This window comes from Panthera leo, chromosome B1 (assembly GCF_018350215.1).
Source record: "Panthera leo isolate Ple1 chromosome B1, P.leo_Ple1_pat1.1, whole genome shotgun sequence".
NCBI classification, from domain to species: domain Eukaryota; kingdom Metazoa; phylum Chordata; class Mammalia; order Carnivora; family Felidae; genus Panthera; species Panthera leo.
Genome location: NC_056682.1, coordinates 93,312,447 through 93,456,625, shown reverse-complemented (window position 1 = coordinate 93,456,625; position 144,179 = coordinate 93,312,447). Strand labels below are relative to the sequence as shown.

At 34.1% G+C, this 144,179-nt stretch overlaps 1 long non-coding RNA gene across 1 annotated transcript; it reads left to right on the top strand.

Moving 5' to 3' along the window:
• The first annotated feature begins 53,396 nt into the window (after positions 1 to 53,396).
• On the top strand, positions 53,397 to 93,942 carry LOC122217001. The gene is made up of 6 exons (XR_006201240.1): positions 53,397 to 53,482; positions 66,974 to 67,140; positions 71,116 to 71,285; positions 85,116 to 85,287; positions 91,079 to 91,231; positions 93,846 to 93,942. It is a non-coding gene; the product is annotated as an uncharacterized LOC122217001 (long non-coding RNA).
• The last annotated feature ends 50,237 nt before the right edge of the window (positions 93,943 to 144,179 follow it).

Genomic DNA, 144,179 nt, shown 5'->3' with positions numbered 1-144,179 from the left:
AGAGGTAAAAGATCTGTATGCTGAAAACTATAGAAAGCTTATGAAAGAAATTGAAGAAGACACAAACCAATGGAAAAACATTCCATGCTCATGGATCAAGAGAACAAATATTGTTAAAATGTCAATACTATCGAAAGCAATCTACACATATAATGAAATCCCTATCAAAATACCACCATCATTCTTTACGGAGTTAGAACAATCCTAAAATTTGTATGGAACAACAAAGACCCTGAATAACCAAAGTAATGTAGAAAAAGAAAACCAAAGTTGGAGGCATCGCGATCCCAGACTTTAACCTGTATTACAAAACTGTAATCATCAAGATGGTATGGTATTGGCACAGACACATAGATCAAAGTAATAGAATAAACAACCCAGAAATGGACTCACAAATATATGGCCAACTCATCTTTGACAAAGCAGGAAAGAGTATACAATGGAAAAAGTATCTTTAGCAAATGGTGTGGAAGAATGGGACAGCAACATGCAGAAGAATGAAACTGGACCACTTTCTTACACCATACACAAAAATAAATTCAAAATGGATGAAAGACCTAACTGTGAAACAGGAAACCATCAAAGTCCTACAGGAGAAAACAGGCAGTAACCACTTTTACCTTGACTGCTACAACTTCTTACTTGACGTGTCTTTGAAAGCAAGGGAAATAAAAGCAAAAATAAACTATTGGGGCCTCATCAAGGTAAAGAGCTGCACAGCAAAGGAAATAATCAACAAAACTAAAAGGGACTGACAGAATGGGAGAAGATATTTGCAAATGACATATCTGATAAAGTCTTAGTATCCAAAATCTATAAAGAACTTACCAAAATTAATACCCCCAAAACAAATAATCCAGTGACAAAATGGGCAGATAACATGATTAGACACTTTTCCCAAGAAGACATCCAGATGGCTAACAGACACATGAAAAGATGCTCAACATCACTCATTATCGGGGGAATACAAATCAAAACCATAATGAGATACCATCTCACACCAGAGTGGCTTAAATTAACAACTCAGAAGGCAACAGATGTTGGCAAGGGTGTGCATAATAGGGAACCCTTTTGCACTGTTGGTGGAAATGAAAACTGATGCAGTCACTCAGGAAAATAGTGTGGATGTTCCTCAAAAAATTAAAAAAATAAATAGCCTACAACTCAACAATTGCACTACTAGGAATTTATCCAACGGATAAATTCGAAGGGGCTGATTCGAAGGGACATGTGCACCCCATTGCAGTGATTTCAACAACAACCAAATGATGGAAAGATCCCAAATGTCCATCAACTGATGAATAGATTAAGAAAATGGATTAAGAAAAATTACCACACAATGGTACACTACTTGGCGATGAAACAGAGTGAAATCTTGACATTTGCAACAATGTAGATTATGCTAAGCAAAATAAGTCAGTCAGAGAAAGACAGATACCACACGATTTCACTCATATGTGGAATTTGATAAACTTAACAGATGATCATAGGGAAAGAGAAGGAAAAATAAGATTAAAAACAGAGAGGGAGCCAAACCATAAGAGACTCTTAAATACAGAAAACAACTGAAGGTTGATGGGGTGGGAAATGGGTGATGAGCATTAAGGAAGTCACTTGTGATGAGCACTGGATGTTATATGTAAGTGATGAATCACTGACTTCTCCTGAAGCCAAGACTACACTGTATGTTAACTAACTTGAGAATAAAAAGAAGTAGAAGGAGGAGGAGGAGGAGGAGGAGGAGGAGGAGGAGGAGGTACACAGATGGCATATATACTCATGAAATGATGTTTTAGATCATTAGACATTAGGGAAAAGCAAATTAAAATTACAATGAGATATCACTATATATCTATTCGACTGGTTAAAGTAAAAAAATTGTGACAACCCCAAATGCTGAGAGAAATGTAAGGAAATTAGATCACTTATACCTTCTGGTGGGAATGTAATATGGCCCAGCTATCCTGGAAAACAGTTACCAGTTTCATAAGCTAATTAAGTATGTAATTACCATACAATCTAGCAGTTGTTTTCTAGACATTTATCCCAGAACAATGAAAACTATGTCCACACAAAGCCTGTATACAAATATTTATAGCCTTTTTATTTGTTATATCCCAAAACCAGAAATACTCCAAATATCTTTCTCACAGGTCAATGGTTAAACAATCTGTGGAGGATCTATACTATTAATAACTACTTAGCAATTAATAGGAATGAACTACTAATAAACCCAATCTCCTGGATGAAATTCCAGAGAACTATGCTGACTAAATAAAGCCAATCCCAAAAGGTTTCACTCTATGTGATTCATTTATATAATATTCTTGAAACAAACAAACAAAAATGTAGAAATGAGCAGATTAATAGTTGCCAGGAATTAAGAATGAGATGTGAATGGAATAGAAGTGTTTGCGGTTTCAAACAGTCAACATGAGAATTGAGGGATATGTTCTATACCTTGACTATATTAGTGACAATATCCTGATGGTGATATTCTACAATAGTTTTGCAATATGTTAAATATTAGAGGAAACAGAGTCAAGTGTATACAAGTGTGGGTATTTTTGTAACCATATACGAATCTACAGTAATATCAAAATAAAAAGTTTAAGTTAAAATAAATAAATGCTAAGAAAAGACAAGTCTAAATTAAAGAAAACCAACATCAAAGAATACATTTCTAATATGCAATCATAATATTATTTTTTATTAATGGAAGTGACATTGTATTACCTCTTTTATTCTCTTAAACATGAATTGAAGATACATGTTATATAATGCTGTATATAGTTTTGGAATTTTCAATCCTCCTAGAGTTTGAGAAGGCAAAATTTATATTCTATTTTTAATTGATCCCAAATGAAATTTTTCTTGCTTGAGAACCTCAGGATCTAATATCTGTATATGTGTAACAATTTGAATGCTATTTTAAAGTTATGTCATTCAATAACAGATGTGCTATTATGTCTAGACAATTCTAATACAATTGACTCTTGAAAAACCCGAGTTTGAACTGCATAAGTCCACTTACATGTGGATTTTTTCAATAAATATAGATCCAGTACTGTATGTGTATTCTTTCTTAAGACATTTGTAATAACGTTTCCTTTCTGTAGCTTATTTTATTGTAAGAATACAGTATATAATGCATACAACGTGAAAGATCCGTGTTAAGTTGATTTTTATGTTATCCATAAGGCTTCTGGTCAACAGTAGGCTATTAGTAGTCAAATTTGGGGAGGGGGAGTAAAAAGTTATGTTTTAATTTGCAACTGCATAAGGGAGTCATTACCTCTAGCCTCCATGCTGTTCAAGAGTCAAATCTATAATATTTGCCTCATTACATAAGTTATTATCATCATTAATCAGATTATAATAAGAAAGTGCCCTCCCAAATTTGTCTGGGTACATTCTTTAATATCTGTATAAATTTTAAGCAATTGTTTTATTTTATTATTGCAGAAATAAACCTTTATTCTTCAATTGACCAATGAATTATGCACAGAAAATTCACATAGTTTCATAAGTTATATCAAGAATTGTCTTCTGTATATGATAGTGAATACAGATATTAACAATAATCTAAATAGCAGTTTTTGTTTATAACAAATGACATTGTTATCCTAATTAATATAATCTAGGTGATCCTTGACGGATGCAAGAATCAAGATTAAACTAAAGATGAATTTCAAATGAAGTAAAAAATGTGTTCAAATATCAAGACTGAAGCCAATACTTTATTTAGTTTATGTGGATATTAAATCATGTACCATTAGGCCACAGCAAACCTGCATTTACAAATTTGTTTCAATAGGGGGCACCTGGGCGGCTCAGTCTGTTGAGCATCTGAGTTCAGCTCAGGTCATGATCTCAGAGTTCCTGGGTTTGAGCCCTGCATTGGGCTCTGTGCTGACAGCTCGGAGCCTGGAGCTGCTTCGGATTCTGTGTCTCTCTCTCTCTCTACCCCTCCCTGGCTCACACTCCGCTCTGTCTCCCTCTCTTTTCAAAATAAATAAACATTAAAAAAAATTGTTTCAGTAGAAACCAAGAGAGGACACAATGAGAAAATATTAAGTAACAAAGTAAAACAAAAAGTTTATTTTATCGGACATTTATTTTTACTCTGCATTTTACCCATATATATGTATATATGAATTCACATATATTTAAAGATAATAATAGCATTAATGTTAGCAATAATAATAATGCCTAAATACTTCACTATCTTATACCAGTCTAATACTGACTCAGAATGGCATGCTAAGTGTTCTACTTCTGGCTATAATGGGGCAGATTGTATCAAACTGTGTGCTAAGAACAATGGTAAAAGCTGAAGAGAAGAAACAAAACAGCTATTTAAAGAAATGAGAAAGCAAACAACAGAGCTCAGATTTGAGGAATTAAGTTCTTGGAGCAAAGGAAAACTTTTAATACAAGTCCTACAATTCCGATTGCAGGTTTATAGCGACAGGCTGTGGAGTAAAATTTGCAACTGTCTCACTGAAGAGAAGAGACAAAAATTTGGCTTCGGAGCTACTAAATAAGCAGCAAATAAAGGATTAATATAGGAGAAAAATAAACTATAAAGAATTAATTCTGGTATTCTTTGTGCAATTTTCTATAAAGGAATTTGCTGATCCCCAAGTTCAAAATGCATGGAGTGAAAGGTGAAAAGTTTCCAGCATAAAGCATTTCCTAGAAGACCAAAAAGCTAAGCAGAGACTTTGGCAGTGTGAAAATATGATATAGGCAAAAATTAGACATCAGCATTTAACATGAAGAAGGGATCTGTAAATATCCCTACATTTGGTGGAGACACATAGAGGTCACTTTCTAAGAGAAAGGGGAATAAAATAGATAGGTATTCTCTCACAAGGACTGAAAATTGAGTCTTGAATCATTTGAATGTCTAGTGAGGTCAAGGAGATTTGAATACATTCTGTTTCAGAAGAAAATTAAGTTTCTCTTAGGAAAATTAATATCATTCAGAGACATTACAACTTCTTTAATTGTCTGGTAACCAATAAAAAAATTCTAGGCCTATCAGGACATTGGAGTAAATGAGAGATAACCAGAAAAAAAAAATAAGTAAATCAGACTAAAAAGTATTACTTAAAATGGAATTATGGGATACAACTTTAAAATAACTGTTGCAAACAGAATCACCAACTGATGCTGAAATTAATGGGTAAAATTATCATGAAAAAGGAGATCCATGCATTTATATTATCTTCCCATAAATTACTTACTAATTACAAAGAGAAAAATAGGACTTCTGCAGCGGAAAACTTTACAGACACTACCTTAACCAAGTACTTAAACATTATTTGTTAAGTTTTATTTATTTATTTTGAGAGGGGTGGGGAGGGGCCGAGAGAGGGAGAGAGAAAGAATCCAAACAGGCTTCATGCTGGTCAGGAGGCCAGCGAGGAGTCCCATATGGGGCTCGAACTCACAAACTGTGAGATCATAACCTGAGCCGAAACCCAGAGTCGGACACTTAACCAACTGAGACACCCAGGTGCCCCCTTAACCAAGTATTTCAAGTCATACCACTAGTAATAAGATATAATGACAGCATGGAACTCTTGACATTCATTGAGAACAATTTTTACAAGAATATGATGAAATTTTGCAGAGATACCATGGGATTCCATGACATTCTTGCTAAAAAATTATGGTAATATCAATCTCCTCATGAAAAAACATCAGACAAAACCAAACTGAGGGGCAAAATAGCTGACCAGTACTCTTTAAAAATGTCAAGGTCATGAAAGACCAGAAAAAGTCAATATATTAATTAATAGTAATCAAATTTATTTTCCTTCTTTCAATAATCTTTATATGGTTATGAAAAATGTTAACTTTAAGGAAAGCTGAGTGAATAGTACTGTCTGTACATGTTTTGCAACTTATTTTTTTTAATTTTTCTTTTTTTTTTTTAATGTATATTTTTGAGACCTAGAAAGAGACTATGAGCGGGGAAGGGGCAGAGAGAGAGGGACATAGAATCGGAAGCAGGCTCCAGGCTCTGAGCTGTCAGCACAGAGCCCCACGTGGGGCTCAAACCCACAAACTGTGAGATCATGACCTGAACCCAAGTTGGACACTCACCCACCTGAGCTTTCCAGGCATCCCTGCAACTTAATTTTTAAGCCTGAAGTTCTTTCAAAATAAAAGGTGAAAAAAATGTTGAGAACACAATAATAAAATACACCCATGGACACTATCATTTTATTATACCAGATTATTTTAATTTCATGTATGCAAAGTGACTTAAGGTGTACATATTAAATATAAATAAAATTAAGAATGTTATTCCTTTAATAATGTCAGCTTCCTGAGAGCAAAGGTTTTGTCAACTTCGTTCACCACGAAACAAGCATTTGATATGGCACCTGCCATATAGTAGGCCCTAATGAAAATTTGTTGGCGGATCAATTGAATGAATAAGTGATGGAAGAAAGAGAGGAGGGAAGGAAAATGTGTTTTTTTTTCAAGTTAAGAACATAGTTTCAGGGAAATCTTTAATGCGTTAACAACAGTCCTAAGAGATATATGGCCGTGGAGCCTTACCTTTTCCCACTGCTGTCCATTCCATTATAATCATGCTTGCGCAAGGGAGACTTCTCAGAGATACAGCTGTTTTTATTTTTTGGGAAAAAATGCATCAATGTGATAGTGTGATATTTTTTAAGATGGACAGTAGAATTATAGGAGGGTTACAGAAAACAGAGTTCACTGACAATCTTTTAATTAGTAGCTGCTAAATTAAAAAAAAAAAATTAAGGGGCACCTGGGTGGCTCAGTCGGTTGAGCGTCCGGCTTCGGCTCAGGTCATGATCTCACAGTCTGTGAGTTCGAGCCCCGCGTCGCGCTCTGGGCTGACAGCACAGAGCCTGGAGCCTGCTTCTGATTCTGTGTCTCCCTCTCTCTCTGCCCCTCCCCTGCTCATGCTCTGCCTCTCTCTGTCTCAAAAATAAATAAAAACATTAAAAAAAAATTTTTTTTTTAATTTAAAAAGGGGGAAAACATATTCTGAGAGTAGAATAAAATCTAGTCCTATCGTGACAAAAGGAATGAGGAAAAGCCAGAAAAAATAATAGGCTTCTACTCAAGAATGGGGCTGCATTTCTTATGTTCCAAAAATTAGGGATATTGCTAACACGAATATTGGGAGTTGATTACTTATTTTTCAAATTTAATTTTTTTAATGTTTATTTATCTTGAGAGAGAGGGAGAGAGACAGAATGTGAGTGGGGGAGGGGCAGAGAGAGAGAGGGAGACCCCGAAGCCAAAGCAGGCTCCAGGCTCTGAGCTGTCAGCACAGAGCGCTATGCGGGGCTCCCAACTCCCAGAGGGAGAGATCATGGCCTGAGCTGAAGTTGGATGCTTACCGACTTTGCCACTCAGGTGCCCCCTTTTTCTTTTAATTTTTATTTTTTTTAATGTTTACTTAGGGAGTGGATCACTTCTAGTGGCAGAGAAAGTAAGTTGCTGGTAATGGGAAATGAAAGTACACCTGCAAAGGATGAAATAAAATTGGAAAGAACTGGAGGGAAGAAGGAGAAAAAGAGCATAGGTCACAAAACTGGAGACACCCATATCTAGTGATTCTCGAAGTCTAACAGGTGGCTACCCTCCCACTACTTAGGCATTGGGATCTCTCACCCTATTATAGAAGGAATTGGACTAAGAAAGCAATTCCAGATCATCTACACTCACACACACACACACACACACACACACACACACCACTCCACTTTTTAGTTTTGCAACAATTACCTTCACTCCTTCAGTAATGAATTGCTTAAACTTCATCTTTATCTTGGTCAGTTATGTATTCACTTGAAAGATAGGCTGATGCTCCCCCTTCAGTTTAACTTGGACAACTTTCTGTATTTTCATATATAGCTATGCCATATTCTTTTCAATAAGCCACAACTTTTTCTATTGCATGACTCCAACATTGCTTATTTAATAAGGACACTGAAATCTTGATTATAGAACCAAGCCTGATCAATTGTTGGGACCTAGTTTCCAATAGAGTCTGTTCTGCTATAATAGGTGGTTCTATAATGAAAATTAGTTTATAAATGATTGATAAATTGGGTAATGATATCAGTGTATGCAAGTATAAACTTCAGTAGAAATAGATAGATTTATCAACTTTGCTGCTTCACTGGCCTCAGGAAACATTTCAGTTCAATTTTAGGAAAAAAAGATCAAGCACTGGCAGTAGGATTTCTTCCTCAAAAATTTAAACCCTGAGTCTGGAGCAGGTATTTACTCTTAGCACATTATCTTGAATCCCTTAGAGAGGACTTAAAAACTGGTACAGGGTGCATATGTCAGTGGAGATTTAACAAAGCCCTTGGTTATGCTCTGCTGATTACTTCAGTGCTCTGGTCAAAAAATTACAGAGATTTTGCATGGATGTCTCTGTTTTCCCAATAATTTCACTCATTATTTTAACTCACAAATTTCAGTACCTAATTTTGGAGAACAGGACATTTTTCAAGAATTCATAATATCACTTTCAAACAAACACTTCACATGCCATATTCTATTAAATATTGCAAGTGTATCAAAAAGTAAACAGAATAATTCCTTTTTTTTTTTAAGTTTACTCATTTATTTTGAGAAAGAGAGAAGGCACGAGTCAGGGAGGGTCAGAGACAGCGGGAGAGAGAGAGAGAATCCCAAGCAGACTTCGTGCTGTCAGCACACAACCCAAGGTGGGGCTCAAACCCACAAACTGTGAGATTATGACCTGAGCTGAAGTTAGACACTCAACTGACTGAGACACCCAGAAGCCCCAAGACAGAATTATTACTAATAAAAATATTAACTTTAGGGGCCTTGGTGGCTCAGTCAGTTAAGCATCCAACTCTTAATCTTGGTTCAGGTCTTGATCTCATGGTTCCTGAGTTCAAGCACCTTGTCTGGCTACGCACTGACAGTGTAATGACGTGCTTGGGACTCTCTCTCTCTGTCCCTCCCCCACTTGTGCTCGCTCACTTTCTCTCTCTTTCTCAAAATAAATACACTTAAAAAATGTATTCACTATATAAATTTAAAACTCTTAAGCTATTTGGTAATTCTAAATTATACTAAATTAAACAATGTTTGCTCATTTAGAATGTGCTTACCATCCCAATAAACAAAGGCTTTGTATCTATTAATAGAGACAGGTAACATTCCAGTTCACTGTGCTTACCTCCAGTTTCTTACCTCTCTTGTGATTGCTCTCTGAAGATTTCTACCTTATTATTTAAGACTTCAATACTAGTAAATCCTCTACATTGAGGGAGTGCATTTATGTCCACTGACTCAGAAAAAGTCCATGATCCATTGCTTTCCCTCACCCCTGCTATCAGCAAATATGATTTTTAGAATGGAAAATAAAATCTCCACTGAAATATTGTACAAACCTCTCAAATTCAGGATATACAAAACTGAACTTAGTCCTCATCCCCAAACAACATATTTTTCCATTTATTTATTTGATGAGTAGCAAATAATTCATTCAATAAACAATTATTGCCTTTCTATCATGTTGCCAACATTGAAGTAGCTGCTCTGGAGAGACAGTTTGTGAAGCATTATGTCCTGTGCCTTCATATATTTTCAGTGGTAGAAGATACTGGGCATTGATCAAATAAATATAGAAATAATACTTTACTACTTGTATAAGTCATAATGTCCTGAGGGTTACAAGAGAGGGAATTTCCCTAGCTTTGGAGTTAGAGAATATTTCTCTGAGGAATCTGACATTTGAGCTGAGATCTGCAGGGTGGGTAAATGTTAACCAGGTGAAGGGAGGGAGCAGAGAGAATTAATTCCTGGAATTATCCAAAACAGGCACTGGGGCAGGACAGATCATGGTATGCCAGAGAAAAAGACAGGTAAATGGCGCCCCTAGAGTGGCAGGTGCAAAGGAGAAAATGCCTCTTGGTGATATCAGAGAGATGAGCAGGGATTAGCAAAACCTAGTTGTCTATAGTGATAAAGTTGAATTTGATAGGTAACATTGTTTGCATACTTGTTAATGGTCATTATTGTATAAATATCTATGTTTTTTACATGGTGTTTTTAAACCATATACCAATACTCTGAAATACATACAATTATCATCACGTTCTATAGAGAAAGAAACTGGACGATTTAGGATTAAGATTTTATGTCTTCTGAGTAGTGGAAGGGGAGTTTGAAAATGCAACAGCCCTTATGTGAGTACCTGCTCTATGCTCACTATTCCAACATGCCTCCATTGTTGTGGCTATGGAAACCTGAGAAGGAAGAAGGAATTAAGGAGAGGAATCAGAGTAATCCCTATGAGCCTATTATCATCATCGATCTCACTGCAAGCACCTTCAGAGTTAACATCACCGCCTTCTCCTCCTTCAATCAGAATCTTACTAATTTTAAGTACAAAATAGATCTCCAATCCAGGAACTTTTTAGCACCATTGGCTTTTGGCTACATGCATCTAAATCACAGCTTTTTGCCTCAACTGCTGCCATGGCTTTCCAAAGTCCCCCCCACAGCCAACACATCCAATCTCGTTACTTCTCTCTGAACTCTCCTTCATCAGTAGTCAGAATCATCCCCTTCCTTAACGTGTCACTCCATGCTTAAACCCTGTATGCACCTTTCCATTGCACTTGAAGTAAAATCTACATACTTCACTCTCCCATGAACTCTGTAGAGTCTATCCACTTGATGCTGACTCCAGTCGATTTTCTGCCCATCTCCTTCTCATCCATTAAGCCCAGGTGTATCAGCCTTTTCCCCATTTTTTAAACAACAAACATTTTTCTGATCTATCGGCATTGACTATGCTCGTTTGTTACTTGAATTACTGACTAGCTTTCTCTGCTTACCTCATTTTCCTACTGACACTTACTCACCTATCAGATCTCAACACATAGTTACTTCCTAGGGACATACTGTGTTATATTCCGGGCTAGGGTTTGACTCTGTATTATTTTCTCTCACAAAAATCTGTCTTTTTAAAAATTGTATCCAAACAAATTTTCACTAAATTAAAACATAATAGTTATTAAATGATCATTGTAGAATTAATTATCTAATGTTGCCTGTCTTTCCACTCCTTTCTTTGATAATCACCGTAAGAACAGGAGTCACAGATCACTTTTGACCATCACTTGCTCATCATTGTATAACACTCTCCTTGACACCAAATACATACTCAGTAAGGAAGACACAGTTTTTACTCCCACAAACCATAATGGGAGAATCATCTTCAAAACAGAATTCTATGCAATACATGTTTCCTCGTGGGAAAAAACAAACAAACAAACAAACAAAAAAAAAAAAAAAAAAAAAAAAAAACAACTTCTATGTACGACACAAAAGTGAAAACAGTTTAAATGTCAGAATAAAAACTACCAAGTTTTCAAACATGAACTCTCCCTGCCCTTACCTGGATTTTCAGTTAAATGTTGAAAGCAGGTTACAAACTATGAAAATCATATTAGTAGTGATACAAGAGGTGAATAGGAGAAAGAGCTTTGGGCTAGCAAGGCTAAAATTGCTATTAAGGATTTTTTTTAATCTTCCAAATGTAATTAAAATCATATTGTACAACAGAAGGTCAATGACCAAAAGGAAAATAAAATGTTCACATGGACAATTTACAGATAGTCTTACAACATGATTATCAAGAAATATTATATAAATTAAGGACAATAAAATCCAGTTCTCCAAAAGTTAAAGGAAAAGGTCTAAAAAGTACTATTTTTCTAGACCTAAAAAATATGTGCGCATAAGCAGCAGGAAGGTTTGCTCTGCAAGATATTATTCCTCCCCTTTTTTTATTGCCTGTTGCTAAAATGGCACCAGGTCAAAACAATGAGATACTCTCGCTGATAGTAGTGCTATAAATACATAGATTTATTGATAGAATTATGACACTGCAGAAGCTTTTCAATTAGTATTAGAGTCATTAACTAGGCAGGGAATATATGGATAGTGGCACTTTATTCAATTATACTTATAAAGATGTATTACTGCAGATGATAAGAAGTAATAGAAACACTTGTATATAACAGTACTTAAATGAAATACCAATAAAATGCTGCTTTTCCCTCTCTCAAACAATATAGCTGATAGAATTTTGCTACTCCCACAACTCTAAATCTTTAGGGTTGGATCTGTTCCCTGAGTGTTCTTGGCTTCCTGTATAAGTTGCAAGGAATTGAGTTTTGCGGTAGTAACAAAGTCATGTAAAACTCTTTCTGCCAGTTCTGCATGGCTTGTTATTTCCTACAATTCAATTATCTACTCAAATATCAGCCCATCAAAGAGGCTTGCTCTGACTACTCTATCAAAAACATCTTCTCTCCTCACTAACACCATTGACTCATTATCCCACTGTTTCACAACCTGAAGGGTAAAAGTGCCAGGTTTTGGGGATCTGGTGATTCTTATACTGTCACACAGTGAGGCAACTGTGGCATAAAATCCAATGCTGGGAATAAAAGAAACCTCAGTAAAATCAGCAGACTATTTTTTTTTTCCTATACAGTGATTATGCTAACAAAGACATGTAAAGAGACACAGTGAAAACTAAGTGTCCCCAGAGCTTTGAGCATGAAACTTTAAATAACGGCAAATGGTAGAAATTCAGAACAACAGGTTAGTAAGTCAGGGGATGCAAGGCAACCATAATTGATAGACTCAAGTGTATAGTGGTTCACATGAGAGAAGAGTCTTTATTATTCATGGAACAGTTCGGGCTAATTGGTGGGGAACAAAAGCATTATTTCCACAGTCATTCAGGAGCCCAAGCTGAGATCCTCTGCCGTCTTCAATACAAGGCCATGCCAGACCACTAGATCATTGTCCTGTTGCCAGAAAGCCAGAAAAGGGAAAATGACCTCAACACACATTATTTTTGCTCACATTCCATTAACTAGAAATCAGTCATATTACCATAACCAAATGAGGTCATGAAATTTAGTTTATCTGTATTTCCAAGGAGAAGAAAAGAGATTTTTGTGGTCAGCAAGAAGACTCCATCCCAGTAGGATTGCTTGCCAATATGTTGATGGAAGCTTGTGCAAAAACCTCTCCTATAGCATACACTGTGTTCTTGAGAAACTCCATGTTGTATAAAATTATGCACTCTAATAGAATGACACATATCCCAGGTTGGTTGAGATAGTGCTAAGCATGTTGTCCCCCAAGACTATTTAGTTATTGTTCCTTTTCCTTTCAAAATTACCTAGGTTTAGATTATAAATTATAGGACAACACTACTTATAGGGAAATAATGATATTGGGAAAAACCACTCAAAGTCTATGCCCTAACATACAATAATAATTCATAATAAAAAATACCTACACAGTTACATCTCTACTGTCACTAGCAGCTAGGATTTCGATCAGTCTATCTATCGAAGCCTAAATCCTTGGGGTCCATGCTTTGTATTTTAGCTAATATTTGAATGTACATAATTTGATATACACCCTTTCTGAGTGTTTATTTAGCATATCAAAACAAAAACTAAAAGTTACTCTCAAGATAAAACTACTGAAAATATTTTAGTTATACTTACTGCTATCTATACTAAGGATTTATTGTGGTAATGAATATTTGTAAGGATCTCTCACTTGTGAGATGAATAATCATTCACATGTGTAGACCAGTAAAACTATGCTTATACAAAGCATAAAAAATTAGAGATCTTACAGAAATTAGTCCTTAGGACTTTAATTCTATAGATTTCTGTGCTGCCTGGCATTGATTACAGGGTTCACTTAATTCTTTTTGCTAGAATATTGTTGCATATGACTTACATGAACTTTTCAAAGTTTCATTGAAGAGCATGGAAGGACACCACACTGGGAATTCATTGAGCTTCTAGACTCATGTAATAATTGTTTTTGTGCCTAAATGGCCATAACATTTCCTGGTTTTGCAGAATTCATTCTGAGACTTACCTTTTTTTTTTTTTTTAATGTTTGTCTATTTGTTTTCAGACAGAGAGAGGGGGTGCAGGGGAAGGGGAGAGAGAGAGAGAGAGAGAGAGAGAGAGAGAATCCCAAGCAGGGTCCACACTGTGAGTGCAGAGGCGGGGCTTAGTCCCAAGAACTGTGAGATCATGACCAGAGCGAAAATCAAGAATCCATGCGGATGCTCAACTGACTGAGCCATCCAGGCATCCTTTGATACTTGCTTTTATTATACTATCCCATCCGGAAGTAGGTTGACAGATAAACTTCACATACTGCTTACAGCTGAATGGTAGCTATGAAAATACATCAAATAATTGTGAGTGATCAGGCTTATGTCAATTTCCAATACAAAGTTTATCAGTGTTTTGTTTTGACAAAAATCTAAGTACAAGCTTAGGCGTGAGTAACTGATGGAAGTGGAGGAAAAGTTCATTTGAGGTAAAACTCCACCATATTTTTTTTCCACATTATTGTTGAACTCCTCAAGGATGCTGGTGGGAAATGGAAAAAAAACATCCAATAAAGTATACCATACACAAAACCCTTTAAAGTATGAGTAGATACTAGAAAGGTTAAGGTAATTGTGTTAATAAAAATTTATCAGCGGGGTGGTTTTTTATGTGTCTTTGTTTGTCTTCTCCAATAGAGGTGTACTTAATACTGAGGGAAAACAAGTAGAAAATAATAAAGATAGCCATCTTATCAACTAACTCCATTGATGTAAAGCATGAGGGAATTAAGAGCTATAGGAAAATAATTTTCTTTAAGGCTAAGTGGTCAAATACGTATATTCCAGAGATCTCAATGTGAAAGGGACATATGCTGAATACAGTGCAGCATCATGAGAGACACAGTAGTATTGATATGAATGTGTGGAGAAGAGAGGAGGTCTGGGTCAAAGCTAAGGAAACATAAAGGAATAAGAGGGGAAGTGTATAGAAAATATTATGCACCATATTGGTGGCATGCAATGTAAGTATGGGTATTATCCAGACACTATGTTTAAAAGTATAATTAAAATATATTTGTTTTAAATTGATGTACAAAATGAATATATAATTAGATTGACATGTATGGTGTTAAGGTAATAATTGCATGTAGCAATGATTGTAGAATTAATTAACTTTATTCCACATGTAAATGTAATTAGATAATAGTGTAAGATGTAAGCTGAATTTGTTTATCTTGAAGGAGATATTCCAGTCACTCAACTTAGGGGATCATCCTAGTCAGGACAAATACCCAGGATATTATTTTGGTGATTGATGAGTATAGTTTGGGTGTACGTAAGTTGAAGAATCTTTTTAAGGAGGTTGAATAATTATTAACAAAAGAGAGTGAGTGACATTTGCCTTGTGGGGATTCTCCCAAATAAATTAAGGGCTAGAATGTGGACGTAGATTTCCCTTTAGCAAACTCAGAATGTTATTTCCAGATATTTACTATTTTCCCTTGTTGGGGGGTGGAGTGGGGTAGGGGACATCTGTGGAGCATGGCTCCTTTTGGAATCTGATTATGGTATATTACCTTTTTTTTCCCCTTCTTTTTATTTGTTTCTTTATTAATCTTTTGACCTCTTCGGCCTACCTTCATTTCTCCTACCTTCCACTCTCCTGCCTCTGGCAACAACCAATCTCTTATGTGTTATCTTTTTTTTTTAATGGATTTCCATAATCAGGTGGCTAGTATTTTAAGTAGCATAGAATTCTAGCATCTATATCTATGAATGAGATTATCATCTAACTGTCTTTCCTCATATCATCTTTGGTTGGCTTTGTTATCAAGGAAATTAACTTCAGATATGTTTGGAGTTGTTTGTATTGCTAAGGTGTTATCCTCTGCAGGAATTTACCTAAGATTGGTATTTGAATTTATTTAAAATAATCTTATTAGTATTTCAGCTTATTTTTTTCTTAGTGTGAAGATTTTAATTTACATTAAAAATATACCATTAATTCATGTAATCTATTTCTTTTAGAGTATGTGTAAGTTATATATTATATGTATGTATATATACAATGATAAGTCAAATATGATACCCGATTTCCTTTAAAATGTCAAGTGTATTGTAATAAATGTTTTTAAAAATATCACCTTACAGTTTAATCTCTGCAGCTTTCATGGCTACTTTATTCCACAATTCTTTAATATTGTCATTTAAGCCTTCTATCTTGTTTTTCTTGTTATTAATTTTGACAAAGACTTGCTGACTTAATTAATTTTTAGAAACCACTTTTTAATTTGCTTCTTCTCTCTTATGTAATTACTTTGGCGTGATTTCAATTCTTGTTATTATTTCCATTATTGTACTATTTTTGGTTTTATTATGCTATTCTTTTTTCTAACTTCTTAAATTTGGCTCATTTAGTTTGAACCATTTTAGTTTTCTTTATGTCATTTAAAATCTAAATGTTCCTTTTAATTACTGTTTCAGTGAATGATATGTATATCATGTGTGTATATATATATATATATATACACATATATATGTATACTTATCAGTTAAAAATATTTTTATTCTATACGAGATTTTCAAGTGATCAGTTGTTTAAAATGTGTGTTAAATCTATGTGTATGTTTATGTATTTTTCAAGCTATCTTTTTGTAATTATGTTTTTTATTCTTTATGAATATAATTTATTGTCAGATTGGCTTATGTACAACACCCAGTGCTCATCCCAACAAGTGCCCTCCTCCATATCCATCACCCATTTTTCCCTCTCCTCCACCTCCCCTCCCCCATCAACCCTCAGTTTGTTCTCTGTATTTAAGAGTCTCTTACGATTCATCTCCTTCCCTCTCTGTTTGTAACTATTTTTTTCCCCCTTCCCTTCATGGCCATAGTAATGTGGCATATAGGTATATTTTGATAACAAACACCCCTGGCCCTAAAGTCTTAAAATAAAAAGGCTTACTCATCATATTTTGGTATAATGGTCCCAGAGAGAGGCCAGTCAGATGACATGCAGCCTGGGAGAAGGGAGTGCAAGCATCTCACTGCTGAGGACCTGGGAAGAAAAGACTCCTGTGGTTTTGTGGACCAGGGATGTGGCCAGAGGACGGAGAGGGTTAGGAATTGGAAAGTATTGAGTCATAATGGAGAAAAGTGCCTTAGTCAAGCCCAACCCCTACCACCTATGAAGGAAGCCCTGGGCTAGGGAAGCAGATATACCCATAAGCACAGCTAGCTGGACCCGCAGGTGCCCGAGTCCTTGACTGCAACTCTCCAGAAAACTGTAATTCACCGGCTGTGCACCAAGTCTGGTGTGGGGAGAAGAGCTCTCCCTTATGAGGCCGACTATGAAAGTTTTTGTAATTGCTTATGATGCATCCTGAAGGATCACGGGATTTGGACCTGGAGTCAGACTCCTTAGCTCTGCCACTCGGGCTGAGCACAAAGCATAGGCTGCCGTGTAATGTGTGCCCTCAGGGATTGTACTTTTATATGTACTTTTTGCAACCCTGTCACAATAATCATGGTGCACATATAAAAGTACAGTCCCAGAGGGCACGCATGGTCTGGCTGCAAACAAAGAGTTCACAATGTTAGCATATACACTAATCAGTCAGATTAATCTGGCCCCTGATGTGTCCTTGCACCACGGGGTTTTCAGTACAGTCTGAATAATTTAGGTTAGTCCTTGGCTTCAAAAAGACTACCTGAGACAGTCAGTTGCAAACAGTTGTTTTCGTCCATGACATTAGTTCATCAACCTCTAGTGCGTGGATGACATCTGGAGGTGTTCTCTGTGGAAACCGCAAGAGCTGAGGCCACCCCCTGCTATCTCATAGTCGGTATTGTCAGGTGTGATTCCGGTCTCAGCAGTCACTTTGAAATCAAAGTGTTCACAGCAGCTTGGAAAGGCAGCAAGGGAGATTTTTTTTTTCTTCAGGAGGAAGAGAAAGATTTCAGAAGCAATTCTGAAAAATAAAGATGATTATGACTTCCTCCTCTCCACACCTCCCCAAATACAATTCCCCTGGTCCCCATGGTTTTAAAACTTACTCAATAATCACAACTTTATATTTTTTTAATCGTTCCCAATTTACCCCCAGACCCCCAGACTCTCCTCCAGAAGAGTTATACCAGAAGGCAGAAAAGCATTTTTATAGAAAAAATAGTCTTATACAATTTATCCAGACATACCATGCTTAAGAATTAGGGCAAAAATCTGGAAAATTTATAATGGGTTTACATAACCTCTCACTTTTCATCACTTGCTCTTAATAGATATCCTGGGTGTCCCAACAACTTAGGTTTTCATGAATTGGTAGAATGGATTGAAGGCCTTTGCAGGATTGCCATGGAAACTTAGCTGTCAATTATTATATAAGGAAAGAGACAGCTTGGTTAAACATGAGCAGCAAATTAGAAGTGTTTGAGGGGGTATTGCTACAATGAGGCCCAAGTGTTCACTTGAGATGTGTAGCCCAGGCTGAGGTTATCTTGTCCTTCCCACCCCATACCACTTAAGCCTGCAATTTAATTGTCCATTAAAATATTCAACCACCTTAAAGCTTGCAGATGTTATGGGATATGGAGGATCTATCATAGGCCTGTGATTGAGCCCATTGATATACAACTGCCTTCAAATCTGAGGCCATCACCAGATGCAATGTACTCAAGGAAACTAAACAAGAAACAAATGAGGGCTTGCAGGGCCTGTACAATGTGGCCTGAGTCAGAAGAACATAACCAGATGGCTAAGCCAAACTTGAACAAAGTGTCAACTGCGATCAGGATCTGGTGCAACCGTTCTGATAGAATGACAGGCCCAGAATGATCTGTCTGCCAAGAATTCCCTGGCCTGTTGGGCAGTATTTTTATCTTGAACAGGATATGGCAGGTGGAGTAGATTTGTCATGATGGTTTGCTTTCTTCTGAAAGAGTGGTGGTCCCTATCTGGAGACTCAATTTAGGATGGCGTCACTATTTCTACAACCCATTTTCACATGGAGCCAGATGGCAATTGATTACTTATCTGCTTATTCTGGGCTGAGAACAATTCAGTCTCACACTTAGCTCACATAACTGGGTTTTCCTTTGCTTCATAGGCAGGGGGCTCTTTTTAGTGAGCATTCTCCTGGGTAACAAAGAGCATATAAGTAACAGACCTAGTTTTCATATAAATATTTTTTGTCTCCACAAGGAAGCTTGTTTTATATGATGGTTTTAAGTTTACTGGTGACCTGACCAAAAGTCCAGGTCATTTGCCTAAGCCCAGGAGTCAAAGAAATTACAGCATAGTTCATTTACTGGAGGGGCCTGAATAGACATCCATATTCTATGATGCTTTGACATTGTTTTTGGGAGACACTAGATGCTGATAATCAGGTCTGGTTTTTACTTGGATAGTTTATATTGTATGTCTTCCAGTTCACTAATCATTTCTTCCATAATCCATAACATGTTTTCAATCCTATATAGTATTGTTTACCTCTGAAATTATGATGTTTACTCTCTAAGTTTTCATTTTGAGTTCGTATATTTTTCATGTTTCCATTTAATATATCCAATCTTATCTCTAGATAGGTAAGTTCTGTGTTAGTTTTGATTGCTCAAATATTTTTTTCTTCCGTATTACTTATACTTTCCTACTTGTTTAAATGTCTGATAATTTTTAACTGTATGTTATAAATTGTAAGTTTTACCTTTCAGGGTGCTGTATATTTTTGCAATCCTATTAATATATTTTATCTTTTTTCTAGCATGCGGATAAATTACTAAAAAGAAAAATGTTTATAAATTAGGCTTTGTAAAAATGAAAATATTTTCTCTTTAAATACAATATTAATAGAATGAAAAGATAAGCTACAAATTGGTAGAAGTATTTTTTTTAATATGAAATTTATTGTCAAATTGGTTTCCATACAACACCCAGTGCTCATCCCAAAAGGTGCCCTCCTCAATACCCATCACCCACCCTCCCCTCCCTCCCACCCCCAGAAGTCTCAAAACTCATTAAAAGAAACTCAAACAAACCACTTACAAATAAATTGACAAAATCAAAAATTTTGGACACATATTTTACCAAACAATATGTATAAAATCATCTGGTATCTATAATCTGTGTGTGTGTGTGTGTGTGTGTGTGTGTAAATGAGACCATGAAACAATATTAAATACCATTTTATTTATTTTTTAAATGTTATTTATTTATTTTGAGAGTGTGTGTATACACACGCACAACTAGGGGAGAGGTGGAGAGGGAGAGAAAGAATTCCACGCATGTTCCACATTGTCAGCACGGAGCCCAAGTGGGACTTAAACCCATGAACCATGAGATCTTGACCTGAGCGGAAATCAAGAGTCAGGAGCTCAACCAGCTGAGCCAACAAGGCATCCTTGATATTCAATACCATTTTAAGTAATGAAAATTAAAATCACCATAATATGCTACTCAAAAGCTGTTAGAAGAGTTCAACGTTAGAAATAAACAATCCGATTATATCACGTGTTGCCAAGGATGTTGGGAAACTTCCAACACTTTGGAAATAATTTTGACAGATTATTTAAAAATTTGTATGTATGTCTAACATATAGCCCAGCCATTTCTTTCTTAAATATTTGTACAAAAGAAATTAAAGCATATGTATCCATACAAAAACCCGCATATGAATCTGTGTAATGGATTTTTTTGTAATAGCTAAAATATGGACAAAGGCCAAATGTCCGCCAAAAAACAAAAGGATGAAAAAATGTGACATACCTATACATGGGCTACTCCTTGGCAATATAATGAAAGTGCTATTAGTATGTGAATAAATCTCAAAATCATTAAATTGAATGAAAGAAGTGCACACAAGAAAAAGTACATATTATAAGATTTCATGTATGTTAAATTCTAAAAACACAAACTAATCTATCATGACAGAAATTTCAACCTGGTTCTGATAATTAGGACATGGACCCTAGGAGCAAGAATATTATTCTGTCTACTACAAATTTTCATGAACCATGTGAAAGACATAATTGTTTAAATTTCAAGAATATATCATGAAATTTTACCTTTTTTATCAAAATGGATTTGTTTGAGGGGAGAATAATTTCAGAAACAGTAGTATTGACATAAAATATTAACAAGTAAAAGGAAAAAGACTACTGTTTAGTCTCAATCAGATTGTTGTTAAGTTTTTATTTTATGATTTTTGACAGCATTTGGCTTTTCTATGCCTTTCAAATTTTCACTTTATTTGGAGTGGTATGAATAGGAAGCTGAAATATTAAAAATAGTTCAAAACAGTAGTAAATAATGATAGTTACATAAATTACAAAGAACATGGAATTATTGGTTCTTAAATGACACTTATAATATATTTTTCAGTTTTTCGAGGCAAGTTAATATGAAGAATTTATTATTATCGTATTGTATGTTTTTAATGCTTGACTGCTACAATGTGTAAATGATATTTCTGTTTACTCCAATAATCTGTTATAAATCAAGTTTATCTCCTTCAGAGCTTCTTTAAAAGAACAAGGAAGGAGGAAATGTCATAACATAAAACCATAATAAATAAATTAGTTATAGCAGGTTTAAACTTTTCATGTTCTGTACATAATAAAATATAAAAATATGTAATACTCAAGACTTTTATACATTTTAGAGGAGCTTATAAAATTACAAAATTCAACTTAATTAGTTGTACTTTTAGACCATGTTAAATTTATTTATTTATTTTTTTGTTTTTGTTTTTTTTTTTTTTGTCTTTTAAAAATTTTTTTTTTTTTATTTTTTAATATATGAAATTTACTGTCAAATTGGTTTCCATACAACACCCAGTGCTCATCCCAAAAGGTGCCCTCCTCAATACCCATCACCCACCCTGCCCTCCCTCCCACCCCCCATCAACCCTCAGTTTGTTCTCAGTTTTTAACAGTCTCTAATGCTTTGGCTCTCTCCCACTCTAACCTCTTTTTTTTTTTTTTTTTTTTTTTTCCTTCCCCTCCCCCATGGGTTTCTGTTATGTTTCTCAGGATCCACATAAGAGTGAAACCATATGGTATCTGTCTTTCTCTGTATGGCTTATTTCACTTAGCATCACACTCTCCAGTTCCATCCATGTTGCTACAAAAGGCCATATTTCATTTTTTCTCATTGCCACGTAGTATTCCATTGTGTATATAAACCACAATTTCTTTATCCATTCATCAGTTGATGGACATTTAGGCTCTTTCCATAATTTGGCTATTGTGGAGAGTGCCGCTATAAACATTGGGGTACAGGTGCCCCTATGCATCAGTACTCCTGTATCCCTTGGATAAATTCCTAGCAGTGCTATTGCTGGGTCATAGGGTAGGTCTATTTTTAATTTTCTGAGGAACCTCCACACTGCTTTCCAGAGCGGCTGCACCAATTTGCATTCCCACCAACAGTGCAAGAGGGTTCCTGTTTCTCCACATCCTCTCCAGCATCTATAGTCTCCTGATTTCTTCATTTTGGCCACTCTGACTGGCGTGAGGTGGTATCTGAGTGTGGTTTTGACTTGTATTTCCCTGATAAGGAGCGACGTTGAACATCTTTTCATGTGCCTGTTGGCCATCCGGATGTCTTCTTTAGAGAAGTGTCTATTCATGTTTTCTGCCCATTTCTTCACTGGGTTATTTGTTTTTCAGGTGTGGAGTTTGATGAGCTCTTTATAGATTTTGGATACTAGCCCTTTGTCCGATGTGTCATTTGCAAATATCTTTTCCCATTCCGTTGGTTGCCTTTTAGTTTTGTTGGTTGTTTCCTTTGCTGTGCAGAAGCTTTTTATCTTCATAAGGTCCCAGTAATTCACTTTTGCTTTTAATTCCCTTGCCTTTGGGGATGTGCCGAGTAAGAGATTGCTACGGCTGATAGACCATGTTAAATTTATATTTTAACTTTTATTAGTTTACTTTTGAAGCAATTAAATTAAAATTTTCTAAATATGTTTGAATCCTTAAGACTGGATTGAAATGATTTAGAACTTCTTTTCCTATTTCCCATGAAGCTTTCCCTACCCCTCAATACACACTCTCAAATGTTATCTCACTAAAGGATTATAATCAAGTACCTGCAACACAATAGTCATGCCCACCTTAAAATATATTATTATTTTTGCATGTGTAATAAGCCAAATTTAATTTAAAAATAAATGGAGGCTTGAGAGTTATTAAAAAAATAAGACCAATTACATGAAACTGAGTAGGGTTTTCATGGTGGCCATTAGGAACTGGGAAGGGTAGAGAAGAGACCCTCTCCATCGGGGTAATCAAGGCGGTTAGGACTCTAAATTACAAAATGTTTGTCAAGCTTGGGAGCTGGGAATTTTTTCAGAAAGTGTCCCCTGAGGACTTACACACCAGAAAGTTTAGCCTGATAATTAGAAACGAATAGTCCAAGGTTTTCAAGGCCCATCCATTCCCACTGATCAAATGATACAAGGGTGGTTATCACCAACTCACTCTTAAGTACATCATTGTTTAAAAATTAAAATAAAAAATTATTCCAGGTGATGACTTTAGAAAGCTTCTATTATTTTATCTTAAATTCAAGGAGAGGAAATATACATTGTACAGAGTTAATAATTCTATGTTATAACAATGTTTAGTTAACTATATGTACCCTCAAGTATAGAAGTCTCTCCAGCTCTGGCTTCAGGGTGTAGCTTGAAGCTAAATCCCTAGGGCTTATTTACTACTTGTTGCAAGTTTGTACCCTTAAACAATATTGCCCTATCCCTCCACACTCCAGCGCTTGGTAACTGCCATCTTATTTGTTTTTAATGAGTTTAGTTTTTTTAGATTCCACTTGGAAATGATATCATAGAGTCATCTTTTTCTGACTTCTCATACTTAGCATAAATCCTCAAGGTCCTTGTTGTCACAAATGGCCACTCTTCTTTATCGATTGATCTGTCTATGAGCACTTATTGACTACTGTGAATATTGGTGCAATAAACACAGGAGTGCACATATTTTCTAGATATCCTTGTTTTCATTCTCCTTTGGTATATAAGTGGAAACTCCAGAGATCTAATGCACAGTATAGTGAAATAGAAAACAACACTGTATTATAATCATCAAACTTGCTAAGAGACTAGAACTTAATTATTTCAACCACTAAAAAGAAATGATAATTATGTAATGTGATAGAGGTGCTTATTATCATTACAATGACAATCACTTTACTGTATATAAATGTATCAAATTAACATGTTGTACACATTAAATTTACACAATGTTATATGCCAAATAAGGTTCAATTTTAAAAAAGAGGTTAAATCTCCTTTGTTTCTGAAGAACAAATCTCCTGGGCTGCTTGGTGGCTCAGTCCATTGAGTGCCTGATTTTGGCTCAGGTCATGATCTCACACTTCATTGGTTCAAGCCCCTTGTCAGGTTCTGTGCTGACAGCTCGGAGCCTGGAGCCTGTGTCTCCCTCTCTCTCTGCCCCTCCCTTGCTCATGCTCTGTCTCTCTCTCTCTCTCTCTCTCTCTCTCTCAAACAAAACAAAACAAAACAAAGCAAAACAACAAATCTCCTAACTTTCACTAACTTTGTTCTGTTGATTGAATCCCAATAAACCTTCAGTTTTAACTCTGCCCAGTATTTTGTTCCTCTATTACATAATCTACTTTTCAAATATCATTATCTTGTGATATAACTCATCCTGTTTTGTTGTTGTTGTTTGTTTGCTTTTTATATTCTGTCATTCAGCATATCTGTTTAAGGCAGAAAGATTCCAAGTTGACTTACATTATTTTGATCCAGAAGTTGCAAGTCATTGGCAACCTGCTGGAAAAAAAAAAAAAAAATCTCCAGTGCTCAAAGACACATACATGTGTGGTATGTATTTGGAAATTGGGGCAGGGTTAGAAGAAGAATAAAACAACACTGCTTAATTTTCAACTTTTCAAGTTAACATCTTAAAACATAATATATCGAAGTATACATCACAAAGTACCAATATATTATATTAAATGTTTTTATTTACTTATAAACTTCTATTATTTTTTAAAAGTGTATTTAATTATCTATCTATCTATTTATTTAGAGAAAGAGCAGGAGAGAGAGAATCCCAAGTTCCCTGCTGACACCCTGAGTTGGGGCTTGAACCCATGAACTATGATATCATGACGCGAGCGAAACCCAAGAGTCAGATACTTAACCAACTCAGCCACCCAGGTGCCCCTATAAATTTCTATTGAAATAAAATTTTCTTATACCATAAGTAGACAATATATAACCTGTCTCTTGGATACAAAAACCCATGTGTGATTTACCAGGCCCAATCATTGGCAATTGTAAAGACCTAACTTGGTAGGTTTCACAGGGGACAGCTGCCCGCCCCACACCAAACTGGAGGCACAGCCAGTGTCTTGCTGCCTATGAGAGAGTTGTAGTCAAGGACTAACCTGTGCTGCCATGTTCTAGGGCACCTAGTCCAGACACCCTCATTCTTCTGTCTCTTTACCTGAGGCCTTGTATGAGCTCTTCTTGGCACCTCTGCAAAGGTCCTCTTATGGGGGGCTTAGGGGACACCTTAAAGATAGTTTTTCCCAACATGACTTAGAACTCAGTACTTTCCACTCCCAGCTTTCCCCCTTTTTCTTGGTCTGCTCCTTCTCCTCATGCCCTGGTCCTTAAAGCTTTTTGTTCAGCTTTTCTTGGCAGTGAGATGGCTCTCACATTTATGCTGACCTGCCTACCTTTGACTGGCATGCTGTTCCACGGGAGAAAATGAAATAGGAAAACAGGAGGGAGTCAGAACTTTATTTGGTTTAATCTCTTGCTTAAACTATTGCAGTAACTGTGCTGTATTGTTACTTCCCTTTGGAGTTTGTTTTAATTGATTGCCCTGATACCTGAGAGGTCAGTTTTCTGTTTTCAGCTTGGCTGAACTCCTGACAAAGTCAACAATACAAAGTGTGGCATGATGATTAATTTAAATAGGAAAAAAAAAGAAAGAAATTGGAAGGATGAAATGAAAAATTACAAAAATGCATCTATGATTCTCAATAGTCAGGACTAAACTAACAAGCATCAACAGATACTGGTTCTCTGAAAAGGCAAACAATGTATCTCTGGAAAAATCAAACAAAATTTTAAAAAGCAAAAGAAATAAATGATGCTGGAAATGTAAAAGAGGACATCAGTAGATTATTTGTAGAATTTAACATAATTGAGAAAAACTAAGGATAATTAAAACAGAATAATTTTATGCCAATAATTTTAACAATATAGATGTCAGGGATAGAGAATGTCAAAGTTATTCATTGTATACCAACGAAGAGAATGAATGCTATAGGCAGAATTTTAAAATGGCCTCACATGCTTGAGTAGAAGCCCTATATAATACATAGTACTTATAATTTGACTCATCCTCTGAGTCCTTTAGTGGAGCATCTAAGGGATAGAGATCGAAAAAGGAACAGAGATTTGAAGCTATCTCCTGTTGACCTTGGAGAAGCAAATTACCCTGTTGTGGAGAGGTATTCATGACAGGAACTGTGGGCAGCTTCTAGTAGCCCATAATAGTCCCAAATTGACAGCCAGCCAAAAAATTGTGACCTCAGCTCTATAACCTCAAGATAATAAATTCTGCCAAGAGCTTTAATGAGCTTTGAAGAGGAACTCAAGCCTCTGGTGAAATTGCAGGCCTGGCCAACACCAGAATTTGAAGGCTGGTGAGCAACCCAACAGAAACTGTGACATAATAGATGGGTGCTGTTTCAAATGCTAACTTTGTGGTCATTTGTTATGAATCAAAATAAAGCCAATAAAATAAGCAAGTCACCAATTTATTTTACAAAGTCAAAACTATATATATATGTGTGTGTGTGTGTGTGTGTGTGTATACACACACACACACATATATATAGGTTCTAAAACTATATATATATATGTATACCTATGTATATAGGTATATATATATATGTATACATATGTATATAGGTATATATATATATATATACGTGTGTGTGTGTGTGTGTGTGTGTGTGTGTGTTGAGAATTGACTCTTGACTCTTGAACAATGTGGGGATTAGAAGAACTGACTCCCTTCATAGGCAAAAATCCCCATATAACTACTGACTCTCCAAAAATTCAACCAGTAGCCTACTATTGATTATAAACCTTACCCATGACATAAATAGTCTATTAACACATATTTTGTATGTTGTACGTATTATATACTGTATTCTTACAATAAAGTGACATAGAGAAATAATATTTTAAGAAAATCGTAAGGAAAAGAAAATACATTTGTGGTACTATACTGTATTGAAACAAAAAAAGATACATGTATAAGTGAACCCGTGAAGTTCAACCCATGTTGTTCTAGGCTCAACTGTATATAAAGTAAATTGTATATACATGGAATTTAAATTAATAAACCTTTACAAGTATTTGCCTTGTACCTAAAGTGTTATCATTTTTATTTATTGTAAATTATGTGAATCAGAATACAGTCATACCTAAGAGATGCTAGGGTTCGGTTGCAGGCCACAGCAATAAAGTAAATATCACCATAAAATGATTGGAATGATTTTTTTTGGTTTTCCAGTGCATAAAAAAGTTATGTTTACTTAGGGACTCCTGAGTGGCTCAGCGTCTGAGTCTGGATTTTAGTTAAGTTCATGATCTCATGGTTTGTGAGATAGAGCTCTGTGTTGGGCTCTGTACTGATAGCACGGAACCTGCTTTGGATTCTCTCTCTCCCTTTCTCTCTCCCTCTTTTTCTTTCTCTCTCTCTCTCTCTCTCTCAAAATAAATACATAAACTTAAAAACAGTTTTACTTACACAATACTGTATTCAATTAGCCATATAAAATAGCATTTTTGTCTAAAAAAATATGTATATACCTTAATTAAAAATATTTTATTCTAAAATGCTATTATATGAGCTTCCAGAGAGTCATAATCACTGATTACAGATCACCATGACAAACATAATGATAATGAAAAAATTTTAAATATTGTAGGAATTACTAAAATGACATAGAGACATGAAGTGGGCAAATGCTATTGGAAAAATGGCACCACTAGACTTGACCTGAGGTTGCCACAAGCCTTCAGTTTGTAAAAAATGCGATGTCTGCGAATTCAAGAAAACAAGGTAGGCCCATAAAGACAATTTTGCTAGATATTGTAAAGGTTCATACCACTTTTTCTCTTCAAGTCAAAACTTTAAATAGTACTGTGTAAAATTTCTTTAATGGACGTTTCTGTCGCATCAGTGATATTGACAGCAATCAGCTAATTTTTTAAATATGTAATATGGTTTTTTATATTGGCTTTTGGCAAAATAAAGATGAAATATTATAAATAAATAAGTTATTGATGATTTAAATAATGGCTAAGTTTTTACTGTATACAATTACCCTACATTCCTTTAAACAACATATTTAATCTTCCTAGCTTCATGACATGGGGAGTATTATTATCTTCATTTTATTATCTTCACAAAGAGATTAATATCTTGCCCAATGTTACACAGCTGCTAAGTGGTAGAATTGAAATTTGAACTGAGCTACCCAGATTCTAAATCCACATCGTTAACCATTATGTTACCATTAAATATTAAAAATAGAAGGATCAAGATAAAGGTAAAATCTAATCTACATCCATATCTATATTTTAGTGTTGGGGAGACCAGTCACAATGATAAAGTTAAGACATTCTGCAGCATAGAAGTGTGTAAAAAAAAAAAATCTGTATGGCCACAGTTTGCAAAGAGAATCAACAAAATCAAAAAATATATGACAAGCTTGGAGAAAATATTACCAAAATGTCATTTAAAATATGCACAGCGATGCTAATAATTCATAAGAGCAAGACAAGCAAAACAAGCACAATAAATCAATATGCAGAAATACAAATGTGCATTTCACAGAATAGGATTTTAGTGGAGTGGTAAATGTATAAAATTTTTTAGCCCTGCTGGAAGTCAAGGGAGTGATATTTAATACAATAAGATAAAATTTTATAACTATAATATTGTCAATAAACAACATTTTATATGCTTCAGGATTGTTGAGGGCACAGAGAAATGATGATATATTTTTTTTTTTTCTGGGACAGTAAATTAAATCATCCTGTTTTGAAAAGAATTTGGCATTCTTTAACAAACTTAGACATTTGAGTATCTTTTGACTTTTTTAAAAGTTTTGCCCATGAAAATAAATGTGTTGTTTTTATAGCTAGCATGTTACTATCCTAAGATTATAAAGTTAACAACTTATAGGAGATCACTAAATAAAATATATAGTGATAGACAGTTATCTGAAAATTAATATTGTAGCATAAGTTGTATGGTCAGTTCCTAGAGTTCTAAAACAGATTATATCAATGATTTCTATTTCTGTCTGCATATATTTAAGTTTAAAGCATCAGCAAATATTAATTTGTAATCATATTACACGTGAAATGTTGAAGGTAGTTATTTTATATCTTTGAAAAAATATGAAACAAAACACTCTAAACTACAATAAATTCTCTTTCAAAAAATCAGGAAGCTGATAGCTCGTAGATACAGAGAACAGGCTGGTGGTCGCCAAAGGCAGAGTTGTGGAGTAAGCAAAATGGGGGAAATTGTCAAAAGGTATATAACTTCCAGTTACAAGATATGTAAGTCCTAGGAATATAATGTACAGCACACTGACTGTAGTTAACAATACTGTATTTCAGGGGCACCTGGGTGGCTCAGTCGGTTAAGCGACCGACTTAGCGCAGGTCACGATCTGGTGGTTCATGGGTTCGATCCCCGTGTGGGGCTCTGTGCTGATTGCTTACAGCCTGGAGCCTGCTCCGGATTCTGTGTCTCCCTCTCTCTCTCTGCCCCTCCCCCACTTGTATTCTGTTTCTCTCAGAAAATAAACATTAAAATTTTTTTTTTAAATAAAACAATACCGTATTGCATATTTGAAATTTGCCAAGACGAAACATCTTGAAAGTTCCATCGCAAGGAAAAAAAAAAGTAACTATGTATGGTGATGCGGATTGAGTAGACTTATTGTGATGGTCATTTAACAATATAAACAGTAATTGAATCATTATGTTGCACACCTGAAACTAATATAGTATTATATGTCAATTATATTTTAAATTTTTTTAAGTTGGGGAATAAAAGGAATAAAAGATTAGGAAGGAAGGGAAGATTAAGGGGACCAGAGAAAGAAAGACAAGATTAAACAATGAAAGCAATGAAAGCACTAGAAGGAAGTTAAGGAAGAATTTCAGGGATGAATTAAGGAAGGAACAAAGAAAAATAACTCAGTAAATATTACAAGACCTTTAATTAATTGTCAGATTGTTATAAAGAAAATTAACTTGGAAAATTGAGTTTCTATTAAAGTCTCATTATAATTAATAATAAAATAATTATATAGGAAAATGAAAATGGTTATATACACTGATAATAAATCATTAAAAGCTTAGTGCACAGCATGATTGCTATTCTTTTCTTTTATTGAGCTGTAGTTCTTAGGGTGTAAATCAATCCAAAGTAAAATAAAATATTAAAAGATTGCACAGATGTTATCCATCTCCTTGGAGAGTATTTCAGAATATATATGTATATACATATTATATACATATATATGTATATACATACATGTGTGTATGTGTGTGTGTGTAGTTATTTGCTTAGGCATGAAGTGAATTGAAGTAGTTTGATTCTAGTGAAACAGATCCTTCCATATCAAAGTAGTAGGTATATGGGACAGTAGTAGAGTGTATGGTCTTCTTTTGTCTATATATACACAAATTTGCTTCATAGATTTTAAGGTTAGTACACGAAATGCAAAGAGATTAACAAACCTGACATTTTGTGGGCATAAAATTTATTACTCTGATTTTCATGACTGATAGAAAATCAGTTTGTATCATTGAAATGGACAAAATCACTTAAAATTAAGTTAGTCTATAGTGTCTAGAGGACCTCTCCACTCTCCATCTGAAAAAGAAAGAAAGAAAGAAAGAAAGAAAGAAAGAGAAAAGAAAAGGAAAGAAAAGAAAAAGGACAGAAGAGAAAAAAAAAATTGGTGAGAGGCTGAAATTAGCTCTTGACTGAGATGCCCAGAGCTCCCATTTCTTTGGGTAAGTCTCCCTTCTCATTTCATATCCATACCACCCACCCACCAAGTCATTGTTTTCCTCTCTACCAAAAGATGCTTAAGTAACTACTTATCCAAAAAAGATTATTTTTAGAATTGGAGTTTCTCTGAACCAATTAATCATTTGGGCACCACCAGTAGGTGAAGCCTGCCAGGCTAGACATCATCACTGGGACTCTTCTCCATTAGTCTGGTCTGAGTCAATAACCACTAAACAAGTGTTTCCGTTGTACCACCTACAATTTTTCAGTCTGACCTAATAGTTTTCAATTTGTTTTCAGATTGTTTTTGTTTCATTTACCTCTGGCCACTTTTATCTATAAATAGTAGATACCTGGTGAAGTGGCTTGACAATATGGTAGTAGTTTTTTTTTTTTTTTTTTCTTTTTTGGTCACATTTTTCCATGGACATAACCTAAGTCCAGATACAGACAGTTGCTAGCTTTGGTTCCGTTTCAGTACTTCTGTTTTTCCATTCTCAGCATACTGATTTTTTGTCCTCGTGTTTTTGCCTTGCCTCTTAAATGGAGAATGGCTGATGTAACTGAAAGCATCTGGTACTTTCTGAAGGTAGTAGGAAGGCTGGGTCTGCCTATGTGAGCAGGAAAACAAAAGCTCTCCAATGATCCATCCTTATCTTACTGGTCAAAGCTAGGACTCTGGTAGTATTTGTAAGGGATACTGTTTTAATTATGGGTAGAGGGAAAATGATAAGACAGAGCAGAATGACTGTAGGGTTAGCCACCAAACATTATCTGCCACAACTTCCTTATGAAATCAAATCTGTTATGATCCTGTAGACATCATTTATATTTCTCAAATAATTAGTCTATTTCTATCTTTCATACTCTACATAAATTCTAGAGGTGAGGATATTGTCCTTTTTGCTTTTCATTGCTGCTTCGAGTTTATTTCTCCCGGTCCTTTCTCAAAAAAAGCTCAGCCCTTTTGAAGCATATGGCACCAAACTGCACCATCTAAACCTCTAATTTTTTGCATCAATATATCAACCTTGTCATTCTTGCCCTTCTAAATGTTTCATTTAAATCTTTCTGTTTCTTTTTATAATGACTTCAATAATTATTTTAAGGGACATCCATTCATATAACACACTGAGAAAGACAAAGGCAGACTGTATCATCCAGGAGCTAGCCTGTTACTTACTATCAGCTGTGATTTGTTATTGACAGAAGCTGGTTAACTCTCACAGCGAGACCTGGGTGTTCTCCTACTGACTACAAGTATCAACAACAGACAAGGCCAATCTGTGATCAAGGTAAATCAGGGGAAAAAAATCAAGTCTACACCACAATTATGTCTGATTATAGTAAACAAAAATGAATATTTTCCAAACCACAAAAATGACGAAATATCTCCTATCTTGCCTAATATGAGGAATTGTTGCTTTTTTACCAATTACAATTTTATCCTTGGAATAGTAAGATATATTAAAATATTCAATCATGGAATTATTCCTGCTTCATGATAGCATCCAAACCAGAGCAAAGTCTTGTTACACAAACCCTCTCCAAAGTCACTCAACCAAACCCCTGACATTTTCTAACATCTTACTGAAATGACCTAAGTTTTCCCATGGTTTGTGTTCTACCTCACCACAATGTGTAAAATTCCAACTTGGTCAACTATAAGTGTGTTCCTATGGGTATTTGTTTGGAGGGCATGGACATCCATGACCAGTCTTTAAAGTCTTTAATAATAACAGCTTATTACTCCAAATCATTTAGTCAGAAACTCCTATTATTATATTCTAGGCTTGGGGTTATCAATAATTGTGACATCATAAAAGTCTCAATTTCAAACACCCGACCTGCATTTACACTTATCTTTCTAATAAATTTACACTTTGTCTTCTTTCTGGTTTTCACACTCCAATAATATTTTGACTTCTCCAGAATCTTTAATTAATGAACTTAACCACTTTTTTCTAACTCATTAGCCCTTTTGGTGCTTTCCTTTCCTAGGTGGAGTTTCTACTTGGCCACTTTTGTACTCTTCAGCATCCATGGTCAGGTTGGTGGAAATGTAAATTGGCCCAGCCATTATGAAAATTTATCTGAATATTTATCTAAAGAAGACAAAAACATCAATTTGAAGAAATATATGCACCCCTATGCTCACTGTAGCATTGTTTACTTAAAAATTTTTTTTAATGTTATTTTTTTTTGAGACAGAGAGAGACAAAGCATGAACGGGGGAGGGACAGAGAGAGATGGAGATACAGAATCTGAAGCAGGCTCCAGACTCTGAACTGTCAACACAGAGCCCGACGGGGGGCTCGAACTCACAGACCATGAGATCATGACCTGAGCCAGAGTCGGAGGCTCAACCGACTGAGCCACCCAGGCACCCCATGCAGTGTTGTTTATACTCGGCAAAACATGGAAGCAACCTAAGTGCCCACTGATAGATAAAGAAGATGTGGTATATCTATATCATTTATATCTGTATCTATCTATATCTGTATATCTATATCTATATCTGTATCATCTATTTCTATCTATATCATCTATATCTATGTCTATATCTATATATCTATATCTATGTCATCTATATCTACATTTACTATATCTATATCTATCTATCTATATCTATATCTATATCTATATCTATATCTATATCTATATCTATCAATATCCATACCTATCTATAATGGAGTGTCACTCAGCCATAAAAAATAATGAAATCTTGCCATTTGCAACAGCATGGATGGACCTAGTGGGTATTATGCCCATCAAATAAGTCAGGCAGAGAAAGGCAAATACCATAGGATTTCACTTGTATGTAGAATCTAAAACAACAACAAAAAACCCAAGTGAACAAACAAAACAAAACAGACAGTCATAATACAGGAAACAAACTGTTGGTTACTAAAGAGAGGAGGGGTTAAGAGGTGGGAGAAATAAGTGAAGAGAATTAAGAGGTACAGACTTCTGGTTATAAAATAAATCAGTCATGGGGATATAATATACAGCATAGGGAATATAGTCAATAATACTGTAATAACTGTTATGGTGACAGATGCTAACTAAAACTTATCATGGGGATCATCTCATAGTATGTACAAATACAGAATCACTATGAGGTACCTCTGAAACTAATAGGATACTGTATGTCAATTATACTTCAGTAAAAATTATCCGTCAAATTGGTGTTTTATAATCATTGTAATGTCTCTCAATGTGTATTTTATTCATGCTCTAAGAAATCTTTATATTTCACTTTGATACTGTGATACTCATTTACAGTTAATATTTAGCATTAACCTTGAGGGTGTTATTTTTTCTTGTTGTTGAGGGCAAACGCAGTTTATCTCTTAGTGGTCTATTATGACTGTGGGCTTATCTACTTCCAGTCAGAGTGTCCATGGGGATGGAGATAATTCCATCTGTACCATTACAAAGACTTTCAATCTTCACATTCAAAGTTCTAGAATTATGTTACAGATGTCTTTACCTCATTACATGGTTACTAGGGGATTGTTTCATCTGGTATACTTTGATACCGTGTGTACCTTAACAAGCAATCTGGCATAAACCTTCTGTTTATAGCACTAGAAAACATAGCATTGCTATATATCATGGGTACTGTTAATTACACTGCTGTGCTAGGCATCATTAAATCTCAAAATGCTCAAAGGCATGTCAGGAGGATTTGTTTTTACTTAAGTTAAACTGCTTTTAAGACTCAGATTTAAATAAACAATATGTGTGACAATTCAGTATAGTACAACATATCATTGCTTTCCCAGCTTTGGTTGAGACTAATCTGTTGACAGTTTCAAGATGTTCGCCAAATTAAATCTTTTTTTTCTAACTCTTTCTAATCTTTCAATTAACTCCCAAAAATTTCAGTTCTATTTAGTGAGCATGCATGCATTTGATAGTTATGTGCAAAATTTGACTTATACACAATGCATAATAGACACAAAAGACACAATCTTTGCCACAAATATTTTACAACCTGGGTAGCAAAACATTTTAAAAATTGACTATAATACAAAGAAGACAAAAATAATTACTAATGATATTACTGAATATTTACATTGTGTGCCTCAATTTAAGTACTGATAAAAGAAAAGATAAGGTTCCCATTGTTAAATTCTTATTTGGTAAGTATATATGAATTGGCATTGAATTAAAAAAAAAGGAACAGAATCATCAAACATAAAACATGTTTTTTCATGGAAAAAGGTTAAAAGGAAAACATCAATTTCATGTTTTTGGCTACGAATGAGGAAACTCATAGGTAACATTACATATAATTATTAAAAGAATGTTATGTCACTTTCAAGTTATACAGAATTGTATATATACACACAGGTACCATTTATATACATATATATACCATTTATATACATATAAATTTACCTAAGACTAAAGAGCTAATGTATAACACAACTGATATCAGTTCTGCTACCTGCTGGATCTTTAGTCTTAGGTAAGTTACACAATTTTTCAAAATCTTTGTTCCTTCCTTTTAACACCTATTTTCCTGGGTAACTATATGAATAAGTAATGATGTAGATTGTCCTCCAGAAGACATTGAAAGGGAAAACGTTCATAAATTAAAGCTTTTATTTTCGTTAGACACGGAAAGGAACTATATACTGTAATATTGGGCAGTGTGTGGTTGTACAGGAGGGGGAAACAGATTAACAGGTGTTTTAACCTTGGGTAATTCATATAACTTATTTTAACCCTAGTTACCTTATAAGTGAAATGTAACTTATTTTCTTTACCTCCTTGGTTTGTGCTGAAGGCTCAATGAAGCATGATATCATGCAAAATATTTTGCAAAGGCTTGGCATATAAGTAAGCCCTCAATTACTGGTCATCATTATTATATTTTGACTTACTAGTGGAATAACTATGACAGAATGAGTAATCTGATCAAAGCCCAAAAGATTTTAATATTAATACAAGAATTTCTTGATTACTGAATGTGGTAATTAAATTTCATCAAATTCTGATAAGTTAATTTAGATGTATTTTTCTATTGTTATATAAACAAAAGTACATTTTAACTTTTAGAAAATATCTATTTATAATTATAATACATTTATAATTAATAGTGTAACCATGTTACACCAAAATTACATTTATATTTGATGACTTGAAAGCAATAGTAACAATTTTTTGAAGATTCATTAACGATACTGAGTTTTTTTCAGTGATACTGATTGGAATCGTTATGATTTCCCAATAAGAGTTTGAAAAGAAAAGTAAAATGATTTTTTATATTAATAGAAAAAGAATTATAGGAGTTTAGAGAGAATGCTAGAGATATACTTACTGATTTTGAACCCTGGTTCTGCCACTTACTAATTTAAAGATCTTTGGCAAGTTATAACCTTATCATGCCTTCTTTTCTCATATTTAAAATGGGAATAAAAATATAATACTTCTTTTGGGGGTTATTATGAGGAATAAGTAAGTTAATATACGTAAGGCATTTCGGATATTTGTTAGCACTTCATAAGAAATAAAGTTTGATTACCTATTATAGTATAACAAAACATTGAAAACTTGATATCCTAAATAATATACGATTATTGTTGATGATTTATGATTTGGTTCTTTGTTTTCCCTTCTGGTTTCTCCTCATGAAGCTGATTGGACCCATTAAAAGGTCGAGTATGGCTTCATTAGTATGTCCGGCAGTTGGTGTTAGATTTTCCTCAAGTAGCCTTTTATCCTTCCATAGTGTCAGCATCATAACTAAGAACTCTGTCTTTACTAATTCAACCCAGTGTATTCCAATAATGTTAGTCAGAAAATACGGTTTTTCTTTTCTTTTAAAGGAAGTTTATTTATTTTTTAATATGAAATTTATTGTCAAATTGGTTTCCATGCAATACCCAGTGCTCACCCCAACAGGTGCCCTCCTCAATGCCCATCACCCATCCTCCCTCCCACCCACCCCCCCATCAACCCTCAGTTTATTCTCAGTTTTTAAGAGTCTCTTATGGTTTGGTTCCCTCCCTCTCTTTTTTTTTTTTTTTTGAAATTTTTGCACAATTTCTATTAATACCTCACATAAGTTAGAACACACATTTTTGGTAGCAATGATTTAGTCCAAAATATTTCTTTTTTTGTTTCACACAAATGGAAAAAATAAATTCCGAGACCAAAGAGGTAAATAGGCCAACCAAAATCTCATAGGCTTTGTTTGAATCTGGTTTATAAATTGTACTTCTAATAATGCAATCAGATATTCTTCATGCACTCTGTATGTTATTACAGGCAGACAAGTAATTAATTATATCTGTAAGTTTAATGGTTTATTTTTTAGAAATAATGATGAGGCACCAATGTTATTTGAGAGGAACTAAAAATAGAAGGAAAGATTTAGTCATTAAAAAACATATATTGAGCATGTGCTAATCACCTAGTACCTCATTAGGGGAAACAGATTCATATTGAAGGGATCAAAAGCCAAATAGACATGAGGATGGCTATGGAATTGTGATACTTTAGCTAGTCTTATGTGACAGATAAGGCATTCTGGGTACAGGAAGTATTTTGTGCAAATATGGAGGGCTGAAATATTCTGAAGAAATTTTATCCAAACATGTGGCATCTGAGATTTATTTAATGACAGTGCAAAACACATGGACCACAAATTTATAGTACATTTTAATACCCATACAACCTTCAAAAATGTAAAATAAAACACTGTTATGACACAATAAAATAATAGCTTTATATAAAAAGAAATGGGTAATGGGGTGCCTGGGTGGCTCAGTCAGTTGAGCGTCCGACTTCAGCTCAGGTCATGATCTCACAGTTCATGAGTTCAAGCCCTGCGTCAGGCTCTGTGTTGACAGCTCAGGGCTTGGAGGCTGCTTCAGATTCTGTGTCTCCCTCTCTCTCTGCTCCTCCCCTGCTCACACTTTGTCTCTCTCTCAAAAATAAATAAAGATTAAAAAAATAATAATAATAAAAAAGAAATGGGTAACATTATGGGCACTGTCCCATCAAAGTCTTTGCCACGACTTGAATCAAGTTTCACTTTAGTTGATTTTTTTTAACTTTCTCTTTGTTTACACAAATTTTAAAAATTCCAGCTCACAATTATAGGAATTACAAATAACCACAAGTATTTGTTCTCTGTGTCATACAGTTTTGTAAACTTCAGTGATGTAAGTTCCAGAGATAGGAAGCATTCTAGTTGGAAAAGCAAAACAAAACAACAGAAACAGCAAAATGCTTTTAGCTTTCCATGAGAAAATGTCAAATACCATTTTCAAAAAGGAGTGCATTCTTTCTGTACCTTGTAGAATTTCAATCTTCCAAAATTTAATTTCTCCAATGCCTCTAACCTGGCCTGTGGCCCCCAAATTCCTAATTCCCTGTACATTGCTCTATTCCAGCAGCTGCTACTTAGGGCTTCATTCTCAAGCGATAGCATGTTTTCCATTCTATAGCATGTGTGACCGTAAAGTTTATATTTAAATAATTTGTCTACAGAGAGGAAGTCATAAGATGAATTGGATAAATATTTTTGCTATTATAAATACCAAGGTGGAAATGATCTTTAGGTAAAATTGAGTTTTACCCCATCTAGAAGGTAAGAAGAAGTCTTGAAAAACATAAATATGAAGAATCAGTTTTTCGATTCCATCGTGATCAACTGTCTGCCAACCTATAATTTGATGTATCATTCATTCATCTAACAATGCAATATTTATTTGATTAACAAATACTGTGTGCAAGCACAGTGCTAAATACAGAGGTGACTACTCTTGCAATAAAATAGTTTATAGTCTACCAAAAATTCCCGTGAGTGTGAATACTGAATTGAATTATCATTTTCGTGAAGTTATAAAAAGGTTCAAAAAGCACTTTTAAAACCATTTCAGTATTGTTATTATATGTAAGACATATTAGATAATTGCCTCACACAGTATTAAAGTGGTCACTTCATTAAATTTGATGATTGAGTAAAACATTGGAATATTCATGGAGTAAAATATATTTTTTAATTTTCACTTTGAAAATAAAAAAGTTATATTGATGCTGTCAAATTGGTAATTTTCCTGTAAATCATGAGTATATCATTGAGGAAAAATTGAAATTCTTTACTATATGTGTGCCATAGTTCATTTTACACTTGAGGTGAGATGCCTATGAATTCTACACATGACCACCCTTGTGTTGATAGAAAAAAAGTAACAGAAATTTTACATCACTTTGTGAATTTAACATTGGGAAAGTAGTATCTTCTCTGTGAAAACAAAATCATTGACGTTCAAAGGACTAAACATCAAAGTAAATATAGAGAATGTTTTGACATAGTTTACCCCATTTTTTTCAAGGACACAATATTATTAGGAGATTGATGTGATTACGCAAAACTGAATTGAAATACATATGAATAGTTTGGATAGGAATGATAAAGCAGCTATTAAGACCTATATGAAAACATCCTGATTTTGAAATTTAAAGGTAGCAAAAATTATTGTGAAATCTATTTTCTTCACCGTAATAGAAATTAGTTTTACATTCAAAAAATTCATAAGCCTTTTACTCTTTGTATGTCAGTTATTTTTTGCTCTACCAATGAGATTAACAGGAAATAAGTGCCTATTATGTTAAGAAATAATGAAGCCTGTATACAAAAATAATTTTGCATATATATATGTATATATATATATACATATATATATACATATATATATATATGTATTTTTTTTTCAAAGCTGATACACTTTTGATTGTGAGTAACACAAAATCTTTTGGAGCTGATACCATATGTTAAATTCACACATTGAATGAGCTCTTCTTCCTTCAGTGTTCTTTTAGTTCTGCATATATTAGGCCTTGCATAAAATAGAGCTAATATAACATGGATATGTAAACACAAAGCCACTTTTACCATTTTAACAAAGTCTGCAAGTCATGTTTTAATAAACATGGGTACCTCAGTTCATCAGCAGGAAGTAAAAGAGGAATTTAGTATTAGAAAGTCTTCATTTGAGATTAGAAAACATTTTCATCTGAAAAATATTACAAATTTATGACTTTGATGAAATATTTAAGAATTCATAGAAGTAGAAGTCACTTTCAGTAAATTGGAATGAAACAGAAGAATTTACCCTGGAGACATAAGAACCCAGAACATTTTTTTCTGATAATCAATAGTAAAATTGAGGCTGTTTTCTGTGTGGTTTTTTTTCATTGTTTTAATTTCATTTAACCTTTGGTGAGTTGTACATGTAAAGTTTCAGAAGGAAATTAGTCTCTGTTGATTTTTTTATCATCTAGCAAAGTAACATAATATAATCCCTTCCTGTCCCATATTTCAAGAATCATCTTATTTAGTAGTGGTTAAATATTATTCTATTTATTCTTAAATAATAATTTAAGAAATCATGCAAAAGGGTGTAGAATATGGGAGATAAGCATAGAATATTGAGTGACTGTGCTGTGCCTATCCGTATATTAAATACTTATATTTAAAATTTTCAATAGACTTATTTAAGAACAGTTGTAGATATACAGAAGAATTGTGAAGATGGTATAGATAGTTCCCATATATTTTACATCTGGTTTTCCCTATAATTAGCATCTTACATTAGTAAGATGTTATAATTGATGAATCAATATTGACCCATTATTATTAACAAAAATTCATTTTTTCTTATGATTTTCTCAGAATCTATCTAGTATCTTTTTCTGTTCCAGGTTACCACATTTCATTATCTGTTAAGTGTTTTTTGGCTCCTCCTGACTGTGACAGATTAGTATTAGAAATCAAGACATGGGTTCTAGGTGTGCTGATTGCTATTATTGTCCACCTATATATTTTTATTCCTTTTATTCCGGTTGGGGGGGGGGGAGGAACAAACAAAACAAAACAAAACAAAACAAAACAAAACACCAACTGTGTTTATGGCTATGCTCTGAAAAAGAGCTGAAAGTGAAAATGGCACCTATATACATGGAACCCTCCCACATCCTCTCAGCACCCTCTTGTGCATTAATCTGATCTTTGAGAAAAGGTTTTATGTATTACATAACTGAGTTTTGGAAAAAGAGGATATTTAAAAACATATTGTACTGATATTGGAGTTTTGGAGAAAATTTTAGTAGTAAGAATGGTTTTCACTAAACCTATCGATAGGAATACTTTATGATTAGCAAACCAAAGGGAAAAATGTTCTGGAAGAGTTTAAGACACCTATTAAAATGGAAGTGGTGTGAGAGGAAGGTGGTCAGCAATGTCTAAAGAATTACTGTCTTTGGGCATGAGGGTAATCTGGCTGCTACACCTGTCTCGGCATTGATCGTCAGGGTTGATTCGGCTGACCTGGCTGGTGAGGTGCGTTTCCCTTTTTCCCTTCCTCCCTCCCTGCTCCACGTGCATCCCTCCCAAAGCTGTGAAGCTGCGCTTTAGGTGGAAGAGGACCTTCTTTGGTCAAGGGTATAGGAGTAGCTGTGCTCCCCTGCTAGAACCTTCAGACAAACTCTCAAGCACCATTTGTAGGAGAAAGCAGGGCAGTCAAGTCTCCAAGACTCGGAGACAATGCATGTTGCCGGCGGCCTTAATTAAAAAAAAATTATACACACACACACACACACACACACACACACACACACACTGTTTAAATATATGATAAGATTTAATTTTGTAAAGTACCTATCAACTGCCTCTTTAATGTAAGCATTTTACATTATTATTAATTTATACTTGTGTAGCACACATTATTGAGTACCATTATTATTATTTCCAATTGGCCAGTGTTGGTGGTTTGTACCAAATTTTTCGATTTTAAGTGGCAGAACCATGGATTCGGTGTTTTAGCTATTAAGGTTACAGGTATATAATAGTCCTTGTTTCAAAATATGTATCTTGTCTGGAAGGACAGAGCCTATTATGCTCTGTGTATTGTTGCTTTATCTGTACCTTAAAAAGACTGTTTCAACATTTTGTCAAACTTTGAGCTTCTGGGTGACTTCTGCATAGCGGGGCAAGTACTGTTTATCCCAGGCTGTTTTAAATAGTGTAGGTTCCTTGATCCAAGGAGAAGTTATATAGACTCCCAGGATGATAAATTAGAAATCTTGTGAGTCAAAGGACAAAGGTATTAGACTAGGCACTGAAGCCAGGGAAAGAAAACCTATACTCAGGATCTATATTGGTTACAACATGACAGTGAAAATACAAATCTTCTATCATCCAAACTATTGCTTTGTGTCACTTTGAACTCAATCCCCTTCCCATATGGCAACCATTAATCTACTTTCCATTACTGTTAGTTTCCCCCCACCGCCCCTAGAATTCCACTCAACAGAAACTATGTGTAACAGATAATGTATGTAGCCATATTTGTCTTGATGTTTTCACCTAGCATAATGCTTTGGAGATGCTTCCATAATGTTCCACCTATCAGTGGTTAATTTCTTTTCATTGCTATATAGTGTCCCATTGCCTAGATGAACCACAATTAATTTTTCCACTGGTGCCCATCAGGATATTTTTCAGATTTTGTCCATTATAAATAAAACTGTTATAAATATTTAGATGGAAATCTTTGTGTGGACATATGGTTTCATTCTCTTGTGTGAATATCTAAATGTAGAATGCCTGGATTGAATAGTAAATACATGTTTAACTATATGATGGATTGCCAACTCCTTTCCAACATGATTTTGCCGCAGCCCCTCAGAGAAAACTCTAAAACATGCAAACATGTTGGCTTTTCCAGTATAAGGCACCAAGTAGTAGGCTCATGTAGTAGTTTTCAAATAACAGATATCTGAGGACTAAAATTCCAGTAAGTGGAATATGCTTTCATATAATATGTATAAAATGATTAATTCATACAATATATTCAAAATCAGTATAATGTTTAAGTGTTCTACTTCTCTTAAAAAATATTTCCCTGTCCTTTTCCCATCTGTCCATTGATCTAAATTTCATTGAGGTAATAAATCATTAAGATATTTTGTCTCTCTTACTTGGAATGATTTTGATTTATTAATGAATCAAGGGCAATGCTGAGATTTGACCTTATAGCATCGGCACATTTTGAGATGTTATTAAGGAGAATCTTAGAGATTTGAAGGAAGTGCTCTCAGGGAAGGAAGAATGACAGGTATGACCCTGTGAATCACTTTTTTAGCAATTATAAGATTATTCATGAAGTTAGTGGTTTTATTCACATTATAACACATCAATTAGGCATTGTTTAGGGACAATAACATGTAAGTTAAATTTGTATTCAACAATGTATTATGCTAGATATCACTTATGTTAGTTCATTATATTCTAAATTTTGAAAAATATAAAATATAATAAATATATTAAAATATAAATTCTAAATTTTCCAAACATATTATCAAAACAGTGTAATAATGAATATCATGAATAAAGTTTTCTGAGAAGTTGTTGAGTTGAAAGCTACCTCTCTACTTATTATTTATAACTAATTATTACTAAGTAAGAGAATTACTAAATAAGAGAATTTACTAAAATTCATTGGGCGAATTCTGATTTTTGGGGGGGCACAACATATCAGTCTTTTAAAACTCACTTTGTCTCGGTGACATTTCTGTGTATAATTAGTCCTAATAAACCTGATAATTCCAGAAAATGCCAGAATTATGTGCTTTAATCACTGCTAAATAACCACTACCCTAGAATTTGCTATTTTTTTGCAATGACAAGGGGTCATTTAGTAACAAAAACAGGCATTAAAAGGCTTTTCATTATTATACTAGCAGAAGAATGGTCAGTGTGTGTCATCATATAGTTTGGCCATTCACATTTATCTTCATGTTCTAAGTTAAACATGATTCTATCAACAAACATATTATTAAGTTGCCATATAAACATGGAAAATTGAGGAAAAGAGTTAGAGGAAAGCAGCTGGTTAGCTTCTATTTCCAAGCCCATATAATAAACGCCATGGTTATTGATGAAGAGCATCTTAAAATTCCTCTCTGCTTTACTAAGATTTAGACATGCTTCTTCCTGACTTGAGGCCCATGACTGCCTTTTCTTAGAGCATTTATTGAGAAAACTTTGATTCTTTGGGACGTAAAGCTTTTTAAAAGCCTCTTGCAAGTTTTCACAACCCAGCAATGTCTTTCTGAACGACCTAGGAACCATCTCACAGAAATGTCATCTTCAAGGAAGATAATGCTCCTATCTCATGGTCTCTGTGACAGGGGACAGGAGCCTAATTTAGAAAGGTGCCATGCTCCAAATTGTAAAACTATCACCTGTCATTACATACAAGAAAGTTTGCTTTTCCCTGGGTAAAGTCAATTAGCAAACACAGATGGCCTAAGACACCCACTCACCCCAGTTCTAAAAACCTTCTATCTTTTGAGAATCACTTAGTAAATAATTAAAAACATAATAAATATATGAGATTCTGAGGAATAGAAGAGACTTGCTAAGTAGCCAAAATAACTTTTATAGATAGGTCATGAATTGCCTTTATGATTTTTTTTTCTTAAATCATTCATACTGACTATTATCAGAAAGCCTGAGGTAGAAGGGCATTTGTGATGAGCCCTGGGTGTTGTAAGTGATGAATCACTGGATTCTATACCTGAAACTGACATTGCACTGCATGTTTACTAGCCAGAATTTAAATTAAAACTTGAAAAACAAAAATGTACCAGATCCATGGATGCTCCTCCTTGTAATTCACTGACAACTTGGAATTGTATTTCTGATAGCATTAATTGAGGCATTTCTCCCCAGTAGTATAAAACAAGAAGATTTTGCAACTAATTGTTTTTTCCCCTTTTTTCTCATCTACTACAGTTCAAATTTTTATACACAATCTTATTTCAGCACAAATGAGTAAATATTGCAGGTATAAACTATTGTGATACACATACAAATAAATTGCTACTTACAGTATAGTTCTATTTTTATTTTTATATGCCTAATATAGTACTCTATACACTGTTGACAAACCTATTTAAAATTGAAAGCATCTTTTCCAAGATTATTTGCTTTATATATGCGGAATTAAATGGAAGTGAATCAAAAACGGAGGCCAGACGCTGCTAATGTCAGGGATTTCTTTATAGGACAAGAATAAGACAGAGTGATTATTATTATTCTCATTATTATTATTATTATTCTCTTTACAGCCTTTCTCTGTAAAGGCTTGGTACACAGATTAACAATCCTACATTATTTGTTTATTTTATTTAATTTCAAATAATATACCTCATCTTAGTGTCAGTGAGGGAACATTTTAGTAATTAAAGTTGACTCAGAAGAATATAATTAAAATTAAATTGGACATAGAAATGTATATATGTGTATAGGTATACACGTGTATATGTTTGTCTGCATTTGTTATATATATGCATGTATGCATAATATTTTAGAATTTAAAGATATACATTAACATATACAATTTTTAACACATTTATGAGTATATATTTTGTAGCATATATGCATATGTCTATATAATATATTATCCAATTAGGTTGTTAAGTGGTTCTATATCTCTATCTCTCTACCTATCATCTATCTTTACTTATCTCTTCATATCTATATCTATCTCTACTTACATGCCTGTCTACCTATCTACTTATCAGTCTGTGCATCTGTCCATCTGTACAATTCTGTCTCCTCTTTAAATTTACTATTTCACCATCTGTATTCATGTAACCATTAAACTTTGTAATGTCCAGAGAAGTCACTGTATGGTACAGTCGTATCATCAGATACTGCTTGAGAGTGGAGCTCAGACTTATGATCGGAAAAAAATTTTCAAGGAGGAATGATCCAATTTAACATAAAGATGTTGATTATTTTTGACTTCAGAGATGTCAGAGAGAAAGATACAGAAGCATGATGAAGGCTAAATACTTGTATGTCTTGTTTGAAAGTCATTTTTTTACTAAGATTACAGTAGTTAGATAAACGCTCAAAGAGCAAGTAGGAACACAATTTAGGAAACTAATGCGTATATTCAAATTAACTTCTCAATGAAAGCAAGATTATCTTTGTAGCCTAAAATATTACGGGAACAATGAGGACACCACTTAAACAGTTTGTTGTAGAAAAATGAAAACTCGTAGGTATTAATGAAATATTTAATTTTATCACATAGTACAGGTGACATTTTCTGTTTTTCAAAATAAGTCTTGAATTAATTTGATGGATTTCTTCTCATTTGATGACAATTTAGAGTCATACTTTTCCATATCTATGGTTTGATCAGGTTAATTGGGCATTAATCTCATAAGGGATATTATATACAACATACAACTAGTTGGATTGTATGTCTGATTTTAATATACAGTTCATACTGTTTAATATACAGTTCATATACAGAACAATTTGGAAAATGTGTAACTAGATATCCAAATACTATCATTGTGACTGTAATTGAAAATGCTGTACGTAATAGAGATAAAAATTCATGCAATTTTTCAATGCAATTTTGTGAAAGAGTGAACACCTATTACTGTATAAATGCTGACCATCTCCTACAGAAATGTTAAGATACTGACATATTGTGAACCTATAAACTGGGGGTCTTGCCTTTGAGGTAAATTCAGTGACTGTTTCATTTTCAGGGTGTCACCAATGGCACTGCTTAGTACAGATATCAGAAAACTTTTTCTGTAAGGAGACGGATGATAAATATTTTTCTGTTTTGTGGGTGTTACATATGGTCTCTGTTGCAACTACACAACTCTGTTGTAGTGTAAAAGCTACAATATACTCCCGAGTGACAAATGTGACAATAGCAGAAACAGCGAGTGGTCTCAAAAAATATGAAACTCAAGAGGATAATAATAGTGTGGGCTGCTCCCTGTGTCTTAAGACTATCCTCCCATTATCCTTAATTAGGATATTTTTGGCTTGATTAGGAAAGTCTTATATTTCTGTATCTCCTTCTCCTTAGTTGCTCTAACCTAGAATATACTCAACCCTTCTTCACCATCATAATAATTGGGCTATTTAATAGTGAGCACTTTTTGGTGGTGACCAAAAAATACTGATTTAAACTTTTCATTTCCCTATTTAATTCATCCTCAATTTGTGTTACAACTAAGATCAACTTAAGTGGCTATGTCCCTCTTCTTCTGTTAGATAGTCTCAACTTCTTTTTCTATGAAAGGAAATATCTTTACTAAAGAAAAAACAAGTTAGAACTCAGCTTCCTCATATGAATATTACATTTGATCCCATCCTTTTATACCCATAATATTCTTTTTCCAAATATGAAGGTAAGAAGATCCTCTTTATTCCTATAATTGGTCTCAGAAATGTGAGCCCAAATGAGCCACCTCTAAAGAGTTTAGAGACTGCCACCGTTTTAGGAAATTATTTAATGCCTCTTCACTTCTTTAGAAAAACATTCTGATAAGGGTTAATGGGACATTATATAATAGCTATTATATACAATATTTAATTATTTGGATTATAAACCTGATTCCAAATTCCCTGGTAGGTAGAAGATATGAAGAGATTGAGGCTCACATGCCCAGTGGAAGAATCATTCAGTTAGGTCTGGCAAAAAATGGCCTTTTATCTAGCACTCCAAGTGCAGTCCCTGTAATTACAACATGCTTTGCCAAACTGAAGTTAGAGGTTTCATATACCATTGTGCCTATTTTTGTCATTTCTATGATACCTTATGCAGTCACCTTTCAGCTGTTATATTACCTCACAAATATGCAGTGATTTCCAAAGTGTTTGTGAACTATGTATTATTTTATTGTTGTCTGATTTTCCCAATATTTAGCACAATGCTTGGAACAAGTAATGTATTCAAAATGTTGGGTAAATATGTGAAAACCTCTCCAGACAATCGAGTTACCTGCCCATCAGTCTACTCAGGAGGAATGGTGTGATAAAAAATGGTCTGCAAACATTTCCTGGATGTCTGTGTATATCAAGAAGTGAATACTGCATTAAATATAATACACATTAACATGCATCTAATTAATTAGGTTCTTGTGCATGATAAAAGAATAATGGGAAACTCTAAAAGATATTGCTTTGAGATATTTCCCTCTGGACTCATTTATAAGCTAACAGAAGGATGTAAATCTGGTAATCGGTAACATTTGCATATTTGTGAAAGAAAGATCTGTGGGATGATAGATCTTTAAGAATTTGTTCTATTGATAATTTATAAGTTCATGCCATGCGATTGTGAATCCATTTGGGAAAAAAAAAAAGCTTTCCTAGAAAATTTGAGGCTAAACACACTGAAATATAATAATGTCTAATGTAAAACACTAAAGATGCATATAAACTTCTTATTGAGAAAACTTCACTTGTCTTTGATTTTGCATTTTTCTTTGCGTATCACAAAGAAGTCTGTACATAAAAGTTCATGAGTAAAAGAATACAGTTGATAGTATTAATGAAATACAAGAATATTTGAAGATCTCTGAAAAATAAAATAATTGCTTTCCTTTAGATTATGTGAATAGCATTTTTATTATGTATACATTTTTAAATGAAATATTTTTAAACAACAAATCCAATCTTTCAACATTTTTTTTCCCTTCAGTTGTACAAGAGGAGTTTCTAACCTGGGGACCTTGGCTTACAGTTAGCATTCTGACTACATCTTCTAGATACTATAAGAAGACTAATACATACTTGAACACATGAGATTTTACAGAGGAGAGATCATACATATAAAAAGGATTTTTAAAGTTTTTTAATGTTTATTTATTTATTTCTGAGAGAGAAGGAGAGAGAGACAGAGAGACAGAGAGAGGGAGAATCCTAAGCAGGCTCCACTTCGTCAGCACGGAGCCCAATGCAGGGCTCCCTCTCATGAACCATGAGATAATGACCTGAGCTGAAATCAAGAGCGGGATCCTTAACCGACTGTTAAAAAAAGGATTTTTAAAAGAATCTATTCAATCAAAAATGGTTAAGAAGCAGAGGTGCATATAAAAGGATCAAGAAACTTAATTTTTGTTGAGGTTAAAAAATTTTATTGATGTGTACCACCTAATATTAATATTAGTAATGCATTCTTTTAAATAGTAACCATAATGTTGTTTTGCTAATAAGAATCAGGTCTTTGTACTTGTTAAGTCTTCTAACTGTAAGATCTATCTTCACCTAGTTTACCATTTTACCAGTTACATATTTCTCTATCAGTTTTAGATCTCTGCTCAAATGCCTTCTCTGACTACCATATCTAAAATAACCACTTTCACCATCCTTTATAATTTCTTTATTCTGCTTGTTAATTCCTTGAAGCACTTCACACATGCAAGCATCATGAAGTTAGTGATATCATGTCATGTTTACTACTGTGTCCTTAACTACCTAAACATTTCATAGGGGTTCAATAAATAATTAGTGACTATTGAATATTGAATGCATGACACTATAAGAATTCCCTATCCAACCTAGTATTGATATTACACCAATATAAATATTTGACTTAGCCCAATACCTTTCCTGTTGTAGGTTCATAATTTTTGATGAATAAACCTGAATGAACACATATTTCTAAAGCTATCATGTATTTGAGAGGTATTTCTATATAAATAATTGCATAGAATACTAAACAAACATTTATTAAGAGTATTATGAATAATGTATGCTCTTTTGTTTTTGTTTCTTTAATTATTGAGTTAGAAATATTTCAGTGCCATATCTTCCTTTTCCATTTGTCTATTAATGAGCACAAGGTTTCTACATCTTGGCTATTATAAATAATGTTGCAATAAATATAGGGATGCATATATCTTTTCAAATTAGTGTTTTCATTTTCTGTGGATAAATACCCAGTACTGGAATTATTGGATTATATGGCAATTCTATTTTTAATTGTTTTAGGAACCTCCATACTGTTTTCCACAGTGGCTGCACCAATTTACATTCCCACCAACAGTGTATGAGTCTTCTTTATGGTATCTAAAAAAAAAAAAAAAAAAAAAAAAAGAATAAACAGAGACAAAAATAAAGAATGGAATCAGACCTATAAATACAGAGAACAAACTAATGGCTGCCAGAGGGGATTGGGGTGGGGGGATGGGCAAGTGAATGAAGAGAAGTTAAAGATACAGACTTCCAGTTACGGACTGAATAAGTTATCGGAATAAAAGTCAATGCATAAGGAATATAGTCAATGATATTGTAATAGCATTGTATAGTGACAAATGGTAGCTACATTTGTGGTGAGCATCGCATAATGTATAAACTTGTTGAATAGTTATGTTGTATACCTGAAACTAATGTACTATTAGTTGCATATCAACTATTCTCAAATAAATATTCTTTAGAAAACATTTTAATGCCAATAGACTTACTAGTTGACAAATTTCCTTTAAACCAACAATAAGAAGGTTAGAATAGAAATAACTTACAATTGAATATAGTAAAACTTGGAATGAATAGAGAAGAAAAAATAATAAAATTACCAAGATTCAAGTTATATTTGAGAAAATTTTTCAAGGAAAAGCATAAACTACAACAGAAGTCGGTGCACTTATGGTCAATAGTAAAATAGTACACAGATTTTTAAATAAAAATACTAGGTTATTTTTCCTTCCAAACTTCATTGCATATTATAAGGTTGCTTTTGCTTCCCAAAACAAAGAATAAATTCCCAAAGAACACTGTTAGTAATGACAGAGATAAGCCAGTAGATAACTAACATACTAATGTTCTATTAGAAATTGTTATTTTGACCAATTTATTTCAATTCTGTTGTCAGTTTTGTGAAAATAACTTAAGAATATAGATGATACTCTATACGCAAGAAGAAAATTAGTGCCTATTTAATAAGAAAAGAAATACATTAAAATAGATTAAAGAACTAACTCTGAAAAACAACATAACATTGAAAAAAATAAAAACAATAATGTTACCTGTATATATGATATTAATGAATGCTTTAAAAATCATAATTATGTTCCGTACTATGATTTTTAAATTTGTTTAAAATCTTGTTATTAAAAGATAAACATTGATCTAGAAATTAGGTCCTAAGTTATTTACTTTTTAAATAATTAGATTCTTGAATAAGTTCACTGCTGGGATCATTCTTAAATGTTCCACTTTACTTTGTTGATGTATCGCAAATAAATGATTTTTCATAACAGCACTTTAATTTTAAAGTCTTTTAAAGTCTTTTAAAATAATTTGTATATTTTCCTATTAATTTAAAAGTTAATTATTTTAGAAGGAGCTGCATTTAACACTCAGTGGTGTGCCAGTCAAGAAATATGTATTGGGTCCGTACTCTGTATTAGGTATTCTGCTGGGTTTCAAAAATTAAAGCATGAACAAGACAAACATATTTATTATTTTTAAAAATGTTGTGGTCTATGAGGGTAGAGAGATAATTAAAACTCCAACTAATTATTAAGAAGTGATAAGTTTTTTAATAAAGGAAATAAAGAGACTATCAGTGATGAATTATGATGTTTCACTATATACACACGGTACAAATAATCTTACTATTGAAATTATAGTATTAAATTATTGCCATTATTATCTAAGATATGTTTCTGCGTTCAAAGTTTGTAGAACTGCCCCAAGAGGCAAAACTCTTATTTCTAAAGTGTCTTAAAAATAATTTCATTTTGGGGCGCCTGGGTGGCTCAGTCAGTTGGGCTTCCGACTTCGGCTCAAGCCATGATCTCATTGTTTGGAGTTCAAGCCGGGCATCGGGCTCTGTGCTGACAGTTCAGAGCCTGGAGCCTGCTTCTGATTCTGTGTCTCCCTCTCTCTCTCTGCCCCTCCCCCGCTCACACTCTGTGTCTCTCTTTCTCTCTCTCTCTAAAACAAATGAACATTAAATTAAAAGAAAAATCATTTTATTTTACCTCATGTAGACTCTACCCAGAGTAAAAAAATTCTCCAAAAGCCCAAATAATTTATTTCAATTAGTCAGTTATTTGTAAAAACAAAAAGGGATTGACCTGATATTTTATTTGTCTTCACTCCATAAAAATAATCCTTAAACTCAATTAATGTGACAAAATTAAGTTTTCACTAGGTATTTAATTTTTCAACCTTATAGCCATTTGGCCTTAAATTCTACAACTTGGCCTCATACAACTGTACAATGTAAGTTTAGGAGATGACATGAAACAGCCCCTGGAGATGTTAAGTCTGCGAAAAAGCTGCAATTTGAAAATCTCGTTCTTCTTCAAAACACAATCTTCTCTCTTTGCCTCTGGATATCAAAAATTTCAGTAGCAATAGTTTATGATCAAGCTATCGTGCTATGTATTTATTCCAGCTACACATATACCTAATAAACAACATTTCACAACTGCTCTTTAAGCCATACTGTGGTCAATGAAACACGTCACATCTGAGATTTGACATCAGTTGAAGCATTAGGACTTAGGGAGCTCAGATAAGCTTTCAGCAATGACAGAATGTGTTCCTTTTAGTATTAGCATCAAGTGGTTTCTATCTAGGTATTATGTTAAAAGAGAAAATAATCTCTAGCGCATGATATAAAAAGAGGAAGTCATGGGGATTGGCATCTTTATATACAAAACCTGAAGAGTTCACAGTTTGAAATGTTATAATCCTCTCTCAACATTATAATTATCGCCTTCAAAAATGCCTTTGAAAGTGTTCTTTTATTATCTCAGTACACAATGGTATGCCAGATTATAACTATTTTTTCAGTGAGATATTAAATTATCCATATTGGGAAGCACAAATATTTTAGCAAGCAAAAAAATAAGCAATGGTTTTACCACAAGAGACATGACATTTACAATGGATGTCTTTGTCACTTATTTTATTGCTAAAATGATATAGATTTATCAAATTCCTAAAATATGTTACTGTAAGTTCTCCCTCTGGCTATTTAATTTTATTGGATATACAATATAAGTCTGAGTATCAATTTAAAGAATGCCGAAACAAATTCCTAAAATTGAAATTTTGTTAAATGTAATGAAGTACACATTTAGTGTTTCTGCCAACGCATTTAAGCATAGAATCATCTGTGTTTCCAGCATTTACTCAGAATTATAGAATATTTTTGTAATAAAGTTTGAGTGACATTAAAAATTCTGCACGTGGAATTTTTTTTTTAATATAAAGTGACCATGATCATTTTATAGTATTGTTTACTCAAACACCTACTTTGGGGAGGGAGGGGGGATGGTCTAAAACTGACCACGCAAGTGTTGGCCAAAGACAGAGCAGAGAATCCAAAATCTGGCTCAGGTTGTATTGACTCCATTAGGCCTTAGTTCTCTCCTCTGTAAAATGAAGGCTGTGCCACACCCACTGAAGAAGTTCTGTGACCTCAAACACCATTTTAGGCTCTGGAGTGTTCCGTTCTGAAGGGTTCAGAGAGTTCCAGCAATTTGAAGGTGGCATAAATGAGGATCAGGCACTGATACCCTGCCACACAGACCCATCTGCATACTTGGAATGTCCTAAAGCCACAGGTGAGGTGGGGGGAGGGGCTCAAAGCATCTTTTGCCCTGGATGGAAGGGATTCCAGAAGATGACCACAGACTGGACCATCAGAGGTGCAAAGCCAACAATCTACAACCTGGAGGTCAATTTCCCAGATCCCAGGTTGCAGCAGTCCACACTTGAGAAAGATTTTTCTGACGCTCCAATTACAAAATAATTCCATGTTTCAGATTGGGGCTGAAAGGGCAGCATTATAAAACTGCGTGGAGAATTTTAAGATCATATTCATATTTTCCAACAGTAATTTTGGTATAGTCCTCATTATGGCATGTTTCCAAGAATATGTTTAGCAGGAAAAAGCCTTTTTTTTTCTCTCCCAGCTGTTAGAGTTTTGTTATTCAGGATTATGCCTATAGTGTAATTTTGAAGAGTAGTAGGCCTTCATTTTATATACCAATACAATTTTTTTTTAATCAGCACTAACACCAATTCATCTCAGATTTATTACATAAAAAAAGTGTGTAGGTCTTCTGTCCAGGTAATAACTAAATGCTGTAAAGTTATCACAGGTACAATCGTATCCAAGAAACTACACTCATGGAATATAATGCTTAAAATTTTAATTACACACAAATCAGCGTATTACAAACAAAGGTTGTAGAGCTACAATTTTTTCTAACACTTTCTATAATTCATTAGAGTATATTTTTCTTTCTGGATGTGAATTTCAACATAAAATTGAATAGTTCATTATTTAAGAAGACAGAATATAAAATCTCAGGTGAATATTAAGAAAATAGACCCAAATTTCCCCTTTGAAAAATCTCCCAAGATTTCTTTTAGTGATCCAAATTTATTATCAAGTGCTATTTATTTATTTATTTATTTATTTATTTATTTATTTTTAAATGGTTATTTATATTGAGAGAGAAAGAGAATGGGGGTTGGGTGGAGGTAGGCAGAGACAGAAAGAGAATCCCAAACAGGCTCTGTGCTATCAGCGCAGAGCCCGAGGCAGTGCTCACACTCATCAACCACGAGATCATGACCTGAGCTAAAATCAAAACTTGGATGCTTTACTGGATTGAGCCCAGGCGTTCCTGGAGCATGGAAAGTACCCTGTTGGCTTAGTCATGTGGTGAATTGAATTGTTTTGATACAAGTCATCTGAATCATTTTTGACAAAACTCTATCCAGAAAACTTTATTTGTATGAATACAGAACTTTATACATGTAGCTTTCAGCTCTTGATTCAGAAATATGCTCATCTGGAACAAACTGATGGTTGCCCGTGGAAGGGGAAGGGGAATGGGGAAGGTAAAATGAGTGAAAAGGAGTGGGAGACACTGGATTCCAGTTATGGAAAGAGTAAGTCATGGGAATAGAAGGTAGAACATAGAGAATACAGTTTGTGGTATTGTAATAGCATTGTATGGTCATAGATGCCATGTACACTTGTGGTCAGTTTAGCATAACGTATAAACATATGGAACCACTATGTTGTATGCCTGAAACTAATATAACACTGTGTGCCAACTAGACTTCAATTTTAAAACAAAGGAAATATGCTCATTTTGGGGGCGGGGGTGGTGGCTGGCCAACCCCAACACTGGTATAGCTTACTGGTATACCTTTAGGAATACTTCCGGTCTTTCTGGAAGTTTGTTGAGCCACTAAGTAAGATAATTACTTAATACATCTTTTTTTTGACTCTGAATTTCACAATTTGGAGAAATATGTTAAGGACAAAGGCGAAGTACTTTGGTACTACACACAAAAAAATTGGTGGCTCCATGGTTATTCTGTCTGACCCAATAACTAGATTTTAAGCTCCTTCAGGGGAAAAAAAAAAGTATTTAAATTTTCAGTAACTTTCTGTATAACACATTAACCAGTAAGTATATAAAGTGTCTACTGAATTTAATTAATAATTGAAAGGAGAAATTTGATGTTATTGGATACATAAACCTTATTGAAATATATTATTTGTAAGTATGATCAATATTTTGTTTCATTTATGAAAATTAATATAGAGTGGAATATCTTTAAATTGTTGATTAATAACAGCTTATTTTAAATGACTGTAGCTTCTATCATAAAGGCAGAATATGACATGAGTATCAGAATTCAAAAACACAGAATTATAAAATAAATTGTATCCAATTGTTTACTTTCAATTTCTCACATGCAGTTTAAGGACTTTTCAGTTCTTATATCGTCATTTATCAGTAATTTTTAAAAAATGCACAAGTAGATGGGGCTCCTCAGTGGTTCAGCAGGTCAAGCATCTGACTCTGGATTTCAACTCAGGTCATAATCTCATGGTTCATGGGTTCTAGCTCTGCCACCAGTGCAGAGTCTATCAGGATTCTCTTTCCTTCTCTCTCTGACTGCCCCTGCTCACACTCTATCTCTCTCTCTCAAAATAAGTAAACATTTAAAAGTGCATAAAAAGATAATTTCTCAAAAATACTTGAGTTGTTTATTATTTATTTATTCATTCTTAAGTTAATTAACATACAGTTTAGTCTTCGCTTCAGCAGGAGAACCCCATGATTCATCACTTACATATGACACCCAGTGCTCATCCCAACAAGTGCCTTCCTTAATGCCCATCACCCATTTAACCCATCCATTTAACAATCCTCAGTTTGTTCTTTGTATTTAAGAGTCTCTTATGATTTGCTTCTCTCTCTGTTTTTATCCTATTTTTCCTTCCTTTCCCCTATGTTCATATGTTAAGTTTATCAAGTTCCACATACGAATAAAATGTGATATCTGTCTTCAGCTGTCTGACATATTTTCCTTAGCATAATACCCTCCAGTTCCAGCAACATTGTTCCAAATGGCAAGATTTCATTGTTTTTCATCACTGAGTAGTATTCCAGTGTGTGTGTGTGTGTGTGTGTGTGTGTGTGTGTGTGTGCATGTGTGTGTCTATACCACATCTTTTTAATATGCTCATCAGTTGATGTACATTTGAGTTCTTTGCATAATCTGACTATTGTTGATATTGCTGCTATAAACAGTGAGGCGCATGTGCCCCTTCGAATCAGCAGTTTTGTATCCTCTGGATAAAAACCTAGTAGTGCAATTGCTGGGTTGTAGAGTAGTTCTATTTTTAACTTTTTGAGGAAATTACACACTGTTTTCGGAGTGGCTGCACCAGTTTGCATTCCAACCAACAGTGCAATACGGTGTCTCTTTCTCCAGATTTTCATCAACATCTGTGGTTTCCTGAGTTGTTAATTTTAGCCAATATTTATACCAATAAGATACACATGCCAATAAATTGAATGGGACTTTATCGAGTTTTCATTTCAAAGCAGGTGATTTTTTTACCTTCCATTATTCTTCCTGGAAACTGCATATAGAACTTTAATTATTTCCAGAAAGAAGATATCAGTTTATCTTTTTAAATTTTCCTATTTAAATTCTAATGATACCAGTTTCTTTAGTGGGAAAATTATCAGCTTCTCTTTTCCTACGCAGACACTTACATAGAAATAAAAATAATGCCTTTGCCAGATGGGAATGTTGACATTGAATGTAGAATGTGTTTCTACATAGGCTTAGGGTAAGGTAGTAAGCAGTGCAATATCTTGTCATTTTTAAAGAAGGAAATATTTGAAAGTGTTCATGCAATTGTTCCATCTCCACTGCTAGTTATTAATACAAGTAAGTTTTTACTTAAGTCAACCTTGAATGATAGCTTGAATTCCTTTTACTACTCCATGTTTTGTGGACTTCATTTTCTTTAAGGGTCTTCTTTTCTTGATTGGAAAAAGAAACACTACTCCATATTTCCTAGGAAACACTATAGGCATAGGTAAGAGCTAAACTAATGTGTTGTCATTCTTTGACAATTTCTATTAGCTGGAAGGAACAGAAGTGAGCTCTATGTCACTCCCAAACTGCTAACCAGCTGTGACATTTTGTGCTACTTATAACATGATTATGAAAATTAGGAAAAGAAACATTATTAAAATAATGATCATTACTATTAGAGAAATGATTAATTGATTATAATTTAATTTAGAAGTGATTCTATATTAAAAACGCAGGTTCTTAGAAAAGTTTTAATTACTAAGTAGTTTGAGATTTAAGATAAGTACTCACTCAAATGCCTCAGCATAAACTCTCTGGATGTGAGGAGCTGCTTATGTAATTTTAAGAAATAATTAATCTTTATTTTTGAGAGAGAGAGAGAGAGAAAGAGAAAGAGTGAGTGAGGGAGGGGTAGAGAGAGAGGGAGACACAGAATCTGAAACAGGCTCCAGGCTCTGAGCTGTCAGCACAGAGCCCAACACGGGGCTTGAACTCACGAACTGCAAGATCATGACCTGAACCGAAGTCAGACACTTAACTGACTAAGCCACCCAGGTGCCCTAAGAAATAATTAAATAGAAAAAAATATATAGTTGAAAAGCAACCATCCACTATTTTTAGGTCATATTTAAAGCAGAATATTTGTACATTTTTCAGAAAGTGCGTATCTTTTAACATAAACATATTTATTCGGGTTAGAACACAATCAGCACAGTACATGAAAATTATAGCTACATCAAGCAGGCCACTTGCCAAAATGTTTAGTATTAAAAATATGTTCCAGATAAAAAAGGAATTAGAGGAAAACAATAAGTGATGCTTTCATCCCATTTAAGCTTCATTTATCATTATTCTATTCTCACTCCTTTAATAGCCCATAATAAGGTCAAATTTTCACACTAAATTTAACCACAACAACTAACTATAAGTTTTAGGTATAAAAATATCTATAAATATAACTGGGTCTCTATGCTCTTGATATTCAGGAAAGATAGAATATAGCCAGCATATTCTCATTTGAATGGACTAAAATTTAGTCATTTATTCAATAAATATATATTAATTACCTATTTTATCTCAGTCAGTTTTCAAGGCTCTGGTGATGCATTTGTTTACAAAGTAGATAATTGCACTTGCTTTCAGGGATCTTGTATTCTTCTGGTAGAAACACACACAGAAATTCACATATGCAGAAAAACACATATCATCAAGAACCATGAATAGGTGCTGTGAAGGAAGATAAACCTGAGTTGCAGTTTGCTTTAAAAGCACTGGTCAAGGGATGCATCATGGAGAAGGTATAATTTGAACACACTGTGGAAGCCAGTAATACAAGCACTTGAGGTAATGTAGACCATTACATCATGTAGAAGGATACATGAAAAGGCCCTGAAGGAGTGTGCATGGGTGCATTCCAAGGACATTACAGAAGACATTATGGTTGGAACTGAGTGCAGCAATGGTAGGGCAAAGGTAGTGGAGAGAGATTTACCTAATACTGGGGTTTGTATTTTATCCACAGTGATAGAGTAAATTTAAGAATGGTGAAAATGTGAATGACAAGATTGTTCTCATCCTTGAAGAGTATCTACTGCTAATGTTTTAACAATGGAGAGTACATTGAGAAGGATGGTTGTAAGGAGGCCTATTACGAGGTTCTTGCAATGACTCATGTTATCATATTGATGTTTGGACAAAGGTAGTGGTGGTGAAACTGGTAACAAAAGTGACAAAGTCAACTGGGTTTCCTCATAGAATATATATGAGTTGTGATAGATAAGGATAAACAAAAATGTTACTAACACTTAGGGTCAGAGCATACATAAGGATGGAGTTGCCATTTCAGGATGTGGGAAAAGTGTAAGTAAAAAGCAAGTTGAATGGTGGTGGGCAAAGATCAGACTTAGTTTTTGTACAGTTGGTTTTGAGAAGTTAATTTAAGTGGACTTACTGAATAAATTATTGATATAGGACTTTCCAGTTTCAGCTCCAAAATATAAAGAGCTTGGAAGTCATCACTCTTGTCCTTATATTAAGTAAAAGCTAAACAAATTAAAAAAAGAAAATGAAAAAAAAAAAGCTGAACAAACTGAAAATCAATGACTTCTTTTGGACTCATCAGAGAACTGAGGTCAGAGGGCTAACCTCTCCCCCCACATCTGGAGAGACATGTAATCCAGCGGGTCACAGCCAAGGTCTCCTTTGCTGCAGTAAATGCTGCTGCAGCCATTAACTAACAGGAGCACTTCAATGGTAATTTGATGAATGGCTGAAAGCTGAGTGATCTGGAGTGAGAAGGAGAAATTCCTCTGGTCACAGTCTTACAGCAGCCTTCTCGAGAATTTGATGCTCTATTTTCAGGAATCCTAACAAATTCTCATAATACCCAAGAAAGAACCCTTTGTGGCACTGGCAGAGTGATAAAAATACCATTGTGCAATATGCCCACTTCTTTCTCCATAACGAATGCCTATGCTCTGGCAAGAAAAGACTTTAGAAGACCTCCATTCCAGGGACACCTGGGTGGCTCAGTGGGTTAAATGTCTGACTTCAGTTCAGGTCATGATCTCACAGTTCATGTGTTCAAGCCCCGTGACGGGCTCTGTGCTGACAGCTCAGATCCTGAATGGTTCTGTGTCTCCTTGTGTTTCTGCCCCTCTCCCACTTGTGCTCTCTCTCTCTCTTCCTAAAAAAAAAAAAAATATATATATATATATGTATATCATATATTATGTATGCTCAATACATACATGTATATATATATATATATATATATATAGAGAGAGAGAGAGAGAGAGAGAGAGAGAGAGAGAGAGAGAACTCCATTCTACCTGGGAGAAGGATATTTACCTCTTGTCATCTCATTCTATACTTCTTGTATCACTTAAAATGTGGATAAGGAAAAATAAATAAATAAATATGTGGATGAGGATAAGGAACCCTTATGAAGGTCACAGACCAGATACACAGGCTTATTAAAAGACTGACATGTAATCATAGGGCTAGAATGCTTTTTGCCCTTGACACCTTGTTACCACATCATTAAGACTCCAGTATCCAGTATACTCACAGTGGACTCCAGCTCAATGAGCTGCAATATATAGATAGATTCCACTTAAGGAAGAGTTTTAGGGAAGTCAAAATACAGCATGGAGGAAGAAAACAGAAGAAGAACACTAGAGGAAATTGAAGCCTTGGCACTTAAAGCTACAACAAATATTAATCACTGCCAACCACTAGCCAGGAATCATATAAGGCCTCATATTGAAGAGCTATTTGTCTCAGTTCTATTATCCAAATTATCATGTCCAGCTTTCAAAAAAATTATAAGAAATGCTAAAAGTAAAGAAAAAATATAGTCTAATGAAACAAAAAAAATCAGAACTGGATTCAGATATGATACAGACTTTACAATTATTAAACAGGGAATTTAAACTGAAAATATACTAACCTGGAGTTCAGAAGAAAATTTCATTGGAGGCATTAATTTGTTGTCAGTGTATTTTAGTATCAAAATCCATAAGATGGATTAGAAAATTTACAGAGTAAATGGTAGAGAAGAGGTGTGAAAATTGAGTTCTGAAGCCCTCCACTGCTTGGAAAGCCTGGAAGAAACAGAAGTAGAGATTGGGAGTGTGATGTAAAGCCAAACCCAGAAAAATGTATGCTGTGGAAGGTAGTAAGAGAAAGTGTCTCAGGGAGCAAAGAGTGATCTTCTCTGGTAATGCTTGCAGATAGGTGAAGTTAGAGGAGAACCAAGCAGCCATTGGATCAGAGTAAAGTATCAATGGGATCATTGATGGAAGGACAAGAGAAGACTCAGTAGGTGATGATAGTCAACAACAAATTGGCAGATGTAGAAGACAAAAAAGAGGAGAAGAATTAGAGATAGAGAATATAAATAGTTGGAACAGTTTTGTTGTAAAGAGGAAAGGGATAATGAGGTTGTAGCAATTGCAGAATGTGGGTTGAGAAGCTTAATTATAACTTAATAATGGACTTATAATAATTTTACTCTCTATGCATAATAAAAATAGATGTGATGATTAATAATGCAAAAATTAAAGGAAATGATAATTCCTAGAATATTATCCCTGAGGAGGCCAGGTGAAATGGGCTGAAGTGCATACAGGGAGTATTTGACCTAGGAGAAGTGCGTTCATCAACATTTTGTAGTAATTCAACATATACGCTTTCATTATCCTCTCTAATCCTTCCTCGAATTCCGCATCAGACTACACTTTGTCTTTGATTGTTTTGCTGAGTTCAGGGTATATGCTACCACTTTGAAATTGTATATTGCTGGAAAGAAAGGTGTGAGGACCTATCCTGCATGGGCATATTCCTACAACAAATGAAAACTACTTAAATTTGATTATTCATTCAACACTGTGAAAACCTAAGCAAAAAAGCAAGCATACTAAGAAATGAGTCACCACTGATACAATCTCAAATGTAATGTTTAAATTTTATATCAATGACATTATCTGCAAACATCACTTTTTTTTCTTTTATACTGCTAGTTCCTTCAATTTCTATTAGATATGCCAGGCCTGTTAAACTGACAGAACTTAAATATGCCTAACACTGCTGTGAGTAATGAAATGCAGAATTAACCAGGTTCTGTAATTGGCACAGCAGGTAATCACATACCAGTAACTCAAATATTAACTCTGGTTTGTAGAGGCTAACAAATTCATCTCTGCTTCCGTTCTGTTGGGATTTAAAGGATTATAAAAGGCCAGGATCCCAAGGTTCCGGGTTCTATAGACGAGTTTCTCATTCCAAATAGAATTGTTCAGAACACTGTATTAGGGTTTGCCTCTGTGAGAAATAAAAGAGCACCATGGGATAGCCACTCATGCAATGCTGTATTTGTGTAGTCAAACATGGTTTAACATTTAGGATTCTGTCTCTAGAGCAAAGCAAATAGAAGAGGAATAGTAATGTTTTCAAAGAAACATCTATAAATGGAAAGTAAGCATAAGGGCATTTTGTTTTCCTTTAGATGCTTTTGTTTTAGAATATATTTTGCCAAAGCCTCATCTAACTCTGTGCCATCACAGAACATATATTTAGAAAGATGCTTCATGAAAATAATTTTTGAAAGTTTACTCAAGTAAAATGAGAAATCTCTGCTTTCTATATTTTTGAGATTTGTGCTGCACCTAAGAAATACCTATAATAGCACCTATAATAATAATTATCCTCAAATATATTTTTCCAAAACAATTTCTTTGATAAAAGCATAAATATACAATTAAATAATTTTCCAGCTAAAACACTTAGGAAAATAGTGGCTGATTATTTTTATCTACAGAATGAGAAGATTACATTATTCTCCATGTGTCTAGAAACTTACGAGGAAAATCTTAGACTTGAGACTATGGAGGAACTGTTTGGGCCATTTAAGATCTTCCTAATTAGAAGAATATTTGTATTATGTATGACAGAAATGTATTTTTTCAGTTTAAATGATATCTTTTTTGTAACAAGAAAGTTAAGAGCCAAAGACAAGCAACATTTGTGACTAAAAAAATTATAAAAGGATCTTGACATTTTGTTATATTTTATCTGTCTTCAGCGTGATATATTATTTGGTTCAACACTTTGGATCAGTGAGCTATGCAACTGAATGAATACATTTTCTAAATTTTAAAATGATAAATGTTTAAGAAACATAACTGAGGGTATCATATACCTTATACAAACTAGTGATTCAACCTTTATGGCTTTCAATCATCATGCGTTTCATATTACCTACTTTGCCAGATCACTGTGATTTTATGATGACTCAAACATGAATAACAATAAAAGAAAATAGCTTTGATTGATGATAATGGTACTGTGAAATTCATTAGGAATTCAAAAGACTTCAGATTAAGAGTTCAGTTCAAAATTCAGCGATCAGAATCATTGGACTCTGGAACTCATGAAATCAGAATAAAATGCATACACACTTTTAGATAAAACTGTTTCTGAATTGCATATACAAATCAATTATTTATATGATTTTTATTCATCAAATGGAGAAGCCATTGCCTCCAAAGCTTTTACTCTGAACCTAGTAAAATTAGAACACATATTTTGTGATACAGAAAGACTTGTTTCCTACATTACAGAAGTAAAAGGTAGTATGTGATTTCATGAAATGATTCCTAAATGTTAGTCTTCCAGAGAAAAAGAACATTATCAAATGATACTTTAAATAATTTTATCCTGTAATCATGCTCTTTACTGAATAAGTTCCTGTGACTTTATTTAAAATCAACGTAATGGAAACAGAAATCTCTTTTTAAAATAGAATTTTAAAATGGCTTGCCTAAATATATATTAAAATTAACCAAAATGTTATTGCATTTTTTCTGAGAAAATTTTATAAAGTATATAAAGGTAAAAAGAAATATTTAATATTTGGCTTTTAAGTATACGATTATTAAACTATATTTTTAAAGTACATTGTGAAGAACTCACGTTAAGAATTCAGAAAAGATTTTTTACTAGAAATCCAAAGTCTCCAAAGAATGACCTCGTGCAAGCCATTTAAATCATAACAAAGTTCTTGAATAGCAAAAAATAAAATCACAAATTATAATAATAAATACAATAAAGCAATTTTATACAAATGCACAAACCTGATAATCTATGCTGATAGGTTAGAAAATAATTACTTGCTTCCCTAAAGAAAAGCAGCTGTAAATTATTCAGTGGTTACTCCAGCACTGATGGAAACATTCCTTTGTTTTGTATTTCTAGCTTAAAGAATTCTCTATCAAGACTTAGGCAGCCTTCTTATTTCTCTGTAATTATGGATAGTGTGGTTAGCCTTTAGTTTTCACATCCACATTTATTTTCTTTAAAGAATGTTCTTTATTCCAAATGTTTCTTTCGTTTTTTGTTTTTTTTTTTTTTTTTTTTAATTTGTATTACTTAGGAAGCCTGGTAACCCTTCCTTGAATAAAATGACTAATTCTTGAATAGTGGAAGAATTGATTGCTAAATTGTGAGAGAGACATAAACACATCAGCACACACATGCACGCACACACACAAACACACACACACACCTTCACCTATCTGTCATCTATTATCTTATCTATCTATCTATCTATCTATCATCTATCATCTATATGAATTGATGAAACATGACCTGTAGGGAAATAGGTTCTACTTACATAAATGGGTTAGAAAAAAATCTTAGGGCAGAGAGCCGCCACCACGGGGTGAAAACGCCCAAGACTAGGTAGTGAGATATTGTAATGGGGTCACGAGTAAATTTACTTTCCATCTGATGCCAATGCATCTTTATCACAAACTCCACTTGCCCCACAGACCCTTTGCTTTTTACACATACAATTTAATGATTACTGTCTATTTTCTTCATGTTTACCACATGTGTAAGATCTCTTTTTCTTCACTTTCACCACATGGGTAATATCTTGTGAGCTCAATAAATAAAGAGACAAAACCCCTGTTCATGGCTCTTATCTCCTCCAGGACATTAACCTCTCTTGTATTCAATTCTGCATACACTCTCTTGTTGGAAAAGAGAACTCCAGACTCATAGTCTGTGACAATGACCTAGATATAAGTACTAAAAAACAGAGAGTGCCAGCCGAAAGGCTCAGATCTAGCATTCTGACCTGGATTATAGTCCAGTAATACTTCAGTGTGAAAATATTATTCTCCTGGAAGATTCCACTGTATAATTCTCATCAAGCATTATTTTGTGTGTGTGTGTACTTGTCATTCCCAAACACTGGTAAACATTTTTTTCACATTTTTATTACCTCATTTGTCATTTTAAGTGTACAAGTCAGTGAATAATCATCTTTATGAAGTTTTTTCTTTTGTGTTGTTTGTGATTTTTCCTGTAATGCCACTTGATACTTTAGTTTTATGGTTGATTGTGATAATAATGAAAACCAACATTTATTTAGCATTTACTTTACCCCCACAATAAAAAAAATATTTTATACATAATTTCTTTTTCAATTATTTCAATGTTACTATAAATTAGATAATAGTTATTCTAATTTTATAGATAAGGATGGTAAAATGCAAAGAGATAATACACTTCTATATTATCCATATTTTCTTATGGTCTTCTTTCAGTCCTGCTACTCCTCAAATCCTTTTGTATTAAAGGTATTTATGTTGAAGAATGACAAGAAGAAATTATGTCATAGAGGCTGATTATGGCTCTGTGAATTAATAACTCGGTGAATCTGAGCAAGTAATGATTATGTCTGGATCTCAGTTTCATATTTGTACAATGAGGATAACACGTAATGAAATGCTTGATTTTAATACACATAAGTAAAAATGTATGCAAAACCTATAATGCTTTGGCAGATTCAAAACTATCAGTAATGTAGGTATAGAGATTATAATTAAAGTGGGAAAAGTTTGATTATTAAAAAACAAAGTTTACATTTTGGAGGTTAATTGACTCTGATCACACAAGTTAACTATCCCCTCATGGTTCCAAGTACAAGATTGCTCAACTGTAACATAACTATGGGAGTATTACCTACATGGTACAATTATTTTGAGGGTCAATTTAGATGATTCATATAAAGCAGAGTGCCAGACACATAAGTATTCAGTAACTGTTAGGTATTTTTTGTTATTGTTATTATTTTTCACTTTTAGTGTAGAAGTTTACATCTATTTTTCTGACTCCTTTAATCCTAGAACTTCTAATTGCTTATATACATACAGTTTTTATTTTCTACACTTCTAATTCGCATACCAAAAGAAAAAACTGACCCAGATTTACTTTCGGTTTGATGTGCCAGAATTTGGTCCCATTGGGTGGCATTCTTTTCCAAACTTAGCTCAGCCAACTTAAATTACGTGACTTGTTTTATTTTCTTATAATCAATATAGAATTCTCTTATTTGATCCTTAACATCTGGTTTGTTGACCCAAGCTAAGCCAGAGATAACACAATTTGAGGATTGAAAGAAACTTGATTAAGTGCCTCCTTTTATGTATGTGTTAACTATTATACATATTAAATGTCTTGCAAAAATTCATAATCAGTGTATTATTTATCTAGATAAAATCCTTGAGAGCTGCTTTAGAGAAGGAAGATAAACTACACTATTAAAAGTGTTTTAATATTTAATTAACATAATAGTATTACTGAAGATGAATAAAAAGATCAAAACATTTAAAATTTTTGGAATTTTTTGACAATTATTCTCTGGCAATTATTTCTTATATTATGAAATTTACTAGGAAATTACAAAAAGAAAGTCACCAAATAAGCAGAATACTTTTGGGGGGAAACAAAGTAAAAAATTGTATTTTTTTCAGTATATTTCAGAAAATGTCATGATTTTAATATCAGCACTATAATATGATTTTACTGTGTTCTGTCACACCAAAGGGTTTCAAAGGAAATAATGTGTGAAGAAATGGCATTTTTACTTCAGAGTGATAATTATCAGCTATATTCCGTAACAGACAGATCACTACAAAGCAATAATAGTGCCTATTATGATTCAAGAAAACTTTTATGTGAAGTTCTTCATATTTGAAGGATGATGGTATTGATGACAATGATAAAATAACAGCACTCAAGTTCCGTTTTTTACTTTCTCCTGAAAGATCCTAAGGTTATATATTTGAAAGTCTCTATTTCTGCAATCATGGAAGGCAAGTAAAATATCAAATTATTTTCAGGAAAAGGAAATCAAATCCTCTTAACAGTAACAGTGTGATTTGCAAAATGAGATGTTTTCTTTGAATATTTAATCATGACTGCAACATGCTCCAAGAGAAAAACGAAATCAATGACAACAGCAGCAACAGAAATTAACATTTTGTGGCATATCAAAGATTTCCAAATTGTGAGTATCTCATATTTTATGGCCCATTCTTCAGTGATTTATTTAACGCCATGAATTAAAGACTAATACACACTTTCATGATTATCATTTATTAATTGTTCTGAGGGGAAAAAAGTCACATGGTGAGCCAATATGTTAAAAATATATTTTACATCTAGATGAACATGCAATATATTTTAAATCAAAGATGACTCAAAACAAAAATACAGTTTATTAAAATTAACCCAAAGAAGTGGAAATTGTGATGGAAAAATTAACAGAGAACCAATTAGAAATGTAATTGAAGGTTTAATGTTGAAAGTGTCATTAAGGTCAAATGTAAAGATATCTACAATCTAAATGGCTGACAAACCTAAAACTATTTAAATTACCTTAGAATACATGGAATTCTTTCCAAATCAATGTATAAAGCTAACATAAATTTAATGTAAACATGTGATATGTTATACAATGAAAATTGTATATTTTAGAATATACAAATATAAATTTAGAATATTTAGAAAAATATTATAGAATAATCTTATTGCAATTATTGCATCATTATGGTAAAACTATTTTAAACATAAAGTTAGGAAACACAGCAATAAATTAAAAGAAAAATACATTACTAAAAAAATCCCTGATATATGAGAATAAGCCTAAATTAAGAAATATATTACTGTTAACATATGAAAGGGGATAAATACACTCATATCATTAGATGTTAAAATATTTAGATGTAGAAGTATTTAGATTTAGATGTAGAAATATTAGATGCAGAAATGAGCAACTATCTCTTATCCAAATTCTATATAAAGTGAGAATAAAATAAAACCATGCATTTAATACTGTCTGTTTTCAAATCTCAACAGCAAATAAGTTCTTAATTTGGGAAATATAAAAATGAATTTGAGTAATGCCAGAATTTGAGAGGACTAACTTTTCTTAGCCTGATTATTGGACCTTGATTTGAAGTCCTAGTGGCACCAGAAGAAAATAAGAATTTATGTTGTGGATGATAAATTTTAAACCTGAGAAAACCCAGCTCTAGAAAAAACAAAAAAAAAAAAAAAACAAAAAACAAAAAACAAAAAACAAAAAGCAAAAAACAAAACAAAAAACCCCCTAACATTAACGAAAGAATTTTTAGGTCATCAGATACATGAAAAATCTATTCTTGGCTTTATCAGTAACTACTTAGGAAGCTAAATAGCTAAATCATTGCATTTATATTAACAACAAAAATTATGGAAATGTTTAGGAATAAATTTAACAATGAAATGCAGGAACTACTTGGTGAAATTAAAAAATCCTACTTCAATTTATAAAGCAGAATTTAGATATAATGGCATAAAATATATTTTTTAAAGTGAATTACTGGTTTATTATTTTATTTTTATTTTATAAAAGTTTTAATTTTAATCCCAGTTAATGTACAGCGTAATATAAGTTTCAGGTGTACAATATAGTGATTCAACATTTCTAAACAACACCTGGTGCTCATTACAAGTGCACTCCTCATCCCCATCACCTATTTAACCCCCCCCCCCGAGCCTCCCCTCCCCAATCTCCCCTCTGGCAACCATAGTTTTCTTTTCTTTTTTTTTTTTTTATTAAATTTTTTTTAACGTTTATTTATTTTTGAGACAGAGAGAGACAGAGCATGAACGGGGGAGGGGCAGAGAGAGAGGGAGACACAGAACTGGAAGCAGGCTCCAGCCTCTGAGCCATCAGCCCAGAGCCCGATGCGGGGCTCGAACTCATGGTCCGTGAGATCGTGACCTGAGCTGAAGTGGCTCAACCGACTGAGCCACCCAGGCACCCCTAGGTTTCTTTTCTTTAGTTAGGAGCCTGTTTCTTGGTTTGCCTCTCTCATTTTTTTCCCTTTTTTCATTTGTTTTGCTTCTTAAATTCCATATATGACTGAAATCATATAGTATTTGTCTTTCCCTGATTTAATTTTTCAATTATTTATTTAAATTATAGTTAGTTAACATACAATGTAATATCACTCTTAAGAGTAGAATTTAGTGATTTATCACTTACATATAACACCCCCAATGCTCATCACAAGCATTCTCCTTAATACCATCACCTATCTGGCCTATCACCCACCCATCTTCTTCCATCAACCCTCAGTTTGTTCTCATTAGTTAGGTCTCTTATGGTTTGCTTCCCTCTATCTTTTTTTTTCTTTCTTTATGTTCATCTGCTTTGTTTCTTAAATTCCACATATGTGTGAAATCATATTGTATTTGTCTTTCTCTGACTAATTTATTTTGCTTAGCATAAAACACCCTAGCTCCAACCACATCAGTGCAAATGGCAAGATTTTATTCTTTTTTATGGCTTATTATTATTCCATTATGTATATATCTATATATCTATGTATCTATATATCTATATATCTGTATCTGTGTATCTACCTATATCTATATCCTATCCATATCTATATCTATATCATCTGTATCTAAATCAATAATCTATATACCATCTCTTCTTTATCCATTGATCAGATACTTGGGCTCTTTCCATACTTTGGCTATTGTATGTAATGTTGCTATAAAATCAGGGTACACGTATCCCTTTGAATTAGTATTTTTGTATTCTTTGGGTACATACCTAGTAATGCAATTGCTGGATCATAGGGTAGTTCTATTTTCAATTTTTTGAGAAATCTTCATACTGTTCACAGTGGCTGCACTAGTTGGCAATTTCACCAACAGTGCAAGAGGCTTCCTTTCTCTCCAAATATTCACCAACACTTGTTTCTTGCATTTTTTTTATTTTAACCATTAGTACAGGTGTGAGTACTAATGTGTGAGTACAGTGTGTGAGTACCATTAGTACAGGTGTGAGTACAGATATCTCATTGTAGTTTTGACTTCTATCTCCCTGATAATGATATTGAACATTTTTTCATGTGTCTGTTGGGCATCTGTAGGTCTTCTTTGGAAAAAAAAAAGTCTATTCATGTCTTCTGTCCATTCTTTAGTAGAATTATTCATTATTTTGGTGTTGAGTTTTATAAATTTTGGATACTAACTTTTTATCAGATATATTATTTGCAGATATCTTCTCCCATTCTTAAGATTGCCTTATAGTTTTGTCAATTGTTTCCTTCACTGTGTAAAAGCTTTTTATTTTTCTGAAGTCCCAATAGTTTATTTTTGAATTTGTTTCTTTTGATTGAGATATATCTAGAAGGAAGTTGCTATGGCTGATATCAAAGAGGTTACTGCCTGTGTTCTCATCTAGAATTTTTATGGTTTCCTATCTCACAGTTAAGTCTTTCCCCCATTTTGAATTTATTTTTGTGTATGTTGTAAGAAAGTGGTCTAGTTTCATTCTTTTGCATGTTGCTGTCCAGTTTTCCCAACAGCATTTCTTGAAGAGACTTTTTTACATTGGATATTCTTTCCTGCTTTGTTAAGGATTAGTTGACCATGTAGTTGTGGGCTCATTTCTGGGTTTTCTATTCTGTTCTATTGATCTATGTGTTTATTTTTGTGCCAATACCATACTGTCTTGATGACTATAGTTTTGTAATTTACCATGAAGTCTAGAAATGGGATATATCCAGATTTGTTTTCTTTTTCAAGGTTGCTTTGGCTAGTCAGGGTCTTTTGTGGTTATACAAATTTTTGGAGTGTTTCTTCTAGTTCTGTGAAAAATGCTGGTGACATTTTGATAGTATTGTATCAATTGTGTAGATTGCATTGGGAATATAAGAATATGTTCATAAAGAATTTAAAAAAAGAATGCATATGTAAATAAAATTGTCATGAGAATATCATGTAATTTTGTAGAAATTATTCTTGTATTAAAAATACTATTAAGGTTTTGATAAAAGAACAATGGCCCTAGAATTAAAAAAAAAGATAAACAATGATGGGAACTTGCCTTATTATATATGAATAAATCATAGAAGTCCTTTGGGTTAAATCAATAAAATACCAATGTTATATAACTTTTCCTATGTGTTTTTTTTTCTAGGTTTACAGGTTCAGATCCCACACTTAAATATTTTTAAATGTAAAGAGTTTATTCAAATTGATCAGAAATAGAGAAATAGTCAATTGACTAACAAGTATATGAGCAGACAAGACCCTGAAAACTCCAAATAATTAATATGAAAACGTACCTTGAATGATAAATAGGAAATGGTGAGTAAAAGAACAGTGACATTATTACTGATCATATAGGCAAAATCTAAAAAATATAGCATCATGTGAAGCTAATAGAGCCACTGACAGTAATGAATGTATATGAAACTTCATACGTTGTTGTTGTTGCTTCGCTAATGAATTTACAGAATCTTATGTAATGCCACAAAGGAGAATTTCTTTATAGAAATCATATCATACTGCATAAATTTTCATCTCAAACAACTTTAAATGTAAGTGAAAATAATGTAAACAACTTAGGTGCATATTCATAGGGAAATAACTGTACAGGATTGTTTTAGGGACTTCAGTCTTGGAGATAATTGCTACAATATCCTTTTCCTAGTTTGGAACATCAGAGAAATTTTCACCTATACTTAGGCATTCCAAGATCACGGTTCTGAATCCTATGATACTAACGCAAAATGTCTGTCACCCTCTCTGAGGTACTGAACTTGCTCATAACCCCTGTCTCTCACCAGGGTTCCCATAATGAGAGCTTGTCAGTGATTAGCCATTTTCCCAAATTCCTTATATAAGACTCCACTTACTCCCTTTTCTAAAGCTGAAATGTTGACTTTCCTCCTCAGTGCTTTCTAGTAGTGCTTTTATCTACTATTCTTGCAAGAAGAGGATGTTTGCAGAGTTAAACTTGTTTAACTCCTAACAAATCCAGAAAATCACATTCTTTGCAGATGAAATCTAAGTTTCGTATTTTTCAGCTCCAATTAGAACCAAAATACATGTGATCCACAGTGAATCCAGCAATTAAGCAATAGGTTTTTTGTCAGCCAATTGGATAGGAAAATAGCATTGGTGTCAAGAAACATCATTATTCATCAAGTTCTGAAGATTATGAGATGTTTGTGAAAATATGTATCCAAGATAAATCAATTTTATTAGTTTGGCTACCTTCCAAAAGACTTGAAACATTAATATGTAGATAGTAGAAAAAAATTAAGGATTAATTCCTGCTGGATATGTTGATAAATGATTCTTAAATATTTTTTTATTTTTTGTCTCAAATATATCTCCTTAATGTTTTTAATTCTTGAGATTTCTCTATCAAACAGTTGTTATATTATTTTTCTTCTTCCTCAGTTGTTGTTATGTATCTTAGATGAGAAAGTTACTAATGCAAGAGCTTTGTTTAAAATGAAATATATATGTGTGTGTATGTATATGTATATTTATATAATAAAGCAAAGTCTTTAAAAAAAAACTTGTCGGGGCGCCTGGGTGGCGCAGTCGGTTAAGCGTCCGACTTCAGCCAGGTCACGATCTCGCGGTCCGTGAGTTCGAGCCCCGCGTCAGGCTCTGGGCTGATGGCTCGGAGCCTGGAGCCTATTTCCGATCTGTGTCTCCCTCTCTCTCTGCCCCTCCCCCGTTCATGCTCTGTCTCTCTCTGTCCCAAAAATAAAAAATAAAAAAAAAAAAAACAAAAAAACAAAAAAAAAAAAACTTGTCTTTTTAGATTTCTTCATAATGACACCATAGCTGTTCATGCTGTTAAAATCTACTTATAATTAGGGGAGGAGCCAAGATGGCAGAACAGCATGTAAGTCTTTTGTGTGTCTCCTGTCCATGAAATACAACCAGACCAACACTAAACCATCCTACACGCATAGAAAACTGATTGGAGGATTAACACAACAATCTGCACAACCTGAACCACAGAATTCAGCAGGTACTCGGTGCGGAGAGGTGAACTTGGGGAGAGAGAAGGCGCAGGAAGGGAGGTGCTTCTGTGAGCAGAGAGAGGACAAGAGACAGGGGGAGAATACAGGAAAAGCACTCCTCCCCAAAAGCAGCTGGAGAGAAAGTGGAAAATTGGAAACAGCTGCAGGGACTAAAATAAAAGGGAGGAAGGAGAAAGGAGGGTGTTTAAATTCCATCAAGACTGCAAACAAGGGAAGCACAAAGTCTGCAACTCCACAGGTCGATACCTGATGGTGCTCTGGTGGGAAAGGCGAATCCCCAGGAACAGAGGGGGTCCAGGAGGTTCTCGGGCCACACGGGGAAAAGCTGTTCCACTGCTGGAAGGACATTTGGTAGAGACTGTTGAAGCCACCTGGTTCCAGCAGACCCCGGAAGGCAGCCACATTCGCTGGTGCTGGGGCAATGTCATTAAGGGTGAAGCCTGGTGCTGGATTTGTTGTGATTTTACATAATCCCTGAAACGCTGCTGCTACACTATCTCACAAACTTTTTCTGGGGCGGGCTGGCACCTGGCCAGTTTCGGGACACCAGCAGCAATAGGCCCAGTAAGCATTCCTGGGTACAGCTGACATTCAGCCATTGCTCATTCAGCCATTGCTTGGCAACACCCTCCCGCAGAGGGGCAGAACAGGTCAAAGCCTCAGTCCTTCAGAAATAAGGGACCAGGGAAAACAGCCGCATCTGAAACAAAACTTGGGAGAAAGGTACTGCCTGGGGCCTGGTCACACAGAGTGAAAAAACGGGGAGTGGACGAAACCTGAAGACAGAGGATGGATGTGCGATTGCTGATTGGGGAGAACAGACTGGCTCGCTGGGTGGCGCCATTTTCACTACTCCCGCACATGCGCATACACACACACACCTACAAGCACTGCGACAATCCACCCCAGTAGGCTAACAGCGCCATCTAGTGGAGAGCGGAGCCGTTTCACTGAGCCCTGCCCAACTGGGCCAACTTTGCTCTTCAAGAACACAAGCATCACCACTGGCTTAATTAATGGACAATAAAGCGCTACATAGACTGATGTCTAGGGGAAAATGAAGTAATTTCAGTCCTACTTCAATCTGTTACCAACTCCATCTATTCAATATTTTTATTTTTTTTCCTCTTTTACACTTCTTTTCTTTTTCTTGAATACAGAAAGAGAAAAATTTATTTTTATTTTCAACTTTTATTAAAAATATTTTTATTTAATTTTTATTACTATATTTTTTACTTTTGTGTAAATTTTTTCAAACTCTATTTTACTTTCATCATTTTATTTTAATCTACTTCAGGGTATTCACCTTTTCAAATTTTCAAACAATTTCCATATTTTTTTCTTTTTTCTCTTTTTCTCTTTTTTGTTTCTTTTCTGTTTCATGAATGCAGACAGAGAAAAACCTCATTTTTAACTTCAATTTCTATTAAACATATTTTTCTTTAAATTTTTTTACTATATTTTTTTGCTTTTATGTAAATTTTGTCAAATTCTATTTTACTTCCATCATTTTATTTTAGTCTACTACAGTGTATTCACTTTTTCAAGTTTTTAAACGATTTCCTTTTTTCTTTTTTATCTTTTTTCTCTTTTTCATTTCTTTTCATTTTCTTGAATACATAAAAATAAAAAAATCATATTTATTTTTAATTTTTATTAAAAACAGTTTCTTTAATATTTTTCTACTATATTCTTTATTTTGTGTATATTTTTTAAAATTCTATTTTACTCCCATCATCTCATTTTACTCTACTTCAGTGTATTCATTTTTTCAAATTCTCAAACGATTTCCTTTTTTCTTTCCTCCCCCTTCCTTTTTTTTTCTCTAATCTGTCAATTCACTTTCAACACCCAGACCAAAACACACCTAGGATATAGCATCATTTACTCGATTTGTGTTTGTGTGTGTTTAATTTTTTAATTTTAATATTTTTTAATTTTAATTTTTTTAATTTTAACTTTTCTACCTCATTAATTCCTTTTCTCCCTTCAAAATGACAAAACGAAGGAATTCACCCCAAAAGTAAGAGCATGAAAAAACGACAGCCAGGGATTTAACCAACACGGATACAAGCAAGATGTCTGAACAAGAATTTAGAATCACAATAATAAGAATACTAGCTGGAGTCGAAAATAGATTAGAACCCCTTTCTTCAGAAATAAAAGAAGTAAAAAATAGCAAGAATGAAATTAAAAATGCTATAACTGAGCTGCAGTCATGGATGGATGCAGCAGCTGCAAGGAGGGATGAGGCATAACAGAGAATCAACAATATAGAGGACAAACTTATAGAGACTAAAAAAGCAGATAAAAAGAGGGAGATGATGGCAAAAGAGCACGATTTAAGAATTAGAGAAATCAGTGACTCATTAAAAAGGAACAACATCAAAATCATAGGGGTTCCAGAAGAGGAAGAGAGAGAAATAGGGGTAGAAAGGTTATGTGAACAAACCATAGCAGAAAACTTTCCTAACCTGGGGAAAGACACAGACATCAAAATCCAGGAAGCACAGAGGACCCCCATTAGATTCAACAAAAACTGACCATCAACAAGGCATATCATAGTCAAATTCACAAAATACTCAGGCAAGGAGAGAATCCTGAAAGCAGCAAGGGGAAAAAAGTCCCTAACCTAAAAGGGAAGACAGATCAGGTTGCAGCAGACCTATCCACAGAAACTTGGCAGGCCAGAAATGAGTGGCATTCTGATTCAGTGTGCTGAATCAGAAAAATATGCAGCTAAGAATTCTTTATCCAGCAAGGCTGTCATTCAAAATAGAAGGAGAGATAAAAATCTTCCCAGAAAAACAAAACTTAAAGGAGTTTGTAACCACTAAACCAGCCCTGCAAGAAATTTTAAGGGGGACTCTCTGAGCGGGGAAAAGATGAAAAAAAATGTATATATATAAAAAAATATATATAAAATATATAAAATATATATAAATATATATATATAAATATATAAATATATATAAATATATATACAAATATATAAAAAATATATAAATATATATAAAAATATATAAAAATATATATACATATTTATATATATATAAATATAAATATATAAATATATATAATTTATTTTATATATTTATATATATTTATATATAAATATATAGAGAGATAAATAAATAAATACTAAAAGCAACAAAGATTAGAAAAGACCATAGAACACCACCAGAAACTCCAACTCTACAAGCATCATAATGGCAATAAATTCATATCTTTCAGTACTCACTCGAAATGTCAATGGACTCAACGGTCCAATCAAAAGACATAGGGTAACAGAATGGATAAGAAAACAAGATCCATCTATATGCTGTTTACAAGAGACCCACTTTAGACCTAAAGACACCTTCAGATTGAAAATAAGGGGATGGAGAACCATATATCATGTTAATGGTCAACAAAACAAAGCCAGAGTAGCCATACTTATAATCAGACAATCTAGGCTTTAAAATAAAGTCTGTATCAAGAGATGCAGAAGGTCATTATATCATAATCAAGGGGTCTATAAACCAAGAAGACCTAACTATTGTAAACATTTATGCACCAAATGTGGGGCACCCAAATATATAAATCAATTAATCACACACATAAAAAAACTAATTGATAGTAATACCATAATAGTAGGAGACTTCAACATCCCACCCACTGCAATGGACAGATCATCTAATCAAAAAATCAACAAGGACAATGGCTTTGAATGATACACTGGACCAGAAGGACTTAACAGATATATTCAGAACATTTCATCCTAAAGCAGCAGAATATACATTCTCCTCCAGTGCACATGGAACGTTCTCCAGAATAGACCATATACTGGGACACAAATCAGCCCTATGTAAGTCCAAAAAGATTGAGATCATACCGTGCATATTTTCAGACCACAACGCTATGAAACTCGAAATCAACCACAAGAAAAAATTTGGAAAGGTAACAAATACTTGGAGACTAAAGAACATCCTACTAAAGAATGAATGGGCTAGCCAAGAAGTTAAAGAGGAAATTAAAAAGTATATGAAAGTCAATGAAAATCATAAGACCACAACCCAAATCCTCTGGGATGCAGCAAAGGCGGTCATAAGAGGAAAGTGTACAGCAATCCAGGCCTTCCTAAAGAAGGAAGAAAGATCTCAGATACACAACCTAACCTTATGCCTTAAGGAACAGGGGAAAGAACAGCAAATAAAACTCCAAACCAGCAGAAGACAGAAAATAATAAAGATTAGAGCAGAAATTAATACTATCAAAACGAAAAAAAAAAACAGTAGAACAGACCAATAAAACCAGAAGCTGGTTCTTTGAAAGAATTAACAAAATTGATAAACCACTAGCCAGTTTGATCAAGAAGAAAAAGGAAAGGACCCAAATAAATAAAATAAAGAATTAAAGAGGAGAGATCACTACCAGCATAGTAGAAATGAAAACAATAATAAAAGAATATTATGAGCAATTATATGCCAATAAAATGGGCAATCTGGAAGAAATGGACAAATTCCTAGAAACATATACACTACCAAAACTGAAACAGGAAGAAATAGAAAATTTGAGCAGACCCACAACCAGTAAGGAAATCGAATTAGTAATCAAAAATCTGCCAAAAAAACGAGTCCAGGGCCAGATGGCTTCCTAGGCGAATTCTACCAAACATTTAAGGAAGAGTTAACACCTATTCCCTTGAAGCTGTTTCAAAAAATAGAAATGGAAGGAAAACTTTCAAACTCTTTCTATGAAGCTAGCATTACCTTGATTCCAAAACCAGAGACCCCACTAAAAAGGAGAACTATAGACCAATTTCCCTGATGAATATGGATCCAAAAATCCTCAAGACATTAGCCAACCGGATCCAACAATACATTAAAAAATTTATTCACCACGACCAAGTGGGATTTATACCAGGGATGCAGGGCTGGTTCAATATCTGCAAAACAATTAATGTGATTCATCACATCAATAAAAGAAAGGACAAGAACCATATGATCCTCTCAGTAGATGCAGAGAAAGCATTTGACAAAATACAGCATCATTTCTTGATAAAAGCCCTCAAGAAAGTAGGGAGAGAAGGATCATACCTCAAGATCATAAAAGCCATATATGAATGACACAACACTAATGTCATCCACAATGGGGAAAAACTGAAAACTTTCCCCCTAAGGTCAGGAACAAGACAGGGATATCCACTCTCGCCACTGTTATTCAGTATAGTATTAGAAGTCTTAGCCTCTGCAATCAGACAACACAAAGAAATAAAAGGCATCCAAACTGGCCAGGAGGAGGTCAAACTTGGCAGACGACATGATACTCTATATGGAAAACCCAAAAGATTCCACCAAAAAACTGCTAGAATTCATTCATGAATTCAGCAAAGTTGCAGGATATAAAATCAACGCACAGAAATCAGTTGCATTCCTATACACTAACAATGAAGCGACAGAAAGAGAAATCATGGAATCCATCCCATTTACAGTTGTACCAAAAACCACAAAATACCTAGGAATAAATCTAACCAAAGAGGTGAAAAATCTATACGCTGAAAACTATAGAAAGCTTATGAAAGACCTTGAAGAAGACACAAAAAATGGAAAAAAATTTCCGTGCTTCTACAAAGGAAAAACAAATATTGTTAAAATGTGGATACTACCCAAAGTAATCTACATATTCAATGCAATCCCTATCAAAATAACACCAGCATTCTTCACAGAGCTAGCACAAATAATCCTAAAATTTGTATGGAACAAGAAAAGACCCCGAATAGACAAAGCAATCTTGAAAAAGAAAACCAAAGTAGGAGGCATCACAATCCCAGACTTCAAACTATACTACAAAGCTGTAATCATCAAGACAGTATGGTACTGGCACAAGAACAAACACTCAGATCAATGGAACAGAATAAAGAATTCAGAAATGGACACACAAACGTATGGCCAACTAATCTTTGACAAAGCAGGATAGAGTATCCAATAGAATAAAGACAGTCTCTTCAGCAAGTGGTGCTGGGAAATCTGGACAGTGACATGCAGAAGAATGAACCTGGACCACTTTCTCACACCATACACAAAAACTCAAAATGTATGAAAGACCTCAATGTAAGACAGGAAGCCATCAAAATCCTCGAGGAGAAAGCAGGCAAAAACCTCTTTGATCTTGGCCACAGCAACTTCTTACTCAACATGTCTCTGGAGGCAAGGGGAACAAAAGCAAAAATGAACTACTGGGACCTCATCAAGATAAAAAGCTTCTGCACAGAGAAGGAAACAATCAGCAAAACTAAAAGGCAACCTACAGAATGGGAGAAGATATTTGCAAATGAAATATCAGATAAAGGATTAGTATCCAAAATCTACAAAGAACTTATCAAACTCAATACCCAAAAAACAAATAATCCAGTGAAGAAATGAGCCAAAGACATGAATAGACACTTCTCCAAAGAAGACATCTAGATGGCCAACTGACACATGAAACAATGCTCAACATCACTCATCATCAGGGAAATACAAATCAAAACCACAATGAGATACCACCTTATACCTGTCAGAATGGCTAACATTAACAACTCAGGCAAAAACAGAAGTTGGCGACGATGCAGAGAAAGAGGATCTCTTTTGCATGTTGGTGGCAATGCAAGCTGGTGCAGCCACTCTGGAAAAGATAAGGAGGTTCCTCAAAAAACTAAAAATAGAACTACCCTACGACCCAGAAATTGCACTACTAAGCATTTATCCATTGGATACACGTATGCTGTTTCGAAGGGACAAATGCACCCCAGTGTTTATAGCAGCACTATCGACAATACCCAAAGTATGGAAAGAGCCCAAATGTCCATCAATGGATGAATGGATAAAGAAGATGTGGTATATATACAGAATGGAGTATTACTCGGCAATCAAAAAGAATGAAATCTTGCCATTTGCAATGATGTGGATGGAGCTGGAGGGTATTATGCTAAGTGAAATTAGTCAGTCAGAGAAAGACAAAAATCATATAGCTTCACTCATATGAGGACTTTAAGAGATGAACAGATGAACATAAGGGAAGGGAAACAAAAATAATATAAAAAGAGGGAGGGGGACAAAACAGAAAAGACTCATAAATATGGAGAACAGACTGTTACTGGAGTAGTGGGAGGGGGGATAGGCTAAATGGGTAAAGGGACACTAAGGAATCTACTCCTGAAATCATTGTTGCACTATAGGCTAACTAATTTGGATGTAAATTTAAAAAATAAGTAAATAAAATTAAAATTTAAAAAAATTTAAAAAAAAGAATCTACTTGTATTTAAATGGAAAGAAGAAAAACAAAATTGCTATACATCTCTGCCTCTTACAACCTTGATGTACTTTTTAATACATAGACTCTCTTTCTCTTAGACTCCTGATTACTTACAACATTTTCCTTGAAATTATTTTGTAATCTATAGTCAGAGTTTTACAAATTGCTTGTCTGATTGAGACCTCTTTATTCAAAACACTTAAAATACTTCTCAGTAAAATAAAGGGAAAATTGATAGGCCCATTATTAAATAGCCTTAGACTGGCCTCAATTTATCTTTCCAGAGTAATTCCCTTAGTCAATTTATTCAGTATATATTTATTTTCCTGCATTCACAGGCATTGACCCAAACTCTAACTAACTAAAGGGTTGATATTCCCTTGAATGAGTTTTACAATTTTGTACAACTATAGTTGAATTTATCTGGAATACCATTCTTTTATTGTTTTTTGTTCTTGATTGGTTTACCTAAAAAGTCACCTTAAAGATACTTTCTTTTAATAGTTTTCTGATTACCTCAGCTGAAAATATGTCTCCCAACTCCAAATTCATATAGTACTTTTTTAGAGACATTTGTATGGCTTGTACTATTTTGACTTTTAATGATTAATGTTTAAACCTTAGCTTTCTAGTGTGTTAGCTACTGGTAATCAAGAAAGGGGTGCTCTGTCTCTATCACATATAGCAAAAAGTTGTTACACATTTTTTCAAAGAACTAGTGAATGAATCGTTTATTCTGGATTGTTTAAAATCCAGGCTCTCTTATGATTGAGAAAAGAACAAATACAGTCAGTTCATTTGTTTTGTATTCTATTTTCTTTCATTTCTACTTTATTCAGAATAGATTTAGAATCTTTTTTGTGTGTGTTCCATGTGTTTTTCGACTTACATCTTTGTATAAAGGGTGTTTCATTATGTTACAATAAAAAAAAACATAACCATGATGTCTAATGTTTTCGTGGATTTAGAAGTTTGTATAGGTACTAATAAACAATTTCTATCACTTTAGTATTCCTTTAGGTATTTGGTGAATATTATTGACCATTGTATTTTATGCATTGTGTAGTGTGTGCTGTTGCTTAGCTGTTTCTTTTCATTAACAACTTCTTTTTTCCTTCTTCTGTGAAACATTGGAGATTTTCATATAAAAATAAAATTTATAACATTTTCCAACTTCCTAACACAGGCAAATCTTTAGATTATTAATTATTAAAAAAGCAAGAACATATGCCTCCTTATTAATTAAAAAACATTAACATGAGATACACTACTGGGGTGCCTGAGTGGCTCAGTTGGTTAAGCGTCTGACTTCGTCTCAGGTCATGACCTCATAGTTCATGAATTGAAGCCCTGCATCTGGCCTTGTGCTGACAGCTCAGAGCCTGGAGCCTGCTTCAGTTTCTGTGTCTCCCTCTCTCTCTTCCCCTCCCCTGCTTGTACTCTCTCTCTCTCTCAAAAATGAATACATATTAAAAAAAATTATAAAATAAAATAAAATAAGATGCACCACTAACATGTAAAGGCTAAGACTGAACTAAGGCAAAATCAATTCTATTATATTGCCAAAAGCACCACCTCTTTGCCAATATGGAAAATATATAAATCCAACATAGCAAATGAAAGCGGAGTAATGAGAAACTCTCTATCTGAAAGAAATTTGAACTTATTTTAGGTGTAGTTCTTTGAAAATCATAAAGGAAATAAAGATGGATGATGTCCAGTGTTATCAACAAAAGAAAGTGAGAAGAAGTCCCTAGTTCAAAGAACACCTTATTTTAAAAAAAGAATACTTATTAATGTTAAAAATTTCTTGGGGTGCCTGGGTGGCTTGGTTGGTTGAGCGTCCGACTTCAGCTCAGGTCATGATCTCACGGGCCGTGAGTTTGAGCCCCGTGTCGGGCTCTGTGCTGACAGCTCAGAGCCTGGAGCCTGTTTCAGATTCTGTGTCTCCCTCTCTCTCTGCCCCTCCCCTGTTCATGCTCTGTCTCTCTCTGTCTCAAAAATAAATAAAAACGTTAAAAAAAATTTCTTATTTTACTGAAATATTCTGAAACACTATGTTCTTTCCCTCTAATGTTCTTAAATTGAAAGTATTGAAAGAATCGACATCGCCTCCCTTCTCTGTGTTAGAAGGTGCTCCACCTTTTCTTCAAATAGGCCATTTTTTCCCATGTTCTCCTATTCTGGCTAGAATAACATGAGTAAGCTGTCATAAAGTACTGACAGAGGCCAAATCCTTAAATTTCAGCTAATTTTACCAGACACTCCAGGGTAAGTCACAAATATTATTATTTTCTTAAATGTCTCAAATCATTATAATCTAGTTGTCAGGACTGTAGAGTAAAATTATAACTATTCTGAAATAGTGAGAGAGATGATACCCAATAACAAATATTATAATACTTCCAGATGGATCTTTACATCTTTGCTTTCTTGGTAACACACAGGTTCTCCATAATATCAGGCATGAGTAGATAAAAATAACCTTGTTAAATCAGATAATTTTTACATATTATATAAGGACAAGGTGAAGAAGAAAGGTTGTAAGGTAGATATTTACATTTTTCAACAGGTAGTTTCAATTAATGGGTGAAGAAATTCAGACTGCTGGATATTATATATCTAATTCCATCATCAATATGGAAGGACATATTAAGTAAAAGCATATTTTTATTCCGTGCTTAACACACACACACACTTTTCTATCTTGGGTAAAATTATGAATGTCATAAAAATTCCTTGGTGTCATGAACTTCAATTCTTATGAACAGAAAAACAAATCATTTAAAAAGCAAAATAAGAACAAATAATGACAAAGTATGAAAACTGCAGACTAGTAATGTGAAAGTGCTTATTCTGATACAGTGATTTTTTGAATAACTGGGATATAAATAATGAACAGTGATTATTCATTTTAAGCTTTGAAATAATTTTAAGCTTAGGAAATAATCCCCGATTTAAAAAAGTTTGGCAAGGTTCCTAGCAAGAAAATTTGATGCTTTCAATGAGTGGAAAGAAACTAGAGAATCGAAGAAGGATACATGGTAGCTTCAGAGGGTGAAGCAGGATCAGTAAATAAAAGGGGTTTCTCTCGCAAAAGGAAATATTTTACTATTGATTCTACTTGTAATGCAAAATCAGTAGAGGGTTTGAAGAAGGAGGTAACATAATGGTTTTTTATATTTTATAAATATCTTTCTGACTGTTGTGAGAAACATTTGGGAGGAATAAGAATGGAAGCAATAAAAAAAAAAAATTAGCCCTGAGAAGACATTATAACAGTCTGGACTAAGATGTCTGCATCCCAGAATGGGACAAAATAATGGACTTGCTCTGCAATGGAAAGTGATGTAATATTTCTATCTTGGATATTGGTGATGGTTTTCTTCGCCGAAATGAAGCCCCATCTGAAGAAAATTATTATGTTGCCCTTAATGCTTCCATATAATTCCATTAACGGATAATTTAAATCTTTATAGTAATGATAATTATAGTTAACTTATATTTATAAATATCTGATAATTATAAATCTATAGACTAATTATTACAAATTGTTCACTTGAAGATATATTTATTATCTTGTTTGATCTATACATTGCTGAGATAAATCTTATGTAGGTTTAGATTCATGACAACATTAAAAAGAAGATTTTATGTGTAAATATACAGATATCTGATTACCTCTGAAAACTTTGGGAATATTTAGTGACACCGAATCTATATTCTTTCATTCCTACAAGAAACAATTGTTGGAACCAAATAACAGAAATCTATTAAACTGGTGCTTAACTCTCCAAATTACCACACTGTTTTCCTTTCTTTCTTTTTCTTACCTGAATACTGTTGACATTATTTTCATATACTTTGCATATCAAATACTATAAGAAAAAGACCAAATAAAACTAATCCTGGAAGAAGAATACTTTGAACTGAAAGCATATATATATATATATATATATATATATATATATATATATATACCCATTCTCAAAAAGATAGCTAGATTATTTCTATGGTTTGATAAATCAGTATACTTCTCCTTTGTTTTCAAGGAGAAAGTTTTGTTATGAGAATTCTATTTTGCATTTTTGCATTTTTAATTTATTGCTATTTCACTTAGTGTTGATTCATGTCAGTGGAAGTTGTCACCATAACTGAATTCAATTAGCCTTTTTATCCCTTGTCCTCAGATTCTGTTGTGAAAAGCCAATAAATCATGTGATGTCACAATTATAACATTGTACAAATAATAACCAGGTTCTTGCAGTATATGACATTCCTTTTATGAACTATAAAGAGTAGGGCATATGAATAATAAGAAAAAGTCTTTCTACCATATTTTCTCTGAATTAGCACACAACTGACAGACTTCTCATGTATGAAGTTTCTACCAGCCAAAATAGTTAGGTAATTGCTTATTAAAATGAATAAAATTGGGCCTGAGAGTGACATCATTCTTTCCCCCAGACCCACTGACATGTTTGTTTCACTAGAAATTGCATTCATATACAAAATCTGAAGCTCACGAATAAAGTGATTTGCACAAGACCAAATGAGTTTCAAAAAGTGGAAGTAGGATTTGGGTACAAGTTTTTGTTGTTGTTGTTGTTGTTGTTGTTGTTGTTGTTTATTTTTTTCTGTTACAACACCTTGCCTGCAGTGAAGATCCTCCCTGATCCCAGCATCTTTTAACTCTTAAAATAGTAAGTCCTGTTTCAGGCAAGATAGGCTACATTATGCTGCAATAGAAAACAATGCTACATTTCAGTGGTTTACAATGAAGGTTTATTCTCACCCACTCTACATGTTCATAGTGTTTTGACTAAGGGTTTATTCTTCTTTGTGCTTTTTCAGGACCTTGGTTGATGTAGCAGTTCTCTTTAAAGCATTTTCCTATCACAAAAGCAGAATAGAAGGAAAATATATCAACCATGAACTGGCTCTTCAGGTTTCTGTTCAGAAGCGACAAATGTCACATTTCACTAGCCCCGGCAAATCATCTCATGATGTCTGAGAGGAACGATTGGTATGTATTATCATCTCAAAGAAAGTGATACTGAATATTTTGGGGCAATATAGTCTGCCAGGAAACCATTACAGAAATTACACACTCAGAAAATATGCACCGGAAGAAATCATAAAATAACAGATAATGATTGAATCAATGAATATCACATAGTGAAATCTGAGAAGACGTTTTAGGTCAGAAATGCAGGCTATAATCAGAATGTAAATGGACATGGCTGACAGAGTATGGGGACAATTCTGTAACTAGAAAACTCGAACAATGTTAAAATGCTAAGAATCTTCAAGATGAGCTTTGCAAAACATTTACCAATGTTGAGTAAATAACAAATTAAACTAATTGAAACATGTAAAATATATGAGTGATAGTAAGGGAGAAATTGTAAAGCAATATACTTGTCATATTGCAAAGCTCTTCAGATGCTAACAGTAAAGGGAGAAGGCAAATGTAGAGTTGCTATTAACTCTACAGCAAATAGAGTTGCTATTAACAAATACATCAAAACTATCAATATTTTCTCTCAAAATGTGTTCTTTTAAGTTTAAAAATGAATTTTTTTTTCTTCCTGCAGTCTAGACACAAAGGAAAATCACTGAACTCAGGTCCTTATGAATGTTTCTCTTTTCCAAATGAGGTTTTCTATTGCTAATCATTTTGAATGCCTGCCAGATCACTTGGACTCTTAATCGGCAGGACAACACAGATGTCTGTGTGCCACTGAACAGCTTTCAGGTGAAATAACATCCCAGGCAAAAAGTAGAATTGACATCCAGCATGCTGATGAAAACTATAGGACTTACAATTCATCAACTGAATAACATTTGAGCAAGCAGCCTTTTCAAAAAATAAATATTTTTCTCCAATAGGTCATCATATATCATGCTAGAAACTTGGAAACTTACTTTTAAGACAATTTAGCAGTTTGTCTCTTTCCATATACCAAAGATGTACCTTTCTAAATTTAGAATGCTTAGTGGATTTTATGAAGGATTTGCCATATTTTGTGCTTTAATCTTTTTTTATGATTCTTGAAACCCTTGTTATTTTTTTCTTTTGCATTTAATAAAACTTAGCAGCAAGCAAAAAATCACATTTCCACACCACTGTTTATTGCATTAAAAAAGACAGTGTATTCATTTCAACGCTCTTAGCACATGGGTAGAGTTCCTGTGTACCAGGTGGGCATAATTAGGTTGGAATGTGGTTTGGCTGACAAATTATTTCCTATTGGATGCATAATGCCTCTGTAGCATCCCCACAGAAAAGGAAATAAAAGGAAATATTATTGAGAAGCTTTGGAAAATATTTGATAGGCAACCATGGTTAGATTTATGCAAATATAGCTTTAAAAACTCCAACATTCTGAGGCCATGTAATTAAGGAGAACGGAGATTGTTTTAATGAGAAAATTTCTAAAATTGGTCACTAAAGTAAAAGGATTTGATAAATTTAATCTTGATAGTTGATGTACTGAATTGTTCTCTTTCATTGACAGGTTTGTAAATCATTTAGCCAGCAAAGCAGTTGCATGATAACAAAGTTGATATAAATAATAATTGATTTTATATTAGCCCAGCAAACTGGCTCATTTATTTTGTTATGGAAGCAAGAATCACTTGTTTCAACAATTACTCATACCAGTAATTAGATGAGAAGACATAAAACGGAATCCTTATTCAAAAAAATAAAGAAAAAAAAGCAAAACAAAACTTCTGAAAGCCAATGAAAATAAATTTTGGAACAACAAGGGAATATTACTATGCAGGCAAGCAAAGTTTAAGATGAGCTGCAAGGTCTATTTCGCAGTCAAGGCTAGCATATACTTGGGCATATGGAGAGACACTTAGGAAAACAGTTTTCTCTGCCATCCTGGTTCCTGGTGGCTCTTGATAACAATTGTTGAAACTTAAATTTTAAACCTTGAACTGATTATAAAAGTTTCCTTTTTGAAAACTTTTGATAACTTTCACAAATGTAAATATCATATTATAATTTTATCAATCACCATTAAAACTCAAATTGATATTTTCTTGGTTACACTATGACTGTATATTTTATGCCAATTTAAAGTACAATTATCAGCCTTCCTATAAAGCTTTATTGGAGATAAATAAATTTATGAACCATACTAAGAGTAGATTAAGCAAAATATAGATGCAATAAAATATTATGAAGATAATGTCTATATTACTAAAGTGCCTAGATAAGGAATATTCCAGATAGCTGTGTTTTATAATTTCTCAATCACCAAATTAATAAATGACTTCATTTGTTTCATAATATTTACCCTAGTATTTCAAAAAAGGGACATTGTGGAAAATGTGATTATAATTCATATTTGAAAGGCAAGCGCAAGGGGCAATTCCAGAAATGGTGAAAAATAATCTTAAATGTAAGTGTAATACATGATGGCACTCTACGGGATAAACTGATGTCCAAGTCTAAAGCACATAATTGTTCTCGAGTCCTGCGACTGTATTTTAATCATGGATTATGTACTAATAATTTCTATGTCTTACCTTATTTCCATACCTATCAAAGAATCTTATAATTATAGCAGGATCAATGGCAATTGATACTGGTCTTCATTTGGAATATCTTCCAAATGAGCCCTCATTAAAGGCCTTGGTGCAGGCAAGTATTTTGGTTGATGATGCCAGAAAGCAAAAGTGAGGACTTAGATAAGACAAGACTGGGAAAAGCTAATAAAGGGTGTGTTGAGGGAGTTATTGCTGTTGGTGAATAAATCTCAATTCTGCTGAGATGTTTCAGAGAAGAAGCGTTACAGTCATCTTGCTTGGACCTGAGTGACATTAACCTCTCACTCTCCCAACAGTCTACCTGTTGGAAACAGTCTACCTGTTTCTGCACTGAGGTGGATGAAGCTCCCTGGAGACACAGCCCTCAGGCAGAGAAGACTGATAAGGAGCATACAGCCACTATAAGTGCTGAAAAGATGGGGGTTGGGGGTGAGGGGAATCCACAGCATTTGCTACTGTATCATTGGAAGAATTCATAAGAATAATTTAAAATACTTTTGTTACAATATGAAATTCATGCTATTCTCAGAAAGAAAAAGTGGCTTTCCCTTCATGAGTGTATACATATAGCTAAATTATTACTTAATTTTTAATATATATTTATTTATTTTGAGAGAAAGAGAGAATAGGAGAGGGAAAGAGAGAGAGGGAGGGAGAGTGAGAATCCCAAGCAGACTCCGCACTGCTAGTGAGGAGCCCAATACGGGGCTGAAATTTACAAACCATGGGATCATGACCTGGCACAAGATCAAGAGTCAGATGCTTAACCAACTGAGCCACCCAGGAGCCTCTATTACATTTTTTTCCATCTTACACAAACACACCCAATTTTTTCAAAGAAACTATAAAATCAGCTTTCTTAATATATCTCAAGATTTCTTTTCTCTCACAATCATCTACAGCTGTTGAATTTCAGTTCCTCATCAATTTTCAATTAGAATACCATGCTTCCTGCTTTGTATTTTTCCCTGATTCCATCTTTCCTCTTCTTATATCATCTTACATTACACTCTCAGATATTTTAAATAATATAACAAGGATGTAACTCACTACCTTTAAAATTCTCTGTGGTTCCTCATTGCATTCTAAATGGTGTCACATATGCAGCCTTTTCTTAATTGTTCCATACAGATTTTTTTCCAATGTATCCCATCATACGACTTTCTTCGCATAGTTCTTATTCCAGCCATAAATAAGTTACACTTACTGAACCTTAATTTATTTTTCCTTCTCGTCTCTATAAAATGATTAGATCTCTGTCCTTTCATGTGAAGATGACTTCTCATATAAAAATGTGTTCTTTCTTGCTTTTTTCTTGCTTGCTTTCTTCCCTCATTCCTCTCTTCCCTTCCCTTCCCTTTCTATTTTATTTTAAAGCTTTTTTTCTTCTGTTTTTTGTATTAACCCACTTCCTTCTTTTGTATTTTTTTTTAGTTTTTATTTAAATTCCAGTTAACATATAGTATATTATTAGTTTCAGGTGTATAATTTAGTGATTCAACTCTTCCATACAACACCTCGTGCTCATCACAGCAAGTGCCCTCCTTAATCCCCACCACTTATTTCACCCATCTCCCCACACACCATCCTTCTCATAACCTTCAGTTTGTTCTCCATAGTTAACAGTCTGTTTCTTGATTTGCCTCTCTCTCTCACTTTTCCTTTTGCCCCTTTGTTTTATTTCTTAAATTCCACTTATGTGTGAAATCAAATGGTATTTGTCTTTGACTTATTTCACTTAGCATAACACTAGCTTCATCCATGTCATTGCAAATGGCAAGACTTCATTCATTTTTATTGCTGAGTAATATTCCATTGTATGTGTATAGCATCTCTTCTTCATGCATTCAACAGGCAATGGACACTTGGGCTGTTTCTATAATTTGGCTATTGCAGACAATGCTGCTAAAAATACTGGGGTACATGCATCCCTTTGAATTAGTATTTTTTTTGTATTCTTTAAATAAATACCTAGTAATGTGATTGCTGGATCATTGGGTAGTTCTATTTTTAACTTTTTGAGGAATCTGTATACTTTTTTCCAGAGTGGGTGCACCAGTTTGCATTCCCACCAATAGTGCAAAAGGGTTCCTCTTTCTACATATCCTCACCAAAATCTGTTGTTTCTTGTGTGGTTGAGTTTAGCCATCCTGTTAGATGTGAGGAGATATCTCACTGTAGTTTTGATTTCTATTTCCACAATGATCAGTGATGTTGAGCATCTTTTCAAGTGTTAGTTGGCTCTCTGCATGTCCTCTTTGGAAAAAAAATGTTTATTCATGTCTAATTTTTAACTGTATTATTCATTCTTGGGGTATTGAGTTTAATAAGTTCTTTATAGATTTCAGATACTGACCCTTTATCAGATATGCCATTTAGAAATACCTTCTCCCATTCCAAAGGTTGTATTTTAGTTTTATTGATTGACTCCTTTGTGATGCAGAATGTCTAATTAGGGTTCTTTCTATCTTGGGTTGACTGAGGTATGAATACATTCTACACTGACAAGGGCCTACATTGCAAATATTTTACTTTCAAGTAAAGTAAATAGACAAGGACTAGAAACATGACTTTTGAAAGTCAAAGGCACATGGGGGCCATAAATAGGATAAAGTTGTGACACTGGCAGAGGAGTTTTAAGTAAGATTTCATTGGAGATAGTGACCAGCATTCTAAATATCTCATACCTTCATCAAGTAGGAGGGTTTGGGGGTGTCTTCATTTCATTTCCAGCCAAATGAGAACAGCATTAATTGGGTGACTCAGAAAGGCAAGTTGGAGGACCACAGAGGACAGATATATGACTCCAACTGAAGACACTGAGAAAACAAGAGATCAACTGCTAGCAGCCATATAAGCAGACAAAGAATAAGTGTACCCCCCTCCCCCCATATTATATATATTTCATTTAGGCAATATCAAAGGGTATTTCCTTAGCATTTTATATTAGCCAAATGGAAAGACAGAAACTTGAAAGAATTGTAAACACTTGTAGGAAAAGTTTATATAAACTGGGCCAGGGAAAGAAAACAGAATTCGATGGGGAGTCACTGGCCAGAGCCGAATGCATCACTCATGTCAAAGGAAATGCAGGTAAGCGATCTCCACCAGTGGAGAGTTCCTCAAAAGCCATTAAAGCACCCTCAAAAGAGAGAGATTTAAACACTTCTGGGCTCATAGATTTCAAGGGGATGTGGAAATAATGCTTGCTAAAAGTAATTTTTGTGCGTCTCCTAACTCTGTTTCCGCAGACCAACCCCAATGTGGTCAGAAACCGCACTTGGCAAGCTGACAGAAGAGATTGGGTGGAAAGAGAAGGCTGACCACATCCCTGTCCTTGACCACAGATGACCCAAGAGGAACAGGTTAACATTTGCATGGGAGTGGGCATTCCAATGACCAAAGTAAGAACATTTAACGACTGAAGGAAAATATGAGTCTTCATTACATAAAAGTAACCTGAAAAGTCATGAGGCTCATCTGCATTTTCCTCTGGGAACAGAATAAAATCTTTTCTCCTGAATATATTTGAAACAAGTTAGGTAAACAAAGAAAAGTTACTCAACTACATGACATGAGCCTTGTCAGATAAAAATGCATAATTTTCACACAGAATAGAAGGAAAGAATTATAGGATTATTATAATTTGGAAAAATAATTACTTTTCTCAGGTTACCAACATTATTTGGTGTTATTTTGTTGTCTTCAATTATTTGCCATTATTTAAAAGTGCTAGTTGTCAATTCATATTTCCTGAGTTTGAATCCTACATTCTTGTTTTATTAGATATGTAGCTATTAGAAACTTTATAAGGCCTATTTTCATTATATCTAAAGTGTGGGTAAAATGGTACTTATTCCATTACGGAATTTTGGAGGTGTTTAAATGGCTCAGACTGCTCTATTGTTATAATAAGCTTTCAGTTAATGTTACTATTACTATTTATATTTTACATAAAACCTAGAAGTCCTATTCTTTGTTAATGCTTTTCTTTGAGCTCCTACTAAGAAAAACTTTAATCATCTCCCCCAAATAAATCAACGAGAAATTTGCAATATCATAGAGACATCAACAGTCTTTTATCAGAAAATTATAGCCCTGGTTAAATGTGTAGAGCGGCAATTTCTTAGACATTTTAAAGAGGTTCAAAGATATAAATAAACACGGTATTTCCGTACTTATCATCTGTGTCAGTTCTCTGTCCTTGTTGATAATCTTCCCAAGGATGTGGTCAATATTCAGTGCTTCAAACTTCAGTGTTGAAGAAAAAGTCGAGTGTATACTCCTTGTACCAAGCTAGAGAGCTAAGGATATTATAATGGGATTGGCAGATCAGCTCCTTCAATGCTGCTGAAGCTGGGCATTACCCTGAAATTTTATCCCCAGGGAGTATCTATGGGTTCTTGACCATAGGCCAGATGTCCAAAGGCAGATCTAAAAATATGTATTCCCCAGACCCCGCTATTTTCTCTACTGTGGAGGGGTAAATACATTTATAAAATTTTATTTCTGGGCCTGTGCTTTGTAAGTACGAACAAGTCATGGAGTGGTTTGTGCTTTTTCCTCTTAGAACTTCTGTTTTAAAGCCTGAATATAAATATAGTGATTAAGGTATTAACACTATGTAGGTTAAAGAGTTTAAAAAGCTGAGAAGTTGGATTTGTTGCTGCTTTTTCTCTGCAGCCAGACCTCACTTGAGATATTCAGAAATGTATATAAATGAATACACGATAGCATCTCCTATAAATGTATCATTTCAACACTTCAAATATTTTATTACAAATGTATTTTTCCATACTTTATATCTTGTCATATGCTATTTTCTAAAATTATTAAGAATGCTTTTATAACCATAAACAAAACTGGGAATAAAATCTTTGAAACAAGATAATTTGAGTAATTTTGTTATGAATGGTTAAAAGCAACTCCTTAAAAACAAAGTTTGACAATGATGATTTCTTATGGAGATACAAAACCTGATTTACATACACAGCACAAGATCTTAGAAATACTCTATTCTCTACACATCCATATGCTGCCAGGAAACATGCTCTTTATACTCTCTGTTCTGTGAGAGGGTCAGTAAAGCTCAAAGGTCACTGCCCTCAATTCCATAATTTATTTTTCATACTATCAAAAGTTGAAGATACATGGCAAATATTTTTCTTATTTAATTGACTAGTGTAAAATACATTTTCCTCAGAATAGTAATTTTAGTGGAACAATATTAAAGAACTGTATATTTCATGTAGTGATATTTCAACCTAGAAGAAGGGTAATAAATTATATTTTAAAAAAAATGTGCTATCTCCATATGTAGATCTTTGCAGAGTCTGACAATAAATTGTGTATTTCAAAAGAAATTTTAATTATATATATGATATTTTAAATATATATGTGTGAAAATAAGTTTACAAATTTAGATCATGACATTGAGTATAATAACTATAATTTTGAACCAAGAACAATAATAAGTTAAAATTAACACATAAAGAGTTTATTTTCTGAAAATCAGAAAACATATGTGTAAATAAATATTATAAAAAACTATTTTCTAAGTGTATAACCTAGCTTAGAAGTATAGTATTCACCTAGTTAAGCTATTTTAAAAGTGTACAGTTTCTCAGGAACAAATACATTATAAATATACTATTTTCATATATATGTTATTTCCCAATATTGTTAAGTAGCTAAAAATATTAATCATATAATAAGTATTGAATAAAGAGCCATTTTAACTTAAAGCATTATTTTCATATAAGAAATATTCATGCATACAATAATTTTCTTTTTTTAATACTATATAGTATATTGCCTTAAGGAAAATTTTACATTATCAGTTTAATACTACTTAAAATCTAATTTACTGAAGGAAAAGATAAGCTGCACCAATAAAGTAAACATAAATAACACTATAGATTTATTGAATATGTTGTACTTAGTACTTAAGAAAATCTTACTTTTTGATCCTTTTAAATGTCAATGCTTTTTCTTTTTTTTTTTCTTTTTTCTGTTCAGTGCTTCTTGGCAAGAACATAGGAAACTTTTTTTCTGTCTGCTATCTGAGTGCTCATAAAATTGTAAATCCTGATGAGAAATAAATGTGTGGGCAACACTTGCGCAGTGAGTCTTTTGAGAAATCTGCATTCTAGACAAAATTATTTAATGATATTAAGATAAATTATTTATTTCAATAACATCCTTTTTTCTTTTTTACATCACATGAACAAGTTTATCTGCAAGTATTTATGATATATATGCCCACATACATACAGGTTTTAAAGCAATTGACATGATACTTCTTGGTACCGTTTAAATAGAAGAGCATCTTCTTCATATGCTTTCCATCTAAGAACATTCTCAGGAAATTTAGTGCATTTATGATATACCAAATTTGATATCCTTCGAGCTGGCTGCCTATGTCCACTGCCAGAAAGGATGCCTTTTTGTGCACAGCTAAGAGGCACAAGTGATTTAGAGGATGCCACTAGGCTGTGAGGTAAGAGGGAGCACCACACAATTCAAAATTCACCTAGCATAAAACACATTAAAAGCACAACACTATTTTATCTGACTATTTAAAAAAATAATTCTAAATGCTATGGATTTTATTACAGAAGAAGCATTTGCTTACTTTTGTATGATTGCAAGAACATCACTAATAAAAATCATCTTTAATAATTTAATTTTTTGTGTCATATTTGTGTATATCTTGAATGTTCTGAGACTCAAATTTTACTTACATTAATGCTAAAAGATAAAAAAAGTGCAATGATAACTACATGGCTGGTCATCAGAAAAAAATGAATTATCATAACTTAAAAAATCAACTAATTTTTAAAAGACAGACATTTAAAAAAGAAAGCTTTAATATTCCTTTGTCTACTTTTAAGGGGAAGCATTCTTTCATCATAGGGATTATGAGTTACAATGTTAATAATAGTAAAGGTTATTTCACTGACTTTATTTTAACAACAAAAATGCCTTGGAGAAAATGTTTCCTTTCCTGGATCTTGACCTAATTGGACAATTTTATAAGAGCTAATATTTGTGGTCTGATAAGGCTTTCAAGGGAGCCAATTATGTGTTTTCCCACCATCAATACTGCAGTATTATAGCTTTATCTGGGGCCTTCTGTACCTTTTTTGTTGTACATATTGAGTTAAGTTTTGCTCTTTGGGACAAAACATTGTTTCTATGACTATTATTGCTTCCGATAGCCAGGGAAGATTACCAGTAGAATCACTGTTTTAGAGAAAAAGGAAAATCTTTTTCCCAGACATGATTGCATTTTTATTTCATAATCCATTAGACTAAGTTTAACTAACACTAGAGAATTGCAGGTAGCTTACTACAGAAGAAATGGAAAAATCCTTTCCATCACAAATGAAAACTTCTGCAAATCATTACTCTAAGTGTTAAATAGAGATGCTAGCTGATAAAGGAAGCCAATATTTTCTAAAGTTGCTCTGGGTTGCATATTAGTGTGTCTGATGAAAACAGAACAAATAACCACCTGAGAAAATCCCATCTTCAGTATAATCCTTTAGAATATTCAAAGTGCAAAAAAAGCTGCAAAGCTGCTGTGTAAGATAAGAATGAGTTTTCCCTGCTCACCTTTTATCCTCAGTAGGATCCGGGCTCTAGGACTGAAATGTAGACCTGGTCTCTGTCTAAGATGTCATGTGCAAAATTGTGCATTTGTTCAGATCTTTTGGGAATAATGAACTAAAGTGATGGAAACTTTTGATTTGGCAAAGATAAGGGAATTCCCCATGTGTAGATAATTGTGCATTTTGCTTCAATTAAAAAAAAATATTTTTCTCTTCAAACATTCTGGGATGAAACATTCAGATGCCTTTTCTAAATGCTATTTAACACACTATATTTTTGAAATATAACAAAGTAAAATGATTCCTAGATGGAAAGTGGTTTATCTAAAAACTTAAGAATATAACTAGTAATACTTTAAAAAGTATAGTAACAATTGTCAACCTATTCCTTTTTAAATAAAAATGGATGAAGTTATCAGTTTCTGGAAAAATATACCAAGACATTATAAATATTTTGAAAGGGATTCATGAAAGAATGCTGGCCTGACAAATAAAAGCATGCAAAATTTTCTCTACACTCGGAGTTTTTTGGAATTTCTACCTTATTTAGATTAGCCATCTACAACAAGGTTTATGGTACCTTTCCACGGAAGCACAAAATATTGACTGAAATGAACCAAAGTGGGAATGTTTAGTACGAAGGTAAAAGTGTTCTAAAATTTTTTAAAGCCCTATTTTTGGTAAAAGTGTATAGTTGAATTTTGAATATTCCTCAAACTATTTGTGTAATTTTTAATGAAATAAATTCTACTCCTTGCATGATGAATACCCTTCCTTGGCATGCATGTTCCACTATCTCTGAGAGGAGGGGGTCACTTCATTTATTTATCATTTTTCTCTTAACTTAGCTTCTGCTCAAGAGCATGCAAATAGAGCAATCCATATGATTTTGATAAAATAAAGCTGCTGAACTCAGACATTTTATTAAAGTGTTCTAGAAATGTAGGAAATTAGCAACACAAAGCAATGTCTATTTCCTCAAAGACTAATCCTGTATTTTTATTTGTACAGTTTAACGGTAAAAGGCAGCCTCAGTGCTATCTGAAATAGGCTATTTACAGATTCTATGCCTTATGGGTAGTAAATGAGCCATCCTAAATATCAGTTTAAACCCTTTCCTGAAACTGTGAATAATAATGGTTGTCTCTTAAAATGATGCTATAAAAATAAGTAAAGTAGTCTAAACATAGAAATATGCAGAGTGCCTGGAACATAATAGATGCCAATAAATTATCATTAATATCATCATCATTACTATCTTTATTATTATATGTTCTTCATACCAGCCATACAGTAGACTTATGATGTAGAATTTTCCTAATTAGAATTACTTCATTCAAAATTAAATTTGCAATATTCATGAAAAACCACTCAATGATCACATTTGAAAATATATTCCTGTGTCTGAAAAAACTTTGGGCCAAAAAACATGGATTACACTAGCCTGACCTCTTGCGTTCAGTTAAAACCTGGAGAGCGATGGTGAATATTTCTGAAATGAGTAAAAAATATTAAGATATAAACTACTCATCGCTGATTAGAGTCCATTATATAGTCTTTAAAAATGTCACATACATTTTGCTTCTGGGTGGGATGGGATATCTGGCAACAGATGAATGCTCCTACTTGGAAAACTAAAGATGTCAGGTAACATATAGAAATCCTTGATTCAAACACAGTAGAATTCTGCTTAAAAAGATCTAGGATAAAATACTGGAGAAGGAAGAAACTCAGAGAAAGACGCTGACCCTCTAGAGTTGCTTTTACTCCCATAAAAGTTTGTCAATTCTGAACAGGGGCAGGTGACTGAGGATCCTTTGTAAAGCTTAATACAACATAGAGAGAGGGCTGTTGTAGAAGTTCAGAAGTATATAGAGGACTTTTGATGGAGATTTGAGTGTCTTAAACACATGATTATCTTTCCCTCAGAATTTTTGACATATACTGGGGCTACATGGGGTAGGAGGAAAAATAATTACACAGAAAGCTTCTGAAAAGCAGAGCAAGATTTTCTGTGGTCTGTTGAAATAACAATGAAGGGGGGTCCATTAGATAAAAGGGCTCTAATGAATATACCAGACTCATTGGGGAAAACTCTGGGGTCCAGGGTGAATAGGAGGAAGAATGGGATTTAACAGGGCCTTTTATTGAGCGTTTTTATCCATCATAGCCTGTCTTATTGGATTATGCTGAACATTTATTATTGTACCCAAGAGCAGAGCATGATAAGCCCCCTGGAGCATTACATTTTTTATAACACCTAATGTCTGGCAATAGATAAAATATTTATGTGAACAACAAAAACAACAAAAGACAATACCACATATCCAATAATTGAGAAAAAATAACAGAGCAGACCCACAGGTGATCTAGGTATTAAAGTTACCTAAAAAAGAATTTTAAAGTGTTTGAATATTAAACCCAGGAAAAGAAAAAAGAAATTATAAAAAATTTTGATAGAAGATTCCAACTTAAAAAAACAATATCGTAAATAGTAATACTAGGGCTGAATAATAATAATAATAATAATAATAATAATAATAATAATATACTACACCATATATTATTATCAATTGTTATATATAATTATACTGTTAATAAGATTCTTTTCATTTTTCACATTTTTATTTAAATTCCAGTTAGTTAACATATAGTGTAACATTAGTTTCAGGTGTAGAATTTAGTGATTCACCACTTACATACCACAGCCAGTGCTCATCACAGCAAGTCCCCTCCTTAATACACATCACCCATTCAATATCCCCCCACCACGTGGTCTTCAGGAAACCTATTTGTTCCATATAATTAAGAGTCTGTATTATGGTTTTCCCCTCTCTTTTGATTTCCCCTCCTATTTCATCTGTTTTGTTTCTTAAATTCCACATAAGAGTGAAATCATATGGTATTTTCCTTTCTGTGACTGATTTATTTCGTTTAGGATAATACTCTCTAACTTCACCCATGTCATTGAAAACGGCAAGATTTCATTCTTTTTTTATGGTTGACTAATATTCCATTGTATATACAACTTATTTATGCATTCATCAGTCGATGGACATTTGGGCTCTCTGTAATTTGGTTATTGTTGATAATGCTGCTAAAATCACTGCGGTGTATGTACCCCTTCAAATAAGTATTTTTCTATCCTGTGGGTAAATACCTAACAGTGCAATTGTAGATTAATTCTATTTTCAACTGTTGAGGAAGCTCCATACTGTTTTCCAGAGTGGCTGCACCTGTTTGCATTCCCACCAACAGTGTTATTTCCTGTATTGTAGATTTTAGCCTTTCCAACAGATGGGAGGTGATATCTCATTGTGGTTTTGATTTGTATTGCCCTAATGATGAGTAATGTTGAGCATCTTTTCATGTGTCTGTTAGCCATCTGGGTGTCTCTTTTTGTTAAAATGTCTATTCTTGTCTTCTGCCCATTTCTTCACTGGATTATTTGTTTTTTGAGCGTTATTTTGATAAGTTTTTTATAGATTTTGGACATTAACCCTTTATGCAATATGTCATTTGGAAATGTCTTCTTCCATTCCAAAGGCTGCTTTTCAGCTTTGTTGATAGTTTCCTTGTCTGTGCAGAAGCTTTTTATCTTGATGAAATTCCAATAGTTCAGTTTTGTTTTTATTTCCCTTGTCTCAGGAGACATGTCTAGTAAGAAGAAGTTGCTGTGGCTGATGTCAGAGAAGTTACTGCCTATGTTTTCCTCTGGGATGTCTCACATTTAAGTCTGTCATCCATTTTTAATTTGTTTTTGTGTATGATGTAAGAAAGTGGTCCAGTTTCATTCTTTTGCATTTTGCTGTCCAGTTTCCCCAACACAATTTGTTAAAGATGCTGTCTTTTTTTCCATTGGATAGTCTTTTCTGCTCTGTTGGCCATATAGTTGTGGGTCCATTTCTGGGTTTTCTATTCTGTTCCATTAGTCTATGTGTCTGTCTTTATGCCAGTACCGTATTGTCTTGATGACTACAGCTTTGTGATATAAATTGAGGTCCAGAATGTGATGCCTCCAGCATTGCTTTTCTTTTTCAAGGTTGCTTTGGCTATTCAGGGTCTTTTTGTGGTTCCATACAAATTTTAAGATTGTTCGTTGTATCTCTGTGAAAAATGCTGATGGTATTTTGATAGGGATTGCATTAAATCTGCAGACTGCTTTGGGTAGTGTAGACATTTTAACAAGGTTTGTTCTTCCAATACATGAGCTTGGGATGTTTTTTCATTTCTTTGGCTCATCTTCAATTTCTTTCATAAGTGTTCTATAGTTTTCAGAATATAGATCTTTTACCTCTTCAGTTAGGTTTTTCTTAGGTATCTTATAGGCTTTGGTGCAATTTTAAATGGGATCAGTTCCTTGATTTCTTTCTTCTGCTTCATTCTTGGTGTATAGAAATGCAACCAATTTCTGTACATTGGTTATGTATCCTTTGAGTTTACTGAATTCGTATATCAGTTCTAGTCCTATCATGTCATCTGCAAATAGTGAAAGTTTGAATTCTTCCTTGCTGATTTGTGTGTGTTCTATTTCTTTTAGTTGTATGGTTGCTTTGCTGAGGCTAGGACTTCAAGGCCTACGTTAGATAACAGTGGTGAAAGTGGATATCCCTATCTTATTCTTGACCTTAGAAGAAAAGCTTTCAGTTTTTCCCCATTGAGGAAGATATTAACTGTTGGGCTTTGTATATGGTCTTTATGATGTTGAGGTATTTCCTCTCTGTCCCTACTTTGTCAAGGTTTTTTTTTTTTTTTATCAAGAATAGGTGCTGTACTTTGTCAAATGCTTTTTCTGTATCTATTGAGAGGATTATATGATTCTTCTTAGCAGGTTTTAATAACAGGTGACAAATAGCATACAGTAGGAGTAGTAAATAAAAAAAATATGTTGATAGAAAAGAACCCAATTGAAACACCCAGAGGGAAGACAATAAGAAAAATAATGAGAGAAAATGGAGGACACTAATGGGAAGACCTAAGAGATATATAATTTGTGCCTTAGAAATTAAAGAGGGAGAGAATATTGCAAAAGTAATACACAGATGATGACTATGATGACTATGTAATTTACCAAATTTATTAGACGTTCCTCCATAAATGCAGTAAGTTAAGTCAAATCCAAGGAAAAATCATAAGGGGAAAAAAGAAAACATGAGGTATATCTTAATATATCTTTGATTTATTGAAGAAAAGACAAAGAGAAAATCTTAAAACCAAATTGTAGGGCAATGGGTGGAATGCGTAGGAATAAAGATACACCAACTCAAAAGGTTTCACAAGCTGAGGTCTGATTTTTAAATGAAACCAAAGGGAATTAAATAAATGAAGTGTTGAAAAGAGCTGAATGGGAATACCGGATTATCTAGAACTTAGTGTTAGGTAAAACCTCCACTCAAAACAAGCCCTCAAAATTGAAGACAAAATAAACGATTTCTCAGATAGGACAGAAACTGCCACCAAAATTTCAATAAATTTTTACTAGAAAGATCTTCAAGTAGAATAAAAATAATTATTGCAGAAAACACAAAAAATTATAAAAAATGAGCAATGAAAAGGAAAATTATGTGGATAGACATAAATGAACACTTGGTAAAACCTACATTAACAATATTACTACTGTTTTTTTAAATCTTAAAATATATGTAAAAGTAAAATGTAAGATAAAAATAAAGCAGTAGGTAGAAGGGGTTAAACATACTAGATGTATTCTTCCATCTAATATTCTGACATTACAGAGGAAGAAGTTATACTAATCTGAATTAGAATTTTTTAAAGGTTTATTTATTTTTCAGAGAAAGAGAGACAGAACGTGAATGGGGGAGGGGCAGAGAGAGAGGGAGACAGAATCGGAAACAGGCTATAGGGTCTGAGCTGTCAGCACTGAGTCCAACACGGGGCTCAAACTCACAAATTATGAGAGCATGACCTGAGCCGAAGTCGGATGCTTAACTTACTGAGCCACCCAGGCACCCCTGCAACTGAAATATTTTATTACTAAGTGGACATCTTTCAGATTAAAATGAGAGAATAATAAAAGATATGCATGAGATCATGACCTGAGCTGAAGTCAGACGCTTAACAGACTGAGCCACCCAGGCACCCCTGAATTAGAATTGAATGAGTGAAGGATGCATGTTGTCATCTCTAGGATAACTTAAAGCATAGAGAGAAAATTCAGAAGAACATAGAGAAACAATAAGCTAAAAACTAAAAGCAAGAATAACAAATTTATAAATGAAAAGAATAGAGCAAATGGAACAAAAAAGAAGTAGACTTAAACAGAAAAAAAAAGTAAAATAGTAACATGGTGCACATAAAATTTAATATATAATAGCTAAATTAAATATGAATAAATTAAAAATTGTAACTAAATGACAAAGACTATCAAGCTGTAAAAAAAGGACAAATAACAAAAAATCAAGTAAATACTATTTACAACAGACACATCATTAAACATACAGACCCAGATAAAAGTCTATAAAAAACATACCATTGTAAAGTAAATAAAAGAAAGCTGATGTTCTAATATAAGACAAAGTAAAAAATAAGACAAAAAAACACTATATGGGGTAGTTCGCATTAGTATAGGGTTACTACGCTAGAAATAATTATTTGGTGCATACAGATTTAAAATTTCAATATCTTTCTAGCATTAAATGGATATATGAGGGAAAAAGAGAAAAGCTCAAAATAGATGATCTATTCTTCCATCAATAGAGCAGGGAAAAAAAGGACAAATAAAACCCAAAGATATGAAAATTAAGAAAATAACAAAGAGAAGACAAAATATACACAATAAAGAAAACCAGCAAATCCAATTGTTTAAAAATGTTAATAAAATCAATATAATCATAGCAGGGAGATCTGGAAAAACAATGAACAAGGAATTACCAAAATATGTAATGAAAATGGGCACCACTATAATTCTACGATATTAAACAGACATAAAATATTATTATTATACCAGTAATTTTACAATAATAAGAGTAAGGAAAAATTCTTTGGGAAAATTTTTTAAAAACGCAGATAAAGAGACAATTATATATAAAATAGAATCAACACATAATATAAAGTATTCTTCCAAAGTAAAATAAAAAACTGACATAGATTCACTGTTGAATGCTTTTACATTTAAAAAATGTAGAAGTTAATATAAACTTATACAAACTTTTTTAATAGGATTCAAAAAAGGGAATGGTTTGCAACTTATATTGTGAAGTCAATATAAACTTGCTTTCAACACTAGACAGGAATATTGGGAAAACCAATTACCACCCAAACATTCTTATGAAAATAAATGACAACTAAAAAATATAAAGGGCAGTCATACATACCAAGAATAATATATCATTAACAAATAGAACCCGTTCCAAAGAATAATATATCATTAACAAGCAGGATCTGTTCTAAGAACATACATGTGATTCATTACTGAAAATTTTTGAGAAAGAAAAGAGTGGAGCTTGATAGCTAGAAACTATTCTGGCACAATCAGGTTTCAGTGTGAGAAACTGGCCTGATAGACATAGGTATGCTTTTGTGTTCTGTTAAACACAAACACCTTCACAGGACACCAACATCAGACAAGTCCCCTCTGTGGCCCTGAGGATCAAGGAAAATTTCAGATTGTTTCATAATCAGTGCTGAACACAGACACAATCATGAATGCTGTCCAAATCACAAAATGACCATCTCTTTCTACATAATAGTTAATACAAATGGCATTTTCTACTTTTTCAATCAAGTTATAGCCTTGCTATGTTACACTTGAATGTTCTGTCATCTTAATCTTCCAGTTACTAAAAACTCAACTTCATTGTGGTAGAAGGGTTGTTGTTACATTTATAGGGATCTATAATTATCTGTTTTATAGGATAATGTGTCAAAAATAACTTGTAACATTTCATTAGTCAAAAATAAAGCTATTCTTTCAAGGACACTGTATGGTGCATTTTAATATCTCTAAAATTATTTTCTTGGTTTCTTTTCTTGTAAGTCAGAATGATTTAGTTTGTGGTATTCTCTTGGTGTTTAAAAAGTTGTTATATCTGTTTCTGCTAAAGATGCTGGTAAACTTGATCTTTTTGACATGAATTCTGCAGCTTAAATACAGCTCTAATAACCAAGTTGCCCAGGATAATATGAAGAATAATTAAATTAAAAAAAGTGTATTTTCTTGCCTGAAAGTCACTACTGTAGCATTTTTGGCATCCAGGGTATTTTAGTGTTAGCGAGAAGTGCTCTTAGGTGCAGTTACTTTAAATGATTTATTTCTATGTGCCCATTTGCAATTCTGGTATGACTTGGACAGCAGGACTGATAATATAAGGCATTAAAGCATCTGGAATTAGACCAAACTGTGAGGAAAGGAAATTGTCTATTCTTATGGATGGTATTTTATGCTATTTTTTTTTTATGTAAGTAAAGCACTCAGGAGGCACTGACACAGTCCTAAAATATTTTTAAAGTATAGATTAATCTATAAAATACCACTTCTGGATTAAAAATCCTAGGCCAAACAAACTACACTTTAGGTTTCCATTTTTAACCTGTAATAGAAGAGAGACTTTTAGAATAATGGACACAAATAAAACTGCACTTTTCAGTACTTATCCTCTTATGCTTGCAACACATATCATCATTCCCAGGAAGAAAAAAGGCCATTTTAAATCAAGGATGAGTCACTCACTCAATGCTCCCTCCACTCGTATGAGGCTAGAGGTATAAAACAATATCCATTTGTCCTAAAGATCTGTGTTAACCACAGGATATTGTACATTCTTTTCATAATCAAGAAGAGGGAAAATAGGTACTGTCATTAATAGACTAAATCAAAGAACACTTTTGAATTCTAATTATTTTCTTTTGAAGGCATTTTTTTATATTGCTTTGATCAGTAAGTAAGAGTTTATACTTTGTAAGAAATAACACCAAGAAAAATACAGCACAGTTGGTTCCATATTTCTGCTTTTGTGCCTCAATTTTATCTTACAAACTTTTATTTAAATTTCAGTTAGCTAACATACAGTAAATATTACTTTCCTGGGTAAGATTTAGTGATTCATCACTGACATATAACACTCAGTGCTTATCCCAACAAGTGCCCTCCTTAATGCCCATCACCCATTTGTCCAATCCCCCTGTCCACCTCCCCTCCAGCAGCCCTCAGTGTGTTCTCTATGGAGACTCAGCTTTATGGTTTGCCTTTATTTTTACCTCCATGTTCATTTGGTTTGTTCCTTAAATTCCACATGAGTGAAATCATATGATATTTGTCTTTCTCTGACGGACTTATTTCACTTAGCATAATATACTCTACCTCCATCCAGGTCATTGCAAGATTTCATTCTTTTTCACGGTTGAATAATATTCTATCATATATATATTATATATATATTATATATAATATGTATATTATATATATATTATATATATATTATATATAATATGTATATTATATATATATTAATATAATATATATATATATATCTCACCCTTCTTTTTTTTTAATTTTTTTAACGTTTATTTATTTTTGAGACAGAGAGAGACAGAGCATGAATGGGGGAGGGTCAGAGAGAGGGAGACACAGATTCTGAAACAGGCTCCAAGCTCCAAGCTGTCAGCACAGAGCCCGAGGCGGGGCTCGAACTCACAGACCGCGAGATCACGACCTGAGCCGAAGTCGGCTGCTTAACTGACTGAGCCACCCAGGTGCCCCAATCTCACACTTCTTTATGCTTTCATCAGTCAATAGGTATTTGAGATCTTTTCATACTTTTGTTATCATTAATATGCTGCTATGAAAATTATGTATTTGAAATACTTTAAATTGGTAATTGGTATTTGTATCATTTGAATAAATGACTAGTAGTGCAATTGCTAGATTGTAGGGTAATTCTTTTTCAACTTTTTGAGGAATGTGCACATTGTTTTCCAGAGTGACTGTACCAGTTTTCATTCCCACCAACAGTGAAGAGAGTTCTCGTTTATCCTCATCCTCACCAACATCTGTTGTTTTTTGTGTTGTTAATTTTAGCCACTCTAACAGGTGAGAGATGATATCTCACTGTAGTCTTGATTTGTATTTTCATGATGATGAGTGATGTTGAGCATATTTTCATGTGTCTGTTAACCATTTAGATGTCTACTTTGGAAAAATGTTTATTCGTGTCTTCTGCCCATTTTTACACTGGATTATTTGGTGTGTGTGTGCGTGTGTGTGTGTTGAGTTTGATGAGTTCTTTATAGATTTTAGATATTAACCCTTTATCCAATATGTCATTTTCAAATATCTTGTCCTATTCCAAAGTTTGCTTTTTAGTTTTATTGGTGGTTTCCTTCTCTGTGTGGAAGCTTTTTATCTTGATGAAGTCCCAATAGCAGATTTTTGTTTTTGTTTCCCTTGTCTCATGAGACGTGTTTAGTAAGAAGTTACTATGGCTGATGTCAAAGAGGTTACTGCCTATGTTCTCCTCTAGGATTTCAAAGGTTCCTTTCTCACATTTAGGTCTCTCATCCATTTTGAATTTGTTTTTCTGTATAGTGTAAGAAAGTGGTCTACTTTCATTCATTTACATGTTGCTGTCCAGCTTTCCCAACATCATTTGTTGGAGACACTATCTTTTTCCATTGGTTAGTCTTTCCTGTTTTGTTGAAGATTAATGTACCACATAATAGTGGGCTCATTCTGGGTTTATCAATGTGTCTGTGCCAGTACCATACTGTCTTGATGACTATAGCTTTGTAATACAACTTGAAGTTCAGAATGTGATGCCTCCAGCATTGCTTTTCTTTTTCAAGATCGCTTTGGCTTTCAAGGTCTTTTGTGATTCCACACAAATTTTAAGATTGTTCTATCTCTGTGAAAAATGCTGGTGGTGTTTTGATAGGGATTGCATTAAATGTGTAGATTGTTTTAGGTAGTATAGACATTTTAACAATATTTGTTCTTTCAATTCATGGGCATGGATTTTTTAATGTTTTTGTTTATTTTTGAGAGAGAGAGAGAGAGAGCGAGCAAGTGGGAGAGAGACAGAGAGAGAGGGGCATAGAGGATCTGAAGTGGGCTCGGTGGTGACAGCACAGAGTTCGATGCAGGGATTGATTTCACAAACCTTGAAATCATGATTTGAGCTGAAGTCAGATGCTTAACCGACTGAGCAACCCAGGTGCCCTTATTTTTCCATTTCTTTGTCTCATCTTCAGTTTCTTTCATAACCATTTTATAGTTTTTTGGAGTATAGATCTTTTACCTCACTGGTTAGGTTTATTCCTAGGTATCTTACAGTTTTTAATGCAGTTCTAAATGAGAATGATTCCATGACTTTAAATCTTTTTTTAACGTTTATTTTTGAGACAGAGAGAGACAGAGCATTAACGGGGGAGGGTCAGAGAGAAGGAGACACAGAACCTGAAACAGGCTCCAGGCTCTGAGCTGTCAGCACAGAGCCCGACGCGGAGCTCAAACTCACCGACCGCGAGATCATGACCTGAGCCAAAGTCGGATGCTTAACCGACTGAGCCACCCAGGCGCCCCTCCATGACTTTAAAAGATTTGAGAATAGTCATTGGGAGTGAGGGGTTTTTATTGATGTGTGTACACGCTTTTACATACACAAATCTGAATGTTTGCTCAAAAGTTTAATATCTTAATTAAAAAATCGTTAAAAATGCTCAAAAACATATTTACTTCAGTTGTGTTATTCTTTTGCTTTTACTGACAGCTTTCTTCTCATATTTTTTGCTAGCTTTAATTAAGCTTTCTCCTTAGACCTGAAAGAAAACAAAAAATCGCAGCCTCAGTAAATTTTTCTCAGAGTGTACACAATTTGATCAGTTACCGCATGGTGTCTGTGCTGATAATAAATGGTTTGATGCTTTTAAAGCTATTTTGCCTGATTAGTAATTAGTAGGTCAAAAATATGGATTAAATGCTCTGGCGAAATGATTCCTAAACTTCTGGAGACTAAGAATTTCCTGACACACTTAATAAAATTGCAGGCTCAGTGCTTTCATAAAGACAATGAAATCGACATTAAAGGGCAAAGCCGGGTAATCTGTATTTTAAACGTAAATCTCAGCATGATTTAGGAAGTTGATGGAAATGCTTACTCTCAGAGCCACACTCCATATCTAGTAATAGAAAACTTGCTTAGTAACAATATAACAAGATAAACTATATGTGTATTAAAATTTAAAATATGATTTTTGTCACAAATATCAGATGAATGAAAACTTTTAATTATTACTATGCTTTAAAGTACTTTTATTAGGTTTCTACTTTATATGAAATAACATCATACAGAACATCTACTTCTGTCTTCTCAGTTTACAAATCAAGAAAATGAGACCCAGATATATGATTTTGATAATTATTAAATGAATCTCAATATCTAGTCTTCTACCCTTGTTGTGCTTTATAACACTTTCTATCCATGTAGTGTTAATTGCCGTTTTAATGATATTTATATTATTTCCTTACAAGACACCTATATGTTCATTCACTCTTGCTTTAATTGCTTTAATTCACTCAAGTAACATTGAACTACTACCAATAATAGCTTATTTAGATCACTTATAATTCAAAACTAGTAGCACACATAGCAGTCTTTGATTATTAAGGTCAGGGCAACAGAAGAGCACAACTCCATCAATATCTATCAAATGAAATCCTATAAACCATTCAAAGAACTATTCACTTATAGTTTTCCTTCCAGTGAATTCTTCAGTCATTGAGCTAAAAAGGGATTTCTGTCTCTGAATCTCCTTTGGTAGTTGTATTCATTTTCTATTGCTGCTTTATCAAATAACCTTCAGTCCCTGGACCAATTTTTTTTCTCTCACCGTACTGGAGCTCAAAATCTAAACTCAAGATTCCAGAAGGACTGTGTGTCTTCTTGAGGCTTTGGAAGACGTGTTTCCTTGCCTTTACCCATTTCTAGAGGCCACCTGCATTCCTCATCTCATGGTCACTTTCTCACATTCCTCCAACCTTCCTCTTCTGTTGTCTCATCACTTACTATTGACTAACCTTTCTGTCTCTTTCTGATAAAGACTGATGTAAGGTAACATATTTATAGGTCTCAGAGATTAGGATGTGGACATCTTAGGGGTGACAATATTCAGCTTGCCACAGTGCTCTAAACTTGTAATTACATTTATCACTAATGATATATTAGAAATAAGTGTTCTCTGTCTACTAGGAAGAAGGGAACAAAAACTAGAAAGAGAGACAGAAAGTAAGACAGAGTTAGAAAATCAAATTCAGTATTAATGAAGAAAATACTACTTTAAGTGTGTAGGTTTTGATAGTCAAACATTATTTAAGGGTTTTGGCTTTCTGAAGCATGGATTTTCCTGTTATGTTAAGATACCTCCCATGGGGATGGATTATTTTTATACCCAGCCCCTCTTTATTCTTTTGGAAACCAAAAAGCAGAAGCACCAACCCCAAATTTTATGTTGTTGTTGCTCAAATTGCTCCAATATAATCCAATATTTCATTTCAAAATGAAGCTGTGCTATTGATTGCCTCTCGCTAATTTGTTGACATTAGGGTCTATGATCCAAACTTGAGTGGTCATAATTGTCTTGAGCGAAAGCAGAGAAAAAGAGACAGTTAATTTCAGACGGCTAATCTCAAAGTGTAATCCGATTTGTTGGCATCCTTTAATCTAGTTTTATAAGAAAAACCAGGACAGTTGGTCTAATTATTGCTTTCCTTTTTTGGCTCAGGCTAAAGAGACATACTGAGGTCTATCTATCTATCTATCTATCTATCATCTATCTATCTATATATCTATCAATCATGTATCTATCATTTAATCTCTTACTCATACACAGACACATACATAAGTAGCATTATATGTGCAAGAATTCTGCATCTAGACATCCTTCCTGAACTTCTCAATGAAAATATTTTCCTTGTTTATTCTCTGTTGATGCATATAGAAAGAATGGTCCCAGTATATTATCTCTTTTCTTATATACTAAATTAAGCAGATGGACTAAGCATAAAACATTCAAACTGGGATACTAATCTCAGTTATACCATTACTTAAAACTTCAAACTGTTTATAGCACTTAAACAGGAGTACACAATACTTGGAAATCTTAATGCCCATTCATCTATTTTATGTAAAATTATATATGCCTACTCATCCATTTTATATATATATATATATATATATATATATATATATATATATATAGAGAGAGAGAGAGAGAGAGAGAGAGAGAGATAACTTTTTCCAAACATATTTCTGCAGTGGAACATTATGTCTCTTGGTGAGAAGGTGGTGAAACACTATTCTATTTTTCTCCTAATTGAAATCAAATTATTTCATTCTTAGTTTATTGCTGAGGCAGTTTTTCTTGCCTCTCTCTTCCCCAACATTCTGCTTACAATAACTTTAAAGCAATCACCATAGTTACTGTCCCATGATAACATTTGTGTTTGGCAGCATGCATGAGCTGGGAAGAAGTTAGAAGTTAGCTGATTGGATTGATCTTTTGGAGGACGTTACCGGCTTGACTACATAATTTGAATCGGTGCAGCATCAGGGCAGGTCAACCTCAAGGAAGAGCTAGTAACTGTCTCAAATAGAGGTATGAAGCATAATATAGACTTTCCTTTCAACTATGTTCAATTTTCATCTTGTGCAAAATAGCACTTGAATATAAAAAAGGTGGAGCAGAGCACAAGAATCATAAATATTTAAACACTAACAGTGAAAAAATGCTAATTACTAACATTGCCTTCGTGAACTACTAAGCCAGGATGCAAATAAAGTTAATGTTGCTATTTAAATCTTAGGGAGAATAATCTGTTTTATTTACCATAGTAAATAACATGTCATAAGTAAGGTTTCCGGCATGTTGGGAAAAAATCGCTTTGGCTCACTTCAGAGAAATGGTAGTTTCAATATGTAGTGGAATGGGCCTGGGTGGAGAATGGAAGCATGGCCCAGGACACGGAAGCATGGCCCAGGACACGGTTAAGAGAAAAGGGAAACTTAGCTCTTCACTGAGCAATGAGATGCAATATTCCTGGTGCACAATTGTTTGGGAACTTCTTCCTTCTTAACAAGAAGTAGTTTCCTAAAAGTAGATTTTGCCATCTAGTATTTTCTTCTCATAAAAGTGGAAATAATTTATTTTTGATAGTTTACCTAAATTCTCAGATTAAATAAAGAGATTCAGGCTTTTAAAAATAACAAGAATGGGTTCAGAATTTTTCAAAGGTGAAATAGGAAGTTTTAGATTTCCACTTTTCATATGGTGCATTTATATATTACTTGAGGACAAAAAAGCTGTTCATTAATTTTTAAAAATGAACTCGGCTGCCCTGAATTGATGAAAGATTAGCTAACCACTTTAGGGTAACATTCAGATGCTCAGATGCTGTGCAACATTCATTTAAATGTCTAATTTTACACAGTATTTATAATACCGAGAGAGCCCACAAAACAAAAATAAAAATACGAGTATAAATACACATAATATATACATTGGATATATACCTACCCAATATTACGTACATTATTATGTTCACAATTATTTTGCCTGACTCATTAGTTGAGAGCACCAGAAATTATTTTAAAAACTTGAGCATCTAGAGGAAGGAGAAATTAGGCTGACATAGAGAAACTTTCTAGCAATTTCTAAAGATTAATTTCTACTTTCACTGACAATAAATACCACTATGTGCTTTTCAGCTAGTATTTTGGCATAAGCTCTCTTTATTTGGCTCTAATGGCACTCTCACTGGCTCTTACCAGATATAAGTAAAGAAACCAAGAAGTTTTTCAGATAGGAAGGTTCTATATGTCCTTCTAATAAACGTGTTTTTCCAAAGTTTAAAAGACATACTATTTACCATACTTTCCACTGACTCCCACAAATCTAAAGCCACATAATCTTTGTCACCACAACAGTATTAATAAATTATTTTGCATATCACTCTAAATCAATCATACATCTTTGAGAGGAGGAGTTAAGATGGCAGAGAAGTAGGGGGACCAGGATTTCCCTCATCCCTCAAGCACAGCTGTACTGAGGTCAGAATACTATCAGGAAATCTATCTGTGGAATGACAGAAAATTTTCCACAGGTGGAGGGAGACAGCTTTTCAGAACAGAGGTGTCTGACAAGGGTTGGGTTAGGACAAGAGAAAAACCTCTCCAGAGACCATGGGCTGGGGAATGAAAAGTACAGAAAGTACCAGTCTCTACTTTGCAAACAGACTTAGGAGCTGCAGATCTGAGTTATCAAAAGTGCACATTTTTTTCTGGACCAAAGTATGCAACATGTATGCGTGTGGGGGGAGGGGAGCCAGCCCTGAGAAGCAGTAGCGATCTAGGGCACACTAGGAGAGAACAGTCCCCTTCCTCGAATACTGTGGGAAAAGGATATATTGCCCCCCAAAAGGACAAAAGACCCTGCAGGTGCCAGGGCTGCGTGGTGCTACCCCAGAACATGGTTCATGTGATGTGGGATTCTTTAAGACATCAGAGTACCTGGGTGGCTCAGTTGGTTAAGCGCCCAGCTTTGATTCAGGTCATAATCTCAAGGTTCATGAGTTCAGACCCTGCAGCCTGCTTTTGATTCTGTGTCTCCCTCTCTCCCCTCCCCAGATAATGTGCTCTGTCTCTCTCTCTCTCTCTCTCTCTCTCTCTCTATCTCTCTCCAAAATAAAAACATTATTAAAAATAACCAAAAAACAAAAAACAAAAAACATTGGACTTTGAATCCCAGCAGAGTACCTAGGAGGTGCAGAAGACTGTGGAGCAGGACAAGCCAGATGCCTGCACTACTCTGTGAAGGCTGACTGAACAGAGTGGTTTGGGACACCCAGTCCAGGGAGGAGAGGTTGGGGTGCCGCCATTTTTCTCCCCAACACCGACACAATGGGACTTCGGGGAGAAACACAGTGGGCCCCTAGTGGAGGCAAGATTCACTGACACAAACCCCGCCACTCCATGCCTGACAACTGCTTATCTACTAGAGCTGGACTGACACTCACCAAACCAGAGGGCCTCTCCTCCAGACCAGCAGTCACCAGTCCCAGGCACAAACAGACAATAGTCCTAAGGTTTTATATATTAGTCCATGCTTTTTCCTTTTCTCTCTCTCTTTTCTTTACCTCTTTTATCTTTCCTCTTTTTTTTCTTTCTGCCTTCTTATTTTTATTCCTTTGGAATCAGGCTCATGTTTCTGATTGTATTTTTGGTCAATTAGAGATAGATGATATATAAATATAGATATAAGTTTTTTTTTTTCTTTCTCAGCTTTTTTTTCTGTTTAATTGGGCATTTTTACTCTATTCTTTTTGCACCCCTTTTGTATCTCCTCCTTCTTTATCTTCCTTTTTCTCTTTGTATCAAGCCTTATAGTTTCCTTGATTCTCTACTTTTTCTGTTGCCTCTTTCTTTGTTCTATTTGTATGGGATCAGGTCCCTGGCCCTTCCCTTTCTTCCAGGGTTACTTCAATGAACAAATCAAAGCATACCTGGTGGAAAGTCTAAACTATCCACCACTATAAGTAAGGAGGAGCTTTGTTTGAAGACTAACTAGTGGGAAGAGGAGCCAAATACTCAACAACAGAGTGCACACAACAGATTGGAACTTGAAAAACACTTCCTGAAGTGCCAGGCCCTTAGGTGTATGACCACTTTTTAATATAGCAGTATTCGAGAAACAAGGCACGTAAGAAGCTATTAAAGCACGTAAAAGACAGAAACCTAGCCAAAATGATGAAAAGGAAAAATTCTCCTCAAAAGAAATTCCAGGGAGTAATGAGAGACAGAGATTTGCTCAAAACACATATAATAATATATCTGAACAAAAATTCAGAATAATAAAAGAGTAATAACTGGGCTTGAGAAAAGCACAGAAGACTGCAGAGAATCTATTTCTGCACAGATCAAAGGCCTAAGAAATAGTCATGATGAATGAAGAAATGTTGTAAATGAGATGCAAAATAAACTAGATGCAGTGACAGCAAGGATGGAAGAAAGAGAGGAGAGAATAGGTGAAATAGGAGATAAAATTATGGAAAATAATGAAGCTGAAAAAAAGATGGAAAGGAAATTGTTAGACCACAAGGGGAGAATTAAAGACCTAAGTGATTCCATAAAACAAAATAATATTCATATCATAGGAGTTCCAGAAGAAGAAGAGCAAGGGAAAAGAGCACAAGGTTTATTTGAACAAATTATAGCTGAGATCTTACCTTATCTGGGGAAGGAAACAGGCATCTAAGTCCAAGAGGTACAGAGAACTCCCTTCAAAATCATCAAAAACTGGTCAACATCATGATATATCATAGTGAAACTGGTATAATAGAGAGATAAAGAGAGAATCCTGAAAGCAGCTAGGGACAAACAGGTCTTAACATACAGGGGAGTAGCAAACCTGTGTACTGAAACTTGGCAGGTCAGAAGGGAATGGCAGGAAATAGTCAATGAACTGAATAGGAAAAAATATGCAGTCAAGAATCTATCCATCAAGGCTGTCATTCAGAATAGAAGGAAAGATAATGACTTTCTCAGACAAACAAAAACTAAAGGAATTCATGACCATTAAACCAGCCCTGCAGAAAATCTTAAGGGGGACCCTGTGAGTGGAAAGCAACAAAGACTACAAAGGACCAGAGACATCACCACAACACGAAACCTACAGACAACACAATGACACTAAATCCATATTTTTCAATAATCACTCTGAATGTAAATGGACTAACTGCCCCAGTCAAAAGACACAGAGTATCAGAATGGATAAAAAATCAAGATCCATCTACATGCTGCCTACAAGAGATTCATTTTAGACCTGAGGACACTTGCAGATTGAAAGTGAGGGTATGGAGAACCATCTATCATGCTAGTGGTCATCAAAATAAAGCCAGAGTGTCCATACTTATATCAGACAAACTAGATTTTTAAAACAAAGACTGTAACAAGAGATGAAGAAGGGCATTATATCATTATTAAGGGGTCTATCCATCAAGAAGAGCTAACAATTGTAAATGTTCATGCCCCCACTGTGAAGAACCCACATATATAAATCAATTAATCACAAACATAAATAAATGTATAGATAATAATACCATGGTTGTAGGAGACTTTAATACTCCACTTACAACAATGGACAGATCATGTAGGCAGAAAACCAATAAGGAAACAATGGATCTGAATGACACATTGGACTAGATGGACCTAACAAATGTATTCAGCACTTTTCATCCCAAAGCAGCACAATACACATTCTTCTCTAATGCACATAGAATATTCTCCAAAATAGATCACATACTGTCCACAATGCAGCCCTCAACAAATATGAAAAGATTGAGATATTCCATGCATATTTTCAGATCACAACACTCTGAAACTTGAAATCAATAAATATTTGGAAAACCCCCAAATACATGGGGGTTAAAGAATATCTTACTAAAGAATAATGGGTCAACCAGGAAATTAAAGAAGAAATTAAAAAAATATATAAAAATATATAGAATGATATGAAAATGAAAACATGACAGTACAAACCCTTTGGGATGCAGCAAAGGCTGTCCTAAGAGGAAAATATATTGCAGTTCAAGATTATGTCAAGAAACAAGAAAGGTCCAAAATAACAGAACCTAACCTCACAGCTAAAGGAACTAGAAAGGCAGCAGAAAAGAGAGCCCAAAGGTGGCAGAGAGAAATGGTAAAGATTAGAGCAGAAATAAGCAATATAGAATAAAAGAACACACACAAAAAAACCCCTACAAAACAACAAAAAACAGTAGAACAGATCAATGAATCTAAGTGCTGGTTTTTTGAAAGAATAAACAAAACTGATAAATCCCTAGTAAGACTTCTCAAAATGAGAAGAGAGAGGACCCATATAGATAAAATCACAAATGAAAGAGGAGAGATCACAACCAACATCACAGAAATACAATTATTAGACAATACTATGGCAAATTATATGCCAAAAAAGTGGACAATCTGGAAGAAAGGGACACATTCTTACATACTCACACACTACCAAAATCCAAAAGGGAAGAAATAGAAACTTTGAACAGACCCATATCCAGTGAAGAAATTGAACTGGTTCTCAAAAATTTCTTAGCAAATAAGATCCTGTGCCAGATGGCTTTCCAGGAGGATTCTACCAGACATTTAAAGATGAGTTAATGCCTATTCTTCTCAAGCTGTTCCAAAAAATAGAAATAGAAGGAAAGCTACCAGACTCATTCTCTGAAGCCAGCTTTACCTTGATTCCAAAATCAGATAAAGACCCCACTAAAAAGAATTACAGGCCAATCTCCAATCTCCCTGATGAACCTAGGTGCAAAAATTTTCAGCAAGATAGTAGCAAATTGAATTCAACAGTACCTTAAAGAATTATTCACCATAATCAAGTGGAATTCATTCCTGGGCTGTAGGGCTGGTTCAATATTCACAAATAAATCAATGTGATACATCCCATTAATAGAAGAAAGGATAAGAATCAAATGATACTGTCAATAGATGCAGAAAAATGTGTTTGACAAAATATAGCAACCTTTTTTGAAAAAAAAAAACCCTCAAGAAGGTAGGGTGAGAAGGAATATACCTTAACGTCTTTAAAGCTATACATGAACGACCCACAGCTAACATCACCCTCAGTGCGGAAAATATGAGAGCTTTCCCATAAGATCAGAAACACAACAGGGATATCCATTCTTACCACTTTTGTTTAAGTAGTGTTGGAAGTCCTAGACTCAGCAATCAGAAAACAAAATGAAATAAAAGGCATCTAAATTGGCAAAGAAGTCAAACTTTCACTGTACATGGAAAACCCAAAAGACCCCACCAAAAACTTGCTAGAGCTGATACATGAATTGAGCCAAGTCTTAGGATATGAAATCAATGTAAAGAAATTGGTTGCATTTCTATACACCAATAATGAAACAACAGAAAGAGATATCAGGGAATCAATCCCATTTACAATTGCACCAAGAACAATCAAATACCTGGGAATCAACCTAGCCAAAGAGGCAAAAGATCTGTATGCTGAAAACCATAGAATGCTTATGAAAGAAATTGAAGAAGACACAAAGAAATGGAAAAACAATCCACACTCATGGTTTAGAAGAACAAATATAGTTAAAATGTCAATACTACCGAAAGCAATCTACACATTCAATGCAATCCCAATCAAAATAGCACCATCATTCTTTACAGAGCTAGAACAGACAATTTTAAGATTTGTATGGAACCATAAAAGATCCTGAATAGCAGAAGTAATGTGGAAAAAGAAAAACAAAGCTGGATGCATCACAATCTCAGGCTTTAGCCTTATTTCAAAGCTATTATGATCAAGACAGTATGGTATTGGCACAAAAATAGACCCATGGACCAATGGATTAGGAATGGGAACCCAGAAATGAACCTACAAATATGTGGTCAACTAATTTTCGACAAAGCAGGAAAGAATATCCAGGGGAAAAAAGACAGTCTTTCTAGCAAATTGTGCTTACTGGGAGAACTGGATAGCAAAATGCAGAAGAATAAAACTGGACCATTTTATTACACCATACACAAAAATAAATTTAAAATGGGTGAAAGACCTAAATGTGAGACAGGAAACCATCAAAATGTTACAAGACAAAAACAGGCAACAACCTCTTTGACCTTGGTCACAGCAATAACTTACTTGACATGTCTCTGAAGGCAAGGGAAATAAAGGCAAAAATTAACTATTGTGACCTTATCATGATAAAAATCTTCTGCACAGCAAAGGAAACAATGAACAAAACTAAAAGGCAACCAATGAAATGGGGGAATATATTTGCAAATGACACATCGGTTAAAGGGTTAGTTTCAAAAATCTATGAAGAAATTGCTAAACTCAAGACTCAAAAAACAAATAATTCAGTGAAGAAATGGGCAGATGACATAGACAGTTTTCCAAAGACATCCGGATGGCAAACAGACATATGAAAAGATGCTCAATATCCCTCATCGTCAGGGAAATACAAATCAAAATCATATTTAGATACCACCTCACACCAGTCAGAGTGGCAAAAATTAACAGCTCATGAAACAAGATATGTTGGCAAGGATGTGGAGAAAGGGGAACCCTTCTGCACCGTTGGTGCAGACACTCTGGAAAATAGTGTGGATATTCCTCAGATAATTAAAAATCAAATTACCCTACAACCCTGAAATTGCCCTATTAGGAATTTGCCCAAAGGACAAAGGAGTCCTGATTCAAAGGGACACAGGCACCACAATATTTATAGAAGCACTATAAACACTATCCAAATTAAGGAAAAAAGCCCAAATGTCCATCAACTGATGAATGGATTGAGAAGAGTGGTATATATACAAGTGGAATACTACTTGGTGATGAAAAAGAATGAAATCTTGCCATTTGAAGCAACATGGATGGAACTGGAGAGTATTAGGCCAAGCGAAATAAGTCAGTCAGAGAAAGACAGATATCACATCATTTCACTTATATGTGGAATTTGAGAAACTTAGCAGATGACCACAGGGGAAGGGAAGGAAAAATAAGATACAAACAGAGAGAGAAGCAAACCATATGAAACTCTTAAGGTTACTTTTTTTTTAATGTTTATTGGTTTTTTTTTTTTTGAGAAGGATGGGTGGGGCGGAAGAGTGGGGGAGGGGCAGAGAGAGGAGACACAGAATCTGAAGCAGGCTCCAGGCACTGAGCTGTTAGCACACAGCTTGACACAGGGCTTGAACTCATGAACCGTGAGATCATGACCTAAATCAAACCTAGTGCTCAACCGACTGAGCCACCCAGGCACCCCTAACCATATGAAACCTTTAAATACAGAGAATAAACTGAGAGTTGATGAGAGTGGGGATTTGGGCGTGTGTGGAACATGAGTGATGGGCATTGAAGAGGGCACTTGTTGGGATGAGCACTGGGTGTTGTATGTAAGTGATGAATTACGGGAATCTACTTCTGAAGCCAAGAGTACACTGTATGTGAGCTAACATGATGATAAATAAAAAAAAAATACATCTTTGATTCATTGTTTCTTTCACGAATCAATACATATTCCTTATTGGCTACTAATCATGTGTTTGAGAAATTTCTTTACTAAATATCCATGCATATTAATATCCTATCAGACTGATCTATATATTCTCTATCTATAGAGTAGCATAACTGTAATCACAGCTGGTTAAATTATAACAATGTAACTAAATTTCATCTTTCACTTACAAAATACACATTAACTAATGCAGTTATATGGTTACAATGTATTATGTATGCAGTTTGTTCTCCTTTTTCAGTATGAGCATTTTGACATCAGAGGCTATGTCATATACATTATTCTCTATTTCTTAATCCTCAGAACACAATGAATGCAAGCAAAACATAAATAAGCAATATAAATACGTTCAACTTGACTCACAAATATTCTAGGAGAGTAAACTTTTAAAAGCATATTCTAAGACAAATACTCAAGGTGGAAGTGATACTGATATTTTTATTTTAATCTTTTATTTTAATATTTTAAATATTCCCATAAGGTATATTTTCACTCACAATTAATTTGTTTCGTTTAGTCTTGTGCTGTGAAGCTTCGTGGAGAAGTTGAGAACTCCACTTCTGTTCTGGAATCTTCTTAAATATCTATTCTATCAGGATTCAATCCATAAACAGTAATCTACTTTTGATTTTGTTTTAATGTCAAAACAAATATTCCATATTGTTTTCTTATTGTTGTCAGTTGAGAATCCTAAAACCTGGAATATAATACATTTTAATACAAAATTTAGAATTCATATTTCAAACTCAAATTTATTACCTTTCCAAACTTTTTAGCAAGACATTTTTTGCACTACTCTTGCTATAAATGTTTATCTTATTTTAATGCTTCCTTACTTTAATACTGTATATTTATTTTTTCTCCACACTTATTTTCTTTTCCATATCTCATGTTATCAAGACTTTTCCCAAATTAAAGCATGTCATTATAAAATCTGAAATGAAGTCTAATACAAACAGTGCTTTTAAGTTCTGTAAACATTGCCATTGTGCATAATAACACAAATCACATTAAAAGCCATGCAATAAGCTAAGCATGTTTTTTTGGCAGAATGTTTAACCCAACAATACACAAATGATGCAAACTTCTGGTGGCAATGGTCTTTGATAAAAGATTCAAATATAAGTTCAGACATTTCTTTGGACATCCTTGAATCCAGTTACTCAGTGATGATTAGTTCTCTTGCCTTGCAGAAAGCTATCTCCACTAGAAAAAAATATATATATATATAAAACAAGTTTCCTGGGATGCATAGCTCTTAAATTATGCACAAAACACATATTTTACATTTTTCTCTGATGAAAACTGTTATTTTCTTTCATTAGTAGACAAGTGGACATACAGTAATAAATTCACGGCCTTAATCTCTGTGTTCTGTGCTTAATGTTTTCATTTTTCATGTTCATAGCATTCTCATTGGAAATATTGAGAAATGAGTGTAAATATAAGTAGTATGGTCACTAACAAAATTATTAATAAAATTTATAATGTACCCAGACTATATACAAAAAATATTACTGGACTTAAAAGTACAATATGCAGATATTAGGCATAAGTTCACATTCACTTTTTTTCTTTCTCTTTCACCTATAGGAGAGTGTGTCATACAAGACGAAACTGACATCTGGACAATGAGTTCTGGTACATTTTACTTTTTTTTTTTTTTTTTCTTCTTCCCTACAGAAAGGAAATCTTAAATGGAAACATTTGTTTCCAGTTGGGTACCTTCTCTACTGAAGCTAAAAGACAAACAAATAAAAAACAAAACCAAAACCAAAACAAACAAACAAATAAAACACTTTTCACTGGGTTTTTATATCCAATGTAAAAATCACTAGATTTAAATGACATTTAAAAAAATAATGATTCTTTTCATACAAAGAAGTTTATGAAAAGAAGTGCTGGCATGTGAAAAAGAGATGAATGAAAACAATAAGATTTCTGTTGGAGGGATTTATGATGTGTATTTAGCATCTTAGACAACATCATAAATCACTGCCACGGTCAATGTGAAAAATACATTAGATGCCATTTGTTTTTCATCAGCTGATCGGGGTTCTTTTCAGATGTCATTTTCAAGATTTATACATCAGTTTTATTTCATATTATAAAATGTCTATTACTGATTACAAAGGAACTCTCAAACACGATGAAGTTTTCTTAAACTTTGGGACTGCTCACATGCATACTATAAGCTTCATTGTAATTCAGGAAAAAAAAAATACAATGCCAATGAATCCAAAGAGGACACAAATAATGATAAATGCAAGCCATCACAAATCCCGCTGTAGCTGAATATCATATATCGACCTTTTCTCTTTACATAGCACTGGAGGATCAAGCTCAAACATTCCATTTAGTTCTACAGAGATCCTGGCCCATTATACGTTATGTGTATTGTGAAATTCACTAATAGTTTTCTATGTCCTACACAGCTACGTCTGCATCAGCATTACACTGGATTATAAAAATCACCTGTTTATACTTTCAACATAGTATTTTTCTATATGTGACAATATGTATCAAAGCATCTTAAAATTAGTTTTGATGTTAGAGATGAGGGAAAAGAAGACACAAATAAGGATACACTTACACTTTAAAATTATTCAGGCCAGGAACATCTCCTGATATCCTAACTACAACCCAAGATATCTAAAGGTTTTCTTGATGAATAGCTATACAAAACCACAATGTTTGGGCCAAAATTATCTGGAAAGAATTGAGTTCGAAGAAACATTATAAATAACTGCTTTCACATATTTTTCCATATTAAAAAGTTACTATTTTACTGACTTCCTGCTTGCTCCATTTATTTCAGAGGCAGAGAATTTTCACTAAACCAATCCAAGGATTTGAGATAATTTTCTGAACCCAAGCTTTTTATTCACCCTTATTACAATTGAGTTACTTTTAATGCACTGCCAATTTAAATATTTTAAAGCAGCCATTGCAGGGTTAGTCATGTTAATCTTGTTTAATAATGTATTTTTTTAAAGTGTATTTCAGATAAGCCAATATCAAATTTATTTAAAATTGGGTTGTTTATCTATTGTGTATATTACTAAAATAATGACATTTTTATTATGCTTTGTTTGTAGCACAGTTATTGTTTAAAATATTTTAAGGTGCACATTTTAAAACCTATACTAAATAAGGTTTTATCCCCCATGGGTAATCAAAGAGGTATTTAGAATTTGAATCTTGCCCATTCAAATTGATTTAAAATGTGGATCAGCCCTTGGTCCTCTGGGTGCATTTCCATTAACACAAAAATTACATTTAAAAATGTTGTGTCCTCTTCTACCAAGTTAAATCAATGTGTTTGCATTTTCCCTGAAGGCCAACATAAATGCAAGAATGCAATTTTAGGAGTGAAGGACCTCTATAAACAATATTCTTTTTCCAATTTCAGGAAGGTGAAACCAAAAGATTGAACATGGTAACCTTCCGAGCATCTTAATTACTTTTATGTAAAAGAAGGTACCATTTCTATACTGACCATTATATAATCCGTGAAGTTTAGCACATGAAATAAAACAAAAGCCCCAGATCTGTGCATAAGTACGGATGATAAAATACAGATATTGTAAATGCATATCTGCATTTGTATTTTAGCAAATTTCTCACTCTATTACCTGTTACATTTGCCTGTGTTTTTCTAAAGGTGAAGTATATTCTAGTTCAGCAGGAAAGTTACACCTGAAAGATAAATAGACCTCCTCGCAAGTGTCACTACAATATTTAATTGCAGCACTCACAAAATCTTGACTTACTGTATGGAAATTGACTAGTTGCAACCAATTAGCATTTGGGAGGGATCTAGAAGTTACTGTTGGGCCAAGACAATGGGTTGCTGTATATACATTTAACTTATTTTGTTCTTAGAACTTTCATCTCATGGTCAATTTAAATTTTTTTTTAACGTTTATTTATTTTTGAGAGAGAGAGAGTGTGAGCACGCATAAGCAGGGAGGGGCAGAGAGAGAAGGAGACACAGAATCCGAAGCAGGCTCCAGGCTCCGGGCTTGTCAGCACAGAGCCCGCCGCGTGGCTCAAACCCATGAACCTCGAGATCATGACCTGAGCCGAAGTCGGACGCCTGACCACCTGAGCCACCCAGATGTCCCTTAGTTGGTCAATTTAAAGATGAAGAAAATCAACCTCAGAAAGTTGAGGTAACTTGCACAAGAGAACACTATAGTGATGGACCTGCTATTTAAAGGCAGCTCTGTTGAAATCCTGCCTCTGTGGCTACTGCCCTGTATCTGGCACACATAAATTATTGCCTGAATCAAGTCATTCACAAATACATCAACATCTTTGTTATACGGTGATAAAGTCATAAAGTGGCAGAGCTAGAAGGAGCTTTTAAGATTACTCCACTGATCTTGATGTTTTACAGATGAATAATCTGAGGGCAAATAATGTCAGAGGATATTTCTAAGATGAAAAAAAAGCTTTTGATAACAGACATTGACTTAGAAAGCAGGGCAATTAATAAAGGTTTATGTATGGCAAAAATATCTTTCAAATACCATTTTCAGGGCACCTAGGTGGCTCAGGTTAAGTGTCCAACTCTTGATCTCAGCTCAGGTCATGGTTCCTGAGATGGAGCCAGGTTTGGGATTCTGAGCTGTCAGGGCGGGCTGCTTGGGATTGTCTCTCTCCCTCTCTCTCTGCCCCTCTCCTGCTCTCTCTCTCTCTCAAAATAAACATTAAAAAACAACACTTTCTTCCTTTACATAAATAATTTAATGTAGAAGTCAAGTCAAACATCTAAATGCTATGCCTTATAAGGTAACTTTTACTCAAAGATTAGTTATCACACATATACAGACTTGATTTCTGTCCTCTCTCACTGGCCTGACATTCCTTCCTTTCAATTTATACCTTTGTTATCATAGCAATGTAGATAACACATATGCAAAAGATCATTGGGAAATTTTTCTTGGGAAGAAAGAAAATATTTTCATTTAGACATTTACTTATATTGTATTCTTGGGCTTTCTTTCTCAGTGGGTTATTAAAAACACGCCAAAGCACTTGGCCTTAAGGCCTTGAGGCAGGATGGCAACCCAAAATGGGATTTTGGTGGGTAAGTAGGGATTAAGCTATGTGTCAGGTGTGCAGAATCTTTCAGGGAAGTTTCAGTGAAGACAGGGATCTAGCTACCTACATGGGGATGGGGAACTTCTCGAAGCTGCAGGAAGTTGCTAGGAGGGACAGCTGAAAAGACCCGTCGTGTGTGAGGAGAAAAGAGGTGTTTGAAAGAAAGACGCTGCGGAGAAAGTCACTGTACTTCACAGTTCTACCTGACACACAGGGTCAGGATGAAGTATTATTGATATTCATACCTCTTTTTTCTAATAAGGAGCAGATGATATGGAGAGTTATTTGAGGATGGTGTCATTCAATAATTCGTGGGCACAGATAATACCTGACAGTGCTGTTGGAGAGCCTGAGTGTTTTTTCAAGATGTAGGCAGTTGTAATCCCTTGAAGAAGCACAGCAGCACATAGGGCCCTGGCATTTGTACACAAAGATCATGCCTTGCAAAACTTCAGGAAGTGCTTTTCCATGATGACCAAGAATTATGTAACTCTCACCTCCCTCGGAGTGACAAAGGGGAGCACAGTGTCAGTGTGATTTATAAGTCACCTACATTCTTCTGGAGTCACAGGAGGAAAATAAAGCTGAATAAATATTATGTGGATTTTTAATACTCTAAAATTATGAAGATATAGAAAATAATATCATCGATTATTATATTTAATGATGCTATTATGCTTTGGTTACTATGGAAAATATGAGTAGAAGGAACATGCACATTACATATTACTAATAGGAATTGTATAAATTATATTCCATCACAGTAGAAATTAAAGTATAAATAAAGGCTTCAGTACTTCAAAAAATAGGAAAACAATGATATTGAAGACCATAAGGGTGCTGGGCACTAGACATGAGCAAAACTTCCTATATCATTTTGTATTTCTCCATTTTTTAAAATATAATTTATTGTCAATTTGGCTAACATGCAGTTTGTAAAGTGTGCTCTTGGCTTTTGGGGTAGATTCCCATGGTTCATTGATTATATACAACACCCAGTGCTCATCCCAACAAGTGTCCTTCTCAATGCCCATCATCCATTTTCCCCTCTACCCCATCCCCCATACACCCTCAGTTTGTTCTCTGTATTTTAGAGTCTCTTATGGTTTGCCTCCCTCCCTTTCTGTTTGAAAATATTTTTCCTCCTTCCCTTCCCCCATGGTCTTCTGTTAAGTGTTGCAAGATCCACATATGAGTGAAAACATTTGGTATCTGTCCTTCTCTGACTGACTTATTTCTCTCAGCATATTACCTTCCAGTTCCATCCACATTGCTGCAAATGGCATGATTTCATTCTTATTGCCAAGTAGTATTCCTTTGTATATATAAACCACATCTTCTTTATCCATTCATCAGTTGATGGACATTTAGACTTTTTCCAGAATTTGGCTATTGTTGAAAGAGCTGCTATAAACATTGTGTGCTATAAACGTGTGCCCCTATGAATACAGCACTCTTTTATCCTTTAGATAAATTTCTAGTAGTGCTCTTTCTGGGTCATAGGGTAGTTCCATTTTTAATTTTTTGAGGAACCTCGACACTGGTGCAGCTGCACAGTTTGCATTCCCACCAACAATGCAAGAGGGTTCCCATTTTTCCACATCCTTGACAGCATCTGTTGTTTCCTGATTTGTTAATTCTAGCCACTCTGACTGGTATGAGGTGGTATCTCAGTGTGGTTTTGATTTGTTTTTCCCTGATGAGGAGTGATGTTGAGCATCTTTTCATGTGTCTGTTGGCCATCTGGATGTTTTCTTTGGAAAAATGTTTATTCATGTCATGTCTATTTCTTCACTGGATTATTTGTTTTTTGGAAGTTGAGTTTGGTAAGTTCTTTATAGATTTTGGACAATAACCCTTTATCCAATATGTCATTTGCAAATATATTTTCCTATTCTGTCGGTTGCCTTTTAGTTTTCTTGATTATTTCCTTTGCAGTGCAGAAGCTTTTTATCTTCATGAAATCCCAATAGTTCATTTTTGTTTTTCATTCCCTTGCCTTTGGAGGTGTGTTGAGTAAGAAATTGCTGTGGCTGAGGTCAAAGAGGTTGTTGCCTGATTTCTCCTCTAGGGTTTTGATAGTTTCCTGTCTCACATTTAGGTCTTTCGTTCATATTGAGGTTTTTTTTGTGAATGGTGTAAGAAAGTGGTCTAGTTTCATTCTTCTGTATGTTGCTGCCCAGCTCTCCCAGCACCATTTGCTAAAGAGACTGCCTTTTTTCCATTGAATCCTCTTTCCTGCTTTTGTCAAAGATTAGTTGGCCATACATTTGTGGATCCAATTCTGGGTTCTTCATTCTATTCGATTGGTCTATGCGTCTGTTTTTGTGCCAATACCATACCGTCTTGATGATTACAGCTTTGTAGTAGAGGCTAAAGTCTGGGATTGTGATGCTTCCTGCTTTGGTCTTCTTTTTCAATATTGCTTTGGCTATTTGAGGTCTTTTGTGCTTCCATACAAATTTTAGGATTGTTGTTCTAGCTTTGAGAAGAATGCCAGTGCAATTTTGATTGGAATTGCATTGAATGTGTAGATTGCTTTGGGTAGTATTGATATTTTAGCAATAATTATTCTTCCAATCCATGAGCATAGAATGTTTTTCCATTTTTTTGTGTCTTCTTCAATTTCCTTCATAAGTTTTCTATAGTTTTATGCATACAGATATTTTACATCTATGGTTAGGTTTATTCCTAGGTATTTTATGGTCCTTGGTGCAATTGTAAGTGGGATCAATATCTTTATTTCTCTTTCTGATGCTTCATTATTGGTGTGTAAAAATGTAACCAATTTCTGTACATTGATTTTGTACCCTGCGACTTTGCTGAATTCATGTATCAGTTCTAGTAGTCTTTTTGTGGAGTCTTTCAGGTTTTCCATGTAGAGTATTGTGTCATCTGTATAAAGTAAAAGTTTGACTTCTTCTTTGCCAATTTTGATGCCTTTTATTTCATTTTGTTGTCTGATTGCTGCTGCTAGGACTTCTAACAGTATGTTAAGCAACAGTGACGAGAGTGAATATCCCTGTTGTGCTCTTGATCTCAGGGGGAAAGGTCTCAGTTTTTCCCCATTGAGGATGATATTACCTGTGGGCTTTTCATATATGGCTTTTATGATGTTTAAGTATGTTCCTTCTATCCCAACTTTCTTGAGGGTTTTTATAAAGAAGTGATGTTGTATTTTGTTAAATGCTGTTTCTGCCTCTATTCACAGGATAGTGTGGTTCTTATCCTTTCTTTTATTAACATGACGTATCACATTGATTGATTTGCAAATATTGAACCAGCCCTGAAGTCCAGAAGTCCAGGAATGATTCTCACCTGGTCATGGTGAATAATTATTTTTATGCTGTTGAATTTGATTTGCTAGTATCTTGTTGAGAATTTTTGCATCCATATTCATCACGGATATTGGTCTGTAATTATCCTGTTTTGTGGGGTCTCTGTCTGGTTTGGGAATCAAGGTAATGCTGGCTTCATAAAATGAGTCTGGAAGTTTTCCTTCCATTTCTATTTTTTTGGAACAGCTTGAGTAGGATATGTTTTAACTCTGCCTTAAATGTCTGGTAGAATTCCTCAGGGAACCCATCTGGCCCAGGACTCTTATATGTTGGGAGATTTTTGATAACTTATTCAATTTTTTCACTAGTTATGGGTCTGTTTAAATTTTCTCTTTCTTCCCATTTAAGTTTTGGTAGTGTGTGGGTGTCTAGGAAATTGCCCATTTCTTCCAGGTTGTCCTGTTTGTTGGCATATAATTGTTCATACTATTCTCTGATAATTGCTTGTATTTCTGAAGAATTGGTTGTGATAAATACATTTTCATTCGTGAGTTTAACTATTTGAGTCCTCTCTCTTTTCTTTTTGAAAAGTCTGGCTAGGGGGTTAGCAATTTTGTTTATTTTTTCAAACAGACAGCTCTTGGTTTCATTGATCTGTTCTACTTTTTTGATTCTCCATTGTTTATTTCTGCTCTGATCTTTATCATTTCTCTTCTTCTGCTGGCTTTGGGGTTTCTTTGTTGTTCTGCTTCTAGTTCCTATAGGTGTGTTGTTAGATTTTGTATTTGAGATTATTCTTGTTTCTTGAGATAGGCCTGGATTGCAATGTATTTTCCTTTTAGGATTGCCTTTGTTGCATCTGAAAGGATTTGGATTGTTGTGATTTCATTTTCATTTGTTTCTATATATATTTTAATTTCTTCCTTAATTGCTTGGTTGACCCATTTATTGTTTTAGGATGTTCTTTAACCTCCATGCATTTGGAGGTTTTCCAAACTTTTCCTGTGTTTGATTTCAAGTGTTAGCATTGTTATCTGAAAGTGTGCATGGTATGATCTCAATTCTTGCATATTTATTGAGGGTTGTTTTGTGACCCAGTATGTGATCTATCTTGGAGAATGTTCCATGTGTACTCGAGAAGAATATGTATTCTGTTGCTTTAGGATGAAAAGTTTTAAATATATTTGTTAAGTCCATGTGGTCCAGTGTGTCATTCAGAGCCATTGTTTCTTTATTGATTTTCTGTCTAGGTGATCTGTTCATTGTTGTAAGTGGAGTATCAAAGTCCTCTGCAATTACCATATTCTTACCAATAAGATTGCTTATGTTTGTGATTAACTTTTTTTATATATTTGGGTGCTTCGAATGCAGTGCATAAACATTTATAATTCTTAACTCTTCTTGATTGATAAACCCCATAATTATTTTTTTTAAATTTTTTTTAGTTTATTTATTTATTTCGAGACAGAGAGTGTGGGAGGGGCAGAGAGAGACAGAGAGAGAGAATCCCAAGCAGGCTCCCCATCATCAGCACAGAGCCTGATGTGGAGCTTGAACTCACGAACTGTGAGATCATGACCTGAGCTGGAACTGACTCTGATACTTAACTGACTGAGCCACCCAGGCACCCTGAGACCCCGTAATTGTTATATAATGTCTTTCTTCATCTCTTGTTACAGGCTTTAGTTTAAAATCTAGTTTGTCTGATATCATTTCATGTTTCTGATGAATTACTTAGGTTCCAAAAAACTGAAAGGCAATATCATCAAAATTAAGAGTATTATTTTTATTACATATTTGATAGGAAAAACTACAAGTTTTGTATTTACTTAAAAATGTACAGCTTTTTGATCACAATTATATTTAATGTATCCTGTGTCGTAATTGTTCATCTTTTTGTTTTTCATCTTAATTCTACTCTACTAAATATTTTAGCCCAAATAGCTGCAATAATTCTATTTGCTTTAATTTTTTAAAACATTTCCCCACTTCATAGCCCCGATGTTGTATTTGAATGTTCTTTTGAGCCTTTTGTTGAAATTATTCAACTGCTAATATATTATTAGGTTTTATGTCCATTTTGTTTTGATATTTATATAACCTCTAATAACATAGGGTACAATATATTATACCTTCAGATCACAAAGTATCTTATCTTTAGACTACCAGAGATCAGTCCTTCAGGAGTGCCTGGGTGGCTCAGCCAGTTAAGTGTCTGACTTTGGCTCAGGTCATGATCTCATGGCTTGTGAGTTTGAGTCCCACATTGGGCTCTGTGCTGACAGTGCAGAGTCTGCTTGGGAACCTCTCTCTGTCCCTCTCTCTCTTCCCCTCCTCCACTTTCTTTCTCTCTCAAAATAAACTTTAAAATTTAAAAAAAACTAAAAGATATTTTAATGTTCATACGAATCACCTGTGGATCTTGTTAAAATACAGAATTGGTATGGATGATGCCTCAATTCTGATGCTGATCTTTGGACAGATCTGAGTTGAAGAATTTAGAAGATGGTAAGGTAATTATAACTTCAGCTTTCTCTGTGAAGGAAGGGTTCATGAGATCAATATTACTGTAGGCCAATGATTTAAGGTGAAAAGTTCAGTTTCAATCTGTTCATTCTAAATTGCTTTAGCCAAGTCACAAGTGAGGGACTCTGAAGAAGTCATTTTCATCTATAAATATTTTAAGATTGCCTCCTTCTTACCATGCCCAAAACTTAGAGATTTATTACATTCTTTGTAGAGTGACAACTCAATAAACTATATCATTGTTAGCCCAATTTTCTAAGCAAAAATAAAATGTAAAAGGATATCCCTAAGATCATTAAAAACAGTTTACATTTAATTTGCTTTTGCCCTATCTTCTCATTTTTAATGGGAATAAGTTGTCAATTACTGCATCAGTTTCAGAAAGTAAATATGTTGCCTATATAAGAAAGAATACCGTCAAAAGTGGGAACACCTCGCTTTGATAATGAGAGGAAAAAAATTGTCTTGAAATTTTCTGTGAAATATAAAAATAGGAAAATGACAAACCATTACTGTAATTAAATAAACAATTTAGCAATTAAAAGCAATTTTATTTTTAAATGCACATTGCACTATATATTCTTGTTTTAGTATAAATTTAAACCTCTTTCAAACCCATAATTCATACATAATCTCTAAACATCAAAGTCAATTTCAAATATTCTCAGTATACTTACTGAAAAATTAAACAAGTATTAAAAAATGCATTTCTAATACCCTAAAAGATGAATTAATTGAAAATAAATTTTGAAGTTCTGGTTAATAGAAACATACTAAAAATGGTTTTTTTGAAGAAAAACAGCTAATACGTATTACAAAATATCAATATAGACATTTTAAGGGTAGCTTGTATTGATGGCTATGAATCTATTGATTCATATAAATATTTTTATAATTATATACAAATATAATTATTAATAATTATTAAGAATATCAGCTAATTTTCCAGGGTTTTAATTAAATTTTTGAATCTTAATTATTGGATAATATTATCACTGACCTAAGAAATTAGAAGACTTACATTCAGAGGGATACTTTGGTGTGACCATGGTCATTGAACTCATACGTAGGAAGATTGAGATTCAAACAAGCTTATCTGTTTTCACCTCTAATATTTTTATTGTAGTATCAGGCAAATTGCTCTTCTAGTTTTTACTAACTCTGACCACAAATATCCTAGAAACAAATGGAAATTGAAGTCAAATGAATGCAAGTCAAAAAACCCACTCTTTGCTTTATCCTCAAATCTTTCCATGTGCAATTTCCATGCATATCTTATTGTATCCATTGCATGAGAACCTCTGTATCTCTTTTATGCACAAATGCATGTGCATCCTGCTTAAAATTGTTCCCTTAGGGAATTTTATTTTTTTTATCCTATGAACTCACTTATCAGATTCTTTCCTTTATCCATTTCTATTTTATCTCTTCTGACATTGAAACTTTCTTGAAAGTCCCGATACATCTGTTTCGTAATATATGAGAAGACTGGCTGTGACATGTATGCTTGGGGAGAGAATGACTGAAAGTCTAAACCATGAGTTTTGGCATAGCTAAGGTTTATATGCTTCTGGAATGCAGTGATCAATGATTTTAGTTTTTTATAAAAGGTAATTATAGTAACAAAATTTGTGATTTTATTCAAACTCTATGACATTTCGAAGTAATTTAAAAAAAATACTCCAGGTTGTCTCGTGATCTCAATTAATTTTACCCACTTTTGCAATTATAATTTAGCTCTTTTGTCCTGTGTTTGAATGGATATTCAGCCCTTCACATACATTTGTCAATTCATCATGTTGAAATAACAAGTATATGATGTAAACTAAAACCATATTGCATAATATTAGGTATGAGTAAAATTAACTACAAACCTAAAAAACTTTAGGTCTATGTTCTAAGACTGTGTATGTACCTTGTTGGTTAAACAAAAACACCTATGGGTGTAATTAAGAGCAAATAATAGGGGCGCCTGGGTGGCGCAGTCGGTTAAGCGTCCAACTTCAGCCAGGTCACGATCTCGCGGTCTGTGAGTTTGAGCCCTGCGTCAGGCTCTGGGCTGATGGCTCGGAGCCTGGAGCCTGTTTCCGATTCTGTGTCTCCCTCTCTCTCTGCCCCTCCCCTGTTCATGCTCTGTCTCTCTCTGTCCCAAAAATAAATAAAAAACGTTGAAAAAAAATAAAAAAAAAAAAAAGCAAATAACAAACTAACAATCTCCTATTTTTGTTATTAATTCCAGTAATGCTATTAATATAAATGCTCAGAGGAAAATAAATGTTGGAGTAGGTAAAAATATAATGTTTTTTTAGCAACTATGGATATTCTAGTTAACTAAACAAAAAGATTAGAATGGCACATTTAAAAAAAATAAGCACTAGAAGAATACTTACTGGTTTTGTTTACACTCATAGTATAAACATATACAGATACATGCTGATTGCAAATGTGTACTGTAAACCTATCAAATGACAAAGAAATAATATAAGGTTTGTTCAAAGAAGATTAACAAATGTGAAGGTGTTTTGTAATACACATAGTACTCTTTTAAGTGAATTATCCCTTGAAATTTCTTTTCCAGTGAAATAGACATCAGTGGTGGTGCTTTTAGTAAAAATTAGATGTATATATGTGTGTAATAATTATGTATACACAGTTTACATGAAATTTGTCTTGCCACTTTAAAAGTCAATTTTTTTTTGAGAGAGAGAGAGAGATAGGGCACAAGTGAGCAAGGGGAAGAGAGAAAGGGAGAGAGAGAGAGAGAGAGAGAGAGAAAGAGGGAAGTGGGGCTCACCTGAAGTGTGGCTGCAGCTCACTCCATGGAGGACTCGAACTCACGAACCACGATATCATGATTTACGCCAAAGTCATATGTTTAACCAACAGAGCCACCCAGGTGCCCCTAAATGTCAATCTTTACTTCTCAAAATGAAATAAAACTGTACTTGAGCCTGGAGCAAGTAAAAACTAATATTTTCTGATTCCACAAGTCAGGACTTAAAGGATCTGTCGTTGGACTTCCTCCAAACCTCATGTAGATTTCCAAGAATGCCAAATCCATACACAGGGATGGTTTCACGGGAGTACAACCAACAATGTCACACAGGGCCCTGCACTCAGAAGGGTGTCACGTTTGATTCCAGCTTCCTCTGTTGCCATCTGAAAATTCTTAACTATTTTTAAAGAGAAGACACTGCATTTTCAATTTTCACTAAGTTCCACAAATTATGTAGCTAGTCCTGCTCATGCTGTGACAGAAGGAAGGTGAGATTATAACTGCACTTCAGGTAAACTCTGAGACTCCAATTGAACATAGCTGTTATGCCCCCAAGGATCAAGCTGAAACTTTGTATCCTTCATCCCCAACCCTCAAATTGTAATATCAGAAATCACAATATTATTTGTGTATTATACTTAGCTATTAAAAGACAAATGATCTATCATATTGAGATTTTTTAAAAAAATATTTATTTGTATATATCTTATTACTTTCAAATAGCACCAAAAGACTAAAATAAAAATGATTCATAAGATATAATAGGCAAAACACTACCAAAGTGTGAGCCAGTTACAGAAATATGAATATTGGCTTTAAAAAATTAAGAGAAAAACAATAAATGGACAAAAATAAAACAATTTTGTCTTAACTTAGATGCAATTTAAAATGTCTTTGAGAATGATATCATGCCATTTGCAGCAACATGGATGGAACTGGAAGGTATTATGCTGAGTGAAATAAGTTAGTTACAGAAGGACAGATACAAAATGCTTTCACTCATGTGTGGCTCTTGTGAAAATTAACAGAAGACCAAGGGGGAAAGGAAGGGGGAAAAATAGTTACAAACAGAGAGGGAGGGAGGCAAACCATAAGAGAATCTTAAATACGGAGAACAAACTGAGGGTGTCAGAAACAAATTGAGGAGGGCACTTGTTGGGATGAGCACTGGGTGTTGTATACAAGCGATGAACCACGGGAATCTACCCCCAAAACCAAGAGCACACTTTAAACACTGTATGTTAGCCAGTTTGACAATAAATTATATTTAAAAAAAATGTCTTTGGATCTTATGATGTGAATACAAATACTTGAGGAATAATTTATTAATTCCAGGAGGTTAGGAGATTTTAATACAATTTACCTAGAAATCGATACATCAAAGAGAAAAAAAATAATTGCAAGGATTTGGAAGATTTGATGAAAACAATTTAGTAAACCCCAACTAAGGTAGGTCTGGTAGTCTATGCTCAAAAGTGAAATAATATAAATTAGTCTCAAGAGTATATAAAATAATTACCCCCCAAAATGTGCAACATACTTGGTCAAAAAGAAGATTTAAAGTAAATACCAAATAATTTATGGTATATAGGCCCTATTCTCAGATTACAAGGCAATGAAATAAAAATCCTGCATTAATCACCATCAGAGCACCAGAGTAATAATTGTTTTAAGCAGTGATGAATGCTCATACTAGCGAGCAGAACATTTAAGGAGAAACAGGACACTTGCATAACTGTAAAGTATTTCCCATAAATTTATAAATTAGAGAGATGATTTTAACATATGAAAATCAATCTTTTTCAGACCTTTCTCTTAAGGAGTTGAAGCCCAACACCTTCCCCTTGAGTTTGGACTGGAGGTAGTTACTCCTTTCCAGAAAATAGAGAATGGAAAGGGGAAAATAAGAACTTTACTATGGAGAAAGCTTATAAACACCACTTTATTTAAGTGACCAAGATTAACAGTTCTTGCAAAAAATTATCTTAATATCATGTGCCCGCCTGATAAGATGTGATGATAATGGGACTAGGAAAAGCCCTTTACATAAATGGATAAATGAAATGATGAATGAGTACATGTATGCATGTGGACATACATGTACTTTCCACTAATGTTATAAAATATACACCATGCACTAGCTTTCACAGGTGTTTTAAATAGTTAAAATGAATAAAGTCAAAAAAGTAATAAATGATTCAAATTCATATTCCTAAGGAAGCTTTATACGGAAGTATAATATATGCACAGTGTGTATATTTTATTTATTTATTTTTATTTATTTATTTTATTTTTTTTAATTTTTTTTTTTAACGTTTATTTATCCTTGAGACAGAGAGACAGAGCATGAACGGGGGGTGGGGCAGAGAGAGAGGGAGACACAGAATCGGAAGCAGGCTCCAGGCTCTGAGCCATCAGTCCAGAGCCCGACGCGGGGCTCAAACTCACGGACCGTGAGATCGTGACCTGAGCCGAAGTCGGAGACTCAACCGACTGAGCCACCCAGGCGCCCCCTTTTTTTTTTTTAATTTTTTTTTTACAGTGTGTATATTTTAAGTGTACAGTTTAGTGAAGTTATTTATAGAGTGAACACACACATGCAACCACATTCCATATCTAGAATATATTATTAGAAGAATCCTGGAAGCCACCTGCATTAACACAGTCCTAGACTGCAAGGATTGAAGTTCATATTATTGTAACATGAGTAACTTTAAATGATCTTAAAAAGTGATTGTTGTTTTCATTGACCATCATTTTCTTTTGAAAATTGACCTACTTTGTCCCTCACTTGATTATTGATAGATCCCAAAGTAATCTGTCTTTGGTAATGGATACAACATTTGATGTGATTGTTAATCCAGTTTTAATGCAAACCAGAGTCTCTGTGGAGATCAGACTTACTATGAAGCTGACTGAGACCCTGGCCACCTGTCTCTCTACCACTAATATTGCATTACCAGTACTTTTTGTTTTGTTTTGTTTTGTGTTTTTTTTTTTAAATCTTAGAGGTTCAAAAAGTCGCTTATAAGATACACCCAAATTTTATAAACACTATAAAAATATATGACTTCAAAGTCACCATAATTTCATCTTCTGTGCAGAAAGAATCACGTTTACCAGTCTGAACATCCCCAAACTAATAATCAGGCTGTTACAACTTTCAATTAAAGATGACAGACAATTACCAAAACATGTTAAGCCTAATAGTGACAAGGTCAGCATCACTTGTCATGAAAATAGATTATTCTACCACATTCTAAAGTTCAGGAAGATTTGATTGAATTTAGGGCTAAACATCAATAAGGCATAGGATTTCTGTGGCAGAGTCTACACAATCATTTTGTTCTTCATTTCAAGTAATTTTTAAAAATTAAGTAGATTTAGTGTATTCACAATATTGTAAGATCATGATCACTGTCTAAAACAGGAATATTTTCGTTACCTCAAAAGAAACACCCTATACTTTATCATTCACTATCTATTTTAATTTCAATATCTTTTCATTGGACAGCTTAATTTATTTTCATTTAAAGTAATTCCTGACAGGGGCACCTGGGTGGCTCAGTCGGTTAGGCGGCCGGCTTCGGCTCAGGTCATGATCTCGCGGTCCATGAGTTCAAGCCCCGCATAGGGCTCTATGCTGACCGCTCAGAGCCTGGAGCCTGTTTCAGATTCTGTGTCTCCCTCTGTCTCTGACCCTCCCCCGTTCATGCTCTCTCTCTCTCTGTCTCAAAAATAAATAAACGTTAAAAAAAATTAAAAAAAAAAAAAGAAATTTATAAATTCCTGACAAGGAAGAACTTACATCTGTGGACTGCTATTAATGTTCTGTGCATCACATGCTTTTTCCTTCTATTTTTCCATTTCTGCCTTTTGTGTTAAATAAATCCTTTCCAGTGTACTATTTTAATCTTTTGTCATTTTTCTTACTATATTATTTTCTTTATTTAGGTTTATTTATTTATTTTGAGAGAGAGAGAGATAGAGCATGCATGAGAGGGGCAGAGAGAGAGAAAGAGAGAGAGAATTCCAAGCAGGCTCTCCACTGTCAGCAAAGAGCCCAATGCAGGGCTCAAACTCATGAAATGAGAGATTATGACCTAAGCCACAATCAAGAGTTGGACGCTTAATCAACTGGATCACCCAGGTGCCCCTCTTACTATATTATTTTTGGATTATATTTTCTTAATTATTGCTCTGGAAATTATAATTATTACATGATTATATTTTTAAATAACATATTTAAATAAAGTATAAATATAAAATATATATAATATATTTTATAATAATCTAGTTCAGACTAATACCAACTTAATTTTGATAGGGTAGGAAAATTTCACTTCTCTATAGCTTCCTCTTCCCTACCTTTGTGCTAATACCATCATGCAAATTACAGGTTTATATGTTACATGATCATCAAGGCAGTTTTACATTATTGCTTTATACAAGTTGCATTTTAAACTGGGAGAAAAAAAATTTAATAATCTGCCACATATATTTATATCTGTAGTTCCTTTGCTGGTGCTTTTTATTTCTTTGTGTTGATTTGAATTACATTCTAGTATCCTTTCATTTATGTCTCAAGGATTCTTGATAAAAGCAGTTTTGCCAATACAAGCTTCTCTCGGGTTTTTGTCTATCAGGGTATGTGTTAATTTCTCCTATATTTTTGAAAGATAGTTGTTATATATAATACTTTGGGTGCACGGTTTTGTCTTCCAGCCCTTTGAATGTATCATTCATCAACTCTATGTCATGAATATGTCATAAACTCTAAGGTTTCTGGTGAGTAGTGGCTGTTGATTCTATTGTGGATCTCTTACACATGCATTGGGCTGCTTCTCTCTCACTCCTTTCAAGATACTCTCTCTATTTTGACTTTGTGTTGTTTGACTATGGTGTGTTTAGGTGTGCCTATCTTTGAGTTTATCTTATGCAAAGTTTTACTGATCTTTTTAAACATGTAGGTAAATGCTTTTCCATCAAATTTGGATGGTCGTCTGTTATTACTCGCAGTAGTAGTAAATTGCAGCACTCAACTTGTATAGTTTAGTTCCGTCATTTTTCATTAAATGGAAATTTTTATATATCTGTACAGACAGTGGTAATAATCTAATTTTGTATCGCTCTGTCATTTACAAAGTGTTTCATAATACCTAATTAGGTAATACTTGCAGTGTTCATATAAAGGTTTCAGTATTCCCATTTCAGGTTGTTGAGAAATTCATTTCTTTGCAGTTGTAGACTGAGAATATGAGTTATTTGGCCAATTGTCAGCCTGCGGCCACCCTCACCTTCAAGAGAATACTCAGAGTTCCTTGACTTATGCGGATCCTCAAAATGTCCACTTGCTTCCTCAAGGTGAGCAAAGGAGAGAAAGATTCCAGCAAGATCGGTGCTACAACCTTATGCAACATAATCATGTCAACATGTACATCTAGTCAAGTGCCACCTGCCATAGTTGCTGTATTCTATGGGGTATAATCAACTCACACATCCCACATACATTAAAGGCGGGGGGGTGGTCACACAGGGCATGGATACCTGTAGGGAATCATGGAGCCCATCATAAGAGTTTATCAGCCACATCATTTCTCTGTAAATACTGTTAGGTAAATAGCCTAAACAAAACTTAAACACATTTCTACTCTATTACATGCTCTATGCAATCTTGCATGTATAATCACAAAAGCAATGGGTGAAAAAAATGCATGAAAGAATAAAGATGAAAAACTAGACCCTGATTTAAAATACTAGATGTCAAGAAGAAATTTGTAAGGGGACTGCAATAAAAGCCTTCAGAAATATTATTCCCAGGTCTGTTATAAAATACCAATAATTGGATAAAAAAGTTTTGAAGTTCATGTTAAATATAGTACTCAACTTTAAACCATGTTTATTTAGAATAGTGTAAGCATGGATTATAATTCTGAATTTACTGTTTCCTCTGGAACCTTGATCAAATTACTTAACTTCAGTGTCTCGCTGCTCATAAAATGGGAATGAAAATAGTCTATCTCAGAATTGTACAGGTTTTAAGATGAAACGTATCATGTGCTTAAAAGGGTACTCAGCCCATTGTAAGTATTTATAAATGTTAATCTCTTGTCAGTCACACTTTTATTATCAACACCTTGTATATTTTTAATGTTGAAATGTTTAACCAATGCTTCTCAAATCACTACCTATATTTTCACATTTTTTAACTTGAAATTCAGGGAAAAAATAGAGGAAAAAATAAAGATATTTTTATTTTATTTAACTATAGCATTAAAAATCCAATTATAACTTTAATTTATTCTCCTCAAATCTTCATGCTTTCAAGTTACAGAACAAGAGTTGGTAAAAGAACACAGCTATGTTTAGATCATGGCCTCTTTGTTTATTCCTTCTTTCCCTCGTGACATTTTTATGTACATTGATAAACTTATCTATCTTTTTCTAACACAATTAGAAAATGAAACCTGCATTTTTTAAGTTTATTTATTTGGAGAGAGAGAGAGAGGGAGAGAGAGAGAGAGAGAGAGAGAGAGAAAGAATCCTAAGCAGGCTCCACACTGATGTCCTGGAGCCTAATGCAGGGCTCAAACCAACAAACTACGAGATCATGACCTGAGCCACCTGAGCCACCCAAGCACCCCAAGACCTGCATTTTGGTGTAAATGTGTCAATGTTAGAATTGTATTATATGTCGCAAATTTCTGTTTCTTCCTCCTCAACCAAATTCCACATTTTTTGCATTGTGCACAGTAACAAGTCTAGGGAATAAGCTTTCACTATATAATTACAAGCGTTTTATTATTATCATACTTTCTCATTTAAAAAATAATGAAAATCCCTTTATGTTTTTAGCATTAGATGTAATTTTTCTTAATAGCTACTTATTCTTTCCTTTTATGGATAAAACAAAATTTACTTTTGCAACTAAAACATTGTTGCAAAAAATTCCCTTATGCATACTTTCCTATACTTTATTCCTAAAAAGTAGATAACAGTGAAACAAATGGGACTAGGAATTAATTAATTTTAACTGCTCTTTTTCTGTTACTCTATTGAGAAATAAAATGCGTATTCTCCCTCACCAACATTGGATATGAAAGATTTTTATATTCACCAGCCCTTCTGTGAACAGCATCTTAAAATGAGAATATTTTTCCTTGACTGCCTGTGACTTTGAGCCCCACCTTAACTGTATCTTTATCATTGGGAATTGCTCTTTTGTAAGCTGTCTGTTAGCATTTTCCCCCCATTCACGCTGAGTTGTTTTTCTTTATATTAAATGGTGTAAACTCAGTGTTCGTTGTAAGTTTCAATTTTTCATTAGCTATGTTGTAACCCTCCAACTACTTAGAACACCTCTGTTGTTGTTGTCCCTTTGCATGTGTATTTGTATTTTGCTCTTTAAATTAAAAAAAAACAAAACAATTTTTACATTTATTTTTGAGAGAGAGAGAGAGAGAGAGAGAGCGTGAGTGGGGAAGGAGCAGAGAGAGAAGGAGACCCAGAATCCGAAGCAGGCTCCAGGCTCTGAGCTATCAGAACAGAGCCCGAAGTGGGGCCCGAACCCACGAACCCTGAGATCATGACCTGAGCCGAAGTCAGATGCTTAACTGACTGAACCACCCAGGTGCCCCTTTAAATTTTCATTTCTATGCAAGAAAATATATCTGTATTTTCACTGTTGACTTTTGGAATTCATATCTTTTATGAATTTTTTCTCACCCTAAACCTAATAAAAATACACTCTTTCATTTAATTTTACATTGTTGGTTAAATTATTTAAATTTATTCTTAATCTTACTCAATTGGTATTTATATGTGGATTAGTATAGAAAACTATTTTCTTCTAGATCATTTTAAAATATATCAAAATGTAACCTTTATCATACATGTATTTTTTGTATAAATCCGTTCATTTGGTAAGTATAATATTGTGATTAATTTTTTTACAGAAAGTTTATTTTACTCTTTGGCAGGTATATTCTTCCATTGTTGTCCCTATTTTAAAATATTTTTTCTCGGGGCACCTGGGTGGCTCAGTCGCTTAAGTGGCCGACTTTGGCTCAGGTCAGGCTGTGTGCTGTGAGTTCGAGCCCTATGTCGGGCCGTTCAGAGCTTGGAGCCTGCTTCGGGTTCTGTGTCTCCCTCTCTCTCTGCCCCTCCCCCACTCTCTGTCTCTCAAAAAATGAATAAACGTTAAAAAAATAAATAAAATATTTTTTCTCAGTATTTATGCTTCTACTTTCCATTAGATAAATAATTGAGAACTCAGCAATGGTCATCAGATGCCTGTTATATGCTAGATACTTCTCTCCTTGCTGTGAGATACAGCAATGGTGAAGATTGACATGGGTAATAAAAAGAAATCGAAGAATAGATCGAGTTAGTGTCAGAGCACCACTTTAACTACATCTCATAGATGCGTACAGGCCTCTTTACATAGTCGCATAGAAATAATGCAACTTAAATTTTTATTCACAAGACCAAAGGATCTTTAATAGTAATTCTTTAATTGAAGTGTAACTAACATACACCGTTGTATTGATTTCTGGTGTACAATATATTGATTCAACAATCCTATATACTTCTTAGTGCTCATCAAGATAAGTGTCACACTGTTAGGGTGCCTGGGTGGCTCAGTCATTTAAGCGTCTCTTGATTTCCGGCCAGGTCATGATGTCCGGTTCATGAGTTTGAGCCCTGCACTGGGCTCCCATTATGACAGTGCAGAGCCTGGTTGGGATTCTCTCTCTCTCTCTCTCTATCTCTCAAAAATAAATAAACAATTTCACCCATTTCCCCTATACCCCCACCAACTTCCCCTGTGGTAACTATCAATGTGTTTGTGTTTGTTCATTTGCTTTGGTTCTTAAATTCTACAAATGAGCAGAATTATATAGCATTTGTCTTTTCTTTTGTTTTTTTTTTTTTTTTTTTACATTTATTTATTTTTGAGAGACAGAGACAGAGCACAAGTGGGGGAGGGGCAGAGAAAGAAGGAGACATAGAATCCGAAGCAGGCTCCAGGCTCTGAGATGTCAGCACAGAGCCCCACGGGGCTCAAATGCACAAACAGCGAGATCATGACCTGAGTTGAAGTCAGATGCTCAACCGACTGAGCCACCCAGGTGCCCAGGCATTTGTCTTTTCTGACTGACTTATTTCACTTAGCATAGCATTATACACTGTAGGTCCATCCACGTTGTTGTAAATAATAAGATTTCATTCTTTTTTGATGTCTGAATAACATTTTACTGTATATATTTATATCTATATATCTATATAAACCACACATATTCTTTATCCATTCACTTATGGATGGGCACTTGGGTTGTTTCCATATCTTGGCTATTGTAAATAATGCTGCAATAAACATAGGCGTGTATATGTCTTTTTGAATTTCTGTTTTTGTTTTATTTGGGTAAATACCTGATATGGAATTACTGAATCACTAATAGTGATTTTCTATCAATCTCCCATGAAAGGGACTTTTTATTTAATTGTCAGAAAAGGCTTTCTTTTTTAAAACATACTGAAGTTTTATTTCCTATTTAAGATACGATTAAATTTTCTCAATGCCCCATAACACTTGAAAAGAAAGTATATTTTTATTATCATGGTTTTAGGGTTTTGGAAGTATTCAAAAATTATGTTTTCTACGTCTCCTGTAAGCTTACCAAATTTTGTCCTGTGGATCACTCTAGATATGACAGGTATGTGAATTTTGGTGATCTATACCCCATATAATATTTTCTATTCATGGTAAGTATTTTCTTTTCGGATTATTTTGGAGTAGTAAACTATTGTTTACTACTCATTTTATGATATATTCTCATCTTCTTTTGTAAGCTAAAATGGCTTATTTTCATCTTTTTAAAATATTAATTTGATGAGGGCTCTACTGTATTTTCTGTTTCCCACAGATAAATGTGGATGAATTTTCAGGCCTGTTGATGGGCACTCTTACAGTAGGGTATGTGCTGTCATAGCTCTGGTCTCTCAGCTTGAAAACCCTTTTCAATTTGTTTTTTAGAAAAGATTCAACATATGGAATCAGTACATAACTATTGTCCCTCATGGTCAAGTCAGGTCAAGAACATTTGGTAGTTTCATGGTGGAATCTAAGTTCTCCAGGCCCCTCTGTGTTGGCTCGCTGAAAGTCTTCTATTGTGCTGTGCACTCTTGAGTAGTACAATTTGGTTTCTGTGGCGATGTCTGTCCGTGAAGGTGAAACTCAGGGAAGAAGTATTTGCTAGATAATTTTGAGATTTGTTAGGCCCTGTAGTCACATTCCATCTAGTAATCTTATATTCATACAGTTTTCCACACACACCCACAGTTCAGAACCAGTGAGAAATTGTCTTAATTTATTTATCTTCACATCTGTCTCCCTATATCTCCTCAAAAATCATAGTCCTCTTATTTTTTTAATGTTTATTTATTTAATTTGAGAGAGAGAAAGAGAGAGAGAGAGAGCATGAGCAAGGGAGGGGCAGACAGAGAAAGAGAGAGAGAGAATCCCAAATAGGCTCCATGCTGTCAGCACAGAGCCCAATACAGGGCTTGATCTCATGAACTTGATCATAACTTGAGCCAAAATCAAGACTCAGAAACTTAACTGACTGAGCCACCAAGGCTCCCCTTTAGTCTTCTTTTAAGGTTGTATAGTTGGTGGCAAGGTTGTAATTGCTGTGGAGTCAATTAACATTCACTAATAAATTTATTTAATTTACATTCATCTAGAATTTTTTTGTCTTTTTGGCTACAATTGAAAGACAGACTTTCCAAGGTAATAAACATGGTAAGAGGCCTGTGCTAGATTTACAGTTACTCTATTGTACTGTTTCCTTAGTGTCCATATCAAAGTACTATTCCAAAATAGAAAAAACAAAAAACAAACAAACAAACAAATAAAAACACTGTAAATGATCTTGGACCATTGAGTTCAAGCTTTTTACAATTTGAAAAGTGTATAAATCTAAATCTATATGGTGATATAAAGATATCAAAAACTGGATTGTACTGATGAGTTGCTTTTGTCTACATTTTAATGAATGTAAACATCCATGACTAAACCATATATTCTTTATGGTTTAGATACTTATGTACACATATTTCATATGTAATAAATTACACCACTAGGCATTTATCCATGGGATACAAGTGTGCTGTTCCAAAGGGGCACATGCACCCCCATGTTTATAGCAACACTATCAACAATAGCCAAAGTATGGAAAGAGCCCAAATGTCCATTGATGGATGAATGGATAGAGAAGATGTGGTATATATATACAATGGAGTATTACTTGGCAATCAATAAGAATGAAATATTGCCATTTGCAACTACATGGATGGAACTGGAGGGTATTATGCTAAGTGAAATTAGTCAGTCAGAGAAAGACAAATATCATATGATTTCACTCATATGAGGACTTTAAGAGACGAAACAGATGAACATAAGGGAAGGGAAACAAAAATAATATAAAAACAGGAGTGGGATAAAACATGAGACTCATAAATATGGAGAACAAACAGAGGGTTACTGGAGGGGTTGTGGGAGGGGGATGGGCTAAATGGGTAGGGGGCATTAGGGAATCTACTCCTAAAATCATTGTTGCACTATATGCTAACTTGGATATAAATTTAAAAAAAATTAAATTAAAAAAATCACTAATAAAATCTGTCTTTTAAAACAACTATATAGCATCATGATACCAAGGATCTTTTTGAAAAAATCATGTTCAGATAAGGTTTATGATGATGGTTTGGAGATCCTAATTCAGGAGGATTTATATAAATGAAATTATCTATGCCCTTAAAGGGCAAAATTTAATAAGAAGATATAAAAATGTTATTAAAATACATAATTGTAATGAGAATTTTTATTTAAGAGCCATTTATAAGTTGTAAATCCCCTTATGTTTCTCTCTGTTGATTAACTTTAATCATTTTAAAATGTAGCTGCATCAAGAATTTCCAACACTTAGG